The sequence below is a fragment of the Mesoplodon mirus genome (genome assembly GCF_964341445.2).
Source record: "Mesoplodon mirus genome assembly, chromosome: 2".
In the NCBI taxonomy this organism is placed as follows: Eukaryota; Metazoa; Chordata; class Mammalia; order Artiodactyla; family Ziphiidae; genus Mesoplodon; species Mesoplodon mirus.
In genome coordinates, this window is record NC_138977.1 from 120,871,422 (window position 1) to 121,009,021 (window position 137,600).

General features: G+C 50.8%; 1 protein-coding gene across 1 annotated transcript; it reads left to right on the forward strand.

Annotated features, from left to right (window-relative positions):
• Positions 1-29,627: 29,627 nt before the first annotated feature.
• PGBD5 (piggyBac transposable element derived 5) lies at positions 29,628-117,198 on the forward strand (the record flags this gene model as incomplete). Its single annotated transcript, XM_082604721.1, has 7 exons — positions 29,628-29,952; positions 82,020-82,447; positions 87,968-88,102; positions 105,930-106,110; positions 109,744-109,941; positions 115,608-115,713; positions 117,003-117,198. 7 exons carry the CDS (start codon positions 29,628-29,630, stop codon positions 117,196-117,198), a joined length of 1,569 nt encoding a protein of 522 aa, XP_082460847.1.
• Between the last annotated feature and the right edge of the window lie 20,402 nt (positions 117,199-137,600).

A 137,600-nucleotide genomic window follows, 5' to 3' on the forward strand; every position in this document is an offset into this window, starting at 1 on the left:
CGCCACAAGGGAAGCCCTGAGGAACCTATATTGACATATTATTATTAACTGAAGTCCAAAGATTATGTTTGGGTATACTCCTTGTGTGGTACATCCTATAGTTTTTGTGTGGACATAAGTTTTCAATTTAATTGAGTAAATACCAAGAAGCACGATTGCTGGATCATATGGTAAGAGTATGTGTAGTTTTGTAAGAAAGTGCCCAACTATCTTTGAAAGTGGCTGTACCACTTTGAATTCCTACCAGCAGTGAATGAAAGATCATGTTTGATCCACATCCTTGCCAGTATTTGGTATAGTGGGTATGTAGCAGTATCTCATTGTTGTTGAGATATGACAAAAGACGTGGAGCATCTTTTCATATGCATATTCGCCGTCAGTATGTCTTCTCTGGTGAGACGTCTGTTCAGATCTTTTGCTTATTTTTAAGTTGGGTGGTTTGTTTTCTTATTGTTGAGTTTGTGTATTTTGGACACTATGCCTTTTCAGATATGTGTTTTGCAAATATTTTCTCCCAGTCAGTAGCTTGCCTGTCATTTGCTTAACAGTGTCTTTCACAGAGCAGGAGTTTTTTTATTATAATTTTAATGAAGTACAACTTTTTCTTTTACTGTGCTTTTTTATCTAAAAAGCCATTTCCAAGCCCAAGGAAGGTCAACTACATTTTCTCCTATGTTATCTCCTGTGAGTTTCATAGTTTTGCATTTTAAATTTCAATCTATGATCCATTTTGAGTTAATTTTTATGAAAGGTTTAAGATCTGTGTCTAAATTCATTTATTTGCATGTACATGTCCCGTTGTTCCAGCACCATTAGTTGAAAAGATGATCCTTTCCCCGTTGAATTGTCTTTGTTCTTCTGTCAAAGATCAATTGACTATCCTTGTGTGGATCTATTTCTGTGCTCTTTACTCTGTTCCATTGATCTATTTGTCTATTCTTTTGCCAATACTACACTGTCTTGACTACTGTAGCTCACAGTAGGTTTTGAACTCAAATACTGTCAATCCTCCAACTTTGTTCTTCCCCTTCAATACTGTGTTGGCTATTCTGGGTCTTTGCCTTTCCATATAAACTTTAAACTTTAGAATTTGTTTGTTGATTTCCACAAAATAACTTGCTGGGATTTTGACTGGGATTGCACTGAGTCTATAGATCAACTTGGGAAGAACTGATACCTTTATACTATTGAGTTTTCCTATCATGTACATGTAGTATCTCTCCATTTATTTAGTTATTCTTTGATTTATTTTATCAGAGCTTTGTCGTTTCCCTCATATAGATCTTGTACATATTTTGTTAGATTTGTGTGTAAGTTTTTTTTGTGTGTGTGCTAAGGAAAGAGAATTATTTAAAAGTATTTTTAAAAGAAAATAAAATTAGTAAGCTTGGCAATTACAGAGAAGTAAAGTAAAAGAAAAACAATTAAGCTGCAATCCAAGGCATAATTGCAATGACAAAATACCAAAAGAACAGAATACAGTTTGCTAAAAGGCATAAAAAACAAAGTTTTCCTTTGAAACAAACATGCAGGAAACGAGGTGATATTTTACAAGGGAAGCCCAGGAGCACAGTTCAGAGCTGGAGAGCTTTCTACAGAGCAGAGTACACAGCCAGCAGGGCCCTTACCACTTGCCCTACACCATACCCCAAGGCTGGCCCAGGCCAGGCAAGCAGGAGATGGAGGGAAGAAAAGGCACAAGCTGGGCCCAACAAACCCCAAATCTCTCTTCTACTGGTCAGAAAGCCAAGTCAAGGATCTTCGACATCACCTCTTCTGAGAAAGCACAGGCTTTCAGACAGACAATGGGGAAATGTCAATCCCTGTCCAAAATTAGACATCTCATCTCACACATAAGGGTAACTAGGACGAAAGACATAACATAAGGGGCTTCCCTGGTGGCGCAGTGGTTGAGAATCCGCCTGCCAATGCAGGGGACACGGGTTTGATCCCTGGTCGGGGAAAATCCCACATGCCGCGGAGCAACTAAGCCCATGTGTCACAACTACTGAGCCTGCGCTCTAGAGCCCGTGAGCCACAAATACTGAGCCCGCGAGCCGCAACTACTGACGACCGCGTGCCTAGAGCCCGTGCTCCACAATGAGAAGCCCGTGCACCGCAACGAAGAGTAGCCCCCACTCGCTGCACCTAGAGAAAGCCTGCGCACAGCAGCGAAAACCCAACAGAGCCAAAAATAAATAAATAAATTTATTTTTTTTAAAAAGAGAGATAACATTAGCCAAATGTTGTTTATCAAGTACAAATGCCATAAAAACTTTCTCTTGGAGGGAAAAGTTTGTGTTGAAAAGCCACTGGGTGGTAGAGACTGGGTTTCAGAGAACAAGAGACAAACTACTCTGGGGAGAGATGAACAGAGATTTGGGGTGGAGGGATGCTAAGAGCAGAGGAAAGGAGAGAAACAGAGAGAAAACAACAGCGGAAGACCGAGCAGATGGCATGGCATCAGAGGGACCAGGCTCTGGAACGGAATATGCGATTCCATGGGTTTTGGGCCATTTCAAGGCTTTTGGGTGCTGGCACATGAATTGACCCCCTTTTTCATCTTCCCATCCCATCAGTTATGTCTGCTATACCTAACTGTTTTGTGTGAAATCAAGATTTGGGAGGGGAAATCCAGAAATGGAGGCTGAATTCCACATCTGGCTCAGCACAGAGAAGAGAAAGACACCATAGGAGGTAAAATGGAAGTGATCTCAAAGCGTCCTTACAGAGGCAGTGATTCAAAGCTAGCCATGACCACGGGAATACAAATTTCAGGGAACATGCGGACATTTTGGAGAAAATATAGGATATGACGATCAAATGCTCAACTAGGTCACATAAGAAACAAAAAAGGCTCCATTTAAAAAATGATGACAACCAACATTAATTGAGTGTTTATCGTACCTCAGTCTTTGTGTCAAGCAATTGACAAGCATTATCTCCTTTGACCTTATAATCCTATGAGGATAGCACTTTTATCTTTACTTGCAAATAAGAAAATTGAGACTTAAAGAAAGTAATAACTTGCCCAAGGGCACTCAGTAAGGGCAAAGCCAGGATTTGAGCCCAGACTGCCTGCTAGGATGGCTGATAACTCTTTTTCTGTGTCCACGGGCAAGAATGACTCATAGCTAACTAAAAGGTCCTGTGATTCACTGAAACTCTTCTTGTTGAGGTCACTAAACCATCTCCCTGTTGCAAAATCCACAGAGCTGACTTCTGAGTCACAAAAGAGGCAGAACCTAGTTTCTCTTTTTAAAAATGGCAATAGTTAATATTAATTGTGCACCAGCCAGATGCTTCTTCACCTTCCTTGGAACTTCATTTTTCTCTACAGCTCTTATCACCCTTTTTGACATTTTGTATTTAACTTGTTTATTGGTTTATTGTCTTCCCCAACTAGCTGTCCCTCACAGCAGAGGTTTTTGTTCTATTTATTAGTCCTTGACAAATATTTGTTGAATAAGCCTTAAGATTTATCCAAGAATGTAACACTTTGGAGATGTGTTGGTAGTTTTTAAAAAAGTTAAATAAGCCTCTACCCTATGACTCAGCAATTCCACTCTTAGGAATTTACTTAAAAGAAATGAAAATATATGCCTCCCCCGCCCAAAAAAATGTCCCGTACAAGTGTTCATAACAACCATATTCCTAACATTTAAAAACTGGAGACAACCCAAATGTCCATCAACAGGAGAATAGATAAGTAATTATGGTATTTCCCTTAAATGGAATAGTACTCAGAAACGAAAATGAACAAACTACTGATACAAAAAGCAGTATGTATGAATCTCAAAAGCTTAAGTCGTGTGAAAGAAGCCAGACACAAGAAAATAATGGAATATATTATTTCACTTTATATGACTTTAAAGAACAGGCAAAGCTAGTCTCTGGTGACAAATATCAGAGCAGTGCTCACCTGGGGTGCACCGGCACTGACTGGCGGTATTTATTCTCAACCTGGCTTTGGGTAGTGGTCACAGGAATGGAAACAACTGTGAAAACTTATCAAATGGATCACTTAGATGCATATGCACATCTTATGGTATATAGAATACACCTCAATTTTTTTAAACTTATTTTTAAAATATTAGCCAAAAAGAGTTGAAGAATTGTTCTTTTCTCTCAGGAAGCAGTTGGACCTAGTGAAATTGAATCCCATTTACTGGCTGGAAAGTCTCTTAGCCTCTGTTTACTCATATGTAATACAAAGGGTATAATGCTTGCCTGACAAAACTTCTGTCAGGAGTAAATAAGATAAGGTACATAATATGCTCAGCATCTTAGTATCTGGCACAAAATAAGTGTTCCAAAAATGTTAATTCTCTGTTTTGCTGTGAAAAATAAAAGACAATTCTTCATCCTGATTGCTTTGGTCCAACTAATGCAAGGTTTTGGTTATCTTTTTTTATTCCCACTGGCAATTTTCTGAACATCTCGCTGTTCTTTAGAGATGGAAAAATTCAGTCCATAAGACCTCAAGTGCTTTTGACCTTGACACAAAGGAAAACTGGGTCAAATGGAATCGATTTAGATAATGGCAAGGTTAAAAGTCATTTCTGGAGTCTGTTCCCTAAACTTCAGATCTTTTTCTTTTTTTTTAAGCAGTGAATGATAGAAGCTGCTCATTAACAAAAGCCTTTAAAAACTGTCATTTTTATTCTCAAGGTAAATGTCTTGAATTTGAATTTGGTTGGTGCTATCATTTTACTACCGTAGAAAACGAAAGTAATTTTTGGTTGATTTTGCATTATTGACCTGTGTAATGATTTCTGTCACTCTCAAGTGGGAGCTGAGTTTGCTCCAGGGATCCTGTGTGATTGTCACGTCTTTGATGTGGCTCCCTTAATCATTTCCCCGAGGGGCACTGTGACACAGCCACGTTAGCGGGATGGCAGCTCTACCTCAGGCCGTGAGATCGAGCCCCCTCTCCTGCAGGAACCACTAGTCTGGGTCCCCAGATCTGCCTTCTGCCTTCAGGTTTTCCTGGTGGTCTGGCATCACGGGATCTTACTGGAATTAAAGAACAGAGATGTGGGACCCTACTTTCTCTCCACCCCATCAATGCCACATGGGGTATTGTATGGATTAAGGTGAATATCATGAAGCCTCCACGGCCTTGAAAAAGTTTTTCTTTCTAAGCCTTAGTTTCCTCTTCCATCAAATGGGGGTGATGATAGGTTGTCCTGAGGGTTGAATGAAGAAATGAAGCTAGCTCCTGGCACACTGCCTTTAGAGCAAGTGCTCAACAAGCAGCAGCTAACTTCATACAACCTTGCTCTCTCCCACTGAGAGTCCTCAGGCAGTATTTTCTTCCAGCTTCACTATCATGTTGGATGTCTCAGCCAGGTTGTCTCCCAGGAAGTTTTGCCCAGACACTTCTGAGTCCACTATATCAGGGAATCTCGCCTTTTCTTAGGTCTCATGTCCATTCAAAAGAGATGGAAACAGGGGTCCAATAGGATATGATGCTTAGAGAATTCTTCTGAAGTCCTGAAAAGTCCTCCTTTCCTCCGCTGACTCTGTTTCCTCATATAAACAGCACACACAGAACCACTTTTGACCTATCAGGTGGGCAGAGATGCAGGAACTAATAGGTCAACATTAGTAAAACCTTTGACATCGTCTGACAAAAATATTCCAAGATGGTATCTGCAAGGAGCTTCATGGTTTTCTGCTTTTGCACATTGGTTTCTTATTCCTTAAGTACGATGAGAGCCACAGAATGACGACCTCATGGCTGGAAGGTCCATAGAGGTCAGATGGTCCAGATGGTCTCTGGAGCCCTGACTGGGAGCCAAGGAAGGCCTTCAAGCAGGGGGCGTGGCCCTCTGAAACTGTACCTTTGTTATGTGCAAGTTTTTGGAGAGAGGTCCATAGCTTTCATAAATCCTCAAGGATTCAGCATCCAAACGCCCTGATTTTTCACATGAAGAAGCTCAGGCCTGAAGAAAACGAGTGGGATCTTTCCAAACTAATTTAAAAGGGGTTTTGTCTAAAGGAGGTCGACTGTTGCAAGGAGTTGGGGAACAACTGCCTTATTATTTCCGTATATTTTTGTCCATCTTTCAGGCTGGCTCTCTCAGAATCTAGCAAGTTTACCAAGAATCTCCAGAACCTCCCTGCCATCCATATGCTATTTTCGGCCATGGGGAATACAGTCACCAGGTTTAGCAAACATCAACAACAAACACACTAGCAACAAAACAAGAGGAAGCCTAACTAAGTTGGAATTTCACATAAACAATGAGTAATGTGTTAGTAAAACTACGTCCCATTTCTGAAATCCACATATAACTGGGTAACCCTCTGTGGAAATACCAAAGCCAAAGAGGCCAAAGCCCTGACCTGTAGCACATTTAGAGAATGTTCTCCTGTAGTTGCTAACTAAGAATAGGGTGGTCTGGGAGCAGAGACCGGGCCTGCAAACTGGCCTACAAGTCTTGGAGGACCCTAAGTGAAGCACATAAAACCCATGACCCGCAGGTTAAGCAGTGATTTTCTAGGCTAAGGTGGGTAAGGGAAACCTCTCTAAACTGAGGAACACTGAAACTAGGGGGTCAAAAATACAGCCCCCTCCTGACCTAAAAGTAGTAAGAGGTGAAGTGGAGGCTCCCTCTCTCCTGCAGAGATCACAATAACCAGAGCTGGGGGTCACCCAGGACACAAGGCTGGTGTGGGCTCCCGTGTCACCTCTCGGTAAATTAGAAGAGAGCTTCTTTCATAGGTAAAGACCTATAATTCCTAAATTAGTTGTTTCTCAGTAATAATAATTATCAAAATAATGTCAACCTATATAGATTTTGTAAATTCAATTATTGCATATAAAATTATTGAAAATGGAAAACTTAATCACAATTGATTAGAAATTCAAGGTCACCAGACCATAAAATGATTACACTCAATATCTTGCTTTTTTTTTTTTTTTGCAATACGCAGGGCTCTAACTGCTGTGGCCTCTCCCGTTGTGGAGCACAGGCTCCGGACGCGCAGGCTCAGCGGCCATGGCTCACAGGCCCAGCCACTCCGCGGCATGTGGGATCCTCCCAGACCAGGGCACGAACCCGTGTCCCCTGCATCGGCAGGCGGACTCTCAACCACTGCGCCACCAGGGAAGCCCAATATCTTGCTTTCATGGTGACATTTACTTGTCCCAATACCTTGTGTCCTGGAGAAATAGTTGCAATATTTGCCTGCCTATCTTGTGACATTTTAGGCTTTGAGTCTTTTAAAATAAGCTTTAATTCTGAGAAACCATATTCGCAGAGTTAAATATACCCTGAAAGCTACATAAGTATGCAGAAAGGCATCTGATAAGCTGTTGCTGCAAAAATATTAAATACACTAACAGATGCCATACTAGATTTTAGAAAGTAACCTGAGGTTTTAGCTCTTCTTTTGTTGATATTCATCAATATCACATTGTTTACATATATCCAATCTATTTCTTTCATAAGTTCCATAGTAGAGTACTCCATGGTCCTTATCATTCTCAAATACATGGCATCTAAATTGCTGAGAAGGTCACGATACTCAGTATCATAAACCTATCTTTGAAAGATGGTACTGTTGTAACAAATATAGAAAAAACAATTTTACTTTCAAATTAATTTTGGATTATAGTTGGGATGATCATAGGATTTGGAGATTAAATGGGTTTTCACTCTACCTTTTCTAATATTTCTTGCATCAGTGTAGGAGATCTGTAAGTTGTTTAGTATCAATAATATATATTTTATAAATGCTACCTCTCTGAGGTAAAATTGTATTATATGCAGATGACATAATAATATATATAGAAAACTCTAAAGACTCCATATAAAAACTACTAGAACTGATAAATGAATTCAGCAAGGTAGCAGGATACAAGATTAACATTCAGAAATCAGTTGCATTTCTTTACACTGACAATGAAATATCAGAAAGGGAAAGTAAAAAGACAATCTCTCTTAAAATCACATCCAAAAAAAATACTTAGGAATAAACCTGATCAGGGAGGTGAAAACCTCCTCATGCTGAGAACCATAAAACATTGATAAAGGAAATTGAAGATGATTCAAAGAATCATCTCATGCTCTTGGACTGGAAGAATTAATATTGTTAAAATGAGCATACTATCCAAAGCAATTCTACAGATTTAATGCTATCCCTTTCAAATTACCCATGACATTTTTCACAGAACTAGAACAAATAATCATAAAATTTATATGGAACCATAAAAGACCCAGAAATGCCAAAGCAATCATGAGGGAAAAGAACAAAGCTGGAGGCATAACCCTCCCAGACTTCAGACAATACTACAAAGCTACAGTAATCAAAACAGTGTGGTATTGGCACAAAAACAGACATATGGATCAATGGAACAGGATAGAGAGCTCAGAAATAAACCCACACACTTATGGATAATTAATCTTCAACAAAGGAGGCAAGAATATACAATGGAGAAAAGACAGTCTCTTCAGCACGTGGTGCTGGGAAAGCTGGACAGCCACATGTAAATCAATGAAGTTAGAATATACCCTCACACTATGCACAAAAATAGACTCAAAATGGCTTAAAGACTTAAAGCAAAAATAAACAAATGGTACCTAATCAAACGTATAAGCTTTTGCACAGCAAAGGAAACCATAAACAAAACTAAAAGACAACTTACAGACTGGGAGAAAATATTTGCAAATGATGCAACTGATAAGGGCTTAATTTCCAAAATATACAAACAGCTCATACATCTCAATAACAACAACAAAACAAAAATTTTAAAACTGGATGGAAAACCTAAACAGACGTTTCTCCAAAGAAGATACACAGGTGGCCAACAGGCACATGAAATAAATGCTCAACATCGCTAATTATTAGAGAAATGCAAATCAAAACTACAATGAGGTACCACCTCACACCAGTCAGAACGGCCATCAAAAGTCTACAAACAATAAATGCTGGAGAGGGTGTGGAGAAAAGGGAACCCTCCTACACTGTTGGTGGGAATGTAAACTGGTGCAGCTCCTATGGAAAACAGTATGGAGTTTCCTCAAAAAACTAAAAGTAGAGTTGCCATATGATCCAGCAATCCCACTCCTGGGCATGTATCCAGACAAAACTATAAAACTATAATTCAAAATATACGTTTTTATAGCAGCACTATTTACTATAGCTAAGACGTGGAGGCAACCTAAATGTCCATGGACAGATGGATGGATAAAGAAGATGTGGTACATCAATACAATGGAATATTACTCAGCCATCAAAAAGAATGACATAATGCCATTTATAGCAACATGGATGGACCTAGAGATTATCATATTAAGTAAGGTAAGTCAAAGACAAATACCATATGATATCACTTATATGTGGAATCTAAAATATGACACAAATGAATTTATTTATGGAATAGAAACAGACTCACAGACATAAAAAACAAACCATGGTTACCAAAGGGGAAAGGGGGTTGAGGGATAAATTAGGAGTTTGGGATTATCAGGTACACACCACTATACCATATAGCACAGGGGACTATATACAATATCTTGTAATAAAGCATAATGGAAAAGAATATGGAATGGAAATGATACATATATGATATATATCTATACATATGTAATGGAAAAGATATATGTGTGTGTGTATATATATATATACATGAATCACTTTGCTGTACACCAGAAACTAACACAACATTGTAAATCAACTATACTTCAATAAAAAAAAAAATATATAAAACTGCCTCTTTGTTTTTCTTCAAAATATTTCTGAATCCCTGCAATACTTTTGGGATTATTATGTACATGGAATTTTAGTTCCTATAACTCTTTGCTAATTATACTAATTTTTCTTCAAACACCATGCCAAATTAGTCCTGAACAAATACATTTAAAAGTAGATTTTTTAAAAGTACACCTTTGGCTGAAATCCAGAATTTATGTCTTTATTGGACATTGAGAATTTCTAACACAAAATTATGTACAGCTTCTAGTTGACTTTTCATGGCATGAAGACATCAGCTCAACTTTCCCACCTTGTGTCCAACAATATTTCAAATTTATGTTTGGTAAATGTGCATTTCCTGCTAAGTTTAAAGAATGTGCAGGTGAGGTGTCACAGCCCAAACAGAGTGAAAAGAGCTTCCCTCTGTGGGGCAGCCTGGCATGGGGCCTCTGACCCACATGGGGTGGTTTGGGGTAGCAGCCCAGTGCACAGGGAAAAGAAGGAGTCCCCGTGGAGGGAAGCCAGGCTGGCCATCAGAGTCTGAGCAGGCCGAGGAGAATGTCCATGTGAGTGGGGGGCAGTGCAGCCCTGAGAACCTGAGCCAGCATGAGGTGAGGAGGACATTGGGCAGGGAAGATGCAAGACTAGCTATGAACAGGGGAACTGATCAAACCATGTTAGTATATTAAGGATAATGGGACCCAGGTTTCTTTTTTTTTTTTTGCGGTAGGTACCCAGGTTTCTTAAATTTGGAGAAGGTGGTTACAAATATGGAAAGGGGAAAAGAACTAGAATTAAACCTGTGTATTGAATTGGGATTGAAAGAACTGTAGGAACTCAAGTCCAAAATATATAGATATATAGAAGCAAACACAAATGGAAATGTGTTACGTTTGCTCCAAAACACACATGTATGCATACATGTGTACACAGACATATTTATATGCATACATATATGTAGCACTGTTCAATAAATTGCTTGGAAACAATGACATCTCAGTAGCAATGAGCACACCTAGGGTACAGATCTTGGCTTCTAAATTGCTTTCTCCACTTAAAGGTGCCAGGAGAAGTTAACTGATTCTAGGGCTGGGCAGGGAAAGTACAAACCTGGAACATCTTGCTACGCTGAAGTGCTCAAAGAATGATGGGACATGTCAAAAGAACCCCAAAGTCAGCTTGAAGGGCCCCCTCTACTGGTCAGATTGGGGACAACATGAACATCAAGATAAATAATGGTGGTAACAGATTGTACTCCATTCAACAAATTGGAAAACGTGCATCCATACAAATACAAAAAATAAATAATAAATTAAATGCTTAAAGAGGAATGGGATATTTACATCATGTTAAAATACCACTCTACAAGATAATTCTGAATTCCAAAAGGGAAAAATGTAACTTTGCAGTGAAGACTGGCACACTCTACCTTAATCAAATGATCACAGGTAATATCGCCAGTAACAGGGCAAATCAAAATCCTATGCCACCTCCTAGGATGCAGGGAGAAAAGCACAGTATCACTACTGTGTTATTCCTGCCAAAGACACATAACCTGGATCCAATCCTGAGGAAACATAAGACAAACCCAAACTGAGGAACATTCTAGAACATAACTGGCCTGTAATCTTCAGAAGTGTCAAGGTCCTGAAAGTGAAGGAATGACCGAGGGCTGCTGTGGCCTGAAGGAGATGGAGACTGACAGCTCCCTGCATCCCGTCGTGGTTATCAGGACAGGTGACAGAATGCACATGGGCCCTGTGCATGAAATGGTAGTGCTGTACCCAGGCGAATCTCCTCATTTTGATGCTTGTGTGGTAGCTGTGGAGGAGAATATTCTCATTTGTAGGAAATACACACTAAAGTATTCAGGAGTGATGATACATCAAGATTATCAATGAACTCTCAAATGGTTTAGGGAAAATGTTCCTCATTATCTGAGTTTTTGTATCGTTTCAAAATAAAAATTAATAACGTACAGAAGGGAATGTCCCAGAATATGCTTTAAGTATCTTCCTTTAATCCACTGTGTTTTCCATACACATTTGCAGCAAAGTTGTAGGCCTGGCTCAAATTATTTTTTACTAGATTCAGTCTTTGCAAGTGTTTGGTAGTATTTTAACTTAGAATTTATAAAATTTTAAAGTAATATATGGGGCTTCCCTGGTGGTGCAGTGGTTGAGAGTCCGCCTGCCGATACAGGGGACACGGGTTCGTGCCCTGGTCTGGGAGGATCCCACATGCCGCGGAGCGGCTGGGCCCGTGAGCCATGGCCACTGGGCCTGCGCATCCAGAGCCTGTGCTCCGCAACGGGAGAAGCCACAACGGTGAGAGGCCCGCGAACCACAAAAAAAATAAAATAAAAATAATAAAAATAAAAATAAAAAAATAAATAATAATATCTGTAACAGGTAGGCAATTTATATACCAACAAAATTTCCATATCATTGAAAGTAACTGCTATAGTACAATTAGTGGACCATTTTTTAGTAACTTCTAACTTATTTCTATGTAATACTTTGTGGCTTATTAATAAATGAATATTAGCTATTAAAAATGATTTGTGTCACAATAAAAATACTTACAGATTTAAACTGGGAACTCAAAATACCATTCTGTTTTTAGCAAACAATTCCAGAAGATATGAACAACAATTCAAATTCAAAGATTCAATTTAGCCAGTATCTAATATTAATGCTGTATTATTTTTCACTTGAAGATAGCCACAGTCAGTAAATGAATCAGAAAAGCAGCTCTTTGCCTAGAGCAGTTTCTTTGAGAAATTGTTTGGGCAAAAAGACCTTTCCTCTATAACTTGTTTTTATTTCATAATGAAAGCAGAACCATCTCCCACTTGACAATAGTTAATCCATTCTTGACACTCAAATGTTCTGAACAACAACAATGAAAAGTAATCTGTTCCCCATTATTTTCAACAGGAAAATTTACTATACATTATACGTCAACAGAAAATCCATAACCAACTTACTAAGACAACTGAAACACAGTGAAATGCTTTCATGTAAGTAGTAAACACACAAAGGGATATAAATGCTTTGAACACTGCTTCCTGATCACCCCACAATGAACATGGTGTTAACCAACACTTGCTCTGTATTCCCGTAGGTTTGCATGCAATTTTACATTTGCAATATAGCACAGCAACTTACAAACAGCAATAAATGGATCTACTAGAGAAAATGCTTACAATATATTAGGGCAATTTCCTGCAATGCAGCTCACCAAGTGAGGTAGACACTTGGAGCTGACAAAACTCGAGAAGCTGCTGCTGTAGATGCTCCTAGATGCTGATAAGTCTTCAGAGGAGGTGGGTGACACTATATAGAGAAAAAATTGCCCGTGGAGCTCTGCTTATACTGTCAGCACTTAGGTGTATAAATTTCTTTGTAGGGTGTTAAAGAGGCATGAGGCCATTTTTCAAGCAAGACTTTCCATCCTCTGGTCTCATGTTAAGAACAGGGATAGCACCACTCATGGAATTTTAAACCAGCAGCGTCCAGGGGCTTGGTCTGATGCTTTTCCAGGTCTTTGTCGTGGTCTTCCTCAAGCTCAGTGGTCAGTAATCACGCAGCAGGAGATTTTTAGGAGCTTCCTGACATCTCTTTCACTCTCTCTCCCATGCCTGCTGCCTCTGGAGGAGTTACAGCTCTGCCTGGGCACCCACCACCTCTTTAGAGCCTTTGAAATCAGTCACAAATTGCAGGGTTAATTTCTTCCATAACCATGGACTGCCTGTAGGAAACCTTTTTTCTGTGCCTTGTCAATGATAGTGAAGGTTTCATCTGCAACCTGGACCAGGTTTGGGAATGTTTTCTATATGAACATCAGCAAAAGTCTTTGAGAAGTGCCCACGTTTTGCAAACGCTAGGCTCTATTGCAAGGCCTGTAGGTATGATATGCCTGTGTACGGACCCAGGTGGAAGGGGGCACTTTGTTTCCATCTTTCAGAAAATTGTTGTAACATACTGATTTTAATAAGAAGTGAAGAAGGTTTTATGCCCTCTACCAAAAAATTGTCATAATAAGCAATGAATTGCCCATCTTTGGAGTCAAAACTTAATAATATTTTTAAATTTTCAAAATATTAAAGATATCTGTAATGTTAAGGGCATCCCCTCGGTGGTGGGAGCCGCTGGCACGCACAACCTGAACCATTTTACACCCAGCCAGTGGTCAGATTCGTCCATCAACTCACTCGGCATCCCATTAAAAGGGAGCCTTGCGCATAATGCTGACAAGATGGCAGGACAGGGACATCCCTGACTTTTTCAGGTATCCAGACATCTACCTAACCTACCGCATCCACTCATTGCCATGGTTACTGGAGAGTAAATCCCTTTTGTCTTCTTCTCCCCCCAGGGGAGGGGGGAATGGCTGCCCAGTCCCGGGGGCTCCAGGGCCCTCACAGGGCTCTCCTCTCTACAGGAAGTTGCTGGGTCAGATTCTACAACCTGGTCAGTTCTGATGCTACATCTCTGTTTTCCTCTGTACCGTCAGCCCTCTGGGGGTGATCAGCTCTCTGCTAACCTCGTTGTCATGTGCTACGTTTCTGCTTCCTCCTCCCAAGAAAGTAATGTGTTCTCCCTAAAGGGTGGTTTGTCAGTTTCGTTTTGTTGGAAGGAGGCCACAAACCTTGACTCTGATATTGGGAGCACTAAGGGCTAAAGGAATTTTGTGATGATATTGATTTTAAGTGAAATATGTTTTTAAAGCTTTGAGTTGGCGAGTCAGGGAGGAGAGGGCTTGTCCTAGAGCTGCAGCTTCGAGACTCGGATGAATGCTGCATCACGGACAGGCAGGCCAGGAACTGACTGGCTTCCCTCTTTATTCACTGTCAGTGTGTTTCTTTAAAAAGCAAGCTCTTTTCCCACTTTCCATATTAATCCTGGGATTTAATGGTAAAAATCGAAGTGCCCTACCTCTCTTTTGAAAACTGTTCTCCCAAGTGAGGCTTGAAAGATAGTCTAGTATGGAGCAGGAAGAAAATATTAGAAGTTTTATTTGTATTTAATTTTCATGTCATGCTTTTAAATGTTTACCTTTTATATACCATTTATAATGCACATAGTAATTTAGTGCAGCAGTATAAGTTTATAACTTGTAAATAAGTATGCATACACAAATAAATATGCTTCCATTGCTGGTATGTTCTCAAAAAGAAAAATCTTTTTTTGAGAACGAAAGGCGCGCAGTCACGAACGTTTGGAGACCTCTGCTCTATAGACCCAGTCTACTCACGTTTTCCCCAGTCCTGGCTCCCTGTGTCCATTCTGTGAGCCCCTTTGCTGCCACATCTGCTCCCTGAAATACACCCCTTTCTGCATCCAGACCTCACCCCCAACTCAGGCAGTCATGGTCAGGGTGTGGGGACAAGGGTGGCCCCAGGAGTTTGCTGTCTCCCCTCTGCCCCTATCAGCAGCCCCATGTACTGAACAGCTAGTGTAGCCCATGTGTGCCAACACAGGCTCTGGAATCAAAGTGGGTGCAGATCCAGCCGTCTCCTTGGTAGGGACGTGATTTGGGGAGAGTCGTGGGACTTCTCCCAGGACTTAGGACTCATCCTTAATCTGGAGCTGAGAACAGTGTCACTGTCAGCGGCCTATGGTGAGGATGCTGGGAGGGTAGCTCAGGTGCACAGCAGTACCTGGTGCGTCGTATTGCAATTACAGTTATTATTATTCATAATAACAAAACATAAGTTGAGGTGACTTTAAAGCAAAGTCTCTTTGCCTGGATATCCAAGATGAACCTGTTTTAGGATAAATTCTGCTCTACTAGGAAGAATGATTCAGCCAGCTGTCAGTGGGCTTCTTCTGAATCCTTTTTGAATTTTTCAGGATTCCCCCTGGAAAAAAGCTCTCAAGGAAGACAAAGTGGAGAAGGGCTCTCTCTTCAAAGGCTGTGGGGGAATGGTTAAATTTGCCAATTACTAGTGTCTTAGACATAAAAGATGCTCAATGAATCCTGCTATAGATTGAATGCTTGTGTCCCCGCCAGAATTCCTATGTTGAAACCTAATGCCCAAGGTGACGGTGTTGGGAGGTGGGGCCTTTGGGAGGCGCTTGTGTCACGAGGGTGGAGCCTGCCTGAAAAGGATTAGTGCCTTCATAAAGGAGACCCCAGAGAGATCCCTCACCCCTTCCACCACGTGAGGGTACAGTGAGAAGATGGGCACTGTGAACCAGGAAGCGGGCCCTCAGGCAGACATGAAGTTGGCTGGTGCCTTGATCTTGGACTTCCCAGCCAGAATTGTGAGAAATAGATGTCTGTTGTTTAACTTACTCAATCTACAGTAATTTTTGTTATAGCAACCTGAGCTAAGATAAAGCTTGTCTCTTATTCCTAAAAATAACACAAATAGTAACAATAATTTTAAAAAGGCACATTGTGGCCAATGACATATAACTAACATCATCCCTCCTCTATGAAGCCAAGAGCTTAATTAGGTTTGGATGGCTGAAGAGAGTATGGTTAAAAACAGACACCACCGAGATGTCTAAGTGCTTAATTCCTCTTCCTGCTGATCTTCTGCTAGAACAAAAGAAAAGCCCCAGGTCTCTGTTGCCACTGAACAGAGTGGCCAAATCCCAAATTAGGAAGCCTTGGGGTCTGTTTTGACTGCAGATGTGTGGAATTACATGGAAGCTCTATTGTTCATTCCAAAGAATGTTTCACTGCAAGGCTGCAAATACATCTCAGTCTATCAACTAAGGGGCACAAGAAATATGATTTTACTTCTTTTTAAATGTGTAAATTTTTTTTTAGAATCCAGTTTTGCTGGTTGTGATGGGCTCAGTTGTGTCCCCCCAATTTCATATGTTGAAGCCTTAACTCCCAGGACCTCAAAATGTGACCGTAGTTGGAGAGAGGGCCTTTAAAGGTGATTCATGTAAAATGGAGTCATTATGGGGGGCCCTGATCCAATATGATAAGGAGATTCGGACACAGACGATACAGTCCAAAGGACAGCCATTTGATGACACAGGGAGAGGATGGCCATGGACCAGCCGAGGAGAGCACCTCAGAAGAAATCAATCCTACTGACACCTTGATCTTGGACTTCCAGCATCCAGAGCTGTGAGAAAGTAAATGTCTAAGCCTTCCAGTCTGTGGTACTTTGTTACGGCAGCCAGAGCAAACGAATACAGCTGTGTTTCAGAAATGGTCTCTTTCAATTTGAGGAGTCCCCCTTTTTACCCTAAAGTTTTTTTTTTTTTTTTTTTTTGCAGTACGCGGGCCTCTCACTGTTGTGGCCTCTCCCGTTGCGGAGCACAGGCTCCGGACGCGCAGGCTCAGCGGCCATGGCTCACAGGCCCAGCCGCTCCGCGGCATGTGGGATCTTCCCAGACCGGGGCACGAACCCGTGTCCCCTGCATCGGCAGGCGGACTCTCCACCACTGAGCCACCAGGGAAGCCCTACCCTAAAGTTTTGCTTCAGTTTGGGGGAGCTTGTGTTATGCTACTGTGTCAGGGCAGGAGGTTCATGACATTTATCCCACTGGGCCTGCCAGACACTGCACAGGTGTTCCCAGGGCTCGCTACATAATTTGCAGGCCCAGTGCAACATGAAAATTTTGGGGTCTTTGCTCAAAAGCTTGAACAAAGCATTGTTAAAGGTACTAAAACAGAAAGCTCCTGTCCTCCATGGTCTCTGCTTGTTGTGGATGGTAGTTTTTATTTGCTATTTAATGTCAATATACGTAAATAATTTAATTATTCACACGACTTTTACCATTCATCTTTATATTGGACAATGCCAACTTTAAATAATTTGTATGTGGACTCACAGTTCCTATTTCACAGCTGGTAGGTGCACAAGTGTCTTGTTCTCACCAGAACAGTGGAAATCCTGCACAAGCCTAGCTCATTCCACTTGACACACACATCTGTTACCAACCCTCCTACCCATCATCTTACTGTTGAATAAGGAACAGCTGAACAGTTCAGAAACGGGAGGCTGCTCTTCTGTCCCTTTCCTTCTATGTCACTATTTTCAGCTTTAGTGGTCGGTTAACAGAGAAATAACGTGAGTGAGAAAGGTGCTTGGTTGTTCGCAAAAGGCCATTGCCTTCTTTCTGTGTTTAAAGAAAGCTCTGGTTTGCAGGGAAAGGGTGCGTGGTCATCGACGTGAGTGCTTACCTTGTAATCACTTTGAGCGTCAATGAGCATATTAAGTCCACTTCAATGCTGTGCTCACAGGCAGGGCGACCGCTCTATGCTAATGAGAGGGTAAGAAACCATGGACATGCACATGGGCCGTCTCCTCTGCTCACGTATGTGCTCCATTGTCCCATCCACTTCACTCACAAAACACAAGTTCAAAAATAAAATTACTGGGCTTCCCTGGTGGCGGAGTCGTTGAGAGTCCGCCTGCCGATGCAGGGGACACGGGTTTGTGCCCCGGTCCGGGAGGATCCCACATGCTGTGGAGCGGCTGGGCCCGTGAGCCACGGCCGCTGAGCCTGCGCATCCAGAGCCTGTGCTCCGCAACGGGAGAGGCCACGACAGTGAGAGGTCCACGTACCGCAAAAAAATAAAATAAATAAATAAATAAATAAATAAAATAAAATAAAATAAAATTACTAAGAACTTCAAGGGACAGCAGAGCATTGCATCTAGCATGGTGCCCTTCCGAGGGTGCGGCCTATCTGGGGGCGGGCCCTTCTGGGGGTGGAGCCTTTTGGAGGTGGGCCCTTCTGGGGGTGGAGCCTTTTGGAGGTGGGCCCTTCTGGGGGTGGAGCCTTTTGGAGGTGGGCCCTTCTGGGGGTGGGGGGTTCTGGGAGCAGGGCCTTTTGGAGGCGGGGACCTGTGCAACTGCAAGTGTTGCCCACCGTGAAGTCCACCCTGCCTCTCTCTCCATTGCCCCTCACCAAGGACCTTCAGGCTTTGGACACTGGAGTTGAAACTAAAGAAATATGTCCAATGCTTTACTGCTGTGGTGGGTTGGTGTTTTTTCAGTACTAATTGACTCTCTTTACTCAGTATTTTCGGTCCCCTCCCAATCCCCAGGCTTTCCCCTATAACGTGGCGCAAGGCTGGCCTTTCTATTGGGTCGGACCATTTGGTGAATCACCAAAAACCTGCCCTTCTTCCATTGCTCAGGAGGGTAGTGCTGCATCTCAAGCTAAATATAAATATACATAGTAAATGTATTTATGTGTTAATTTACATATATACACATTTCTATATCTACATATATAAAATTCAGATATGATTTGAAATATGATTTGCCCACTATTTGGGTAAGATGGAATGCACTGCGTTCAAGAGATTTTCCTCAATTCCATGATAACAATTCAACATTGTCTTAATTAGTCCTCACACATTCCCCACCTTTCAGGTGTTACAATCAAGGTTCAGTGCAGTCCAACACTTGCCTAACGTTATTCGCTCTGTATGTGGCCTCTTGCCTCAGCCTAGAAGCCCAAATGGGTGCTTCGGCCAAGTCTCTGGCCAGGGAGACAAAACCAGAAGATGAAGGGAGGAGAAGTCTTGATTGGTGTTTCTTCTTGGGTCAAACAAAGGGCCCTTAGCAAGAGCCCTGTTGGCCCTGGCTGGGCAGGAGCCTGAGAGCAGAGGTCTCAGCTGCAGAGGGTGCCCGCATTCCTGGGAAATGCTCAGGTCAGCAGGGAGCACTGGCTTCTCCTTCCTGCCAGTGTCCTAGGCGCCCTCCCACCTGATAATGTCACTTGTCACATGTCTGCCCACCTGTCACTGTTCCCCTTATAACAGCATGTTCAGGAAAGGGCCGGAGAAATACATTCAAACTGCAGAATCACAGCATATGGGCTAACATGTTGCTCCACCCTGGCAGCTTTTGATGATTATGAGGGGCCACGTGATCTTAGGGCTAACTGATATATTTCAAGAATCAGCAAAATGACGCCAAGAGTAACATAAGGGCTAGTGATCGTTACTGGTCCAGAAATACCTCTGGGAGCCCTTCTGAACGTTCTCCCCTGCCCCGTGCCCCCCGTCATTCCTCCTTGTCGCCAAGCGAATGCTATTTAGGTTTTCTGAAAGAAATATGGACGACATAGTACACTGTGTGTGACCCCTGAAGCGTAATTCATCTCTGAACAACAATTAATACGGATGGTTTGAAGGATGGATACTTTCCTGGGCAGAGGAAGGAGCAGAACATACGAGGCCGCCCTTCCACCCTGCATATAAATAATCGAAGCCAGCAGTCACCCCTCATGCACGGCCACTGTGGTTTAGGTGCTGCTGCTTATCCCCAGACGGAAGTGGGGCTGGAGCAGGTTACAGTCAAACAGAATATTCAGGCTGGAATTGGACGGTCTGAGTTCTAATTCTGACTCCCTCATAGGTTACTCTTATGGCCGTGGAAAATCACCTCTCTAAGCATCCGTTTTGTCATCCATAGTTACAATATCTTCACAAGAAATTTTAAGATCTACCCTCTTGGCAACTTTCAAATATACAATATCGTGTTATTAATTATAGTCACCAGGCTGCACATCACATCCCTAGAACTTTTTATTTTATAACTGGAAGTTTGTACCTTTTGACCACCTTCGTCCTTCACCTGTTTCATCCACCGCCACCCCCCTGCCTCTGTTCTCTGTATCTGTGAATTCAGTTGTTGCTGTTTGGGGGGTTTTTTGTTCGTTTTTTTGTTGGTGGTGGTGGGTTTTTTTAGGATTCCACATATAAGTGAGATCACAGGGTATTTGTCTTTGTCTGACTTATTTCAGTTAGCATGGTGCCTTCAGGATCCATCCATGTTGTTGAAAATGGCAAGATTTCCCTCTTTTTATGGTTGAATAATAGTCCATTGTATGTATTCAATATGTCTTTTCTGATACAACAAAAATCATTTTGTTTGTGACTCAAAGAAACACTCTCTATGTTGATATTTGATAAGGAAAAGAGAAACAATATGCTACTTTATTTTTTTTTCCCATTTTGATGTACCGAATTCACATTTACAATCAGTACGTGAAACCCATTACATACATGCACTTCTCTGTACTAACACTAGAGTCTGGTCTATTGTCTTTTTTTGTTTTTCTTTGTTTTTTTTTTTGGCTGCACTGAAGGCACGTGGGACGTGCCCCCTGCAGTGGGAGTGCGGAGTCTTAACCACTGGACCACTAGGGAAGTCTCCTGGTCTATAGTCTTTATTGAAAGCCATTATTGGGTGTTTCCAGCTTGCGACCATTATGAATAATGCATTATGAACCTCTCGATGTAGATTCCTTTTTCTTTCTTCTGAGTCAATTCTTTGAGCCACTTAGTCCAAAGTCAAGTGACCTGGTTGAAGAACAGGAACAGTTGATACACCTCATTTTCTATTGCTCTGTGTCTTACTGCTCTCCTAAAAATCTGAGTCAAATTACAAGAGCACATCTGTTTCTCACAACTCTGCCAATAATTTATGTTCTCGTTTTTATGCAAATATTAATGGAAGCTTATTGTCATTTTAGGATGTTATTTGCATTTTTAAGTGCTGCAAAAGTTATAAAATGTGCTACTTTAAATATAGCTGAACGTCTAAAGAATGACTTATTTTGCGCTCATAAACTGGAATTGTACGTATCAGTAATAATTAAAGGGTTAACCATTATTTTGTTAACAAAAAATGAGAGTAATGAGAATACTGACCTCACAGGGTTTGTCCTGAGGATTAAATTAGATCCTCCAGGTAAACCACTTAGCACAGCTCCTGGCATACAGAAGGCATACACGACAGTTGATTATCATTTTTATGGACCTCCGTTTTTTAGCCTTCGAAAAGAGCCAAAAGGTATCTCGGAAAAATATCAACTGCTTCAGATGTTATGGGAAAGTGATATCTGTGTTGACCTAATTAGAATAAAGTGGAAAATCCTTTTTGTTTAAACCTTGTTGAAAATCTTCTAAATTCTGTTAGCTCTTCTGCTTTAGCAATTAGAAGAAACGTTAAAGTTTTTCTGATAATTGAGTTGCTTATTGTGACCAAGGGCATTATTAATCCCGACATTAATGCTTACAAAAGATTACTGCAAATGAAGATAGAGAAGCAATGGGAGATTGCAGTAAATTTGATGGAAGCCCTGACATCAGTGTTTCTTCTCTTCCTCCTGCAATTAGAATGCAGCTTACATCCTACTTAGGTGACGGTTCAGGTCTGCTACGTGCTTTTGTAGGCGCTTGGCCTTTCACAGACACCCTTGTAAGAACCATCCTCTGGTCCCTCTCACTGTAAGAAGCCTGAGGGACAGAGGTGCTTTAACATTGAATTTACAACGACATATCAGTTCAGTAATCCAGACAGCATCTGACCCTGCAACGCCAGTTTACACTTTGAGTTGTGTCAGCGTCCGCTATAGGTTTGTGAATTTAGGAACGTGGAGAAGGTCCCCTCTCTTCCAGGGAGCATCTCTCCCTGTTTCTTAGCATATCGGAGTTTCTACTACTAAGTGCTTCACTATCTTGTGTGAAACACCAACCTCTCACTGCAGTTTCTCCTTTTAAAGCAAATGAGTTTTAGGGATGGTGTTCATATCAGATCTCTTTCTTTGGTCGGAGAACAAGTTGGTGGTGGTGGTGGGGGGTTGGGTGTGCTAAAAAATGGAAAAATGTCTCCAGAGGAGAAGGGAAAGGAACTAGACAAAAGTACAAAATTGTGGGAAGGGCTTTGGACTCGGCCCTGACTCCATAAACTATACTATTTTCTAAGAATGTGAAAAGCTAACTTCCAATTTGTATTTTATTTTTCTTTTCTCTAAATGTCTCATATGTTCACTTGTGGAAAAAAATTTATGTCAAACCCTGGGAATAAAAGGTAGGTGGAAACACTGATCAGAGTTGTTTGTGATGCTTTGCAGGGGTCTAGCTGCCTTAAATTATTTTGTGGAAATATTAATGATCTAAACCACTCAGAAGAGAAAAAAATTCCTGTGATTAAAATGCCATTTACCCAACTCCGTTTTAATGTCCCTTAATCTTTCCCCAAATTCTCACTTGATGGATTCCAGGTCTGTCATTAAAATCACTCTCGTGTGCTGTCACCCTCCATCACACACACCTGGCAAAATCCCACCTGGGTAAAATCCAACAGTCTGTCAACCCCGTGTCTCCTCCTGGCAGCTGAATGTAGTTGGAGAAAAATACAACCCTGCTGGCAGGTTTCACAGTAAATTCTCGACCACAAATCCAACTGTATATCTCTAGTCGACTGAGTCCCTGCACCCCTAGAGAACTATTTCACACCTTCTTTCCTCAAACTCTTAACCGTGGGATCCTCAACTCTGGCCACACCTTTTTTTTTTTTTTTTTTGTGGTACACTGGCCTCTCACTGCTGTGGCCTCTCCCGTTGCAGAGCACAGGCTCCGGACGCGCAGGCTCAGCGGCCATGGCTCACGGGCCCAGCCGCTCTGCGGCATGTGGGATCTTCCTGGACCGGGGCACGAACCCGTGTCCCCTGCATCGGCAGGCGGACTCCCAACCACTGCACCACCAGGGAAGCCCTGGCCACACCTTTGAATCACCTGGAAGCCTGTAAAAAGCACCAGTGCTCAGGCCCCACCTCCAGAAAATCTGATTTAATTGTGTAGATAGAACAGGGGGCCTTGCTATGAATGTGCTTTTAAAATTCTCCAGGTGACTCTCGTGTACAGCCAAGATTGAGGACCAACCCCTTCCTCAGACACAGCTGATCACCCTTCTGATGACTGCACTGAGAAAATCCAATCAGTAAGGAAAAAACACCCACAGACTCTCACCAAATCTACCTGCATGGGGTCTTCACTCCCTTCTGAGAGAAGACCAACCCCTCTGCTTCTGCATTCCAGCCCATCACCATTCGAGCAACCAAGGGCTTCGTTTAGTCACTGCTCCCTCTCTCTCCAGCATCTCCCTTGTATCCTTTCTACTGAATCATGTCCACAACTGTTCAAACTTCTCTTGATTTTAAGAAATCTCTTCTCCAATCCCAAACCCACCTTTGCCACCTCCCTTTTCTCTCCTCTCTTTGCAGCAAAACTCCTCAAACTTTGTCTTTACTCAGTACCCAAATTTCTTCTCTCATTTTCTGAAATCCACTCCAATCACAGTTTCATTCCCTCATTGTCAAACCCAGTGATTAATTCTCAGCCCTCATCTTACTACATCTCTCAGCAGCATTTGACAGTTACACCTTCCTCAGAATACATGCTTAGCCTCTAAAACTTTGCTTTGTCTCAGGTTTCTGAATTCTCAGTCTCCTTTGGTGGTTTCTTCTCATCTCCCTCATGTCTAAATATGAGTGTGTGGGAGATTGGGATTGACACATATACACTATTGATACTATGTATAAAATAGATAACTAATGAGAACATACTGTATACCACAGGGAACTCTACTTGATGCACTTGTGGTGACCTGAATGGGAAGGAAGTCCAAAAGGGAGGGGATAAATATATCTGTATGGCTGATTCATTTTGCTGTGCAGTAGAAACTAACACAACATTGTAAAGCAACTCTACTCCAATAAAAATTAATTTAAAAAAATAATAAAATACAAAAAATGCAAAGCTTAAATAAATCAATAAATATGAGTGTGCCCCTCAGACTTCCTAATCCTTGGGTGATCTTGTCCACTGTCTACCATCAATCTACTGATGACGCCCACATTTCTAGCTCCAGTCCAGGCCTGAGCCTTGAATTCCAGATTCCTCTCTTCAACTGCCTACTTTCCAGATCCACTTAGATGTGTTAAATCCAACACGTTCAAAACCAAGTTCTTATTCTTTCCCTCCAATCCTGCTGCGCTTGCAGTAGCTCAAGTAAAAAACTATGGAATCATTCTCGACTCATCTCTTCCACTGTCCGCTTTTAACTCTTCTGTAAAAGCTGTGAGTTCTACCTCCAAAATATATTCTCAGTCTGAGCAGTTCTCATCACCTCCATCGCTAGCACTCTGTTCCATAACACCCTCTTTATACGTCTTGGACTATTGCAGTGGCATCGTAACTGGTCTTCCAGATTCCATCTTTCCTCTGCTCCTGTTTATTTTCCACTCAGCAGCTAGAGCGATCCGTTTAAAATACAAGTCAGATCTTGTTACTTCTCTGCTTTCAGCTCGCCAGTGGCTCCCTATTTCACTCAAAATCCAGTCTTACAAGATTTAACAGCCAATTTCCTCTGCAGTTTCATCTCCTACACTTCCCTTGGTGCTCTCTGCCTCAGCTGCACCAGCCTCCTTAGTGCTCACTGAGTACAGCTAGTGTGCACCCACCTCGGGGACTTTGCACTTGTGTCCTCTTCCTGAAGGCACTGGACTTGCTCTCTCAAGGATATGCCCCAGTGTCTTCTACCAGAGCAACGTCTGCCACCACACACACACACACACACACCATTATCACCACCACCACAGTCACCATGATCTCTCTCCCTCTACTTTTTACCCCTTATCAACAACTGACGTATTACATATTTATTCGTTTCTTTGTTTCTCTTCTCTCCCTCTACTTGAATGTAAGTGCTATAAAAACAGATTTTTTTTTCTGATTTATTCTCAGTGCTTAGAAGAGGGCTTGGCCCATAGTAGGTACTCAGTACATTTTTGATGAATTAGTGAATGAATCAATCAATCAGTCAATCAGGCAAGTAAGCAATGGAAATGTCAGGGCATCTCAATCCCAGAAAGGGATTTTTCCCCCATAGTTTCCTATCGTGTTACCCTGTATCATTCTTTCTCTGCCTCTTTGGGTTGACTCCTAGATAATTCTTCATATAAAATCATTTTGAGCAAGGTTAATCCTTAGGTCCTTATGTCAGATATGACCTCCAAAGTCACATCTTGCCACGTACACTTGCCTTCAACCTCCTCCCCCCACATACTGGCCATGGTTCAGCAGCTGTGGCTCTTCCTTACTCTCGGTTCCAGGAGTTCCTTTTCAGCTCTAGCCCCCTCCTTTGGGGTGATGAAGGCAATGTGGGGAGAGGCAGCAGCTGCCCCGGCTCCATCTCTGCCTTCTCTGCCCACGGTGACCCAGCCACACACAGACTTCCCAAGACTGACTTGGCCTGTGAAGTCTGGGGCTGGCCAGGCCAGTCTCTGGTGCGTTTCCATTCCCTGCAGCAGCTTGGCCATTTGCAAAATAAAAATTGTAAAAGTACCGACAGGAAGAAATATACACCATATTTTATTATTCTAAGATACCCACTTTTTTACCTCTCTCTCTCTCTCACATTTCACATCTCAAACATCAGGAATCGTCTTGTAGTTGGTGGTGGGCAAGTGGGAATTCCTACGTAGCCTGAGCCTGTGTCAGGAAGGTTACGATTCCAGGGCACGCCTGGCTGTCTATTCCCCTCGGTACTTTAGGCTGAGGACCTTTTGATGACCAATTAAAGAAGGAAAATAAAGCTGGTTATTGTATGAAAACCTTGGATAAGACAAACAAACAAATACCAGCATTAAGCCATGCAGAACAGAGGGCAGCAACTTGGATGACCTCAGGGCACTTCTATAAGAAGTGTGGTGTGACAGAGGCTCTGGGTGGCTCAGAGGAACATACCCATGGGGAAAACCTGGGCATTGAAAACTCTCAGTGAGAAAGTAAATAAGACTAGTGAGATGAAGTTTTAGGAAAATGCTAACCAATTATTTTAACATATTTTTATGTGCTCATTAGAGTGCTACATGATAAAAATCTGTATCTGTATTTAGATTTGATACTATAAATAATTATCAAAGAGGTGTTTTTGATATGTTTAAATTTAAATTATTAGGGAAAAGAAAACACTGTATCATAGTTTAAATGGTAGCATTTTTTCTTTTGTGGCGATACATACAACAGAAGTGTACTATACCATGAAAGGAGGCCTAGACTCAATGAAATACGGCTACTAGCCCCAGGTACATTAAAGTATGAACCCCTGGTTTAACAAAACCTAAGGAATCTCCTACACAAATGAATTGCTTTTGCTACCTGGAGCTCTTTGAGAAGACTATAAACCAAAAGCTCAATATTAACCTAAAATTACTTAATTATATTACAAAGTTATATTATTTGGAAGATGTTTTCAAATGACTCAAAATTAAAAGATCTTAGTGTCACATTGGTTCTGTAATTATCCTTACAAATATGTTACTTATAAAAGTTAAAAGTTAATGATGGGGCTTCCCTGGTGGCGCAGTGGTTGAGAGTCCGCCTGCCGATGCAGGGGACACGGGTTCGTGCTCCGGTCCGGGAAGATCCCACATGCCGCGGAGCGGCTGGGCCCGTGAGCCATGGCCGCTGAGCCTGCGCGTCCGGAGACTGTGCTCTGCAACGGGAGAGGCCATAACAGTGAGAGGCCCGCGTACCGCAAAAAAAAAAAAAAAAAAAAGTTAATGATGTAGAATCATCATGGTAGCATCAAGTAGGAAGTTGCCAGGCAGATGCGAATGTTTTTTTGCCTTTTGTTTTCCAATTGTTTTCTTCCTTTCCTCTCTTGCCTCCACAATGAGAAGCAGCCACTGTCTTTAAAGGTTGGAATATTTTTACTTTTCTAGGTTTTTACTTTACTGGGTTAAACAAAGTAACCTGCTAAACATTGATTCTAAACAGGAATAGTCATCTACTTTTTATTTGACAAGCTTTGGGGTAACAATTTGATTTTCCAGTCTTTTGTGACCAAATAATCCTCGTCCCACTGTTACATGCTGTGTGAGCTACATGCACCTTGAGCTCAGGAATGCACGAAGGCCAGGCATTTCCTTGGGATTAGTACCATACAAATGCAAATTAAGGACAGTGGAAGGCTGTGTCCATCCATGTGACTCTCACTGCTCTGTTCTGTGCTTCCTAGGGGTAGCAAAGCAATCCATTGTTTTAAAAACACACACTTGCCTTAGCTGCTGACTCTTTCATTGGCTACCTGAAGAAGAGAAGGAGGAATTCTTTCCTATAGAATCCACCCCTCTGGATCCTATTCAATTATTTTTAATAGATAACATGAAATCTTACAGGAGTCTTACACAATTTCTAATTGCAGGATTTGTACTCGAGGTATGGAGTCTTATTTTGCTCCTTGCATCTTCGGTCTATGCTTCACATGACCCTTTGTGGTAAGCCTGAGGACCTGTACATACCCTCTTCAAACTCTTTGGCTGGTTGGCACAGTATATAGACGTGTTGGAAATCAGTTCTTTTCTGTGGCATAATTCTTCCAAGGGAGTTGAAATGCTTTGCAAACACTTCTCATTTGTCAGTCAATCCATAAAGCAAGCCATGTTATGCGAATCCCTTCCTTCTTATATGTTGTCTTTCGGTGATTTTCATGAAGTTCTGCCTGTACAGTGGCTCTGGTTTGGGAGGAGGAAACATGGGGGCTGGGAAGAGAGGTCAGGAACAGAAATTGCCTGCCTGACAGAACTGACCTCAGTTGATGGCGGAATGGTCCCCACATCTTTATCCTTTATGCCTGCTTAGAAATAGCAACATGCCTTTCCATTTTGTGTAATTATTTAGCTAATACCCGGTAGGATTTGTAAGCCCTCACATTGCTGTGGATTTATTTTATTTCAGAGAGGTAGTGACTTTATGACCCAATTAACATCAATGTGACTTATTGCACTATTTGTGGGAGGGAGAGGGGGCGCAAGAAGACAAGACAGACAGATCCTATGTACCACCATCAACAGGATGACCGCCACACACTCCTGTCCATGGAAGAGGAGCAGTTGGAACCTTTCTGTTCTATGTATCAGAGCCCTGAAGCCCGGGTGATTGTGCTATATTTTAACAGACGAGTGTGTCAAATGTCTGAGGGAAGGAGATACTGAAATAGCGGTGTTAGAGTAATCAATATTTTGGTGGTAGTGAATATGTTGAGTTTAAAAGATGTCAAACGTCAAAGACAATGACGAATGACTATCTACCTAATTGCAGATGCCGCCACCCTCAAATTACAGGGGTACGAAGGGAGACTGACCCTAGAAATGGACCGGTGAGGCCGGCTCCTAATCGCAGCAAGGTTCCCGGAAGCCGGACAGCCCTTGTATTTATAGGATCAAGCGGCGCAGCCCGCCGTGACCCACGGGCAGCAGCAGCGCAGAAGCAGCCGGGGAATTGTGACCCACCGCCTACCTGGAGCGTTTCCGCAGCGCCTGATTCAGAACCACCGGGGCGGACAGCTCCCCGGCGCTCGGCGCAGGGCGCCTACTGCGGAAGGGAACGTGAGCGCGGAGGGTCCGCGCACCGTCAGCGGGCTCGGGCGCGGAAGAGCACACTGCGTCCTCCTCAGGGGGTCTCACTTGGTTCCTCCCTTTTCCCCTAGGGGCAGCGAGGGGCCTGCGGTGGCCGTCCCGAGAGGCGCGTCCCGACAGGCGAGGGGACTCGCCGGAGCCGCCGCCCGCCTCCTGCCCGCCTCCTGCCCGCCTCCTGCCCGCCTCCCCGGCCCCTCGCCTCGCCCGCTCGCCTCGCCCCGCCCCAGTGGGGCGGACGGGGGGCGTGCCCGGCGCAGGGCCCGCCCAGCCCCTCCCGCCCGGCCCGGGTCTGGCTCCCCATTGGCCGGCAGGCTGGAGGCGCGAGGAGGCGGGGCCCGCTTCTGGCGTCTCGCGCCCGGGAAGGTTGGCCGGGGAGCGCGGGTAGCCGCCGCGGGGAGGGCGCGCGGAGACGCGGCGGGCGCCGAGGGGACGCAGCGGCGACTGGAGCGGCGGCGACTGGAGCGGCGGCGCCTGGTCCGGGCCGCAACCCCTGCCTCCCGCCGCGGCCCGCAGCCCGCGGCGCCCGAGCTCCGAGGCGCTTCCCCGGGCGCTGGGCCCGAGGCGGCCAAGACGGCGGGCCGGCCGGGCGCGGGGCGGCGGGCGCTGTGCTGCGGGCTGCGCTGGTGGGGGACGGCGGGCCGCGGCGCGGGCCCGGGGCCCGGCGCGTGCGGCTGGGAGGCGCTGTGGGGGGCCGGCGCGCGGGCGGCGGCTGGGGCCATGGCCGAGGGCGGCGGGGGCGCGCGGAGGAGGGCGCCGGCGCTGCTCGAGGCGGCCCGCGCGCGCTACGAGAGCCTGCACATCTCGGACGACGTGTTCGGCGAGTCGGGCCCGGACAGCAGTGGGAACCCCTTCTACAGCACGTCGGCCGCCTCGCACTCCTCCTCGGCCGGCTCCTCGGACGACGAAGCCGAGCGCCCCGGCCCCGCGCGGGGCCCCGGCGTCCCCGCCGCCGCCGCGCAGGAGTCGGAGGAGGACGAGGCTGGCGCGGGCTGGAGCGCGACGCTGCGGGACCGCCCGGCCCCGCGCTTCGAGGGCACCGGCGGTAAGGCGCGGCCCGGGGGCGGGGGCGCGAGAATTCCCGACGCTCCACGGGTCGGCTTGCGGGTGGCAGCTGTGCGTTTCAGGAAACACACGAGGCTGCGGCAGCGTGCCGGGGCTCCTCCGAGTTCCTCGTGGGTGGATAGGATGAGGCGAGGCCACGGCAGCACGGGGGAGTGTACCCTCACGTGCTAGGAGTGGCCCCGCGTCCCGCACCAGAAGCCACTCGCCCCTGGGGGGTGGGTCAGAGTTAGGCTCTCCTAGTTAAGGGGATCCTGAAAACCTGGCGTGTCTTGGGGCGGGTGAGTCCTTTTGCGTTGCTGGCCCCAGAGCAAGCCTTACCCGGGCGCCAGGGGTGGGGCAGGTAGCGGTTGGAGCGAGGCCCTGGGAGGGCTGAGAGAGGCCACCCATGGCGTCTTCACTGGGCTTTAGTTTTCTGCAGTTAATCTGAGAAACTTTCCGTGTCCGTGCCGTTGAGGATCTCTTGGGAAAAACAGGGAAGAGTGAAAGGACCAGTTGGGCAGCCTTAAGGCGTATGCTTTTGCACCGGAAGGCACTTTCACGTGTGTCCTGCTTACCGTTACGGTCATAGACCAGCCCCTGATACCTGGAGAAGGGCTGGCAGCTCTCGCTGCTTGAGGTCCTCTTTGCTGCCTCCTTTCTTGGGAGGTGGTTTTAAAACATCTCCACTTTCCCCGCGGAAGCTCGGCAGCCTCTGCTCTCTCCCGGAGGTGGAGGCCAGCCATTTGCACTTGTCCTCTGATGCTTTTGTTCCTTGCTCTGCGCCGCCTTCCGTGGCAGCCCCTGGTTTCTGCACACTGTTTTCATGGGTGGAATGGCAGGCAGCCGGTGATGCTGACGACCAGGGAGTGGCCGCAGTGGGTATGATGCTGGGTGAAATGCGGCTCTCCCTGTGGCTCTCCCCGATTACTGTTCGACCGGTCGGGAACATGGCCCATAAGGAGGACAGGACCAAGGGACCCCTGGCTGGTGCCTGGACTCGGGTCAGGACATCAGGCTGCAGCCTGCTGGCGGGGCCGGCTGGACTCTCAGCAGGGAGTGGTCTGCAAGCCTCCAGCAGTCAGGCTGTAGTGTGGATATGCTAAGCTACAGCTGGGCTTCCAGAGTCCAGGTTAGCTGTGCAGTGTTGGAGGTGGGTACATTTAAAAGCAGGTTCTTATCTGGGCTTTGATTAAGAGTGTGGGAGTTTTCAGTCACATCACTCTGTGTAATCCTTTTACCACCACCACCCCCATATTTTCCAAAACGTCATAAAGTCTTCCAGCCCCAGACAGCTGTTTTTAATGTCGGCTCTTAAGAATTTATACTTACCCAGAGCCCTGGTTTGGCAGGCTTTATGCTGTGAGTGTCTGTGATCCAGTTTTTGATCTTGGAACACTTGTGATGCGGGGAGGATGCGGCGTTTCCCCCGTCTCAGGGGAAAACAGGGAAATTGTGTTGGGTCCAGCCTGGTTATGAATAAGATTCATGAGTATGCTGGTTTGAGGAGGCTGAACACACTGAAATTTTAAAGCAATATTATGTTTCTTAGTAACCTATAAATGGGAGAAGTTCTGCAGCAGAGCAATTTAGCCACTGCAGCACAAACGGTCACGAAGAGCAACATCATGTGTCAGTTGGCGTTAGTTTCAAATTCTGCTTCCTTCACATGTCCACTGAGTTCACACTTGGACCTGAGAATCGCAGTCAAGCACTATAACCAAAGACCTTAGTGGTTATTTGATGGTATATTTATACCTAGTTTTGCTTTCCTATTTTGTGTAGGAGCACAGCCCTAATTAAGAACTTTCTTCTTCCTTGCAGCGCCTTCTCCCTGAGGGAATTTGGGGTAGCGGTGGAGGGATGAGATTGATGGTTTATTAAGTAAGAATTCAGGTCCCCTAAAACAATGGAATACAGTTTACGGGGGCTGAAAATAGGTGCAGAAATACGCTGCTGGTGAGAGAAAATCCTTGTGCCTTACTGGTGCGGAGAGAGTGAAGTGTGTTAAGAGGCTCGAGAGCTGCATCCTGGATGCCCTGAGCAAAGAAGGGTCAGCCTGCAAAGTTTACCGAGTCCAGTAGCTCAGACGCTCCAGCCCGAGTGTGCTCCCCACTTTTAAGGAACGCAGCCTGCACCTCCCTCCATCTTTGATTCCCAGTTTGTTGATGGATCTCTCTGGGCTGGTACGGTGGGAAGGAGACCAAGCCAGAGGGTGGCATTTTGATCTGTAATCAGCCCTCATCAAAGAAAACCCCTACTGGAAATTGCTGTTGCTGCTAGAATCAGATGAGGAAAGCAAAGGATTCTAGACTCATGGAACAGGCTTCCTGCCTGCCTCCTCCTGTGAAAAACCACGTAGGCGTCTGTATGGAAATAGGCGTGTATGCATGTGACTGTCTTAAGTGAAAATGCGTTATCGCTTGTGCTGAGACTGGTTTCTTCTATCAGAAAGGTTATGACCGCTGTCTGGGAGCCCTCTTGATGACCTGGAACCCTTTTCAGAGAGTCCCTGTGTAGGAGAGAGACACTGGGCACCACTGTGCCTTTGATCTGCTTTCAGAGCCGCCTTTGATCTGCATTCAGAGCTGCTTTTGGCCCAGCGTGGGAGGGAGAGTACACAGTAGGGAGACATTTGATGCCCCCGGAGGAGGGGAGGGAGGAGGAAGCATTTCTGTGGTTAAGGTTGTCTTCTCAGCCTTTTCATTCTGTTTTTTTCAGTGTATTTAGCCCCCTAAGTGCACTTAGGGAGGCTCTCCAGAAGTGCACTTACGGGTGGGGAGGTCCTCTCTCTCACACCCCCTTCCCTTCTCTCTCCTCTCGCTGGGTCCCCTTGGGATGGTTTAAATACAAAGACCCTGTGTGGGTCATTTTAACCCCTGGTGGATGGAGGGGTCTGCCTGGGAGCAGAAAGTGGTTACTGGGAGCTCAGGGCCCAGGACTGTCTTCTAACTAGACTCGCAGGGTATCCCCCTAAAATAGCCCCCTCAAGCTGTCAGCCTCGTCTGCCCACCGTGCAAATAATCAGCACAGCATGCAAGCTCACTCTTTGGAAACAGCATGAAATTCAGCTGCTCTGGGAGCTCCTGCCCTTTCTGAGCAGTCTTGTGATTCGTTCTTTCTGAGGAGGCAAAGGAACAGGCAGATACACAGATGCTCGGGGGCTTCTTCTGTTTGGCTTTGTGGGTCCTTTGTCGGGGCAGGCTGGGATCTGAGCTCTTTGCTCTTTCCATGAGAGCTTGGACTTCACAGGAGTTGTCTTCCCGTGTCCCATGTCAGCCACCCTCTGTCATCATGCAGTGGGGAGGTGTGACCTTGAGAAGCTGAGGAGGAACGTATGGCATTGATAATTAACACTGTGAAATGTTTTATCTTTAGAGTTTGTTGTTGGTTTATTTGGTTTAGAGTCTTTTTGACTAACAAGGAAGAAGAGAAGCATCTTTCTCTTAAAACCAGAATTAAACCGAGACCTTCTACTGTAATGGGATTTGTCAGCTAAGATACTGGGCCCCTCTGGTCAGGTAAGCAGCTGCTCCCACCTTTAGCTCTGGCTCTGGGGGGAACTCAGATCATGGTTATGAGCTATGAGATAAATTGCATGCAGTGCTACCTGATACTCAAGCGCATGTGCGGCCACGCAGAATTCAGAGAAGGGAGCTTCCTGGGAGAGGTGTTTTGCTCTTTTCCTAGGAGTCTTTTCCTGTGGTGGGGAAACTTGAGCTCATGAGGAGGATAATAACCCACAGTTTGCATCTGTAACTTGCTTTTTCATGCATTATCGCACTGAATCGTCACAGGTACTCTGTGTGGGAGAAGTTCTCTTCTCCGCTTTACAGAGAAAGACAGATGGGGCTTTTCTGCCAGAGTCTGGGGGTAATGAGATTACCTTGGTTAAGTGATCACCACCGTCTAACTGCTCAGACTTGATAATTCAGGAAAGGTAGTGGGTTGGGTTTTTTTGTTCGTTTGTTTGTTTTTCACCTAGAATTTTTTCAAGTCAAAAATATTTATATTGGTTTTCATGTTTATATGTGGATTTGCTGTTCCCTTTTCTGGAAACATATATAGTCCTGTGAGGCTTAATGCAGGTATGGATTTGTGTATTTCAGTGGGATTTCAGTCCCACAGTAGGGACTGAAACAGAAGACCTAGGATTTTATCTAGCTTCTGATTTAATCCCTGCTCCCCTGAGCCATGGTAATGGGAGCTCAGAGCTCCAATGCGGGGAGCAGGGCTTTGAATACACCAGCCCCCTGGGAGTTTAGTGTGGTCTAGTACTCAGTTTTACAGTCTAACACTCACCTTTATTTTTTTTTTTATTTTTTTTTATTTTTTTCTGTACGCGGGCCTCTCACTGTTGTGGCCTCTCCCGCTGCGGAGCACAGGCTCCGGACGCACAGGCCCAGCGGCCATGGCTCACGGGCCCAGCCGCTCCGCGGCATATGGGACCCTCCCAGACCGGGGCACGAACCCGTATCCCCTGCATCGGCAGGCGGACTCTCAACCACTGCGCCACCAGGGAGGCCCTCACCTTTATTTTTAAGAGCTGTGAGTGTATATTTTTTTCTTATTAACAAGTAATATATGTTCATTTTAGGAAAAAAAACAAAAAGAAAAATGATAAAATTAAAAAAAAATCCCATAATCTCCCGTTACTCAGAGATAATCACAGTTAACTCATTGAGTGTACCCTTCATAAATCTTAGGTTACATATTATCGGGTGACCAGCTTTTTAGTTCTAATTAATATATTGTAAACATTTTCCATTAAAATTTTTTTTTCTTAGAAGATGTTGGGGGTAGGAGTTTATTAATTAATTTATTTATTTTTGCTGTGTTGGGTCTTCGTTTCTGTGCGAGGGCTTTCTCTAGTTGTGGCAAGCAGGGGCCACTCTTCATCACGGTGCGCGGGCCTCTGACTATCGCGGCCTCTCTTGTTGCGGAGCGCAGGCTCCAGACGCGCAGGCTCAGTAGTTGTGGCCCACGGGCCTAGTTGCTCTGCGGCATGTGGGATCCTCCCAGACCAGGGCTTCAACCTGTGTCCCCTGCATTAGCAGGCAGATTCTCAACTACTGCGCCACCAGGGAAGCCCTTCCATTTAAATTTTAAAGTGTCGTTTTAATGAATCAGTTCCCTTTGGGTGGGCATTGGGTTCATTGCCCCCCTCCCTGTTTACATATATTTATTTATATTTATTATGCTGTGATAAATATTCTTGAAGTTTAAATTTGTGTGCTCATCTTTAATATATTCCTTAGCATAAAATGATCAAAACAGATTTGACTAAGGATTTTGTACATTTTAACATTTTTGATCTCTCTTGTGAAATAGCATTCTGGAAATGCAGCTACTTACACCCTGGCCAGCAGTGTACCAGAAAGTCCATTAGAAAGTCTGGCTTCTAAGGCAGCAAATCAATGTGTGATTCCTACTGGTAGTGTGGCCCTGAGAGGGTGTTCCCTGTAATAAAGCTTACTGAGGTGTGACACACACAGCACACGAGTTACCGTGTGCAGCACAACCCTGCGGCTCCCCAGGTCAAGGTAGAGTCCCTCCAGCCCCTTCCCAGTCAGTACCTAGTACCTCCCTGCCCCCAGGGGTAACCATTGTTCTGACTTCCATCACCCTCAATTAATTTTGCCTGTCATTTTGGTCTGGTTCTTTAGTTCATCATGTTATCCGAGTCTTATTCTTACAGTCTTTTTTATTTCACCTTGTAGCATTCCATTGTATAAATACTACAGTTTGTTATCCATTATCCTATAAGTGGATTTTGGACTGTTTTCAGGCTTTTATGAATAAAGCTGCTACCAATATTCTTATGCATGTTTTTTTTAAAGCTGCGGTTTTCTTTTTTGAAGATGTTGGGGGTAGGAGTTTATTAATTAATTAATTTGTTTTTGGTGTGTTGGGTCTTCGTTTCTGTGCGAGGGCTTTCTCTAGTTGCGGCGAGCGGGGGCCACTCTTCATCGCGGTGCGCGGGCCTCTCACTATCGCGGCCTCTCTTGTTGCGGAGCACAGGCTCCAGACGCGCAGGCTCAGTAGTTGTGGCCCACGGGCCTAGTTGCTCTGCGGCATGTGGGATCCTACCAGACCAGGGCTTGAACCCACGTCCCCTGCATCGGCAGGCGGACTCTCAACCACTGTGCCACCAGGGAAGCCCCTCTTGTGCATGTTTTTGATAGACATATGCATAATTTCCCTGGGGCGTATATACCTAGGAGTAGGATCCCTGGGTCATGGAATAGGTGTGTCGTTTCAGCCTTGGCGCTGTAGACACCATGGGCTGGGGGATCTTTTGTCGCAGAGGCTGTCCTGTGCGTTGAAGTATGCTCAGCAGCAGTCCTGGTCTCTGCCCACTGAAGGCCAACAACACGCCTTCCTCTACTCGTGACAAACCAACTTCTCTCCAGGCACTGCCAAGTGTCCCTTGGGGAGCAAAGTCATGTGCAGTGGGGAACCACTGCTGTAGTAGTAGATACTGCCAAATGGTTTTCCAGTTTATACATGTACCAGTGGTGTATGAGATGTGCCATGTATTCATTCAGCAAGCATATTGAACCCTGCTGGGATAAAACGATAAGTAAGGCATGTCTCCTGGGGTCCAGTAGGAGAGACAAAGTGAAGAAGAAGAGCTAAGAGTCTGTGATCAAAGTAAACCTGTATTTAGATGGGATTCCAGAGGTACCTCACGTAATCCAACTGGGTTGCACCTAATCCTCTGGCAGAGGTGGCCCCGAAGCTGCATCTTGAGGAATAAAAATGAATCAGGTGAAAAGGAAGGAAAAAGGCATCTCAAACAAGGGAGCAACTTAGGCAAAGGCTGGGGTGGAAGGTGGAAAGAAGGTATGCCATCTTTGCCTATGGGCAGCCCCACTCTCCCTTGAGCTGAGCATCCTTACTTGAGGCCTTAGTGAAAATGGCTTGAAATTTGATGTTCGTCATTGTTACCACTGCAAGAAACTGTAGCTGGCATCTGAACTTGAAGTCCAGGCATGGGTACGGATTTACCCAGCAAATGCTGGATCCCCCAGTGAGGGGAATTTGGCAGGTTTGGCGAGAAATAAGTGCTTAGACAGGGTGGAATCCATGGAGAGGCACTGAGGGTTTTTCTTTAAGGAAAGAAGAGGGGATATGAATGACAACCAGAGTCAATGCGGTAAAACCTTTATGGCCAAAGGATGTATAGTATCAATATTAACTTAGGGTGAGGGGGAGAATGTCATGCTACAAGAACAATAGGATACCTAAAATATCCTGTAACATAAAGGGACGCTCTGCCTGGATTGGCACATGGTATAAAGTTCTTCCCCTTGTTTGTGAATTCCAGGAAGAATTAATACAGAAGTATGACTGTCTGGCCATACTTTCTTTGATTTATTAAATGCGTACTAAATATTAGGTGTGTATTTAATAAATCAGTTTATTAAAACAATTAGAACCACAAATTCTTTCTCTTCTTATATCATTGCCATTGCTTCCAACTTTAACCAAGGCAACATCACTCATTGATCAAGGCATTGGAGCCTTCATCTGCTAGGATTCCCAGATTCCACTTTTCTTGATGCCCCGCCCCCTGCTTCTATCTCTCTTCCCATTGGCTGTGGAAGAAGAGTGATCTTTACAAACTGGAGCTCATCCACTCACTTTTCTGCTTAAAACCTTTCAGTGGCTTCAACTTCAAGCCAAAGGGAATTCCCAAGTCCTTCGCAGGGCCTGCTAGCCTTCCTGTCCCATGTTCCTTTGGGTACCTGTCCTACAGCACTGTCTCGCCACATGATCTGTCTATCTCAGAGCCTTTGTGCCTGCCAGACCTTCACCTGGAATGTTCTTCCCAATACTCGAATAGCAGCCCTTTCTTGTTGGTCTGGTCTTGGTTCAAATGTCACTGCCTCCAAGAACCTAAAATCACCATCTTCCCTCTGGTCCCTTTTAGCACCCATATAAGCTAACTCCTTCCCAGGGCTGAGACCTTGGATGTCTTGGTCATGGTTAGAACGTGGTAATTCCTCAGGTTCTGTTGGATGAATGAATGAACAAAAGACTAGATGGATGCGGAAGTAGATTTTTTAAATGGGGGTGGGAATTGATGTCGGTGAATAAATGTTTACAAGGACCTGTGCGTTTTTAACATCTAAATTGTGGAAGCATGTATGGGGAATGAGTTCCTTCCCAGGAGGGCACTGAAGCAAGTCTGGGATGTGTTTAACAGGGATTTCCATCCTGGATGGAAGACTGAACTCGTTGGCCTCTGGGGAACACTCCAGCCCTGGGCTTCTACAACCTGCCCACTTCCTAGTAGCTGGAGACCTCCAAGACAGGACTGTTAGGAATTTGCAGGGAAGCCAGCTCCTTGTACAGCTTAACTGTTTAACAAACGCCTGTGTATCACTTACTGTGTGCGCCAGATAGCGTCCTGAGCACTTCCTAACCTATGTAATCCTCATAACAACCCTGTGAGGTCAGGACTATTATTTTTCCTATCTTTAACATGAGGAAACTGAGTCACAGAGAGGTTAAGTGACATATTGTGGACTGGTCCCTTTGATTAGGGTATAAGTAAGCATCATACTTAAGCATGAATGTGGACCATGGTATACGCTGGTCAGATCAACTAATTAAAAATAAGTCCCTTGCAGGGGGCTCTGAGTTGAAGACCATTGTCATTCTCCAAATCTGTCTCACCCATTGACTCTCATCCCAGGCTTTGGCTGCACTTAATTTCCCAAACTGCCCCCCGCCCGACCCCCGTGCAGCGAGAAGGGCCAATGCCTGGGTTCTGGGCAATGGAAGATGAGGCAAAGTGTGGACCCCATGCTCGGGCCTGGCCAGAAGGGAGGCTCCTCTGGGCCACACGTCAGAGATGCTGGGGCCACCAGATGAGAGGACCTTGTGTCTGAATCACCATTTGGAGCACAGCCACCCGTGGATCAGTCATATCTGTCATGGACTAAATTTATGAAGAAATGAACTTCCCTCTTGTTTGCTCCCTCATGCATGTGAAAGGGGCATGGCGTGGAGGGCGGGTTTTACAGCAGCCAGCAGAGTCCTATTTGCGTGGATGTTGAAGAAAAGAGACAGATGGGGGAAAGCGAATTCAAATCAGTAGGGCCCTTGCTGATCATCTGTACAAGGATTTACGAGGGGAGAAAACTGAGAAAAAAAGCCTAGAGAAAAAAAATGAATTATTTTCATTCTCTCAGTGAAGTTCCCATTGTAACTTTGGAACAGGTGAGATGATGCAGGTAAGCAATGTGCACGGGGTATTCTAGACGCAGTTATTAATTGCACATTGATGTTTTGAAGTGGTAGAGTGTTTGCAAGGGGCTTGGTGGTCGGTTTCTGGTGGGGAGCGAGCATGCCCAGGGTAAAGGGCCAGGGGTCTGCTAAGTGCTCGCCCTGCGGTCTTGGGCAGGGGACCCAGTGGAGCTCAGCACTGAGAATCAGTAAAGACATGCGGGAAAGCACAGAGCTGGTGCTTCATTCCAGGTAGCTGATTCTCATTCCTTTAAACTACTTTTTTCCTCTGTGGCCAAAATGGACATGATGGATATTGTGCTACTTAGAAGGTTTTCAAAACTTTTTAGCAACCAGGAACCTCAGGACAAAACCAGGGGCCTCTCTTTGAAGCTGGAGTGAGAGGCCCCAGAACCCACCCAGCTGGCCTCCCCACCCTCTCTGGCAGCCCTCAGCCGTGTGGCACCCTGTGAGGTGCTTCAGGATCCCTCTCCCATCTGTCGAGGGCCTTCAGCTGGTGGAACCCAGGCTGGATGGGGAGAGAGACTCCACGGGCAGATGATAGACATCGGTGAGAAGCAGTTAGTGTCCTTGCCTCTGCTGGGCCCCATCCTCTTTCACATGGTGGAGAGGAGACCAGTAGGTGAATGCAATATTGTTTCAGAGCCACCACAAAGCTTCCATGGCAAAGGCGATTAAAAATTTAATTACTTTAGAAGAACCAGAGAAGGAGGAGACCTGTTTTCTCAAGTTTGGAAAACAGAGTTACAAAGAGAATATAAGGGATTGGGATAAAGGATAATTTTCTGGGAAGAAAAAAATAGAAACCAGTGGAATCATTTAGAGAGTGGTTAATGAAGGGCTTGCTTATGTGAGCTCCTTCTACATTTGGGGAAGTGGAGAATCAGTAGTATCTGACATAAGCTTCCCTGGGACCCCCGCTGTGTCCGTGGGGTGTGCTGAGTAACGATGCCGAGGCTCCGTGAGTGAGTAGACCTTCACTTCAGAATTCACATTGGAAAAAATCCACCCCTTCGTCCTCATCTGCTTGTAATGATGCGTGCTTTCCTTGGGCCCCAGCGTTTGAGGTAAATAAAAATGTTCCATTTGGTTTGCTCTGAACACCATTGTATTTCAGCAAAATTCCCAATCAGGCTTCCTTGGCTAGCTGAGAAACTTGGACCACAGTTATTTCACCTGAGGGGACATGCATTCAGAATTCCAGTGGAATCTGGAAAATTAGCTGATTGGAAATTGGCGATAACTCCAGTGAGAAGGCTTTTAAGATTGAAAGAGGTGAATTTTAGGTAAATATCAGCAAGTGTAAATTCACACTGTGTATCACACATTTATAGACTCATTGTCTTCAAGAAGTTTGGCAGAGAAGAAATAGAAAGATTTTGAAAAGATGACGGTAAGTTCAGGGAGACGGCAGATTCCATCAGGGAAGTTGGAGTGGCTGGCTGCCAGGGTACAGCCCAGACTCTGTGTGAGATGCTCTGTTGGGAGGGAGGGGGACCTGTCCCTGCTCAGCATCCAAAGCGCTGCCTCCTGCAGGGCAGCTCCAGGCACCCAGCGAGATCCTATCTGGTCTGACAGAGGAGGCACTCAGTGAAGTACCCTCCCCATTGTCTTGCTGGGCTCCAAAGAGCAATTCCCAGTGTCCCTGCTGCCAAAGGACCAGCCAAAGCCATGGGCCCCCTGGGGTGTGCCAACATTCTTTCACCCCAGAAGGTTATTGGCAGCAGGGCTGGAAAACGTTTAAGTACAGTTGCCTGGAAAACTAAAGTTAAATGGCCCCCCAAAAGAAAAGCTCTTGAGTTCAGACTTCATCTCTTCTTTTGAATACACTTCATTCATGTGGCCTGTGATGGGCTAGGCACTGTGTCAGCAGCTGGGGCTTGAGAAATGGATGAGGAAAGCATGGTACCCAGCCCTGAAGACAGGAAGTGCTCAAAGACTTGTGACCTGTATGGTAGGTGCTGTCCTAAGAAGGGCATCCTGGTGCCGTGGGAGCTGCCAGGACCAGCACTTCTGTAGACCCGTAAATGTGACCAGGACACGGCACCAAGGGAAGCCAAGGATGGTTTGCTCAGATACCTGCTCCTCGCCAGCTCCAGAGTGTCTCCCCCGGGATGGGATCAGGAGCTGGGCAAGCGGGATCGCTCTAGATAGATGGATCACAGCTGTGCCTAAGTTCTGACCTGCAGCCGATTCCCGTTTCCATTAAGGGGTCCAGCTAAAGGTGATAAAACAGATCATCTTACCCTAAACTTGTTACTGGGAATAAAAAAAGTCAGTGATAGTTGTGGAGTTAAAAAGAAAAGGAATACTTCTTTTCTTGGTAGTTTTCATACTGTGCAGTCTTTTAAAAATTATACACATGAACTACCTAATTTTATTTACATGCATTAATATCATACATGGTTTTTAACTGCAGTCCTGTTTTACCCTTTTTTGTTAGAATTCTCCTCACTGCCTACCTCCGTGTAGTCTGTGTTGACAGCTTGTTGCTCATACACAAACACATTTGTGCATATACATCATATGTAGGAGTTTTTGGGGTCACTGTTTAACAAATACAGACTCACTTTATATACCTTTGTATTACACTCTTCTCATTCAAGAATACTTCATCAATAACTTCCTTCTGTTCCTAGCTTACTTTATTTTTATAAGGAATGGCTGCCAAAACTTTATCAAATGCCTTTATTTTTATCATTTATAAAATGCATTTATCGCTGTGGTCCTATTTTTTATTCACATTTAATTTGTGGACAAAGTAGATTTCACTGATTTCCTGGTATTGAGATTCCCTTACTTTCCTGGAATATATCCAAGTTGGTCTCTTTGTTTTGTTTTTTTGCGGTACATGGGCCTCTCACTGTTGTGGCCTCTCCCGTTGGGGAGCACAGCCTCCAGATGCGCAGGCTCAGCGGCCATGGCGCACGGGCCCAGCTGCTCCGCAGCATGTGGGATCTTCCCGGACTGGGGCACGAACCCACGTCCCCTGCATTGGCAGGCGGACTCTCAACCACTGTGCCACCAGGGAAGCCCCAATGTGGGCCATTTTTAAAGTCTTCATTGAATTTGTTACAGTATTGCTTCTGTTGTATGTTTTGGTTTTTTGGCCATGAGGCATGTGGGATCTTAGCTCCCCGACCAGGGATCAGACCCACACACCCTGCATTGGAAGGCGAAGTCTCAACCACTGGACTGCCAGGGAAGTCCCTTTTTTGGTTTTTTGGTAGTAGCCATGCTAATGAGTGGGAGGTGGTATCGATTTGCATTTCCTTAATGATTACTGATGTTGAGCATCTTTTCATGTGCTTGTTGGCCGTTCATATATTTGTATATTGTAGAAATGTTTGTTCACGTTTTTTTGCCCATCTTGTCCAAATTGCTAAACATTTGCCTAAAGCAGGACTGAAGCCAACTGTAGAATGAACTTCTAGGATAAAGACACAGTCTGAAGTTTTGTTCTTTTAAAAAAGCATTTAGGGCCTCCCTGGTGGCGCAGTGGTTGAGAGTCCGCCTGCCGATGCAGGGGATACGGGTTCGTGCCCCGGTCTGGGAGGATCCCATATGCCGCGGAGCGGCTGGGCCCGTGAGCCATGGCCGCTGAGCCTGCGCGTCCGGAGCCTGTGCTCCGCAACGGGAGAGGCCACAGCAGTGAGAGGCCCGCATACCGCAAAAAGAAAAAAAAAAAAAAAAAAAAAAAAAAGCATTTATATTTTATTAAACATTTTGGGTGTCAAAATTCAAGAGGTTGACAGTATAGTACAGGAATAGTAATTTCTCATGCTGTTGGTGGCTTTCCTATACCTGTAGTCGCACCATTGCACACTTGGGAACACTTGTGTTCACTTCCTGTTGGGCTAGGGAAGGGGCAAGGTGGTCGTGTCTGCCAACACAGGGACTTGTGCCAGTGACAGTGCACCTTCCTCCCTCACAGTAGCTCTTGAAGGTAGAGACTTACCTTCTTTTCATCTCCTAGACTTGAGGACTTGGTTGGTCTGTGGGGTGATGCAATGTCATTGGCAAAATCCCACGAACTAAACCTTGGTTGACTGCTTACAGGTATTCTTTGAGTATTTTTTAGGAGTAAACTTCAGATGTTGCCTCACTTGTAATTTTTACTTCTAATGTTTCCGACTGCAGTTGCTACGTCCTGCAGTCCCTTGAGGAAAAACTGGGAACATGGCAGTGGAACAGTGTGTTTTTCTTCCACGATAACAAAATCATTTCTGAATTTCTGTCTGCACCTCAGATTTTGGTATACGAGCATGGATACGTGCATGGATTTTGGTGTCTTCCCAAGGAGACGATTCATATCACGTAAAGAACACTTACGCTCTTGTGACACGTCAGCCTGGTGACCCAGGATTCTGCAGGCCAGCCAGAAAGGCAGGACCGGGGGTAACTCCCTCACCACTGTAGGCTTTCGGCGTTCAGAGGCCTCTGGATGTGTTTGCAACCTTCACACGTGTGCTGTGCAAGATGCAGAAGGAGCACATTAATTCAGGGGAACAAATCTTCAGCATCACATTTTCCAGGAGGAACTTCGTAACTAGGATTCATAGTTTGGGTGATTCAACAGCTCTTCATCTTCTAACTACTGAAAGTGGTAGTTATTACCCACATGGTAATCATTTCAACAGACACTTTGAGTGTAACGTTAGTTTCCATAGGCTTAAAACTATATGACATTGTCTTCTTAAAGGGCTCTTGTAAGGTTATTTTAAAACTTGACTAATGGAAACAAAATTATTCTGTAACACTTTCTTCATACTCTGTTATTTTTAATAGGTTGAAAGTGATTTATTGTGGATGTTGTCATAAATGATTGTGGAATTTTTTTCTGTTCCTGAATTTTTAAGCTGGCAGAGTTGACTTTCTGATTTTAATTCTTCACTAGGTGAATAATTCACAAATAGGACTTTTTCTTGAAATACTCATAGCCTGAATGAAATTGAGTGATTATAAAATTATATTAAATTCTCAAGGGCTGTTTGCTTTAGTCTTACGAAAGCTACTGCATGAAATAATTCTACAGAGATTATAATTTTGATATAATCTAAACTATTTTTCTGCCTTCTCTCATTACTTAAATTTTATGACTCAGTTCTAAAGGATAGATATTTTTTCTAAAGTTATCTGGACTACATACGTGTAATGTTTGTATTAACTATCATTCTGTTTCTTGGTTTAAGTATTTGAAAGCTCTTAATCTTACTACTTTTTTTCTTTATAAAATTGTCAACTGTTCCAATCTTTAATTACTGCAACATTTTACTCATACCAGTAAATATACATTTGTACTTTAACTTATAGAATTCCACCATAGAAAGCTCATAAGTTTATATCTTCAGCCTGAGTTATATCTAGAATGCTTAATTGTAGTGAAAGTGAATACTCAGATATTAATAACAAATCTGAATTGCATGTCCTGTGCCTTCTGCCTGAGATGGCTGTACTGCTTAGGCGTGATGAGAATCTACAGGACTAAATGGTGTTGATCACCCATTACTTCAAGGGTGTCAGAAATGACATTGACGCAGGCATCAGCCTTCAGCCTTGCCAAGGCCAAGACCGTTCGGCTCATTAGTCATCAGTTTTCTCTCCTCTTTGCTCCATGGAGTCTTGGTTCTATTCCATTTGTTGTTAGAGCTTTTCCTTCCTTGTTTTTCCTCTACTGTGGTGCCTGGTGCCTAGTAGTATATACTCTGAATTCTTGTCTTCAAAGATCTTTCCTTTTATCGTGATAGCTGAGGAGCCTTTATCTTGATGCCTAGGGAGCCATTTTCAAGTCCCGTGGTTCCCAGACGTTATCTCACCATCCAGGCTGCTCTGACATCGTCCACAGCCAGTCCGTGTCCATCTCCATGTTCTGTTTCCTTTTTAGGTACGAGTTCATTCTGCCTGATGAACAGTCTTTTTTTTTTTCTTTATCCTTAATTCAGAAACTTAACTGGCATACGGCTCTTGTCTTATCCCTTATGTCCAGAGCTGGGTGCCCTGTACTGCCTGTCCTTCATCTGTCCTTTTCTCTCTCTCTGTCTCAGGATGTAGCTTGAAAGTCTCATAGCCTGTCCCTTATGCTTTTCATTTGTTCATACTTGGGCTTTTCTGCTTTATTTCTTGGACGTGATCTTCTGAGTCAGTGACTCAAGGATCATCTGCGACCACCTTCTCGTTCTCTTTGCCTGAAGAGTTGTTTCGTGGGGAAATGATGTTTTACAGTTACAGGAAATCTTTTTTCCCCGTGTGTGTTGCCGTTGCATCTCTGAGTGCTGTTATTACTATTTTAATTAAAATGCAAGTTGGCGTCTGTATCTTCCAGCCGCGCTCTCCCTGAGCGAGTGTTCTGTTTCTTCTGAGTCATCACACTCCCTGTGCTGTGAGACCCTTGGAAGGGCGACTGTCTTTCTTTGTGGGCTTGTGGGCCTGGGTGGTAGAGAGAAGGCAGCTGACACGTCCACGGCTGACACCTGCAGGACCTCCTGCTTGTTCTCTCAGGCTCAGGGGCAGGAAGCCTCGCCTGTTTTCCAGCTGTTTCTCTACCTGTGGAGCCTGGGAATCTAGGTGAGGGCACAGGTGAGGCTGACCGTCCTCCCCGCTCCACAGGTGTCCTCAGGCCTCCTGCAACTGGGACTCCAGGGCGGTCCCTCTAGCTTGAGGCAGGAAAAGGAGGGGGCAGGCTCCCCTCCACCTGGAGCCTGCGGGTCTCCACACAGGAGGGGCCAGGTGGGGAGGGGGAAGGGTTGTGATGGAGTCGCTGTGTTCTTTCTTTTTTTCTTTTTTTTTTTTGCGGTACACGGGCCTCTCACTGCTGTGGCCTCAACTGTGTTCTTTCAAAGAGAAACGTCAAAGACTATCTCAAGGAGAAGAATAAAGGTTTATTGGGTAGCATTTAAAATATTTTATTGCACACTTGGATAAGTATTGTTATCCCCATTATACAAATGAAACAGGCTTTGCGAGGTTAAGGGATGTATACCATAAGCAATAGTGCTGGAAGCAGGGGTCTAACTCGGCTGCTTGGTCTCCTTCTGCGAGAAGAGGCCTGGCACGCAGTGAGCATTCCCTTGAATGTTGGCTCGTACTGTCCTGTACTGTTCTGCCATCCTCATGGTTACAAACCTGTGGGTGCTTTGGAGGAGACAGCGGAGAGGTGGGTGGCTTTCCAATCAGATTCATGTTCAGGGCTTCCATTTCTCAAACTTTCTTTTTTTGGTGGGGGGAGCATAATTGCTTTACAACGCTGTGTTAGTTTCTGCTGTACAGTGAAGTGAATCAGCTGTTGTATGTATACATATATCCCCTCCCTCTTGGACCTCCCTCCCTCCCACCCCCCCACCCCACCCATCTAGGTCATCACAGAGCACCGAGCTGATCTCCCTATACAACAGGTTCCCACTAGATACCTGTTTTACACATGGTAGTGTATTTATGTCAGTCCTAATCTCCCATTTGTTAACTTTCTAACAAGGACTTGGTCTGGTAGTTGCTTGGATGAAGACAAGAAGCCATTAAGGGCAGGAGTCTCCCTGTAGACCCTCATTCTGGAACACCAAAGTCATGACCATGTGAGCAGTGGCTTGAAGTGGCCTTTGGCTAGAGGGACGGGTGTTCAACTGGGCCAAATATTACATAATTGAGGCCTATTAAATGTTGTTCTTGCTATCATAAAAGACTTTTAGTTTTGGACTTTTAGCATCGCTTAAAATTATTTTGACCTATTTTCCACGCTTTCTATGTGGAGATTAAAAGACTAGTTCCTCAGAGCCAAGAGAAGGTGGCCCCAGTTTTCTGGTCTTGTCTCGGCCGGGTTCCGTGACCTTCAGCCAGCCCGTGTGTCAGCATCGGCCAAATAGCTTATCAGACGCCTCGGCAGTTTCTGGCTTCATATTGGGTGAAGTTTGAGGGTGTAAAGAACTTTTTGAGTCAGAATTCCCAAGTCTGCTTTGAGTCCAGCCAAATTTTTGAGTTCTCAGACTTCCCAGCCTCCGGTAATTCACTTGGCAAAGTAATTTAACCTGAGCCTCAGTTTTCTAATCTGTAAAATGGGGACATAGTAGATCCTCACAACCTTGTCGGAAGGCATAACATGTTTGTAAAGTGTCTGTGTCTGACCCTTAGCAAGTCCTCCGACAGTGTTTGTCCCTTTCCCCTGCTCTGTCTGTCCCCGATCCCTTCCCAGGCCTTTCTTAAGGATGAAGAGGAGAAACACTGGGCCACGTGGGCAGCTTCTGTGGGCCCCCCCGGCTCACTCCCTTTGGGCGACCAGTCAGGTGTGCACGTGGGTGTCGGTTCCCTTTAGAATCAGTTCATCTGGACAGTGTTGCTTGTGAGAAGTGTGGATGTAGAATATGTTGAGTAATATTTGGCACAAGCATTTCTTTTTTCAGGAAAGACTGGGCAAGTCTGAGCATTCACAGGTTTTGGCTGGACGCCCTGTTTGGCAGACGCCCCTGCCTCCATCAGCCATCACTGCTGGCAGGGGCTCCGTGGCTGGGGTCCTGCTCTCGTACACTGTAAGGCAGTTACGGCCCTTGGTCCCCCTTCCCCAGGCCCCTCCGCATCACACTTCCGTCCAGGTGCCTCTCCCGCCTTGTCTGGGGTTGGCAGATGTTTGCTGCCTGGGCACTGCCGGCCGTGCCGATGCCCAAGGCCTCTAGTTTGGGAGATGCCCGGGCAGCAGAAATCCTGATCAGAAGATGAGGAGGCGTGAGAAACCTGGTTACTTATTGATGCCGACGTGTTTTCAGTGTTTCTTTAACCCTCCAGAAGTCAGGGGAGAGTGGAAACTCTATACACTTCTTTTCCTTCCGGCTCTGACTGCCACCCCCACGTTCAGAAGGAAGATACCTCGCGCTGGATCCTGGCACCCCGGGCAGCTCCCTGGCCTGACCGTGGCAGGCCCTCGGCTCCGACGAGCCCCTCCCAGCACCACGGCCCCTCTCTGCCCTTGAACTTGGCCTGTGAAGGGTCTGCTGCTCGCCCTTCTGTCCCCAGGCCGCAGGCGCTGAAGTCCTCCCCATGCCAGGTCAGGAGTTCCCTGTGAGAAGAGCTACCTCAGTGCCAGGAGGCAGTCACTGGGCTCTCCCCGCATGCCAAGGACATGCACGTTCACATGCCCCGCGGGCTGGGCACGGGCCGCGTCTCGGCGTTGTCTGCACGCCACGGCTGGGGTGGCCTGTGACCCGGGGGCCAAAGCCAGCATCCTTTCCTCACATCCCACAGCCTCCCGAAAGGTGGATGTGGCCCGTTCCTGCCGACAGTCTGCACGGGGCTGCCCCTGCTGATAAATGTCAGGTGCCAGGCGGGAGGGACAGAGTGAATGCTGCGGGGACAGCGGTGCTTCCCAGGTGACAGCAGGCAGCACACGCCTCTCAGGGGATGATGGAATCGCCTGGGCTTTCACGTCTCGTCAGAATTCCCAACCATGTCCCATGGTAGCCAAGTGACCCCCTCGGAGGCAGGTTTCTCATGTAGGAAATGGAGGCCCCTCGCCCTGTGTGACCTGTCCAGCGTTTGTAAAGCCCCTTCCGTGGTGCCTGCATGTAACGAGGCACCTAGGAAGTGTTGGCCCTTTTCCTGTTCCTGGTCTCCTGTGTCCATGCGGTGGACGGTGAAGTAACAAGTGTTTATTGAGCACATCTGTGTTTCAGTCGCCATTCTAGGCTCTTGGAATTCGTCAGCGAACAAGACAGATTCCTGCCTGCGTGAGGTATACATTCTTTTTTTTTTTTTTTTTACATCTTTATTGGAGTATAATTGCTTTACAATGGTGTGTTCATTTCTGCTGTATAACAAAGTGAATCAGTTATACATATGTTCCCATATCTCTTCCCTCTTGCATCTCCCTCCCTATCCCACCCCTCTAGGTGGTCACAAAGCACGGAGCTGATCTCCCTGTGCTATGCGGCTGCTTCCCACTAGCTATCTATTTTACGTTTGGTAGTGTATATATGTCCATGCCACTCTCGCTTTGTCACAGCTTACCCTTCCCCCTCCCCATATCCTCAAGTCCATTCTCTATCTTGAGCGGGAAACAGACGGTTAGTGATAACCAGGGCGAACAGATGGTGTGTTAGAATGGAAGCATTAGGAAAGAAGCAGTGGACAGGATTAGGGGGCTCGGGAGTGCTGGAGCAGGGGACAGCTGCACAGTTCAGTAGGGCGGATGGGATAGGCCCCGTGGAGAAGGTAAGATTGGAGCAAAGGTGAGGGAGGTGGATATCCTTCCCATGCAGGCAGGGGAGCAGCCAGCGTAAGGCCCCAGGTGGAAGTGTGCCTGGAGGGGAGGGAGGCCGAATTGCTGAGAGTGGGTGAGGGCGTGGAGGACAGGCAGTCCCAGAGGCACGGGCTGGAGGCGGGTCACGGAGGGTCTTGCTGGCCATCGTAGGGGCATGGCTTTAACTGGATTGAGATGGGGAATCTTTGGGGTGTTTTCAGCAAAGAGAAGCCTGGCCCAACGCAACTTTTAAAGAGATGCTCTGGGGCAGGTGTAGGATCTGGCCACGTAGTGACCTGAAGAGAGGGGCTGGAGGAGTGGAGGCCACGATGTGTTCAGATTCTGGACGTGTCTTAAAACTAGAATCAACCACGTGCCCTGATGGATTGAACGACCTGACCTTGGGGACTGAGCTTTGGAGGAATCATCAGCAGTGTTGACGGAAGAAAGATGCATCATTTTCCCAAAGGCTTGGCTTGACGCCGGGTGGAGCTGACGTCAGCAGGGTCTCCTGACATCCTTTAGTTGAGTCACCCTCGGCCTCCCCCACGCCCTTGTTAATATCGTTGCCACTGGTGATGGTGGTAGTGGTGTTGGTAACAGCTGTCTGAGAACCAGACCACAAGGCCTGGTGTGCGTTGGCCGTTACGGCTGAGTTCCCAAGTGTGAAGGAGGTGGGCTTAACCACTTTCCCCTATAAGGTGAGCATGTGCCAGCATCACCTGACCAGTGGGAGGGGCTCTGGAAGAGGGGCCAAGATTAGCTCTGCTGTGGAGCCCTCCTGAGAAGACCCGCTCCCCTGGGCATCCCCGGGCAGGACCTCCTGCTCTCTGAGTAGTTGGCTCCTGAGAAGATGCCAAGTGGCCCTCGGCAAAGCTGGGAGGGCTATTCTTTTGCAGGAAGGTGGCCAGATAGAACACAGGATGCCAGGTCAACTTGAATTTCAAATAAACAGTGAATAATTTTTTTTAGTGTAAGTTTTCCCTAAATACGGCATGGGGCATACTTGTATGAAAACATTACTGTTGTTTATCTGAAATTCAAAGTGAAGTAGGCGTCCTGTACTTAAATTTGCTAAACCTGGCTAGCCTCTGTTGGTGTGTCCTTGCTAATGGACGAGGTGCACCTTCGTAACCTGTCAGAGTTGCCGAGTAACTGACTTGACTTTGGAAGAGACGTTTCATTGTGTGGGGAGAAGATTCTGTGTGTTCTTGGGTCTGTCTTTCCCCGTCGTCTGAGCAGAGAATCCGGCCGCATCCCAAGCTCTCATCAGAGCCCTGTGCAGCCTGCCCTTCCTCTCCTGTTTCTCCCACGTGAGTTGTGCCGGGGGACTCCCTGCTGGCCCACTGCTGGGTTTTAAGTCCTCCTGGATGAGGCAGTGCTGAGGACCGAGGCTCAAGGTCTTCAGCCCCGGGAAACCCAGGACTAGAAGCCGTGGGAGTGGAGTCGGGTGCCAGCAGCGCAGAGGCCTTGGGCTGGTTCTGCCCTCTGAGAGCTTATGGTCTGCTCTGCTGGGGAGACCTCTGCTTCCAGCTCTGTCCTGAGCACCTACTCTGCTAGGTATCCCCTCCCTCTGTTGTGGGCTGATTATGTCCCCTCCCTAAATTTGTATATTGAAGTCCTAGGACCACAGAATGTGACTGTTCAGAGATAGGGCCTTTAAAGGTGATTTCATTAAAGTGAGGTCATTAGGCTGGGCCCTAATCCAATGTCACTGGTGCTTATAGGAAGAGATCAGGACACAGACACGCACAGAGGGAGGCCCCTTGGGGACACGGGGAAGACGACTGCCACAAGCCAAGGAGAGAGGCCTCAGGAGAAACCACTCTGCAGACACCTTGACCTTGGACTCCTAGCTTCCAGAACTGAGAGACAAATTCTTATCGTCTAAGGCTCCCAGGCTGTGGTACTTTGTTTTGTTAAGTCCAGCAGATGGCTAGACCATCGGCAAGGAGATGTGAAAGGCAGACGAGAAAGCAAGGCAGGGAGGCTGGCCTCCCAGGGTTGAGATGAGACATCTCAGCTCTGTAGAAGGCAGGTCTCGGAAGGAAAATATCATCCAGCTCTGAAGCTACGAGGCTGTCGCTCTTCCTTGAGGACCCTGAACTTCTTTACATGTCTTAGTTGTCACTTAGTCTGTAACATATAACGGAAGAGTCACAGCTCAACCGAGCTTTGCATGTGCATATACCCATGTGTTCTGGGGGAGGTTTCCAAAGAATATTATCCTAGAGCTATTTTTATGGCAGTGACATCTCTGGGTAATTAAAATTATTTTTATATCGTTGTTCTTAGGAATGAATTTGGTAAATATTCTTTAATACCCTCTGTTGCTTAGTCTAGTTTGCCATTTAAAGATTCATCTTCTTTCGTAAAAATGTCACCTCCAAGGTCAAAAACTAAGAATTTGAAGCCTGGATTAATTTGAAGGCGTAAGAGCAGCACTTGATTCTAAATTACTGGTTTTGTTATGCTGTAGAACTTCACGTTGTAAATTTTTAACGTTTTCTATGTAAGTACAATTGGCGAGTTTTTGCTTTAGATTCCACAGTTAGGGGAACAGTGTCCTAAACTTTAATTGGACAAGTTAGCCTGTGAGGGTAGCAGAGCACGTGGCAAACCATCACAGCTTAACAGCTGGGCGTCCTCTCCCTCCTTACAGCTTCCTGAGCTGGGATGGTGGCGGGGGGATTTCAACCGCAGGGGCCAGGTTGAAGGTTTCAGGTGAGCGTACCGGTGTGGGTGGCCGGGTAGCTGTAGATCTCAGTAGCGTGTCTATTCCCAGCGCCCGGAATTGGGCCGCAGAGAGCTGAAGATTCGGCCTGAACAAAATGGAACTCCCTCTTTGTGGCACCAGTGTGCCTCTCAGCTGTCATCTTAGGAAGGACCCTGAGGTGTGACTCCAAACCCCTGTGGCCCCCAGGTGCGTGAAGTTTCAAGGCACCCTTCTGATTTTAAAACTTGAGTGATCGGTTTACTTAAGTACCTCATTAGTGGTTACACTAATCCTCCCGTCCTCACACGGCCCACGGGTAGGCTCTGTCCTGGTTTAAAGGATGGAGGCTCACAGTGGTCCATGGGCGGGTCAGGTGCACCCAGGGGCTTCCTGTGATGCCCCTCAGGTATGCTGACCTCAGCATCCATGGGGCTTCCTGCAGTACCTGCGGATTTTATCAATCCAAGAGGACTTCGGGAGTGTGTGGTCCTGGGTGTGTCCCAAACCTGCCCCTGCTGTGAATGCACAGCAACACTCCGTGCAGAGCCAGGTCTGCAGGTCCCTAGGATGGAGAGCCCCACAGGGGTGGCAGATCAGGGAGGCGGGAGAGGCGGGAGAAGTGAGGAGAAAGGAGAGGGGGAATGAGGAGTTCAGGCAGAGGTGCTTGGGGAGAGGAGGGGGGTGAGCGGGAGGGGAGGGCGTAGGGGGAGGGGCAAGGGGGCAGAAGAGGAGCGGGGAGGGAACAGAGGAAGGGAGCATCTTCCCCTCCCAGCGCTCAGAAACACTGCCCTGAATGCAGTGGCAGGGCAGGCTCAGGCCTGGGCCCTGTGGAAGCTGTAAGGGAAACCACACCAGGGCTGGTGAGGGTGATGGGCAGGGTCACCAAGCGTGCTTGCCCGGTTCACGGGTGGGAGGGGCACCTTACCTTCGTGCTTTGGTAATAATCCTGAGCAAGGGGTGGGTAGTCTCCAGGGAGATAAAAAGATAATAGCATGTTTCGCTGAAAACCTGGGTAAAGGATGTGGGCTGGTTCTTTTGGGAGCCATAGGTAGGGTTGGAATAAGAGAAGGGGATTATGGAGGGTCCACAGCCCAGCTGGGGATGAGAGAGAAAGGAGGGCTAGGAGCTAGGGGCCCTGGGTGCTGGGTGCCAGGGCAGGACCCCACGGCCAGGGGCAGCAAAGCCTTTAAAAGCCACCTGGGTTTCTAAGCAGAGCGGGCTATGTGGGACCCTAATGGGTAGCCTCTCTGCTGAGCTCTGTCCCCAGCCAGTGGCGGACGCTGGAAGCAGCCAGTCTGTGCCCCAGGACCAGACCCTCCCGTGTCCCCTGAGAGCCCCAAGAGCCGCCTTTTCCTCCTCCGTCACGTTGCCCTCCAGGGCTCCTTGAGTGAAAGTGACAGAGCTCTGGGTGCTTTTTAACTCACTTTGGAGGGGGAAAGAGCTGCCTGGAATTAAACAACACTTGAAGCTTTAGGTTGAAACAGGCTCAGACGGCAGTCTGTCATCAGAGCCTCCGCCTCATCGGCTGGGCTGCTCCCACCTAGTGGGACAGACTGGGGGGTAATCCCAGCCCTAGGCCCGGCTGCGGGCCGAGGCGGCCACGGGCATCCCGATAGCCACAGGGCTTCCTCTACAGGGCTGATCCCCAGTGACACCTGGCGCTCGCACACCTCTCAGTGCCACGCCTGTGGAATAGGGGTCAGGAGGTGCTGAGGCCACCTCGAGCAGGTGACCAAGTCCAAGGCTTGTCTTCTCTCGTTTCTGAGTCCTCTCCTCTTTACACCTTGCTGCAGTCCGCAGACACCACAAGAGCAGAGTTTTCTAATGATGCCTCGAGCCCTTTGATGGGAGACCCTGGTGGTTGTAAGTGGCCGTTGCCTTCTCTCTGCTGGAGCTTTCAGGATGCAGGGCACGTGAGGAGGGGCAGGATGCTGGTGCGGAGCCGGCTTTGTTGCCAATGTAGATTCAGATGCTCTTTGCCCGGTAGATGTAGTCATCTGTTGCTTGACCCCAGCTGGGGCCCCACCAAGCATTCCCGGCTGTGGAGCTAGTGCGAAGTGCACCCGGCTTGGGTACAACCAAGGGGAGAGGAGCTGTTGCTGGTGTGCTGGGCCCGGAGTCGGGTGTTCAGCATGCGTTGTATTAGAGATAAGTGGGGATCCCTCGTTTCACAGATAAGAGCGCAGAGGCTCAGGGAGGTTCGGCTTTGGGCGCAGAGCTGGGTCTGGCTGCACAGCTCCCCGCAGGGCAGTGTGTGGGTGCACCCAAACCGTCCCGAAGGCCATTCAAGGTGGTAGGAAGCAGGATCTGTTGCTTACACCGAGGACTCCCAGGTGCCAGCCTGCAGACCAGTGCTGGTCAACAGGGAAGTTACTGTTGGTCCACAACAGTGAAAAGAAAATGAGACAGGACCCTGGGGTCATAGTCTCATAATGTGTCCTTGATTGAGAGTTCATCCTTTCTCCTTTTTTTTTTTTAATGTTAAAATGGTTGAGGGTTTTTTGTTTGTTTGTTTTTGAGGGGGAGGGAGTTTATGGCAAAATAAACTCTGGGACCCTGTGAGGACCCTTCTGTTTTTCAGGTTGTTACTGATGTGGGAAATTGAGAAGCCTGTGGGCAGGGACACCTTTAGCAGCCCCCTTCCTGCCCACGATCAGAAGAGTCCTCACCTGTCTCAGAATTGGGACCAAATCCCTCACCTGCTCCCGTGGGCCAGCACCTGCCTCCTGGCCCTTGTTTTGCCCTGAGGCCTGGGGAGGGCCAGCTGTTCCTCTGGACTCAGCACCATGGGAGCTCACCCAGGCACTTTGAAAGAAAAGATTCAAAGCAGGTCAGATTTTCATTTGGGCTTGAGATCTGGGAATGAAGCTTCATGGTCCTGGGAAGCGCCAGTCCTACCTTTTCCAGTAAAAAGTTCATTTCATCTTCTGTTCCTTTCTAACCACATCATTAAATGAGCGAATGCCCAGCGGGACACCTGTGTCTGGCTCCCTGCGGCCCATTCCCTAGGGCAGGCTTGGGCTGCCTTGGAGCCTGGAAGAAAGGCCTGCCATTCGTGGCTTCGTTTTTGTCTAATGCTGTAATAAGGATCGGCGCCAGGCATTTGGGGCTGCTTAATAATTGTAAAGCCCGTTCTATTTATTGGCTATTAGAGTTGGTGAGGATGAGGTTTGTTTCTCTTGGAAATAGCACATTCTCTTAATTGCACCAAAAATACTGTAGACGCTGTATTTTATGGATGACCAAATACTGTTCTTTGTCCTCACAGCATCACACAGTTTGGTCTTGGACACTGTTCTGGTACAAGGAGAAAAGCATGTTAGGACTTAGCCCATCAGGTGTGGACAGGGAATAGTTGGTATTACATTTGTGTAGCGTGTTACACTTTTCACTGATACCAACATCATATGTGGGTTACCCCACAGTATGTACCATTTTATAATGTTGCCATCTGAGACGCTGTCCGTCTGTAAGACCTCTGTTACATCCCTGTGGGGGGAGAGAGCAAACGTATTTTTTCCTGGGGAAAAAGATGAGGGGGGCAAAATTGGAAAAGTGCTAAACTGTAGTACCATATGTGGTTTTTGCATCCTTCCTAAATGTTTTGATGACTAAATACGAGAGTGAGTCAGGACCCTGTCTCGGACCCTCACTTGGAGCTGTGGTCATGAACCCCTTTCTGCTTTGTTCCAGATGCCTCCCGTCAGCAGCCCCCGCCCCCAATCACACACATGCTCAGGCAAACTCCATCCTCAGCCACGTGCCCTGTGCTCTCCTGAAGGACTGAGCCCAGTACCCGACCCGTCAGTATGAAATGGGGGTGGAGAAACGGCCACTGGGCCCTGCTAACCCCCTGGGTGACTCTGAGCGTGGAGAAGCTGGGCAACGTGGGAGCGTGCCAGTGGCTGATGCTGGGCCCGTGCCAGCAGCTGATGCTGGGCCCGCTCTGGGTGGGACACCCAGCCTTAGACTAGGTTTGCCCTCTCCTTGTCGGAGGTCACCGGCAGAGACAGCCAGGAATCCCACTGGCTAATAAATGTGGATCGGTGTAGTTTGCTTTGGCGGGGCGGGCGTGGGAGCGGGGGAGCATCCCAGGGCCCCAGGTGAGAGGCCAGAGGCATCAGGAGGGCTCTGCACGGGGTCTGGGCTTCTGTTGGGCGATTCTAAGGCAGGTTTAGGACACCAAGCCGCGGCCAGTTCTCGACTGGGAGACGTCCAGACTCATCAGTGAGAGAGCATCTCGGTCACCTTTCTGTAGAAGGTGGAGGAGGATTGTGGGCCGGGTTTGCAGCATAAAGCAACAGTGGCCTCCATGGCAGATGGAGCCTGGGACGTTCGGTTATTTTATGGTGTGAACCCCCCGTGTGCGTGTCCCACCTTGTCTGTTCCGGAGCCTTGTTTATGGTCAGTTGGGAGTATCCCAGCCTGGCAGTCACTGCGAACTCCAGGGGCTGTGCTTTCTTTTCTGCCTTTCCCCCCTCCCCTGAACCCCAGTGTCCATCTTTATAAAAGGGATGGGGTGATGCCCTCCTGCCCTAGGCAGGCTCACTTGGGGACAGGGCAGTGTTCTCAGGTCCCATCCCAAATGATGGCAGACAGGTCCCATTCTCCACATCGAGTCACCTGGGAATTCTAAGGAATATGAGTCAAGTTGCTGTTGACCAGTTGACACGAGGCCACACTTTATATGTTTTAATGAAACATTTACTGATTGGATTTTTCAGTCCTCTTGCTGTTTTACGGAGTCAGTAAAAACCTTTTTCAGGACTTGAGCATTGCCACAGCCCTTCTGAAGGCGTTGTGTCTGCAGTGCCCAAGGAAGGAAAAGGCCCCGCCTACCTGCCTGCAGAGATGCTGGACACCTGAGCTCGCAGGTCCATAGACGGGGTCTGGGGAGTCCTTGGACCCCTTCATATTTTATGGAAAGTTTTACATGTAAGTGTGTATGTATATGTTTATACGGAGAAATTTCATCGCTCTTGCAGAATCTCCAAGGGATTTGCACTGCGGCAGAAAGCTCGCCTGAAGCCCTGGAAATGTGGAGCTTTCGGTACCGACATGTGCGGGGAGGATGCCTGGCTGGAGGGCCAGGCCCACTTGGCCGCGCTCCCTGCAGCTGGGCCCACGCCCCAGGCCAGTGTCCTCCCGGTCTCCCTGGCTGGAGGGGCCAGAACAGGAACCCTGGCCTGAGGTCCCCCCAACTCCGTCTGTTCCTCCCTCCAACCAGGGCCCCTCCTTTCCCACCTGGGGACCTGACTCACCAGAGCCCGGGGTGGCCACAGCTCCTCCCGGCCATTCCCTGGGTTGGGAGGGCTGCCACCGTGCACGTAGGCAGCCCTAGGACTGTGTTTAAAGAGAAGTCAGCGGGTCTGGGTGTTGTAAATGACTTTGACGTTCTCTGTTTTTGAGGACATGTTCTCGACTGTGTGTCTGACTCCTGAGGCACGTGCTGAGGGGCCTGGTGACGTGGGGACATGCTTGTCTGTCTTTTCATTTCTGCCTGTGGCCCGTCTTCTCCCATCTCACAGATTCCCTGGGGAACATCTGCCACCCCCAGAGGACACACTGCAAACTGTGTTCCCTGAACTTGGTAACTGCAACTCAGTCACCTAAACTTCTACCTGAGTCACTCCTCTTTTGAATAGAATTGGGGAAATATTTGGTCATTGGCCATCCTTCTGAGGCTTCAGATTAGAAGTGATTCAAGGGGCAGAAGAACTCTGCTTCCTGCCTGCTCCCTGCAGGATGGGCATCCCAGGCCGGGCATCACCCGGGAGCTGGTTAAAATCCAGGTCCAACGCCCAGACCCCTGACCCGGCAGCGTGGCAGGTGCCCCGAGGTTTCCAGCACATTCAGGTTTGATGGCTGCTCTTCACACATTTCAGTATTCAGTGAAGCGAATGTATCTGAGAAGCAGAAGGAATTTGGAGAAATAGGCCTGTCGGTCCTAAATCTCTCTTGGTGCTGCTTTGAGATAAGAGAGTAGATATAGGGCTTCCCTGGTGGCGCAGTGGTTGAGAGTCTGCCTGCCGATGCAGGGGACACGGGTTCGTGCCCCGGTCTGGGAAGATCCCACATGCCGCAGAGCGGCTGGGCCCATGAGCCATGGCCGCTGAGCCTGCGCGACCGGAGCCTGTGCTCCGCCACGGGAGAGGCCACAACAGTGAGAGGCCCGCGTACCGCAAAAAAAAAAAAAAAAAAAAAACCAGAGAGCAGATATAAGTTAAGCTAAATGGAGAATGTCTCTAGGCTGTTCCACTTAAGGCATGTGGCGAGATGGCTGGAATTCGTGTTGGGGGCCCAGGTCCCACACGATGTCAGCCTCTTAGAAACGTTTCTTCCCCTTCCTCCTTTCTCCCTGTTAAAAGACATTTAAGAAAGAATCTTTCTGTCTAGGTATTAACGCTAATGAATTGTTTCTCTTCCTGAGCATTTTGAAGTATGTTAATTTTTATCAAGATGCAAGGGTCTTGACCCAAAGCAGTGAAGTCCTAGTGATGGAATTTCAAGGTTTTCCATAAGTGGGAGGTTTTTCAGAGTAATAACGTAAAGAGAAGAGCCGTGAGTGCCAGACCCATAGTTTACCGTCTGTGAGCACTTGTTCTGGACTGAACAGGTGGAGCTGGTGATGGTCAGGTGGAGCTCCTGCTGTTGGGATCTGGGCATTCCAGACCTGACGGAGTTGGTTGATTCATTTGCTGCCGTAAGGGTCACAGGGTGACCAGCCGTCCAGGTTTGCCTGAGACTGAGGGGTTTCCTGGGACCCAGGACTTTCAGCGCTAAAACTAGGACAGTCCTGGGCAAACTGGACGGTTGGTCACCCGAGGAGATGAGTCTGATATGAAAGCACGTGCGAGGTGTTAAGGGCTCTTTAAATGCCAGATGCTGCGGTCACTTCACTGCAAGGATGCTGGCCTCTATTTAAACTTTCTCCCGTTGGCGTTTGGTGGGGAGCTCTCTGGCCGGTGGTCCTGTACCATCTCGCCGTCTCTTGAGAGACCCACACGCGTGAGTTTGGGGGCAGCACAGAGCCAGCATCTGGGACTGGTGGGCCTTTGAAGGGGCCGAGCTCTGTGGGTGTTTGAGAGCTCACTGCTCAGAGCCTGGCAGCCATCAGCTGGCTTTACCTGGCTTTTGCCTCCATTCCTGGCTTCCCCGACGAAAGCATCTTCCTATTGGAGGCACCGTGCGTACTTGTGCCTTGGGGACAAAAGGCCACGTGGGCTGCCAGGGTGAGCAGTGATGGGAGCGGAAACCCAGGCGTGAGGACAGCAAGGTGCCAATGGCAGGTGAGGCTCAGGAACAAGCAACAGTGGTGATGGAACTTGGGGAAACGGCGGCATCCTTGTCCGTTCCAAGCGAAAATACCTTCATGTCCAGTCAAGCTGTTGAAAAGCTTCTTGACTTTCAAAGAAACTGGTTTGCTGTGTGGACAGGAAGATTCCTGATTTTTTGAGGGGGAATACTTTTTGGAAAGAGGATCTGGGACATGCAAATGACAGTTGGAGGAACATTGGATCATGCAACCATTAAGATTCAGTTTGAGATTATTATTGAATATCATGTTAATAAAAACAAGAAACTAAAGTAGTCAAAAGAGGGAACGTGTGGTAGTACTTTTGATGTTTTGACCGGAGGGTTTGGTGAGATGTAGGTTTCACAAGTGGGAGGCGGAGAGGGAGAGGGGTTCCGAGGGAAACAGTGCAGTGAGATTGTGTGCAGGGACTCTGGGGAGAGAAGGACCCAGGTTCAGATCCGCCCTCTGGCATGTACGCCTGGGGTCCTTGGGCCAAGTATAAACCCTCCTCCTAGTGTTTTCCATCTGCTGAGCACCTGCCGTGTGCTAGGCACTCTGCTAGAAAATTGCCATATGTGCCCTCAATTCAGCTTTACAAATATGGCAGATAGTTTTATTATCCACATTTTATAAATAAAGAAATGGAAAGTGAAAGGCTAGAAGTGACTCGTGCAAGCCTACACAGGACCTTGGGGTAGGATCTCAGGTCCACTGGACTCTCCCATTACGCCATGGTGCCACTTTACCTCAGTTTCCTCATCTGTAAAATGGGCATTCTTGTGCTTATAGGAAATAGTGTTTCATGTCCTTAACACAAGTCTCTGTACCCAGAGGTGCTTCCCCATCTTCCTTCCCCCTTTTAGTGCTGAACCATTGCTCTAAAGAGCTGTTTCCAAAAATAGCAGTGCTGGTCCAGAGCCTCCTGGCTTACTCACTCTTCCCTGCTCTGCTTAAAGGACTATTGTTGAGTAAACACGTTTTTAGTCACTGAACTCAACTTTGCTCTTTGCAAAGGTGGCGGTTAAAATTGCTGCCTTTTATTTTGCCCAGCAGCATAATGTACCAAATGAAAGAGGCCTGCTTTTCTTTCTTTTTTGCTCATGTGATGTACTCACACCGAGCCTTAGGTTTGGAGTTTTAGTCTCCGCACATGGTATTTCAGGATTCCCGAGTAGATTCCCCCATAGCTCACGCAGTCCTCTTGTTCTCTGAATCACAGTGTCTCCTGGCTGTGGAACCTTGACTTTGAATTGAGAGACAGATGCTGGGTAGTTACAAGGTTTCCTTCCTGCAGCAGGGGCTTGGCAAGTAATCGCCTCGTTTTTTAAGGGAGAATTTTAAGCAGTATTTTAAAGGGCCAGACCCACAGCTTTTACATGGCAGAAAAAAATGAAACGAATCTTTAAAATAACTTGTACCTTCCTTCCTGATGCAAAAGGGATTTTGGAAAAGAAAGCTTGACTTACATTGAAGTGATGGCAGAATGAGAAAGGCGGGAGATGGTCCAGGCCGTCTCCGATGGGCACCGTGTGCCGAGTCAGAGTCGATTTCTGCTCGCACCCCTTTCAGAGTGCCAAGGGGGGCTGGGTTATTATAGGAAAAGTTAGAAAATACAAATAAGCAAAAAGAAAAATACCCAACATTCCCACCTTTCCACATACCTGGATTTGTGTGTGTGTTGTGTGTGTGTGTGTGTGTCTATGTTTAATTTAAAGATGAGCTTATCTGAACGTATAGGGTTTGTACAGATTTTCACTTTTATAATCAGTGCTGTGGTGAGCATCCTTATACTGAATGCCTTCGTCTCCCTGTCTGATCACCTACCTGGGATACATCAGTGGAAGAGAAGGTCTTTGATGAAAGATGCCAAATTTCACTCCTGGGCTTCCCTGGCGGCGCAGTGGTTGAGAGTCCGCCTGCCGATGCAGGGGACACGGGTTCGTGCCCCGGTCCGGGAAGATCCCACATGCTGTGGAATGGCTGGGTCCGTGAGCCATGGCCGCTGAGCCTACACGTCCGGAGCCTGTGCTCCACAACGGGAGAGACCAGAGCAGTGAGAGGCCCGCGTACCGCAAAAAAAAGAAAAAAAAATTTCACTCCCATCGGAAGTGTGAGTGCCCATTTTCCCATGCTGTTTCTGGCCGTTATCCTTTTTTAAAAAAATCTCTGATAGCTTGATAAAAATAAATGGTGCCTCATCACCAGTGGTTAATTTATCTGCTTACTTGTGTTGTTAAACATGAATTCATTTACTTATTGGCCTTTTGTTTTATGTCTATTGTTCAGTTCTTTGTGGGTTTTCCTTTGAGGTGGTTATCATTTTTCTTCTTAATTTGGTAAGAACTCTTTATATATTTAGATATTATCTCTGTGAAATATGTTACAATGTAGTTCCAATTTCCAACATGGTGTTTTGTCCTATTGTTGGATTATGTTCCAAATCCAGGAGGGGATTTTCGGAGAGGAAGCCTGAGTTGGGAGAATGTTCAGCATCACTATAGAGACTTTCCTCCTTAAACTCACCTAAAAATCATGGTCTTAGAAGAAGTGAGTTTGAGGTTATGACTGAACAACTAACTCTAAGCCAGCGTCATCTGTTCCTGCTACCTTAGGGGCTCTGAAGAACCTCACCAAACTTTGGAAACATGCATTTACCATTTTCTTCTATTTTTTGATGCTGGATTTTTTTTAGAACATGGAGCTGGAAGAAATTTTAATTTTTAAATAAAACTTGTAGTTTAGCAGACAGGTGGTATATATGTGTATGCATGTACGTAGAGTGTCCTTTGTATAAAATTTTTAAATTTCTAAATGGGAAGGAGTAGAGGCATGGACAAAAAAAAAAAAAAAAGACATTCATATTTTGAAATGACCTTACTTGGAACCTCATTTCCAGGATTCATTATTTCTGAGCCAATAATAAATTCACCTTGCTGAGAGTACCTTTCTTTCTTGACCCTGTTTCAGTTGCTTAGTAAGGAGCTGGTATGGTTTAGATTCAGAATTAGAATAAAGGACAAAATAGGCAGAATACAGGATGGCCCAGGATGGCCTGTGGACCTGGGGAGATCCGCTCCCCCCAGCCTTGGGATGCCTGCGGGGCTGTGCGCACAGGGCGGCCCAGGCTGTGTCTGAGGTCAGGAAGGCACCCTGTGCTGCATTTCTGCCTGGGCAGGGACACACGGAGGCTGTGAATGGGGGCTTCCATTCAAGAACGGGGGCTTCTTGAACAACCAGAGGTGACCCTGCATGGAAACCTTCAGGGCTGAGGAGCTTCCCGTGACAGGCTCCGGGCTCACAGGACGCACTGGGCAGGGCTGAGAATCCAGAGGAAGAAGTGGTTGTTGTTTATTTTTATTTTTTTGAATTTGAAGACAATAAGAAACGTTTCATGGAGGGTCTGTGACCTGTCCTCTGCAGGCAGTGCGGGCCCTCGGCATCCGTCGTTCAGGGTGTGGAGCTGCACGGCCTGCCTGGGGAGAGGCAGGGGGTGGACGGAGGGCTCGGTGGCCCGATTGGGTCGCGGGTGCACATGGAGCTGCCAGCTTGGAGCGCAGCTGCTGGGTGAGCGTGGGAGGCCGTGGGGCGTGGGCTGCGGTCTGTAGACACGCCCCCACTGGTCCTCGGCCGCCTCGTGTGGATATCACAGCAGGACCTCGGGCGACGGCTGTCTCCTTGGGTTGACTGTCTTGTCTTCATCCACAAAGGAGGATAAAATTGGCCCCTGTCTCGGGGATGACGGAGGAGCTGGGCCGCCTGCGGGCCTCGTTCCGCACGGACATCGTGGTCTTGGGGGCGGTGGCCGCGCCGAGATCTGGCGGCTGCGGGGAAGCCTCGTGCTCAGGGCGGAGCTTGACAGGGACGTTTGCCCCCCCCCCCGGGGATTGCAGAGCAGTCGAGGAGCAGGGCAGTGTTCCAAGGGAGGTTAAGAGAGAAGCAGCCCCTTCCTGCGGAGAACGGCACAGCCTCGGGAGATACCCTGGCTCCCCGCGGGCTCCCCGTGCCGTTTCTTCCCCGACTCTGAAGCATGCTTTGGGGACGTAGGGGAGCAGATCTGAACTAGCCGCACGACTGCAGGTGACTGGGAGGGTTTTCAGTGTCGAGAGAGAGGGAATGGCAGGTATGGCCATGGGGTAGGGGACGGGGGTGGCCATGAGGGGACCCTGTTTTACCCCCATTGCAGTCAGCATCAACTTGACAGCATGTCTCATGAGTGAAAGGACCACCAGATGACTCCTTTTTTTTTTTATAATCCCTGCACAGGAGATGATGTGATTCCTTAGTGCTGTATTAGATCCTGTCCGTACCGAGAGGCAGTGGAAGGTAGGAATATCGCTTCGCATGTGGTGGCTTAAAATCACAGTCAGAAACCCGCGTGCCAAAACAGGGTGTCCCCAAAATAACTTCCGTTGCTCTTGATCGCAAAACTGAAAGTGCTCATTAACCTATGATGTGCTCTCCTGATGAGCTCCTGGCCTTAGACTTGGGATGAACACCCAGAATGGGACCTTGACGAGGCGTCTGCATTTTTATCTTCAGTCTCTGGCTGTCGCATCCCTCCTCCTCAGACTCTGAGTAAGCCGGGGTTGCGTCCTCATTTGGCCTCACTGGTCTTTAGGAAAGAGGCTTGAGTCTCATCATCATGTCTGTGTCGAGAGGCACATGCCCCGTGTCAGCGTTTGGCAGGCAGCATTAACAGCAGTAGCTGGTGCTGTTTCCAGTTTTACTGTGTACCAGCTGCTGTGCTGTGCTTTCTGCGCAGTGTTTAATTTTATCCTCGTGGTTACTCTTGGGGGCAGATACTCCAATCATCCCCATTTTACAGACGGGGAAACCGAGGCTCTGTAGGGTTATGTACCCTGCCCAAGGCTCTGTTTGATGGTCAGCTCTGCCTGACTGCAGCCCCCGTGCTCTGTTTGTGCAGAGCATCCTCGGAGACTTTGCAGGGCCAGGAGCAGCAACTGGTCAGCTCGGTGCCCGGCCAGGGTCTGCGGTCGAGAGATCCACTCCCAGGCAGAGCTGCCCTGGCAAGACCCTTCCATCTCTGGGAACCGGGTCATCCTCCTTGTGTTGCTGGCATCATCAGCACCACAGCTGCTTCTCCTCACATGCCTGGCGCCGTCGGCGGCAGCATTTCACACCGGTTGCCATTGCTTCTCCACTTCTGCAGTCACCACTCACCTCTCCGATTCCACAAGTCCCAGCGGCACACAGCTTTAGCGTCCAGACTGAGTTGTCTGCCGGACTTTTGTCCCTCTCTGCTGTGGGAGATGAGCTTCACCCCCTTTATCTCAAGGAATTTGCTTCACAGGGATCCACACTCAGCACCCTGCACCTGCGCGCTTAGGCTCTCCTCCCGCGGCAGGGGACTGTGTGCACCTGCGATTAGGAAGGGGCTGGCCTGGCCCGGGAGGACTGACCTCATGCCAAAGGCAGGGCAGTTCCTCTCCTCCCTTCTAAGATTTCCCTGGGAGAAGGGCCCTCCGTGTAGGAGCAGGCCCTTCTCCACTGGCTGCTGTGCACGGAGCACATGGGTTGCACCAGGCACTGTGCTCAGAACTGTTCGGATACCGTCTCGACAGCCCTGTGAGGGAGAGGGGATGTCCCCTTCTTCCAGCAGGAGCAGTAGCAATGAAGTCAGAGCCTGCTTCTTTTTTTTCTGGGGGATAACAGCTTTCTTGAGATATAATTTACTTACCATACAGTTCACCCATTTCCAGTATACAATTCACCGGTTTTTAGGACAGCCGCAAATACGCGCAGCCATCGTCACAGTTTTAAAACATCATCATCTTGGGGCTTCCCTGGTGGCACAGTGGTTGAGAGTCCGCCTGCCGATGCAGGGGATGCGGGTTCGTGCCCTGGTCCGGGAGGATCCCACATGCCGTGGAGCGGCTGGGCCCGTGGGCCATGGCCGCTGGGCCTGTGTGTCCGGAGCCTGTGCTCCGCGACGGGAGAGGCCGCGGCGGTGAGAGGCCCGCGTACAGAAAAAAAGAAAACAAAAACAAAAACAAAAACAAAATCATCATCTCAAGAAGAAACGCCTTATCTGTTAGCTGTCACTCCCCTACACCTGCCTACTCCTTGCCTCCACTTTCCAAGGAGCCAATAATCAATGTTCTGTCTCTGTAGATTTCGTAGGGCCTGCTTCTTGGCTGTGGACAGCAATTATGTTTTTGAAAGAGCTGGAAAGAACCTTAGACGGTCTCAGTCCAACCCTATATTCTGCAGACGAATATTTGCCTGGCATCTGGCTGCTCGTGGGCGGTGCAGCTGGCCGGGGGCCCATCCGTCTCCATGTGCTGCCCCGCCCCTGCTCTGCCCCCTAGTGTCGGAGCTCTCCCGTGATGCCCACCCCAGCCAGCAGGCAGCAGGCCCTGGCCCTGCAGTGTGTGCCAAAAGTGGTCCTTGGGGTTAGAATAAGAATTCTCAGTAATGGTGACGTGAACAGACCATTGAATGATGACAGTGACGGCCCTGGGGCCGCTCTGCAGAGCGCAGGGGCCGCCAGAGGGGAAACCAGGGCCCGGGCCCTCAGTTTGCCCACTTGTAAATAGAACTGCTGGTTTGGATGATCGTTATATTTTCTGTAGTCACCCAGGACCTCAAAGTGTAAGAACCCTGGCCAGTGGATGGAGCAGGTCGAGAGGGCTGAGTCCAGGAAGGTAAGGCCTCTCGTAGACACTCAGGCCAGCTCCAGGTTTGGTGGGAGGTAGGGAGCTGCCTGCCTCCTGGGTGGCTTGGGATTCTCGCCTTAGCGAAGAATAAATAATAAAAGAATAATAGGGCTTCCCTGGTGGCGCAGTGGTTGAGAATCCGCCTGCCAGTGCAGGGGACACAGGTTCGAGCCCTGGTCCGGGAAGATCCCATATGCCGCGGAGCAACTAAGCCCGTGCGCCACAACTACAGAGCCTGTGCTCTAGAGCCCATGAGCCACGACTACTGAGCCCACGTGCCACAACTACTGAACCCCCGCGCCTGAAGCCCATGCTCTGCAACGAGAGAAGCCACCGCAATGAGAAGCCCGCGCACCGCAACAAAGAGCAGCCCCTGCTTGCCGCGACTAGAGAAGGCCCGCGTGCAGCAACAAAGACCCAACGTAGCCAAAAATAAATAAATAAAAATAAATAAATAAATTTATTTTAAAAAAAGAAGAAGAAGAATAAAACTACACAAAGCTTCTCTGTAAAGTGTTCTTTTGGAACGATGCCTCCTTAGAAGGGAAGGAGTCTGTACAGCTTGGCCATCCCCTGGCGCTCTGCCCACGCTCTACTCTCCATTGATTCTGTGTCACATCAAGAGACTGTGGCTCGACAATGAAAATAATAACAACAGCAAGAGGAGGAGTGACCCATGGTTCCTGAGTGCATCCTGGTAAGACCTATAACTCATTTAATCCTCACAACAGCTCAGTGAGGTAGGTGGCCTGAGGCCCACAGAGGAGGCATCGCATTCAAGGTCACACAGCTAACAAGTGGCAGATTCACCCTGGGCTGCTGGTGCCAGAAGCTGCACTCTCGACCCCCCATGGTCGTGGGAGGATGGGAGGACGAAAAAGAAGTCTCATGTAGAAGCGCCCACGACAGCTTCTGACACTGGTGCCTGTTTGGAAAAGGGAAGAGAGACGCCCTCTCTTGCTTAGGTCTGCTCACATCCTCCTGGATATTTTGCTATTTCATTGTGAGGTTCTTTGTCTATATTTTAAAAACACAAACAGGAAGGGGAAGCTCAGATGAAAACTCAAAGTCCAGCCTGACCGGCCCTCTCTCTCACATGTAAGGGGTTGCGAGGATGGAGAGTTTTCTCCGTAGTGCATCTACGGCGTCCAGCGTGGAAATGTCAACCTGGAAACCTGCTTTCTGATTTTGGGAGCAGCGCACAGCTGATTGGAAGACAAGAGTCTGGGGTGCGGGAGCTTCCCCGCCTCTCCCCTCATTGGTACACCCCGCTCCTGCTGGGGCTCTTGCGTTTGCATTTTGCCAACATCTGCTCAGGCTGCCTTTTCTTCCCCAAGTCTTGACAAACAACACCCTTGGTTACAAAGAGGAGTATCTGTAACCAGTGGCAAGCACAAGCAAGGGTTTGACTGCCATGTTAACCTTTGGGGGATTCTTTTTTTTTTTTTTTTTGCGGTACGCGAGCCTCTCACTGTTGTGGCCTCTCCCGTTGCAGAGCACAGACTCTGGATGCTCAGGCTCAGCGGCCATGGCTCACGGGCCCAGCCGCTCCACGGCATGTGTGATCCTCCCAGACCGGGGCACGAACCCGTGTCCCCTGCATCGGCAGGCGGACTCTCAACCACTGCGCCACCAGGGAAGCCCTGGAGGATTCTTATATTCTTTCCAGCCTCATAAAAAGTTTACCCCCTGAGGTCTGGACTGCACTCAGTCTCCATAAGTTGGGTGTTTTGGCTTGTCTGCTCGCTTATTCCTTCTTAGAAACTTAGGTCGGGGAAGTGGAATCCCAAAGAGGAAAAAGGGTCTGGAAGTCTTTGGAAGCCTCTGAAGAGCTCTTGCCCCAGGGCCCTCTGCCCCTCGCCGCCCAGTGGGAGTGCTGTAGGCAGTGAGCTGGAGCCTAGGGGCCACGGGCTCTAGAAGGGGGGCCTGGGGCTCGACTTCACTCCTGCTCATGTGGCCTCCTGTCTAAGGAGTAGAAGTTGGTGCTTGAGGCAGATAGGCCGTGATGCACAGAATATCATTGTAGAAAGGATTCTAGAAATCCCCTAATCCCACTCTACCTTTACAAGTGAAACCAACCGTTTGCCTTGAAAGGAAGGGTAGAACATCACGACCTCAAGTGCCCATTCTTTAAAATATCATTTGCTGTTCTTTTTCTAATTTTAAAGGCCATATATTTAATTCTATCCATTAGTCCCAGAAATCATATTCAGAAAAGTATTAAAAATGGAAATCGCTTATAATGGCAACCCTGCCCCTGGCCACCTGCACCCACAGCAAGCATTGCTTGTGAGTCAGCACCACCTTCCCCCAGCCCCAGACAGGGCTTCAGAATCCTCCTTAACATGTGTACGGGCAGCTGCTAACTTCTGGAATTGACACGAGTGCCAAAGCCTGTTGGCCACCTCTGGACAGGGATTGACACCTATGCTGAAGTGGAGGGTGAGGTCCTCTTCTGTTCACTCCCGGGGAGGTGAGCGCCTGTGTATGCGCTGGGTGTCGGGTGGCACCTGCACAGATGGGTTTTGGACACACACTGGGCGATATTTCTGTAGGTATCTGAGCAGGACCCAAATCTACCCAAAGGCTCCAAATCATAGCCCCACTTTGTGTCATTCTCCATACCTACTAGCCACTCTGCCCTTGGAGTGACTTAGGAAGTTGAAGCCTTTGATAGTCACTGAAGCCTTTATTAAAATGAAACCCCCCTTGGGAAGGGTCATACCTGAAGGTGTTCTCCTCTGGAACTTCAGTTCTCTATTAAGATCCTGGCAGAGCTGGAGTCATGAGGGACAGACGGGGGTGGGAGATGCACCATGGAGAAAGGCTGGGCCGGCAGGAGGTGACAGGAGGCCCCAGGCCACCTGCTGCAGGGCCCTGAAGCCTCCTTGCCTGGCACTCACCCAGCTGACCATGGTGAGGCTCTCTAGAAGGACCTGCGCATCATGTATGCTGATCGGCTTCTGGTTTTCAACAGGGGGGAGTGGAGTACTAACTTCATCTCCATCAACACTTAGCCAGCAGAGCCTGTTGCAGAGAGCGTCTCTCTAAAGAAGATAATGATGCAATCAGAGTTTCTATCGGAGGAGGACAGCCTTTCTGCATCTGCTCCAATTGGAAGGGCTACTATTGGAAAGGCGCATTCTGTGCTCTTAGCACGTACGTGGGGCGAGCTCCTTACCAAATGAGAGGACAACTGGGGGACGGTGGTGGGGAAGACACGTAGGGAATTTGCTAGGTGTGGTTTATAGCGTTCTGGGTCTCCTAACTGCTTTCACTTTTGATCATTCACTCTCGTTTTTTATCTTTATGCATGAAAATGAGGAATAGTTGTGTATGTGCTTTGCAATTGGCCTTTCTAGTGTGGAGTCACCCTTAACAGGAAGGAAATCTGAACAACGCAGTAGCTCCAAAAGTGCTGGGTAAACGTGGTCAGGGTGTTGGCTCACCTGGGTGGTGTGACGTGTCGGAGGGTGCGCTGAGCTGAGAGCACCCTGCTCTTCCTGGGCTCACAGCGTTACAAGTGCAGCTGCCTGTGCGCCGTGGGCCTTTTCCTGCCTGGAAGACCTGCTCCTCTCTTATGAGACGCTTAGGTGATAGAGGTCACTTACCTTGGCTGGGGAGGGCTGCCCCACAATGGGACCTTTTACTGCTTTCCATCCCCCCGAGTCTGTGTCCTCGTGCTCGGTGCCCAGGGAGCTGGTGCACCGGCTGGACTGGCGCTTGGGGCGCTGTGGTGGGAGGCATGCTTCCGTGACGGGGCAGCAGCATGGGGTCAGGAGGCAACTAGGGCTCACGCTTGGACTCTGACCTTCAACAGTTGACCCGAGGTCTGTGTCTCTTCTTCCTCATCCGTAAAACTTCCTTAGAAGTGTGGTGCTAACATACATGAGTCTCGAGTGCAGCTCTGGGCACATCACCAGCCCTAAATGAAGGTTAGTGTCCCCTCCCCATACCGGACACCTCAAACTTAGGTACGTTGTGGAATTAAAGGATATACCTCAGAGGCTCCCCTCCTGAAGGGATAATCTAACTATTGTCCAGCTTGAACAGACCTTTTGGGCACGAGACAACTGGCTCTGGATTTCTGTTCTCAAGTTCTCTGAAGCCGGGCCTCGGTGGCGGTCACCTTTGTGCCTTCTGTTCCTCAAAGACTAAGTATTTCTTAAACATCCCTGAGTCCCTTAGAATTCAGGCGTCAGCTGGTTGTCTACCCAGTGGCCCGGGGCTGAGCACAGGGCAGCAGGTGGGCCTTCCAGGCAGAGTGGCCCACGATGCACAGGCGATTGTGTTTCTAGAGCAGGTCTCATCCGGGTAATTTGTCCTACCGATAATTTTCGTACAAACTTCATCCTGAAACTGCCTGATTTAAAGCTGAGGAAAAAATAACATTGCCACGAGATGGTTGACAAGAATAGCATTTGTGTTGGAAAACAAACTGCAGTTTAAAACAGCAGACGCTTGTCCAAGCTCGTGCTGCTGTGGACAGCCGGGCACTGGTGCCCGGAGGTGGGTTTGCTCAGGTGATGGTGGAGCTCTCGGTGAAGGGAGAGGGCTCGGGCACAGGTCGGGGTCCGTGGGCGCCCAGCCCCACCCAGACCCAGAAGGGGAAAGGAGGTCCTGGTGACACAGCCTTCGCTGAGGGCCGCCCCCTGGGCCGCAGCTGGCAGTCCCACCAACATGTGCCGTCGAGGGGCAGCTCTGGGCACACACGCGCACGCCCTTAGCCTCTCTGCCTCGCTGCCGCAGAGGCCACCTTGTGCTTACACGTAGAAACATCAGGGTCATATAGGTCTTTGTAAAGGAAAATAAACATGATTTATTCCTATTTACTGATAAATAAATATTTCCCTGGGCAGCATTTGTGGAGTTGGGCTCCAGAGTGTGGCCTGAGAGGGGAAAGGCTACCAGCAGGCCAGAGGCCGGAGTCACCCCAGCTCACTCACTGTGACCGTGACCTTCTCTGGTCCTTGTTTCCTCGTGGGAAAGCGAGGCGGACGTGCCCTCTGTCCTGGAGGCCACGGGGTGACCAGCGGGACGGGGTCAGCCTCTGCCCACAGTGTCTCCGGGGTCGCCCTCCCGCGTCTGCACCTGCAGTGTCCTGCCTGTCCTCGCCCGGCCCCCACGCTGAGAGGGGGAGCCCAGGCCCGTGCTGCTTGACCCTCACTTGCCCAGGCTTTTTCTCCCTCCCCACCCCACGCCCTGGGGCCTGGTTCTCCATCCCAGCACCCCTTTCCTTATCTCTTCCGTCTCTCGTCCTGCGTTCTGTCTCCCGCCAGGGTGTGGGCGGGTGTGCAGGGAATTAGAGGGATCTCATCAGCCTCCAGGGACCAAGCAGCTCCTGTGCCTTCATTTGTGCTGAGACAGGGCCGGCGCCGGCTGTCTGTCTGTCTGTGGGGAGCCGCGGGGCCCTGTGCTGTTGCTGCTTCCTCCTGACCCCAGCTACTCTGCAGCACCCCCTTGTCCCCAGCACACACAGACGCTCGGAGTAAATCTAGAGGGACTGGTGGTGGAAAAGAAGGAGGACGGTGTGCGGGTCTGCAGACCTGGGCTGTGAGGCCTCAAGTGACTGATGAGTCTATAAAAGGGGGTAATGGATTGCAGCAGTGATTCTAATCCAGGAGAGAGAGAGAGAGAGAGAGAGAGAGTGTGTGAGTGTGTGTGTGTGTGTGTCGGGGCGTTGCCTAAGAGAACCAGGGCGGGAGGTTATCACCCAGGTCCTGCAGGTCTTTCTGCAGAGGGAGTCCAGTGCCACCCACCTCCCCATCACTGCGTGCATGGACCAGGCAGAGCCCGTTGCCCTCTTGGGGAGGGGAGCCTGGGAGCCAGCAGTGCCTGGATGGTAGGGGCCAGCAGAGCACGGACCAGCTGTCCCCACCCACCCCTGCCCATCCGTGATCTAATGGCCGTCATGTCCACATACATCCTTGACCAACTGCTGCTTAGGCCGGACTGGGCCCCAGAGAGGAAGTCCAGGTTTGACCTTCCAAGGCCCGCTGTCTGGGGGCAGGTTGCCATGTGACCTTTACTTTCTCATTTGGGTTGGCAAGGGCCGAACTGTTTCCCTGGGGGCCTCGCAGGGCCTCTGGATTCTCCAGACTCATCCTCTCTGGCCTGTGGTTGAGGTGTTCCAGGGGTCGGGACCAGCCTGTTTCACTTGCTTCTGGTTTGTTTGCTTCTTCAGGCTCCCAGTATTTTTTCAGTGCCAAGACAGGATTCCCAAAACGGCGCATTTTCTGTGCACGACCCAGTGTATGTGTCTCTGTAGCCATGTGTTTAATCTCATGTGTAGGTAAGCACAAAGGTCCACATCTAGGGTCCTGAGGAATGTGAGGCCCGGGTCCCTCACCTCTTTGGATACATACACACACATGCATGCATGCACACACAGATGCCTGGAAATGGTCCCCGGCTCCAGGACCTGCCCCTTTGTCTTCTCCCTACCTCATCGGTTTCTGTAACCCTAACCCTCGATGCTTTTGACCTTCTCTGTTTACTGCCCTCAAATCCTAAAGAGCCATTTCCCTTTTCATTCCCTCGTTCCCTCACTGATTCATCACTCACCCAACAAGGTATCTGCTGAGCACCTCTCGTGGGCCAGACAGTGTTCTAGGCAGTGAAGATGCAACAGGGAACAGAATAGACAAAGACCCCCGCCCGTGGACCCTACACGCACCCCTTCTGTTACCCTCTCTCCCGGGAGTCACCGTAAGTGACAAAATCACCCTGACTTTCCTGACAGTATCCTAACAATATCCACGACTTCCTGTTGGTACATCCCCGCTGGCTTTCAGGGAGGGGCCATTTCACTTCAGCAGCACAGTTCTTTCTAAGGATCTACTTCAGCCACGAGGAGACCTCCCAAGCCCACGTGTGCATCAGTGGTCGGCTTCCAGCTTTCCCTCCTTTCTCCTGATCAGCCGCTGCCTCACAGCCATCCTCACGGTCAGAGCTTCATCACGTACGTGGAGGGTCGCAAGCAGCCACAAAGCCAGAGGGACCCACCGTGTGGGGCGTCTGTGCCCCCGTGCGCAGGGGCATCGGGGCAAGGCTCTCCGGTGCGTCTTTCCCCAGGTCAGGTGACCTCGCACGAGTTGTTCCCGTGAGCCTGAGCCTCCACAGCTGCAAAGTGGGCATCCCAGTGCCTCCTTGGTTGACCGTTGCAGGAGGAAAATACTGCCAGTTACACGCTCGCTGTGGTGCTCGATGCCAAGAAGACCCTCCACCAGCGCTTCAGGGTTTTCTGTCCAGTCAAGGGCACACTTCTTGAAGCCTAGGATGGTGACATCCTTTTCACTGCTTCTGCCCCAGCACCTGACGGCATGGTCCGCTTCCGTCACCTCTCATGGAGGAGGAACTAGGGTGGTCCAGGGTGCTCTGGGGGGTGCGGGTGAGGTTGCCGTGCTACCTGGAACTGGCCAGGGCTGGCAGCAAGTTGGGGACCTCAGTGGTCTCAGCTGAGGCCTCATGAACGGGAGGAGGTAGGTCTGGGGAAGGAGCCTGAGGAAGAAACAGTGTCCCAGGTGGATGGAAATCGGGCATGGACCTGATGCGATTGGGGCTGAAGAGCTGCAGTGGGTGTGGTGGCATCAGGGAAGATCTGGGAAGCGATGGGGGACATTAACTGAGCATCCGGGTGTCCCATCCTCCGTGGCCACTCTGCACAAACTGGGGCTGGAGGTGGGCAGGCCTTGGACTGCTCGTCACCACCACGTCCCTCCCCCGTCAGGTGCTACCCAAGTGGGAAGAACACTTCTGTCCTTTCTGTACCCAAGCAGAGCTTTCAAAATACAGCCTCATGTGAAAAATAGACACGGTGTCTAAATGAAACACAAAGTGTGGTCGCCAAGGCTGCTGTTCTGTCACAGCCATCTGGTAAGCAGGCTCCTGGAAGAGGGACAGGGACCGGGGATGCGGGGTTCATGGGTGCCGTCCGCAGGTGGTGAGGCGCTATTACTGGGCGTCGGGCGTGTGCGACACACCTTAGGCTCCTGACCTGCGTCGTCCCACTTCATCTTCCCCCAAACCCTGAATTTCATTACTGTTGTTATCTTCCCTTCACCGACATGGAGACTGCAGATCACAGTGCTGTAGACTGAACGTTTGTGCCCCCCAAATTCATATGATGAAACCTAATGCCTAGTGTGATGGTGTTGGGAGGTGCTCAGGTCATGAGGGTGGAGCCCCCGTGATGGGATGTGTGCCTTATAAAAGAGACCCAGAGAGCTCCCTGGTCCCCTCCCCATATGGGAACACAGCGAGGAAACAGCCCCCTGTGAACCAGAAAGTGGCCCTCACCTCGCCGGACACCTAATCTGCCTGCACTTGATCTGGCCCTGCACTTCTGACCTCCAGAACTGTGAGAAGGACATTTCTGTTGTTTGAGCCCCCTGCCTGTGGTATTCTGTTGTAGCAGCCCAAACAGACCAAGACAAAGAGGTTAAGGAATGTGCCCAAGGTCCCACGCCTGGCGAGTCACGGGGAGCTGTGCCCAGTCCAGGCTGTCCTCAACGTGTCTGGACAGCAGCTATTTCAGAATGATGATATGAGACTTTTATATAATTATTGACATTCCTCAAAATAACTTATGTCATCATCTTGTTTTGTTAGTCTTGGAAGGGAGATGATGCAAGTTACCAATGAGAAGCTGGGACCCAGAGAAACAGCAGCTTCCTGGAGGTTCAGGTAGACGAGAGCCTGGAGCAGGGCAGCTCCAGCCCCAGACCCAGACCCAGAGACCCAGACCCAGAGACCCAGCCCCAGACCCAGAGACCCAGCCCCAGCCTCAGTCCCAGACCCAGCCCCAGACCCAGAGACCCAGCCCCAGACCCAGAGACCCAGACCCAGACCCAGACCCAGACCCAGAGACCCAGACCCAGACCCAGCCCCAGACCCAGCCCCAGAGACCCAGACCCAACCCCAGAGACCCAGACCCCAGACCCAGACCCAGACCCAGACCCAGAGACCCAGACCCCAGACCCAGACCCAGACCCAGACCCAGAGACCCAGACCCCAGACCCAGAGACCCAGACCCAGACCCAGAGACGCAGACCCAGACCCAGAGACCCAGACCCAGAGACCCAGACCCAGACCCAGACCCAGAGACCCAGCCCCAGACCCCAGACCCAGACCCAGACCCAGACCCAGAGACCCAGACCCAGACCCAGACCCAGAGACCCAGACCCCAGACCCAGACCCAGACCCCAGACCCCAGACCCAGACCCAGACCCAGCTCCAGCCCCAGACCCAGACCCAGACCCAGACCCCAGACCCAGACCCAGACCCCAGACCCAGACCCAGACCCAGCTGTGCGCAGCTCTTCCTCACCCCTTAATGCCCCACCCCAGCACTAAGGGAGAGGGGAAGCTGTGTCTTGGTGCCCAAGTATCTTAGTGGGAGTGAGCCTGCGAGGAGGGTGGGTGCAGGGGGAGCCTGGTCCAGCCCTTCTCAATAGCGTGGACTGGTGAAGGCCACATCACACTGGGCATGGCACGACTCACAGGCTCACAAATTGTCCCAGAATAGCCTTGCTGCCTCCTGGCCTTTGGGCTACTGCCAATAAAGGAGTCACAGTTACAGTGACATCTGTCGTTCATCTGACCTCTGAGTCTGCTCTGTGGCGTCATCACCTTGCTTCTCACGCTGAGAACCAGATCTGGTCGGAGGAGTAGGACTTCTTGTTCTGTCCATACAAACATGTCTGACCTGATCTCTTTTCACGAACGGAGTCCAAAGAATAGTTTGTGCACGTGAGCTCGACTGTAGAAATGCCGCTGCTCCAGACAGAGAGGACACGGTCGGGGTGGGGGATTCCCCGGGCCCAGGGGAGCGGGCACCGCCATCCTTTCTCTCCAGGGCTCTCTTAGCTCTGTGCACGTGGAGATGGTCACGGCCACCTCTGCCCAGCAGAGCGCTCCCAGGAGACCCCTTGGAGCAGGTTGACTGCAGGTGGAGGAACGCGAGTTGGCTGTGACACAGAAATCTTACGTTTCGTGTGAAATAGGCTTTCTTACAAGGAAGGCCCACAGCTGATATGTTACGTGACTGATGCTGTTCTTGGGGTTTTCCGGCCAGGTTTCTGCAGGTTTTCTAACGGCTGTGGAGGATGGTTAGCCTTGACGTTCCTCTGTTGGAAGACACCATTTAGGGGACCGTAGCACTGATCTGAGCTCATTTCCGTATGTTGGTAAGCGTTGCAGATCAGGCCTAAACGGAAGGGGAGCCTTGGTGCCTACAGCTGCCCAGTGACATAGGGCAGGGTATCCCCCTTCCCCTGCCACACATTCAGGGATGTCGGGAGCACAGCCAGGACTCCTACCCCTGCCTGGAGACCCCTTGATCCGGCTGTGAATTGCATTTTTTACCTGTCACTTAGCTGTGAGCAAAAGTTACGCAAGGGAAGAGGCTTTAGAGCTTTCGCGTGGCCGCCTCGCTGCATTCTGCAGTGGAGACTTAGACCTCAAGTGTTTGTCAGATAGCTGGCTTGTCCTGCCTATCAGCCACCAGGGGAAGGATAGAAGGATGCGAGAGACAGGACGATTACATCCACCGAAGATGAAGACCAGCTGCAGCTGGCAGTGAGAACAACGGGTCCGCCTGTCTTCTGCGTTACCCATTTGTGGACTGTTGTGCCTTAAGATTTTTCAGTGTCTCCAGTGAGAGGAATATTTTTGTGATGATGCAGGATGTTCCCGTTATATTTTTTAAATTAATTTATTAAATTTTTTTTGGCCGCGTTGGGTCTTCGTTGCTGCACGCAGGCTTTCTCCAGTTGCGGCAAGTGGGGGCTACTCTTCGTTGCGGTGCGCGGGCTTCTCATTGCGGTGGCTTCTCTTGTTGCAGAACACAGGCTCTAGGTGCAGGCTTCAGTAGTTGTGGCATGTGGGCTCAGTAGTTGTGGCACGTGGGCTTAGTTGCTCCACAGCATGTGGGATCTTTCCGGACCAGGGCTCGAACCCTTGTCCCCTGCATTGGCAGGCGGATTCTTAACCTCTGCACCACCAGGGAAGTCCTCCCGTTATATTTTTATACCGTTTGATTTGGCCTGGAGATAAGTTAAAATTTTGTTATTTTTAAACCATTAATTCAAAATATTGTGTTCCTCATATATGTCACAAAACTGCTGACTATTTGTACCCCAAAGTGCCAGTGTATGCAGAATGCTAATCTCATCTCAAAATGAAAGCTTCAGTCTCTAAAAGGTTACGCTTTCGAAAGCACACAAAGCCAGGCTACTCTTCCAGACAGGGCAAAGGTGGGGGTCAGTGCCACATGCGGGGTGCCCGGCTGCCTCGGGTCTGGGTGGTGCAGTGCGTGGAGGGAAGGGAGCAGCCGGAGACGCTCCTTGGGGACCGGGACCCATGCCCCAGGGGGCCTCAGGGCGGACTGGCCGGGACTGGCCATTGTCTGACTTCCACTTACTCTAGGGTGGTTATTACGCCAATCTGATTGATAAGGAAACTGAGGCACAGAGAGGTTATGTGGCCTGCTTAAGGTCACACAGCCAGCACCTGTGGACAGGGAAGGGGGAAAAGGCATCAGAAGACGCAGAAGGGCCAGGGGGAGTTCTGCAGTGGTTTTCCTCAATTCAGGAAGGGAGGGAGGGAGGAAATTAAACCCAACAAGATCCCAAGCCAGCTCACCGAAGCTGGGCACCTGGTAGGTGTCTGTGACGCACCCCTTCCCACATCCTGTCCGTGACCAAGTGTCTCCCACCCAGGGCTCACCTGGCCACCCCAGCCTGGTGTCCTCAGGGAGGTGCAGCCAGGGGTGTGCCAGCTCTGCCCCACCCTGCCCGCCCACTCAGGCCTCCTGTTACACACGGAAGCTGCTGGCTGACCTGACCTCTCCACCAGGCATTAGCACGGGGGGCTGCTGTCCAGATACCAGACCCTGCCCAGGGGGCTCAGCACCAATGCTCCTCCTCCTTGGTGGGCGTGGCTCCTTCCTCCCTGCCACTCACTGTCCATCCACCATCAGCGGGAATGTGTTGAACGTACGTGTACTGGGCTCCGAGGCTGCAGGGTGATACGACCGCCTCCACCTCTGAGGGTGGGGCAGCAGAGGCAGCCACAGCAAGTGTCAGTCCCTAAGAAAACCACCGTAGGCTGGTGAACACAAGGGGGGAGACCCAGTGGGGGCCGAGACTGAGAAGCCCGGCACCGGTCAGCTTGCAGTTGGGTGGGCAGGAAAGCCTACAGGTGGGGATGCTTAGTGAATCCAGAGGCCAGGAGGGCTTCGTCCCCGCAGACAGGCCTGCGTGGACGCGGGCCCTGTGGTGGGAAGAGATGCCGGGGCCCAGGCCTGACGCCAGCTCTACTTATGAGCAGAGCAGCTGCCTGGCATGCAGCGTGGCCCAGGACGAGTCTGGGGGTGGGGCATGCAGGGCCCTGAACCCTGAGTGCTTGGGGAGGAATGTGGCTCTGCTTTAAGTGCAGTGGGCGCTCATGGGGGCGTTTTCCTTACGCAGGAGGGTACTGTGATCCGGTTTGTGTCTTTAAAATAATTTCCCTGTTGCTGTCAGTTATTTGGGGAGGGGGGATTCCCTTGCGGGAGGCTGCTTTAATCGTCCAGGCCAGAGGCGGCGGCCACGTGGGAGGCACCACGTGCACGCGCTGGTTGGTGGGCACAGTGTGGCGGTGAGGGTGGCAGGACGTGCCGCGGGGGTGAGCGTGGGCTGCAGGAGGCGCAGGACCCACAGTGGTCCAGGTGTCTGGCCCAGGGGACCGGGGGGCCAGTGGGGAGGAGCAGAGGGCGGGGGGCGCAGTGGGGGACCTGGGGTTCCGATCCAGACACCGTTAGCTTAAGGTATCAGCCTGTGTGTCGGTCCTGGTACCAGTGGAAGTGATTGGTGGATGTGGCTGCTTTTGCATGGAGGCTTCTGGGCTCAGGCCGTCCCCACTGCCCCTCACCTGTAGTCCGTGCCCGTGCCCAGCACATCTGCAGGGGAACCGGGGGAGGAGCCCGAGAAGCACAGGGGCGGGCCGTGGCCACCCTTCCCGCTCCGTTGGGTCCCCGCCGGGTCTCCGTGACTTCAGGAGCAGCCCAGACCTCCCCGACTCTGCGGGCAACGAGGGCCCCCTGAGGTGTGGTCCGTTGTGCTCACGGTGCTTCACTGGCCCAGCCCTGGTGCCAGCCTGGGTCCCGTGCCCCTCAACGCCTTGAGCCGCCACTTAGCCTCCTCCTGGGGCCTTTGCATGAGACGTTCTCCCTGCCCGAAATACTCTGCAATGTCTGCACCCTCGCCCCACGGGGCTGATGACTTTCCAGCCATAAAGCCCAGCTCGTGTGGCCCCTTCAGGGAGCCTCCCGGACCCTGTCCCCAGGCCCTGGACTCAGGGTCCCCTCATGGGCACAGCCTTCCCCAGCCTGATGTCACCGGGTCACTCTCCGTGGCCTGCTCCCCTCACCCCATCGAGAACATCTGGGGAGGGAATACCGGTCGCACTCCTTTCTGTTCTCAGGGTCACCACGACGTTTTTCACTGAATAGTGGTTCCCTGCCACCCTTGAGTGACCGTCCCCTTTCCAAACAGAACATCTGCATTTGTAGCCGCTGCTGAGAAGAGGGGTTAGGGTTTCCTCGCATGTGGTGGGCTGGGGAGTCTCTGGGGGATGGAGCTTCACTGAGCGACTGTCGGGGCCCCCCGGTCTGCAGGCCTGCTGCCATATCCTGGGTTTGATCCCCTGGAGGCCGAGGGAACCAGGTGGGTGTTGGCGATGGGGCCTTGAAGGAGCGGCGTGGTGACACGATGGGGTGGGTGGGCGTGAGGAGGGAGGGGAGGGAGACGGCTGTGTGAGTTTATTAGCTGGACGCCAGGATAAGCTCGGGCAGGCGTCCCCTCTCCTCCCGCAGGGCCACCCCCAGCCCCAGTTCCACGCTCCCTTTACGTTTTCAGCAGCGTGGGGTCTCCTCTTCCTCAAGAGGTGCTCCTGGCTGTGCTCTGTGACCCTCCTTTGCCCACCTCGGAGGCGGAGGGAGGCTGTGTGGTCATGAGGACCACGCACCTGGCTTGAGTTGTGTGCTCGCCGTGGCAGACAGCCACGGCCCTTGTGGTCGGATGAGACACCCGGGAGGTCGGCAGGGGCGCCGTTCACAGCTGCATCAGGGTGACTGGACCTAGGCCCGGTGGGACAAAGGTCACCCCGCTCTAAGGCGCTTAGAGGTGGGCGACCTTGGGCTGTGTCCTCACGCTTCTGAGCTCCTGTTTCCTCACCTGCAGGACGGGACGTGGCTTCACAGGTCGTGAGGATCACAGGGGTTAATTCCCAGCAAAGCTCTTGATACATGAATCAGAAGGGAGTGAGTCTTATCTCGGCTGGGGATCTGCCCACCTCCGGGGCCTGATTCTTAAACAGATAAGAGGGTATCAGCTACTTCCCGGTTTCTTCATTAAGCGGTTGGCCAGGCCTGAGTTTGCTGTGTGAATTCACTTTGAAATGGTCTGAGAGGCAAAATGACTTTAAACATAACTTTTGGAAGAGAACATTTCATTCTGCTTACTCAGCGTGATGTAGCCATTAAAATGCTGGTTTTCCTCCTTTTTGAAAGCTACCCCTGAATAATTTATGGCTTCACCCACCAGAGGCTGCAGGGTTTGCGGAAATAAAACGATTTCAGTCGGGGCGGCCATGGAGCCATCTTCCCGGCTTCATTGTCAGGTCAGCCAGGGCCGGTGCCCATGGCACCAGGACCGCCTGGAGCCCTTCCAAGAAACGACTGGTAAAAGAGAATATGGTGGCCGTTTTGCTCTCTGGGCCTTGGTTTCTTCTTCTGTAAAATGAGGGCAGTTAGAGCATTCTAAAGCCCTCAGCCCGCCATCAATGGATTTCTCTGGATAATGTCTCAGTAAAGGTTATCCAGTTGTAGGTACCTCCGTAGGGCCAGACACTGTGCTCGGTGCATTCCCTGCATCCCCCGTCCACCCTGCCCCACACGACAGCCTGGCAAAGCAGCTGTCACTGTGCCCACTTTATGAACGGGAGAGATGAAGAAATCTATCCAAGGCCATGCAGTTAGCGAGCACTAAATTTAGGGTTGCACCTCCCAGATCTGTCCATCTGCGTTTAAGACCTGGGATGCCTCATGTACACTGTCAGTCTTAATTTTGCTGTAGAAAAGTTGTTTTTCAGAGACTGCCTAAATCAGTCGTAGAGGAAGGTTGGGGGTGGACTGGGGGTGAGTTTAAGGTTCCAAAGAATGTGCACAGCTTTTATTAGGAGTCACTATAAGGATGCAGTAGAAGCAAAGCTTGTCCCCTTCAAGTCTCTACGTACTGTTAGCCTGGCTTACATGGAGTTGAAAGCCATGTCTCTTTAAGGATGTGTGCGTGTGTGTGGTGTTTGTGTGTGTTTCAAAAGGCTGTCCTTGCATTTGTAAAAAACTGTGAGGTTTTCATTGCATTGGTGAAATTATCTAAACAAGCCCCTTCATATTTATTTACTAATAAATTAAGAGTCACCACCTAGACAGTACCTAATAGGTTGCCGTCTCACTTGAAGGGAATCTTTCGGGCCCCGAGTGGTGAAAGCATTCTTATTTCCAAAGTCACCTTAACTTACAAGGAGATGAGAGCCAGAGTGCCACGCCGAGCTCCTCTGTTCAGAGTTCAGTGTGTCTCTGGTGGGTGCCCTCCACCCTCCTGCCCCGCGTGCCTTTCTCTTCCGATGGTGTTTCGGGATCTGCCACATCTGTGAGGCGGGGCCGTGTGCAGGGAGCAGTGGGGAAGCGGGGCACGGGGCACGCGGGGTGGTGTGTCCTGTCGGGGGAGGGGTGGAGGGCAGGACGCTTCGGGGTGCGTGTTCGGGCTCGTCCCGAGAGGGAGTTGGGAGGGAGGGTGGTGCTCGGGCGGAGGCCTCGAGGGGACCCAGTGGCTGTAGCAGTGGCGCTTGGCCTGCCCGTCCAGGTCCCATCCGGAAGATGCCGCCCAGCGCCAGTGCTGTGGACTTCTTCCAGCTTTTCGTCCCTGACAACGCCCTCAAGAACATGGTGGTGCAGACCAACCTGTACGCCAAGAAGTTCCAGGAGCGGTTCGGGAGCGACGGGGCCTGGGTAGATGTGACGCTGCCGGAGATGAAGGCGTTCCTGGGCTACGTGATCTCCACCAGCACCTCCCACTGCGAGTCTGTCCTCAGCATCTGGAGCGGCGGCTTCTACAGCAACCGCAGCCTCTCCCTGGTCATGAGCCAGGCCCGCTTCGAGAAGATCCTCAAGTACTTCCACGTCGTGGCCTTCCGCTCCAGCCAGACCACACACGGCCTCTACAAGGTCCAGCCCTTCCTGGACTCCCTGCAGAATGGCTTTGACGCCGCCTTCAGGCCTTCCCAAACCCAGGTGAGGCCGCCAGCCAGGGCCGGGCCTTCAGGGGTGGCAGTGGGTTGGGGAAACAGTGGGTGGTGCCCTTGGCACCCTCCCATCCTGCCTGGACCCCGAGGTCACCTCCGGGGTATCCCTGCTCGTCCCCCAGGCCACCAGCCCATCCATCCCCATCCAATCAGAGGGAACTGATGGAGGAACCTGTTGTGGCCTCTCCTGTTGCGGAGCACAGGCTCCGGACGCGCAGGCTCAGCGGCCATGGCTCACGGGCCCAGCTGCTCCGCAGCACGTGGGATCTTCCCAGACCGGGGCACGAACCCGCGTCCCCTGAATCGGCAGGTGGACCCTCAACCACTGCGCCACCAGGGAAGCCCCTCCCTCTCCTTTCATTACACTTTCTTTGTAAACGATGGTTTGCTCAGGGTAATGTTAATTTTCTTGTATCCTCCGAGTACGTGCTCATCTGCTGGTGGTGAAAGGAGGCAAGAGGGCTTCTAGGGGGTGAAGGGAACGAGCCTAGGGTTGCAGCCGTCCTCTGGCCGTCGGAGCGGCTCAGGTGCTGAGGTCCCCTGGCCCGCGTGGAGAGCCGGGCGCCTTTGGACTGGAGGTGACAGAGCCCTGGCCCTGACTGTTAACGGCCCCTCACCTTCCTCGCTTCCTAAATGGAGGCTGTGTGTGCTCTCAGCTCCCGAGCCCCGGCCTTCTGGTTGGCTAGGGCAATCGCATTTGGCTGTGGTGAGACAGTTTCAGAATCGTCCTCAAAGTTGCTCTGCGGGTCTGGAAACTGAGGAGGTGGCTCTTTCTAGAAATTTCTCTAAGGAAAACATCAGGAGGTTCCTGGCCCACGTGAGCCCAGTTCCCTTTGACCTGTTCCATACGGAGACAAAATCTTACTCCTCTTTTATTTGTACATTTAAAGACCCACCCACCCACCTACTTTTCCTTGTGCTTTTCCTTAAAGACCTTCGTCACGAGCCTCAAGTTCTTTTCGCTGTTCTCTTTGAGATCCTCTCCTAATTCGCTGTCTCACTTTCTCCCCACAGCTGGAAAGCACAGGGTTTCTGTGGGGAAGATAATGTCCTGTGTCAGGTCCGCGGTCCCTGCACGGTTCTCCTGCCTCTGCTCTGCTGTCCTGTGTCTGTGCTGGCTCATGAGGGTCTCCAGGTGTCTGTGATGTGCCTTCTGACCCCTGGGAGGTGTTCCCTCCTCTCTGCCTTTGCAGGTGTCCCATCTCCAGGACCCCGTGTGACTCCAGGCTTCCCGAATCCCCCGACTATTTACAGGGCAACGAATGCCGTTTTGTCTTGTCACTCACCTTCCTTCTTACCAGGAGGTGGGGTCTTTGGGGACACACGCCCTACCTTATAACAGGCCCTGCAGGACCAAGTACAGAGCTGGGCATGGTTTTTTTGTGTGTGCCACTGAATATTTGCTTGGTTGAAAATGAGCCAGACCAGAGACACATTGGCTGGGATGCAAGGGGAAAAAACAATATTCTGGCCATCCTTGGCATCAGACATTTGAAGAGCTGCTGGAGAGGGCTGTGAGCTCACTAAGACTAAGCATCTTCCCAGAGTCAAGCAAGCAACTCTGTGGATGATTGATATTTAACAGCCTAAAGATAAGGCTGCCCAGGGTCCTTCCAGCCCCTAGACGAGCTGTACCCGTGATTACACCCATGTTTGTTGTGTGCCTGCTGTGTGCCGGCCCCGGGCGGTCTGATCCTTCTGGAACTGCAGCATCAGACACCTGAGACCTGCATCCCGGGCGATCGCCGTGCCTGTGTGTGTGTCCCCAGGGTCCGTTTAGCCGGTGGGCACACTGCAGCACCCACTAGCGAATTCTGAGCTGTGTGGGCTCACCCCTTCCCAGCCCCAGACACGGGTGCCGTGAGGGGGGCAGGTGTCTGGGGCGGCAGCTCTGCCCTCCTGCGTCGTACGGCTCAGATGGATACAAGGGGAGACCCTGGAGAGACGGTCATTTAATTCTTGCCGCCCACATCTTTTCTTTGCGTCCAGTTGATGAGACTGAGAAAAGAGGGGCTGACGTGAGATTTAGTCTGGGGAAGGGCTCTCGGCTCTCTGCTCACGTTGGGGTATTTTTCCCTCACTTTGCTTTTCCTTTTTTAAATTTTACTTTGTATTTAATTTTTATTTTTACCTTTGAATTTGCAAACTTATGTGCTCTCGTTGCTATCATTTTCCATCCTGTGCTCTATATGTTGGTCAGGATCCCAGCAGGAAACAAATGCTATGTTCCAGAAGGGCAGTTTCAGAGAATTGGAAGCAGGGACTGTGGACAGTCAGGGTTTAGGGGCATCACCAGGGTGGCAAACACCTGGGCTGGCAACAGCGGGAAGCCGCTGTGAGCCTGTGCCAAGGAGCGGAGTGGGGGCAGCGACGGCTGCAGCCCGATGGCGCGGGCAGGCAGGCAGGGCTCCCATCTCTTGTTCATCCCTCCCTCGTGGCCACACAAGCCAGGCGCTGGGGGCAGGGCCCTGGGGCGTGCGGTTTATAAGAGGTTGGCCACCAGGACACAGCACAGGGTAGGAAGGTGGAAAGGGGGTGTGGGGGGCAAACATTACCCGGTAGAGTCCACCCACCAGACAGGAACACAAGGCAGAGGGGAAGTCTGAGTCCCTGGGATTGGCTTTCCAGTGCGCTGGTAATCACCTGGAATTTCCTCTTCCTCCCGACTCTGGTCCCCACTGAGCCGGCTCTGCGTGAGGAGGGTCAGCCAAAGGAGGTGAGACCAGAAAGTGCAGCGTGGATTGGAGCATGCTCGGGCCTTCCTGTGGGCTGGTGGTCCTGCCAACACGGGCCGTCGAGGGGCGGCTCTGGGCACACATGCGCACGCCCTTAGCCTCTCTGCCTCGCTGCCGCAGAGGCTGCCTCGTTCTTACATCAGGGTCATATACGTCTTTGTGAAGTAAAATAAAGGAAACCCTCAAGGTTTCCTGGCTTTCCAGCTTCTCCCTTTCTGAAATCCCTGTTGGCTCTGGAACATTCCATTCAAGGAGAAGGTGTGTTTTCAAGTTGCAGTCCAACACCCCGAGGCCTCAGGGCTCCATTGACTGGTCTTCACTCTGCTTGTTGAGACCAGTGGGAACAGTCCCCATTCCATCCCCCAGCAGACTCCGCTCCAGGCTCTGGGGAACGGCTCTGCATCACCGCCATGCACACACCGCACCTGGGCACACGGCACACAGCACCCTCTGCCCTGCAGTCTCTGGAGCCTTTTTATTCCAGCCAATGTGACCCTTTGGGATGAGCTTACAGAGTCTCCAGACTCCACCAGTAACCCCAGCAGTGGGGTGCGCCCACGCACGAGTGTTTATACACAGCTACTAAATGGGGAGATGCTGCATCTCCTCAAGCCCGGGGGCTGATTAGTTAAAGGAAGGTTGGGGGAGGGATTGCAGAAGTCAATAAATACATGGCTGCCGTGTCTCCCCTACATAACCACTGCCCCCCCAGCCTGGCAGAGGAGGGGGCAGTTTTCGGAGCTCCGGAGAGCGCCCTACCCCATGCTGCGCTCAGCTGTGACCCGTTCCACCTGCCTGTAATGAGGGTAGAAAAGAGGAGAAGCCATGGAAGGCCAGGCGTTCCTGCTGGCTCTTTTGCTTTGGTGACGCATGTGATTAAATAGAAACTTGAACGGGATTCTGTGATAAGTGCAGGTAGAGTAGAGGACGCTGGCTTTCTGGAGAGCAGAGAGAGCATCTTCCTCACTCCCCGCTCCACCCGCCCGCCCCTCCGTGTATGGGACGTGGCCATCCTGCTACAGTGGTTCCACATGGGCTTTGAAGGTTTGGGGAGCTGCACGGAGCTGGGCACGAGGTCAGCCTCTCCAGCCTCCCGATTGTGAGCTCAAGGCAGGGGAGGCCAGGCTTAATGCCCCCCACTTCCAACAACAGAACACTGAAGGGGCTGGTTTGCACACCTAAGACCCAACACTGCAGGGCAGTTATTTCTTAAGTGGAATTCAAGGTATCATTGATAGGAGAGTGGAAGGCCACTGTCCATCTCACACTTGGTCAGTGTTATCCCCTGTTCTGCCCTCATCAGGCCACATTCTGACATCACCTGGGAGCTCGCTGGGAATGCAGAAACTCAGGCACTGACCCAAGCTTTCCGAAACAGAACCCACATTTCATAAGATTCCCAGGTGATTGGTTTGTTCATTCAAGTTGAAAGGCCCTGATGGAAAGCGGGCATTGGCACACTTTTTCTGTCTGTGGCCAGGTATTAGACTTTGGGGGCCATGTGGTCTGTGTTGGGACCTTGTAGCCCCAAAGCAGCCACTGACAGCACATTTGTGAGGGGCACGGTGGGTTCTGGGAAAACTTGAATTACAGCGGGCAGTGGGCCAGCCCCTGATCTGGAGTTTTGTGAAGAGTTCTTGGAATCATAGTATTTCTAGCCTTCTTCATTTCAGTGAACCACACATGTACGTACCAATCCGTAAGGAAGCTTGAAATTGGATTGGAAGGGAAGTGTAGCAGGTTCCTAAAATTTACCCAGAAGTCCCCCCAAAAGCTTTAGCTTGAAGAAATAAAACTTGGGACATCCCTGGAACCTGTTTTTATGCCATTTCTTTTTACTTTATTGTCTTGTCATTGAAAAAGTCCTGTCACCATGCCATCGAGAAGTGGAAATAGGTGAAGTAGGTTTAAAAATTGCCTGGGGAGTCCCACGTCAGAAAGGACGTGATGACCCAGAGGAGAGCCAGAGGCTGGGTCGTGGCAATGAGGGAACTGGGTCATTTCAGGAAGAGTTTTTAAAAAGAGAATGTTTAGCCTGGGAAAAAGAAGGTCATGGGCTTCCCTGGTGGCGCAGTGGTTGAGAGTCTGCCTGCCGATGCAGGGGACACAGGTTCGTGCCCCGGTCCGGGAAGATCCCACATGCCGCGGAGTGGCTGGACCCGTGAGCCATGGCCGCTGAGCCTGTGCGTCCAGAGCCTGTGCTCCGCAACGGGAGAGGCCACAACAGTGAGAGGCCCACGTACCGCAAAAAAAAAAAAAAAGAAGGTCATGGACCAGCATGAGAGCTGTCCGGAAAACCTAAAGAACCTAAAGAATCATGTGAAGTTGGGTCAGTAGGTTTAGTTTAGATGTAGGTCACCTTTGCGTCAGTGAACGGTTGGAGCGTCCCTCAGTGGAAAGGTCTTCCTTGAAAGGAAGTGGGTGTCCCCACCAGGCATGTCCAGCTGGAAGTCAGGACCCCTGCTGGAGGTCCCTCTCCCAAGTGAGAGTTTGGACTGAGGACCTTAGGCCAATAATAATAACTGTCATGATGATTTCCATTTACTAAATACCTGCTAAGTGCCAGTTTCTCATTTAATCCTCCCCCAAACACTGGTATTGACAAATGAGGAGACTCAAGGAGACTCAAGGGGACTCAGGATCAGAGAGGTAAAGTAACTTAGCCAAGGTCACACAGCTGGTCAAAGGCAGAGACTAGATTTGAGCCCAGACCTGAAGACCCCCCCGCGCTCACGCTGCCTTCCATGAGAATCTGCTTTTTTCTTTCCTGGCAGGTGCTACATGAACCCCTGATTGATGAGGACCCTGTGTTCATTGCCACGTGCACAGAGCGGGAGCTGCGGAAGAGGAAAAAGCGGAAATTCAGCCTCTGGGTCCGGCAGTGCTCTTCCACTGGCTTCATCATCCAGGTGAGCCCTGGGCCAGCCATGGAGGCCGAGGGAGGATTTGGTAACCGGTGAACTTGCCCACTTACCCTTTTCACTGGGCCTCACTGGATGCTGCAGCTTAGGCTGGGCTGCGCTGCTCTCTTCCTTGCTGGGGCACGGGGCTAGCCGGCGCTGTCCGCTGCACGTTCTTCCTGCCCGCTCTGGCCCCTGGGGTTAAACAACAGCTGTAAACACTGATCAGGGCTCAGGCCCTTACAGTGTCAGCCAGAGGCTTCACCAGAATGCTGGGCACAGAGGTCGCTGCCATGGCTCTCGAGAGCACGCCGTGTGACGCCCCAGAAAGACCCCCCAGACGCCGCCGGGGCTCTGTCCTAGGGACACCTTCTTCAGAGGCCTGCAATGGCATCAGGAGCCCAGCCCTCTGAGCCTGCCTTGCTGCCTGATCCCTGGCTCTGCCCTGCAGAGGTGGCCGAGCTCTGCTGCGGGAACAGTGTCAGCCGCCGCCGAGCTGCCGGAGCAGCAGGGTGCAGGGTGCACGGGAGGAAGAGGTGGGGCTGGCGGAGCGGGGACCCCGGCTGGGCTGGTTCCTCCCGCCCTGCCGCTCAGGCCACTCGGCGGCCCTCACTGCCCTGCCCGGCTGCAGCCCCAGGCCCAAGGCGCAGGGGCTTTGCACACATCCTCCCCCCGCCCCCGAGCCAGGGAAGGATTCATAGGGAGGTTCAGCTGAGCATCTTCGCGCCGCACGTGCTTGAGCCGTGGCAAGGAAGGTGCGTGTGCCCCAAGCAGCAGCCCGCCCTGCCCCGCAGGCCGGGGGGCTTCAAGTCGGGCTGGGCCTGGGCTCTCCAGCTGGGCTCACGCACAGGCTTCAGGCTGTTGCTAGACAGACCCACCCCAGAGCGGGAAACACTCTGGGTGTACAGCCTGGGCCCTCCCTCCCCACACAACCCCTGCCATCGCTATAGTATCTTTTGCAGTGACACTGCCCTGGGGACAGGCGAGTCTGTTTCACTGTATATATATGACATTCAGTCATTCTTTGAATAAATACTTACTGCTGAGTGCTGTGGCCTGCATCATCGTGCCAGGCACCGGGGTACAAAGTCATGGCTCTGCCTTCCCAGGGGCCTGCCTGTGCGGGTTTTGAAGGAATGTGCACATGTGGGTTCGGTGTGCATCTGGCACCACTTTCTTTTTTTTTTTTTTTTTGCATTACGCGGGCCTCTCACCGCCGTGGCCTCTCCCGTTGCGGAGCACAGGCTCCGGATGCGCAGGCTCAGCGGCCATGGCTCACGGGCCCAGCCACTCTGCGGCATGTGGGATCTTCCCGGACCGGGGCACGAACCCATGTCCCCTGCATCGGCAGGCGGACTCTCAACCACTGTGCCACCAGGGAAGCCCACCACTTCCTTTTTATTGTAAACTTGACTAGCGAGGAGTCACGACCATTACCTGCAAGGCCTCTCTCTCTCTCTCTCTCTGTCTCTCTGTGCAGGTTCCTCCTAGTTTCTGTGAAACCTATAAAATCCCCATCTGTCAGATAAAAGGTTCGGATGGTACCTTGAAGTTTCCTTTTATTTCTAAAACTCTCTGATCCTAGGAAGCTTTGTGCAGCTTGAGGGTTTGAATTTAGAAGTCAGGATTGAAGCTGGCAGCTCCCGTCCCAAGCAGTCTGGCCTCCGCCGAGGCCGGGGCGACTGGAAGCCCCAAGCACGCAGGTGCTGAAGGGGTACCTACCCTTGGCTGCAGGCTGCCCCGTAGCAGGTGGAGCGAGGACTTCTGTGGCCTCCCCAGTTCGTTGGTCGAGATGAAGGTGTTTGTGGTGGCAGCAAAGCAGGGAGGGACACCTCTGTCTGAGAAGGACCCACACGGCCTGGGGACAGTTGTCTTTTTAGCATCCTGGCCCTTGTCTTGGTCCCCCAGACCCTAATCCTGGTTAGGCAGCGGCCCAGGCAGATCCAGCCATGGGGCGAGGGGCGGGGGGAGCCTCCCGGCCCCGAGCTTTCACACCTGTATCTCCTCTGTTCTCACACCAGCCACGAGGTACAGGGGGCAGTGGCACGCACACCCGTTTCCCAGATGAGTTGGCTCAGTGCTGCTAATGGTCAGGGACCCCCTCCTCAGTCCTGGGGGCCAGCTACAAGCCCAGCTCTGCTACTTCCTGTGTGAACTAAGCCGGCTCCCAAAGTGCCCTGGATCTTAGTGTCCTTAGCCATAGAGTGAAAGGAGGGGGGGCCTTAATCAGTGAGGCCCCTTCTACTGCAAGGTTCTGTGATTCTTCTCTTTTTTAAAAAAATTTTATTTATTTATTGCTGTGTTGGGTCTTCGTTTCTGTGCGAGGGCTTTCTCTAGTTGTGGCAAGTGGGGGCCACTCCTCATCGCGGTGTGCGGGCCTCTCACTATCGCGGCCTCTCTTGTTGCGGAACACAGGCTCCAGACGCGCAGGCTCAGTAATTGTGGCTCACGGGCCCAGCTGCTCCATGGCATGTGGGATCTTCCCAGACCAGGGCTCGAACCCGTGTGTCCTGCATTGGCAGGCGGACTCTCAACCAGTGCGCCACCAGGGAAGCCCGATTCTTCTCTTTTTTAATGTCACCTGTGGGATGATGTACACAAGCCCATTTTCTTCATTTTAGTTTGTCAAATAAATTCTTCTTCTAAATAACTATCCACTGGAGAATCCCGGTTGCTGAGCCTAAAGAGGCTGTGGCCATCCTGCTGCCCAAGTGGCCCTTCGCCCTCGGCTGTCCTCCCGCTGGTAGCAGGTCTGAGGCTGGCCGATGGGAGGCCGGCAGACGTGGCGCATGAAGGGGTTGGAAAGGGCGTGTGCATGGTTCTCCTTTGACCTCTCCGCCCTGACCATGGGCAGATGTCCCGGCTGGATCGCTGAGTCCTGAAACCATGAACTCATAAAAGTGATCGCGGGCCACTGAGGCTTTGCTGTTGTGTGTGACACAGTAACAGAATTGCCCCGGGGCCTGCCACTTAAGGTCTGCAAAGCTGACCAGATAACTTTCTTCCCGTTACCCTGTCATGGACACAGCTGATACCTGGAAGGGACAGTGGATTCCAGGAGAGACCCAAGGCCTGGCTTCGGCTTTATAGTGTCATTCGGCCAAGATTGTAAGGTTTGCTGACCGGACTGCATGCTTCTGAGGTAGGGCCGCAATGGGGATTAGCTCGCTTGAAAGATTCTAGATCAGGGTTTAAGTGAGGAAAAAAACATTCCAGATTTGGTCGCGGTTTCTCAAGTGGTCCCAGTAAAGGTCATCGTGGGAGCTGACCAGGAGCTCCAAGCCTCAGAAGCGGTGAGTGCGTCCTCTAAGGGCACCTGAGCGAGGAAGGAAAGCCCACAGTTCGACAGACACTGCTGCTAACGGGGAGGGTGTCCAGAGGAACCCCGGTATTTTCAGTACTTTTATAGGTTCACTACTCTTGAATTCATCAGAAGGGGAATCTCAGAATCAGATGAAAGTGGTGAAGAGTCCTGGGTGATCTAACCCGTGAGGAGACGGTAGGGAGGTGTGTGGGAGAAGAGGTGAATTGTGTTGCCCTGAAAATTAAGGAGTTAATGTGTTCCACTTCTGGGAGTGCAAGAGGGAGGGAGGGAGTTCTTCCAGGAGGAAGAAGCCATCAGAGCAGGTGCGATCACTGCAGAGAGAGTCACACCCGCGTGGAGACGCTGTCCCACGTGATGAGGTGGCGCTGCCTCGTCTGTCCTCGGCTCTCTCCTCCAGCCCTCCTTCCAGAATCTTGTATGAGAGGCCTGGATCGTGGTGGGGCTGGTCCCCCACCTGGTGTTTGTAGAGCCGCCCTGCAGGCCTACTCACCACAAAAGCCCTCGGATCCAAGGTGTCTACCTTGGGGTCTCCCCCTGCACCGAACACTGAACACTGAATCAGCATGTGACGATGCCAGCCTGCAGTGCTCAGGGCCGAGGAACAACCAAGTGAGGCCACCCACACTGCCCTGGGAAGGAGACTGCTGCCTGTAGGACTGGGGCCACGAGTCTGAGGTAATCTGGCAAACTGTCATTCGAGGACTTTGAGGGATGGAATTTGTATTGTGTCTTGTGGGCCTATCCTGAAGGAGCGTATCTTTTTTTTTTTTTTTTTGTGGTGAAATGTACGTAACGTGAAATTTACCTTTAAGTGAAAATACATCACAGTGTTGTGCAGCCATCATCACTATCCATTTCCAGAACTTTTTCATCTTCCCAGACAGCTGGGAGCATCTCTCTTAGCCGCAGGATGATACACGATCACAAAGAAAGAGTGAATTTCCCTCAAGCAAAGGCATCCTCCGGATACACTATGGATGCTTCTGGAGCTCAGAGGAGGGGTCACCTGGCACCCTGGTCTGGTTGAATGTTCAACTCTGGTCACACTCCCCCTGGTCAGGCTGCTCTACCTGCTGTGCCTTTGGGACTCCTAGTTACGGGCAGGTGAGTGGCCGGGACAGTGTATGTGCTCGACTCTTGGTCCCAGCATGGGCCGTCTGCGTTCCGTGCAGGAGAGGTGCTTGCAGTCACGTGTAGTGTTCTCGGGCAGTCTATTGTCAGATGGCTCTGTTGCGGGGGGAGGGGGGGAAGGGGGTGGTTTCAGGGTGCCTGTGAATGCCCACTCTGCTTCACCTCTTTTCTGACCCGGCCTTTCTGGCTTTATCCTCTGACGTTAACAGGGCTTGGAGGGCGTGATGGGTAATTTCATGCCAATTTGGCTGGGCCACAGTACCCAGATATTTGGTCAAACACTGTTCTGGATGTCCCAGTGGAGGTATTTTTAGATGACATTAACATTTAGATTAGTGGACTTTGAGTAAAGCAGATTGCCCTCCCTCGTGTGGGTGGGCCTCATCCAATCAGTTGAAGGCCTAACTAGAAAAAGCCTGACCTCACTGAAAGGAGAGGCTATTCTGTCAGCAGACGGACTCTGGATATGAACTACAACTCTACCCTGGGTCTCCAGCCTGCCAGGCTGTCCTGCAGATTTTGGACTTAATGAACCTCCATAATCACGCCATCAATTTCTTGAAATAAATATCTCTATCTCTTGCTAGATGGATAGATGGATAGAACTCTGTCTGTATCTCTGTCTCCATCCTGTTGGTTCCACTGCAGAGGGATTTCCGCTACCACCTAACTCACACAGCCTGTTTGTGTCTGAGGCTCCCTGGGTTCCTAGAGGGCAGGGGCCACGGCTTCTTCTGCCTTCCCTCTCTAGAGCCTAAGGGGCTTGCCAGCTTTTTTTTTTTTTCTTCTGAAGTCAGAAACATCCCTATTACCAAGGAGTTTACAAAACAGATGGGAAAACAAGACGTCTACAAAGGAAAGCCTAAGTGCAGGTTGTTTTCTAACCACACTTTATGGGATTAACATTGTGCTCAGCACTGAAGACCCAGAAGTGAATGGAGCCCTCATGGCCTCTCTCATAGGAGAGATGGAAGTATGAAAACTCTTCGTGAGTAATAGATACAATGGAATACTACTCAGCCATAAAAAAAGAGTGACATAATGCCATTTGCAGCAACATGGATGGACCTAGAGATGATCATACTAAGTGAAGTAAGTCAGACAGAGAAAGACAAATACCCTATGACATCACTTATATGTGGAATCTAAAGTATGACACAACTGACCTTATCTACGAAACAGAAACAGACTCACAGACATAGGGAAGAGACTTGTGGTTGCCAAGGGGGAGGAGGATGGGGGAGGGATGGAGTGGGAGTTTGGGGTTAGCAGGTGCAAACTGTTATATAGAGAACAGATAAACAACAAGGTCCTACTGTAGAGCACAGGGAACTATATTCAGTATCCTGTGATAAACCATCATGGAAAAGAATATGAAAAAGAATGTCTATATGTGTATAACTGAGTCACTGTGCTGTACAGCAGAAATTAACACAACATTGTAAATCAACTACACTTCAATAAAAAAGTAAGTTAAAAAATATTCCTGGGCTTCCCTGGTGGCGCAGTGGTTGAGAGTCCGCCTGCCGATGCAGGGGAAGCGGGTTTGTGCCCCAGTCCGGGAAGATCCCACATGCCGTGGAGCGCTGGGCCCGTGAACCATGGCCGCTGAGCCTGCGCGTCTGGAGCCTGTGCTCCGCAACGGGAGAGGCCACAGCAGTGAGAGGCCCGCATAACGCAAAAAAAAAAAAAAAAAAAAAAAAATTCCTAAGTACAGTGTGACCCGTGTGTGAGGGGTGTGTGGAATGTTGTGAGGCTGTAGGATGGTGCCTTTGGGGCTAAGAAGGGCTCCCGGGTGCCCCAGAGGGGAAGGTGGACCATGAGTGCAGGGATTGAAGTTGACAGGTGAGAGCCAGTGTCACTTGCCACAGGCCAGCCCTGAGCATGGCCACTGAGCAGGATGCAACCTTGACAAGTGTCTCCCTGTCCTTACTTTACACCTGGGAAAACCGAAGAGATTGAGTCATTTACCCCAGATCTCCAGGCAATGATAGGTGGATGCAGGAATGTGAGCCACAGGGCTGGGGGCCCCCTAGTCCGCAGTCTCTGCTCCCAGGACCCTTTCAGGGAGGGGGAGGGGATACCTGGTGACCTGGCTCGGGGCCAGTGCATATGCCCATGCAGTATCTTCTTTCAAAAACTGGCGGGCGTCTTTGACACCCATCAGAGTGTTTCTGTGACTCGCCTTTGAAGTGTCCATTTCAGGAGAATCAGGTGATCCGCGGCGTTTCTGTCCACAGTGGAGAAGCCTCAATGCTGACGGAGGTGCCCACACCCTGGAGTACTTGTCACGGGTCCCCTGGAGGATCTTTAGGCTTTGTAACCCCAGGTTTTGACAGCAGTGGAACAAGCAGGTGGGGGAATCATTGGTGACGTGAGGCTCTGACCATCCCGAGACGCACTTGCTCCTTGGGTACAAAGCTCTGTGCTGAGACCACGGCTGAGGCCTTCTTTTTGCAAAACCACTGCCGTTTCCAGATCAGAGGCATGTGATGCACTGGAGAGAATGTTCTTGGTGTGTCACAGGCCTGCCGAGAGCTGGCCCAACCCCAGCAGGTCCTCCGGCCCGTGCCACCTGCGAGCTGAGGTCCCCGCCTGTGCCCTCATCCGTAGCTCCCAGTGAGCTGAGGGGTGCAAGGAGGGCGTCGTACAGAAGAGGGCATGTCCAGTTTCAGGGGAAGCCGTGTCACCGGGCGGCGGGGGGTTCTTAGTCTGCGACACTGAGGTCACTCATCTTGGAAGCCTTGTGACCCTCCCATGGGCACAGAAGGAAACTGTCTCTGTAGAGACTGTTCTGCCTCTACCATGTCAGAAAGATTGAGAATAAAGTGGGGAAACCTGGCGCACAGTTTAGTTAATGCTGTGTTGACCTACGGTGATTTTGCTCAGCCCCGAGACTCTTTGGGGAAGAAAGAAAAGAGTCTACTAATGAAAAAAAAAAAAAAAGCTGGTATGGTCAAAAGCGCCGAATTCTCCCATTTGAATGTGTTGAACTAGGCCGCCTGCCTCTGCAGTGTGAGACCCAGGGTCCCCGAGCCGGAGGTGGCGGCTGGGAGAGCACCGGGCAGAGGGGGCCACAGAGCAGAGGTCTGGGAGACCCATGCGGGAGCTTTAGTTAAGGGCCGGTGCTCCACCTGCAGAGGACAACTGGACAGTCTCTAGAGGGTTGAGGGCTGGGTGCCGAGCAGGGGCAGAGCCGTTCTAAATGGCGAGTGTGGTCCTCGCGCTCAGTGAGTGCACCTACACCAGAGACACTGGGCTTCAGAAGCCGGAAGTCACATGGAGCCCCCAGGCCAGGGGACCCTGCCGCCTGACCCCGTGCACATCACCGGGTGTGTCCAGGGGACCCTGGGAGCATCTGTGAGGGGCCTCACACTTGGTGTGGCTGGACCAGCTGCTCTGGGAGCCTCTTTCCTCCCTTCAGTCTAATCCGTAGATTATGAGCTGCTTCTGCAGTTCAGAAAAGGACAGTTTGCATCCATGGAGCACTTGCCACGGGCCAGGCTCCACAACTAAGCACCCTACGTTCATTGCTCATTTTCTGTTCACAAGCATCTTGTGAGGTAGGGGTGCTCCTGCCCCTGTTTCACGGTGAGGAAGCCAAAGCCCAGAGAGATTCGCTACCTCGTCCAAAGTCTCAGCCTAAAGGGACAGACCTGGCATTAAACCCAGCCTTCCTGACCCTGGAGCCCACCCTCTGGACCACTAGGGTATGATCTCTCCCCAGGGAGATAACTTTTCTCCCTTTAGACAAAAACCAAGTCTCTGTTTCTTACCCAACTTGATTGTTGTGTGATTGATGTTCTAGCCTCAAATTGTCACTGATCTCCCTTATTTTGAGACATGCTTTTTATATTGAAAGAACTTGAGGAATTTGCACTGAAGTTTTTTTTTTCTTATTTGACTTTTAATTTTTTTGTGTATTAGTGAATTGCTCCTGACCTAAAACTAACTGGATTAGCTTGAAAAATGAGGCTCAGAATGGAATTAATTAACCAGAGTGAATTTTGCTTGTGGAATCAAAAACTGGGCAGCGCATATACCCATCTGTTTAATTGTGCAGTGGCCGGGATGCTAGCTTCAATCCTGTCTAGATTGAATGTGGCTATGTCCCAGGATGGAATTGGCTGGGGCACAGGACATCTGTCACAGACCTGAGTGTCCCTGAGCAAGTGGCTGAGCACTAATCCCTTCCTCATTCTGTGGAATGGTTTAGTTTGCCCAGCCCTCCTTACCGTATAGGGAAGGGGACACAATAAAGAATGTAAGTGCCGTGTAGGTGCATCAGGCACTAACTGGGTCAGATTAAACCCTGGCCCTCTCCCCGAGGAGCTACACTCATGTGAGGGGTGCAGAGCCCACCTTCTCCTCCAATCTGTTGTTGTTGTTTTATTGCAGTATAGTTGATTTACAATGTTGTGTTAGCACAGCAAAGTGATTCCGTTATATATCTATTCTTCTTCATATTCTTTTCTATTATGGTTTATTACAATATATTGAATATAGTTCCCTGTGCTATACAGTTGGTCCCTGTTGTTTATCTATTTTATATATAGTAGTGTGTATAAGTTATCCCTAATTTATCCCTCCCCCTCTTTCCCCTTTGGTAACCATAAGTTTGTTTTCTATGTCCGTGAGTCTCTTTTGTAAATAAGTTCATTTGTATCATTTTTTTAGATTCCATTTATAAGAAACATCATATGATATTTGTCTTTCTTTGTCTGACTTACTTCACTTAGTATGATAATCTCTAGGTCCATCCATGTTGCTGCAAATGGCATTATTTCATTCTTCTTTATGGCTGAGTAGTATTTCTTTTTTTTTCTTTTTTAAGAAAGCATTCTTTTTTAAAATTAATTAATTAATTAATTCATTTTTGGCTGCACTGGGTCTTCGTTGCTGCACGTGGGCTTTCTCTAGCTGTGGCGAGCGGGGGCTGCTCTTCGTTGCGGTGCGTGGGCTTCTCATTGCGGTGGCTTCTCTTGTTGCAGAGCACGGGCTCTAGGTGTGCGGGCTTCAGTAGTTGCAGCACACGGGCTCAGTAGTTGTGGCTCGTGGGCTCTAGAGCGCAGGCTCAGTAGTTGTGGTGCACAGGCTTAGTTGTTCTGTGGCATGTGGGATCTTCCCGGACCAGGGCTCGAACCCATGTCCCCTTCATTGGCAGGCGGATTCTTAACCACTGCGCCACCAGGGAAGTCCCTGAGTAGTATTCCATTGTATATAGGTACGACATCTTCTTTATCCATTCATCTGTCGATGGACATTTAGGTTGTTTCCATGTCTTGGCTGTTGTAAACAGAGCTGCTCTGAACATTGGAGTGCATGTATCTTTTTTTTTTTTTTTTTTTTTTTCTTTTTGCGGTATGCGGGCCTCTCACTGCTGTGGCCTCTCCTGTTGCGGAGCACAGGCTCCGGACGCGCAGACCCAGCGGCCATGGCTCACGGGCCCAGCCGCTCCGCGGCATATGGGATCCTCCCAGACCGGGGCACGAACCCGCATCCCCTGCATCGGCAGGCGGACTCTGAACCACTGCGCCACCAGGGAGGCCCTGGAGTGCATGTACCTTTTCGAATTAGAGTTTCCTCCGCAATCCATCATTTTGAAAGACGGACTCACTGATTATTTGAGCTTTGGGATAAAACAACGCAAGGTTCTTGTAAGGGCCTGCAGCACCACAGGTGCTGGAGAAGACGGGGTAGAGAAGAGTCTCAGTGCACAAGCCCTTCCTGGCCGTGGTCGTGACAAGAGGTGACCTGAGAAAACACTGGTAGTGGAAACCACCAACAAGGTGATGGCATGGAGACTTTGCTGGAAGACCAGGCTGGTGAGCCAAGGATGGCGTAAGGCAGCACGTCCCGTGGAACTTTCCGTGAGGATGGAACGTCCTATACCCGTGGGCTCCACCATGGCAGCCACTAGCCACACGTGACTGCTGAGTACCTGACCGGTGTGACTGAGGAATTGGATTTTTCATTGTACTTAATTTCAGCTAATTTAAATTAAAACAGCCCCATGTATCTAGAGGCTACAGCACAGATATGGAGCTTTGCCATGAAAAAAAAAAAATCACTTCTGTGTGCATGACTTGCACGTAAAGACGGTGGCCTTGCGAGGTACAGAGTGTAGTACTATCCTTACAAATGGGGAAATCCAGGCTCAGAGCAATTAAGTAACTTGCCCCAAATCACATAAGCCGCTAAATGGCAGAGCCCTTGCCCATCGAATCCAGGGCTCCTGCCCTCATCGTCTCCTGGTGGCAGACTCTGTTCCTCACGAGATGAGTGAGCATCCTTTAAACTTGATGGCTCTCACGCGTGGCCGTCCCCCCACATGGGTGACAGCCCCACCCATCTCCACGTGCTTGTTCCGCGTGGTTTCCATGAGTGCGGCCCCTGCACTCTTGTGCTGTTGCTCCGCTGCTGGGATTACAGCCTACACCTGCTCTGTGCACCGTAGTCCCTGATGAGTGACTTCCCCGTCCCCAGGTATGCCCTCCACCAGCCACGGAAAAGCCTGATTCTCTTCTGTTCTGCAAGAGAAGTAGGGCCAGTGGTCAAGACCAGCAAAGCCCAGGGACAGCTTAGTGGAAGCATCAGCTGGTGCATCTTCATGACCCTTGAGTCCATCCATGATGGCAGCTGTCACCAGTGTTCTTTTGGGGGAGGCGGTGATGAACTAGGTCCCACCTCTCGAGGTCTTCGGGCTTTTCAGAAGTAGGGCTAAGATAGACGGTCACGTGGTTCAGGCATCTCCCAAGCCATTACCACTGCACTCCATGTTTCCTAAGATTCTTTCTGTTGTGATGTCAATAAAAAATACACAAAATTAGTAATAACATCCTGGGGCAAAATGTAATACCATATGATATCATATATCAATAAATTTTCTTCCTTCTCTTTCTAAACCTGTATATGAAAAAGTTAATAAATCTTAGGGGGAGGAAGAACTTTTTTGTAGGAAAAGTGAAAAGCTTGGCAACTGCAAAATGCATTTTTTCTGCCCTAACGACACTTGTCAAACGAGCTTGTAGCTCAGAGGGGAACGGTCTCAACCGCAAATTCCGTTTTACGCAGTGATGGAAGCTCCCCCATGCCCCTACCTGCTGGAGGAGGGGCTGTTGTAGAGTGATGGTGCTCTCTGCGTGCGTGGACGGAGAGAGAGAACGTTTGAAAAGCCAACGAGGCAGCAATTACACATTTAAGTGAGTGGCGTTTCCTTGGCCGCCAGCGCAGTGTATGGGTGTGTGTGGGTGCTCAGTGGGGCTGCCTCTGTCGGGGTGCTGATGGGATTATCTAAGGCAGGCTTTCAAATTGGCACACGATCGGCTGCCTGTCTTCACCAGTTGGAGCAATGGCGTGTAGTTGGGGTAAGATTCCATGGGAGCTTATGACTTTTTTCACAGAGTCATAGATTCATTCATCCAACTCAGGGGTTCACATCTTAGACCAGCTAAAGTTATTCAGTCAAAGCAAACCCAGACCAGTGGGAGCTGGACCAGGCTGACCCAGCTGCACTGGTCAGGCAGGTAGAGTCCTTGTGTGGCCTTTTGACTGCCCAGTTTAACAGTTCATTGGAAACCGTGCCCCTCAGCTGGGACTTCTGAGGTTACTATTTTTGTAGATCATATGTTTTTTTTTTTTAAAGACTTTTTGATGTGGACCATATTTAAAGTCTTTATTGAATTTGTTACAATACTGCTTCTGTTTTATGTTTTGGTATTTTTGGCCCCGAGGCATGTGGGGTCTTAGCTCCCCGACCAGGGATCGAACCCGCACCCCCTGCATTGGAAGGTGAAGCCTTAACCACTGGACCGCCAGGGAAGTCCCTATTTAGTTCCTATTTTATATTCACTTTAAAGATAAACACCTTACCTTCTAGTACTGAGTGCCATAATTCATGACCTCCTTGGACTCCTATTGATGCCACTTGTTGGCCTCAGGCTTCTTCCAGATTTCCTAATAGGAACAGGGAGACATCTGACCCCGTACCTCTCCCCCTCTCCTGATGGAGCAGCTGAGTGTCTACTCCTTGGGAAGGGACTGGCTGGAATCTGGGGAAACGCCAGTGTTCAGACTTGCCTGTGTGGGCGTACGAAGCTAAGTCATCTGAGATGGTCCCGTAACACCACCACACGTCATGGCTTTTGGAGAAATGTGTTATCCCAGGGAGGAGGCTGTCATCACCTCCAGGTATGCACTTAATGCAGTGCATATAAACAAGCGCTAACTGAGGTGGGGCTGTTGCGGGAATAGATACGAGTTCCACGTGGGCCTATGCTTGGGTAACCCTGATGGGGGGGGGCGGTTCTTCTATAATTATATTTAGTTTGTCTTTTTTATTAAATTGGATTGTGTGTTTAGCATCCAAAACAAAAATCTCAAAATATCTATACTTGCAACATATAAAAATAGCCACTTAAGGATATAGTCAACATATCCACACACACACACACACACACACACACAAGCGCACGCACACGCACACAAAGATTGTACCAAGGCAGTGTTCCCAGCAGTGATGGACACTCCCAGACCCTCATCAGTGTGCGGTGTTCGGGTAGGGAGGTCTCACTGCTGGTCTCCATACGTTGTACATGGAATCAGTCTATTTTCAGGGAATAAAGTTGACATCATCAACTTTACTTTTACATCAACAACTTTATGACATCATCACCACCCTGCTGGTTTTATTACTGAGATGGGGGAGCGTTCCCTTCATCAGCCGTGGTGCTTGGGTCCGTCAGGTGCATAGGCACGCGGCTGTTGAAACGCTGCGCCCCCGTGGGTGGCAGGCGGAATTGAAGACGCCCACAGATTCCTGCCCCCCCCCCCCCGTGTAAAGGCCCCAGCTCTTCACTCAAACACTGATCTAGATGTTGCTGTGGGGGGAATTTGATTTTGCGGGTATAATGATGGTCCTAAACCCGCTGATTTTAAAAAGGAAATGATCCCAGGTGGACCTGACCTAACGAGGTGAGCCTTTAAAAGGAACAGGGCTCTCCTTGGCAAAGGGACTGGAAGCACAGGAGGGTTTCCACCCAAGGGAGAGTCTCCACTGCCGGCTCCGAAGACGGAGGGGCCCCTGGGGGAGAGGGCAGGGGCCTCTAGGAAGTGAGAGCACCCCCGGCTCGTGCCAGCAGGGGACAGGGCGCACACAGCCGGCGATGCTGATTGATCGCAGCCCCGAGGTACCCTGAGCAGACTGCAGAGCCGGGGTGCCAGCGGGTGTCGTATAAGCCACTAGGCTTGTGGTGACTCGTGACCCAGCAAAAAAGAAGCGGCGAGTGCACAATGTGTCTACATTTGAGTATGGATATCTGTCCAGAAATACTGAATAAGTTGCGTGAGGAGAGGACAGCTGTGTGTGTGAAGGTAGAAATCGTCCTTTAGACCGGATTTTAAATAACGTGTAGTTAGAAACAGAATTTCTGTTTCAGTTTGGCGTCGAGCCCCGTGGCCTTGGAGGAGTCACCAGCGTCCTCGGGTGTCCCCCTCCCCCCGTCACTGCTTCCCAGCCAGGCTGTTGGGCCTCTTGAGCCCTCCCCCGCTTCCCCTCCACGCCTCCCTGTGACCCCCTCCTCCGCGGCCCGCCCCCGAATGCCTGTGACCCAGGGGCCTGTCTCAGCCCCTGTCACCCACAGGCGCCGACTCTTCCCCTGTATCTGCCCGCCTGACCGTCTCCTCTTTCCACCTTCCTCTGTGCGTGGCTGCTGCCCGGACGGCCCTCAGCGCCATCACGCCTGGGCCCACGCATCCCGCCCGCACCACCTCCCGCCCAGGCCATTGCTTCACGGCCTTCGTGTGTTCCTCCCTCGCCCGCCCGCCCGGGGCCGACGGCACCACAGCGTGACGGGATCAGTGCCGAGGCCCACAGCACTTTAGGGGCCTGCGACGGTGTTTCTGTTTCTCTTAAAATCAGAAGGGACAAAATAACGAACTTGTAAGTTGCCGGAAGTGCTTCGACGTGTAATACTTCTCTTTATGCCAATGCAGTTGTAAAATATAATTTCAAATACTTTTTCACGGAGGAAGAGGCCCGTGGAAGCAAAAGGGCCCACGAAAGTCACAATGCAGTCCTGAGGCCACGCTATTTTGCCGAGTGATGACGTTTGCCCTGAAGGGGGCACGCGTCACCTTGCCCGTGGCCTGGCAAGTAGGGGAGGTACTTTGAGACACGACTTCAGGGGATGTCTCGCAGCTCTGGGTCCTGGGAAGGGCTGCACATCACTGCTAAGTAGGAACTGGTGCCTCGGCCCTCTTCTGCCCCGACGGGTGAGTCTGAGACAGGATGGCCCTCCCTTGCCTTCAGTTCCTGGCTGACATACCTTGGTGCATGTCTTGTGATGAGCAGAAGCGGCCAGTCCCTCGGGGTCGTGTGAGGGATCCACTGTCTCCTGGCCGGGCACTCCAGTTCCCTTCCCAGCATTGTCCCAACAGGGACTGTGGCAGGTCCTCACCACCCCTGCGTGCCAACCCTTCCCCATCCGCCGACCCGCAGGACATCCACGCTTCCAAAGAGGGCAGGGGCGGGACAGGGGAGGACACCAGTCTGTGCAGCTGAGTCTGGTCTGGAAATCAGGGGGGTGATGTTTTGATAGCATCTCGTATCCGGGAGCCTGGATAACCCACCTTCCAAAACACTGACTTTATTGCTGGAAACGAGTTTATAAGGCTCTGGCTCACGCAGTGCCTCAGGTGGGAAAGCCGTTGGTGAGAAAGACGTGATTCTCTCCAGGGTATTATTAGATCCAGGAGAGAAGCGGTGTTCTCTGAATTTAGACTCCGACACCCTTTGCTGTTAGGACTGAAGCAGGGAAAGGTTATGCTTCTGGTGTCGGTCGCCCTGCAATGGCCACGTTTAGTCTCGCTGGCTCCAGGGTCTTATGTGCCGCTTTGTTGGGGCATCTGAACTAGGCATCTGTGTGGTTCTGAACCGTCCTCTGACACTGGCATATACCCCCTGCAGTTGAAGCTCAGACCTCCCGAGGGGCCACCAGCTTGTCCTGGAGCCTCTCTGAGGCCACCCATTCAGTGTTTGGACAGCTCTGAGTGTTAGTAAGGGCTCTGATGCTTGCAGATCTGTTTCCTGTTTGTATACATTCATCTTGGTTCTGCCTTAGAAGGATCTTAATCATCATTCCATGACACAGCTCTCTAGCCAAAGAAAAGTTCTTGGAGTCTTCTGTGCTCCTCTGTGGTTCTTTGTCATGGCAGCCCTAGCAAACTAATATGCCGACCACCACCCTTCTCTTTATGCCTGACCAGGGAAGGATGAGATGCTCACCACCCTGGTTTTAATGCGGGTCAAGATCACTTAGGCCAGTCATGGTATCTGAGGCCTGCAGTTGGCTGTCTCCAAGGGTTTAGTGTTTGTTTGTTTTCCAAAAATATTCTTGCTAAGTCACGTTTCTTGCATCCTGTACTAGATTCAGTTAAGTTTTTGAACTTGGTTTTAGGATTTTGCATTTAATCCTATGAAATGTTGCCTGCCTCGGGCCAAGTATGCCACGGTCTGCCCGTCTCTCAGGGGGACTTTGGAAGCCACATGGGCTGTCATCAGGGTTGGCCTGAGAGTTTCCAGCAGCACACCTTCTATTCCCTGGTGAGAATCCTGGTTGTGTGTAGCCGGACGATTGCCTTTCGAGGGACACATGGGACAAAACTAACTGTCCCCAGGTAGGTTTGGGGACACAGTGCCCAGCGTGGCTGTGCCAGTGGTTCAGGCAGGATACCTGGGAGGGGCTGTGAGTCAGAGCTGGCCTTGGTACAGAACCCATGGTGGGAGCCGCAGGACTGGGCTTTGCTGAAGGAGAGCAGGGGGGTTCTGAGGAAATGTCCTTGCTCGGTCGCAACCTCACGTGACACGTGGCCAGGACGATTGGCTTCTCTGTGTCAGTGTTTTACTCTCTTATCAGAGAGGTTCCTCCTGGGAATGAGGTGGTGAGGGCATAAAGACCCCAAAATGAAGTGTTGGGGTCCTGCTGCGTGATCCCACTGTTGCCTGCCAGGCTGCGGGCAAGTCGGTCCTCCCTGGGGACGTCTCAGGTGAGTATTCGGGACAGAATTAGCCCTTGAGGATGAGCTGCTTTTAGAGAAAGACCTACACCGCCTGCTGTTCGTCTGCCTCAGGAACCTCAGACACTGTATTTTGCGAGTGATCGTCCGCAGTTGTTTGCCCGAGGGCGGTACCGTGGACCTGCTGGTCCTCCCTGTGGCTGCCCTCGGTTGTGCTCAGTCTGCACGGACGGGCCTGCACTCAGCAGTTCTGTGCCTCGGAGGACAGTCAGGGTGAGCCCTGTCGCCCACCAGCTGTCGGGCATGGTCCCTGAGCAGTGTGACGGGCACACTGAGCACCATCTGTGAACCGCTGCCAGCAAAGGCGCCCAGAACATTCCATGAGAAGAGCCATTCTCCCTAAAGGAGGATGTGGTTAATACCCGTATGATAATTCTGCGTGGCTCGGTCAGCCATAGGGAGGACCACACACTTCTTGACTCCGTTCCCACTTCCTGCACCTTCCTCTTAGATGATGTTCTTGGAGGGTGTTCGCGGACAGAATTTAAAATTATTGTGTACTAGTTGCAGCATATCCTTGCTGGTCCTGGGACGTCAGGTGAGTTTTAAATCCCTGACCCTGTCCCCTCCTCTGCAGTATGAAGTCAGTATTACCCCTTCTGCCCACATGGTGATTACTGTAAAGAGTAAGGGGGTAATTGTGGATGTGCTTTGTGAAGTAAAAAGCTGTATTCAGGGCTTTCCTGGTGGCGCAGTGGTTTGGAGTCCACCTGCCAATGCAGGGGACACGGGTTTGTGTCCCGGTCCGGGAAGATCCCACGTGCCGCGGAGTGGCTGGGCCCGTGAGCCATGGCCGCTGAGCCTACGCGTCCGGAGCCTGTGCTCCGTAACGGGAGAGGCCACAGCGGTGAGAGGCCTGCGTACTGCAAAAAAAAAAAAAAAAAAGCTGTATTCAAACAGAACGTGCACGGATATGTTGCTCTCTTACAGGTGAAGTAGCCTTTACTTCTGTTTACTGTGAACATGACTCCTGTGCTTCAGAATGGGGGGATGTGTTTGCTTTTGATCTCAGCTGCCAGATTCATTACTTGTAACAGTTTGACCTTTTCCTTCTTTACCTTGACATTTCTAAATTGCAGAGTCTGGGGTTGAGGCACCAAGATGATGGTCAGCCTTGGGAGTGACTGGTGGCCTCTGTGGGCCATGGAGATGCTGAGATCGGTGGGGACTGTGGAACCGGAAGCCGGAGGAGGGGTGGCTTTCCCACACACCCGGCCTGGAGACGGAAGCCTGTGCTTCCAGAATGGTTGGACCCCTGCCCCACCCTTCTGTGAGCTCACTGACCCCTGTGTGTTTCTGATGCAGATTTACGTCCACCTGAAGGAAGGCGGGGGCCCTGATGGGCTGGACGCGCTGAAGAATAAGCCGCAGCTGCACAGCATGGTGGCCAGGAGCCTGTGCCGGACCGCGGCCGGGAAGAACTATATCATCTTCACGGGGCCCAGCATCACCAGCCTGACCCTGTTTGAGGAGTTTGAAAAGCAAGGTTTGGCAAGTGGGGAGCGAGTATGAGCGCAGTCCCCCACCCCCAAGAAGTGGTGGGCAAGGCTGGGGATGCAGGCGTGTGGTGGGCAGCACCACAGGATGCCGGGCGGAGAGGCCCTCCCCCGGGGGTACAGGTCATGCCAGCCTGCCGGCGGCCTGCACCCTGCTGGGCACTGGAGGTCTGGGGGGAGACTAGGCTCGTGGCCTGGGGGACAGGTCAGTTCAGGTCTTCTGGGCACATCTCTTTGTGTCCTTTGTGGTAAGGCCATGGTCATCTGAGGAGTCTTCCTAGTGTTTTAGTCCATTCGGGCTGCTATAACAAAATACCACAGAGTGGGTGGTTTACAGACCACCCTATAAATCCTTTTTATAGTTCCTATAAATAGGAATTCACTGCTTACAGTTCTGGAGGCTGGATGTCCAAGATCGGGGTGCCAGTGTGGTCGGGTGAGGGCCCTCTTCCAGGTTGCAGACTTCTCCCTGTGTCTTCACATGGTGGAAGGGACTAGGGAGCTCTGTAGGGCCTCTTTTATAAGGGCACGAATCCCATTCATGAGGGCTTCACCCTCATGACCTAAGCACCTCCCAAAGGCCCACCTCCAAATACCATCACTTCAGGCATTAGGTTTTCAACATAGGAATTTGGGGTGTGGGGGACACAAATGTTAAATCTGCAGTACCAAGGAACTCCTACTAAGCTCCTACTAAGACTCTTAGGAAGTCTGAACTGCCCACCCTGGTCTGTAATGTGGCCCCTTCCATCTGGGCAGAGAATTGTGTGCATTAATACAGGCAGCAGTACAATGGGCCTCAGAAAGGTGTTAGTTCCCCTCAGTGCTAAGGTGCCTGGTTCGTTTGTTGCAAAGATTGGGCAAGCCTTCCAGGGCTCTGGCAGAAATGGGGCTATAGTGACAGACCTGGGCCGAGTCAGGAAGCCCCATGGCAGGTTGTATCTGCCTTCACTTCATCCTACATCTGGGATTTATATCCAGTCCACTCAGGAGAAACGCAGAAAGCCCCCACTCAGCTACCCCAGATGCTGGAATTGCAGACCTGTTGCTTAGCAACAGATCTGATGTCTGGCCTTAAAACCAAACCTCCTCTGGACTTCCCTGCTGGTCCAGTGGTAAAGAATCCGCCTTCCAGTGCAGGGAATGTGGGTTCAGTCCCTGGTCGGGGAACTAAGATCCCACCTGCTGCAGGGCAGCTAAGCCCGTGCACAACTGCTGAGCCCACACACCTCAACTAGAGAGCCTGCGTGCAACTAGAGAGAAGCCTGCGTGCCACAACTAAGATCTGACGCAGCCAAAAAAAAAAAAAAAAAAAAAGCAAACCCTCTCAAGTAATGGAGAGCCCACAGCTTCCGACCTACGGCCTCAGCCTGGACCCTGTGCCTTGCCGGCCTGGGCTGCATCTTACTCATCTGTAAGGCTGGTCCCAACGGGGCTCAGGTCTTAATTGTTGAGACAATTCTGTGTGGCGAGGTCAGACTATGTGAAGAGGGGCCGTGGAGTCAAGTTGGAGAAAACTGGCGCTGACACAAGTTAACCTAGCACAATGGGTGCCCGTGTCAGAGCGTGGGGTGAGAGCCAGGGCTGCCGTGCCTGCTGGCCCGCTCGTGCCACGTGCATGGCCCCCGGCGTTCCCAGAACTGCCCCCCACAGCATCCGTGTGCCCTGCAGGCCCGCTCCCTGCCCCACACCGTGGGTGTCCCTGTCTCCTGGACCTAGAGCCGCATGACATAGTCAGGACCCGCTTGTAGCATGTGGGCTGGTGGGGTGCTGAGTGAGGACGCCAGAGGCTTCCCTGAGCTGGGCTGCTGGCCTGGGCCCTCCCCGCCTGGGGAATTGGCGGAGGATGGAGGAGAATCTTCCAGTGGGAAGAAAATAATTAGACATGGAATTTGAAGTTTTCCGAGAGCAGACAAAGATTTCTTCGCCTGTTTGTTAGAAGCGTCTGAGGCTGTGAGCCCTCCCACACGACCTCCTGGGCTTCCCCTGTGATGCCTGCATGCGGGGAGGTTGTCTCCACATCGCTCACGGATGGCTGCCCCCCATCCGCAGGGACTCTGACCACCTCGTCTGGCCTGGTGCCCTCAGGGGCGTCTAACCGGCAGGGCGGCCGGGGTTGAAGACAGGAGTCCCAGCTGAGAGTCTGGCTGTCCCTCCTGGGCGCACAGAGACTGCTCTGTAAAATAACATCCAGGAACGATATTCACGCAAGAATGGCTGTTTTCATAAATAAACTTGTGTGCTGCTGGATTCTCTTCTTCCCCTGTTAGGAAAATGCAGCTGCTCTTTGGGTGGTTGGGTTCACTGAGCCCGATGGGCGATTTAAAACATTATCCTCTTGCATCTAATCCTCTTCCCTGTTTTTTTTTTTGTTTTTGTTTTTTTGCATTACGCGGGCCTCTCACTGTTGTGGCCTCTCCCGCTGCGGAGCACAGGCTCAGCGGCCATGGCTCACGGGCCCAGCCGCTCCGCGGCATGTGGGATCTTCCCGGACCGGGGCACGAACCCGTGTCCCCTGCATCGGCAGGCGGACTCCCAACCACCGCGCCACCAGGGAAGCCCCTCTTCCCTGTTTTGAAGACAGGTTCTTCTTAAATCTCAAGGCCAGCGGAGTCTGGGTAGTTGGATCTGTAGAGATGGGAGCCGCGGGGAGCCCTCTTCTTTCTGGCAGCAAGACTGGCCTGACACCCCCCGCCCCGCGGGTGTTATTCCTCACCCACTGCTGCTCCAGGGGCAGCAAGGAGGACAGGAAGTCATCAGCTGTCCTTCTAGCATTTGGGGGGATGCAATGGTGAGGAGAGCATGGGCCTGGAACATGTGCCCATAGTGTCAGTGGGCCCGGAGGGGGGGACTGCTCCTCGGTCTTCAGTCAAAGTGCCCCTTCACGTCCCCCCCGCCCGGGTGTGGGGAGGGGCGGGCTTCCCCACAGCTTCCTGGGCAGGGGGAGATCCGGGGACCACGAGCAGGGAGGGCTGGGAAAGACCTTGAGTCCCGGCGGAATTTAGAGAAGCCTCCGTGTTCCTGCTGGTCTCTGCCTGCAGGGCCTTCTGCCCCGTGGAATGTGCTGGGGGTCGAGGCCCCTCAGGAAGCTCCGCCCCCCAGGGCCCTGCGCCTACAGCACAGGCAGGACCCCGTGTAGCGCGTGTCCTGTGAGGACTCCCTGCCTCCTCTGCCTTTCACTTGGCTGCACGCGGCCGGGGCTGCCCGGGTGCCCGGCGAGTCTTGCTGAGGGGGCAGGGTGACTATCTGGGTCAGGCTTAGACGGCAGACAGACCTGTGCTCATGATGCCCGTCTCTGCCCGCCCAGCCGGGAGCCAGCAGTTCCGGTGCATCGCATGTGCTCAGAAGTTTCTAGAAGCAGGTGGGAGGTTGGGTCCTCGGGCTCAGCCCTGTGCTGGCAGGTAGCCAGCCCTCTGGCCACGAGAGCTGCCGTTGTTACTGCCGACGCCCTGCTTGCGTTAGCTCTTCCCTGCGATCTTAGTACGTCTGGAAGTTGGAGGCGGCGGCACGTCTGGGATGAAAGCCCCCGGACTTCACCATCACTTCTAGGGGGGCCCCCTGAGGGCCGAGCCTGGGGGGTCGGGGGGAGCCGCCCTGAGGCCGTGCGGTCCGTGTCCCCACAGGGATCTACTGCTGCGGGCTGCTCAGCCCCAGGAAGAGTGACTGCACCGGCCTGCCGCCCTCCATGCTGAGCAGCCCGGCCTTGCCGCCCGCCCGGGGCCAGCACAGCATCCGGATGAAGGGGAGCATGTCCCTGATCTGCTGGTACAACAAGGGCCACTTCCGCTTCCTGACCAACGCCTACTCGCCCGTGCAGCAAGGTGGGCACGCGGCGGGCGCCGGGGCAGGGGTGTGGGTGAGCTCTGGCGTCGGGTGGCCCCTGCCCCTCTTCGGCTCTGGGCCGCAGGGTGACGGCTGCTGCCCTTCGCGGGGCGGCAAGCACTTCCTGGGCCCGCGGGCTGTCCGCTGCCTGGGACTTGCCAGCCGTCAACAGAAGCTGTGAGGCTGGCATTTGCAGGTCCCCCAGGTCGTACGCGGTGTGATTAATAGGCTCCGTTTGAACGGTATTTAAATGATCATCATCTAGGATTCTGTGAAAAAGTCTGTTCTGATGCGGGGGGGGGAAACGTCAACCATTCTTATCTTTGAAATGTCTTCCTTAGAAGTTAAATCGCTAGCGTTGGGTTTTTGGGGGGTTCGGTTTCTATCGTCATTGATTTTCCTTGGGATTTAAAATCCATTGCTAACAAGGGGATTCATTTAGCAAGGAGCCTATATTTAAGGTAACCTACAGCTCAAACACGATTAAACAACAGAAAAGGAAATTGCAGTGACAAAGGGACCCTTTACAAAAATATTTATCGTTGCGTAGTGTCTTTGAAAAGTCCCCTGTGTTCCTTTACATTAAGACATCTTTCCTCTTCTCTATTAAAGGAACACTGCCAAGGAGCTCAGGGGTGTGCGATGTGTGTGTGTGTCTGCGTGTGCGTGGTATGTGTGTATGTATGTGGTATGTGGGTGTGTATTTAGTGCCCCTTGTTCATTTATTCCCATCCTTCACCCCACGCACACACCTAAGTTTGTTACATTTCATTGGAGATTGCAGTCAAGGGACTCAAGCACATGGGTGTCGTTACCCCACTTATGTGCAGGGGGTGGAGAAAGCCGCCTCCCCCTCTAGTGCTATGTCAAGGGCACTAAGAGAAGAGGTTTGGAATTGACCTTGTCAGCTGAAGGCCAGTTTGAATTGGACTTCGGCTCTCTTGCGGTTGGGGCCTCGGGGCCAGAGTGTCCCTAGGAACAGGCGTGGGTGTAGGGCATAGGAGCTGCTTCCCAGCAAGTTACATTAAGTGATAGCCTCTGAAACGATGTCCCGAAACAAGGACTTCACACTTGTCTGAGCTGGGTGAAATGAGGTAGCAGAGAAAAGACCGCATCTGGGGAGGTTAGGGAGAAGGCTGCAATAGGATTGAAGATGACACACCTGAGAACCCCGATATCAAGGACTGGGACCCTTAAATCAGGCACCAAGGGAAGGAGGCAGGAGGCTGTTGAGGCAAGATGAGAAAATTGGGAGGGGTGATTTTTAAATACGCCGAAACTAGTATTTGTGTTCAATTCCGTGATAGTTTTCTAAAGTACGTACTCTGTTATACATCATGCAGTCCCCAATCTTAGTCGCCCTTGAAAATCCCATGGAATGTGTCCACAGCCTGGCCACAGACTGACATCCACTGCTAGGCCCCTGGGCACCCCCAGGGCCTGTGGACACTGGGAGCCCGGCGGGTGAGAGGAGACCCTGGGTGCGGCCCAGGGGGCTCGCAGAGCGGAGACCATATGGCCGGCACGCTCCCCACTGGGAATCCTTCTTCTGGTCCACATCCTAGGGCCTCGTTTCTTAATGAAGGGAGGTAGTCTTCCTTTCAGTGTACTTCAAAGACATGATTTTTAAAAAGCACCTTGTGGGCTTCCCTGGTGACGCAGTGGTTGGGAGTCCGCCTGCCGATGCAGGGGACGCGGCTTTGTGCCCCAGTCCGGGAGGATCCTGCATGCCGCGGAGCAGCTGGGCCCGTGAGCCATGGCCGCTAAGCCTGCGCGTCCGGAGCCTGTGCTCCGCAACGGGAGAGGCCACAACAGTGAGAGGCCCGCGTACCTCAAAAAAAAAAAAAAAAAAAGCACCTCGTATTCCATCCTTAGATGTATCATAATTTCTTTATCTTGGCCCCTATGAATGATCCTTTTTTCATAATATGAAGAATGATGTAGTGAAGATCTTCATATATAAATCTTCAGGTACATCTTTGATCACTTCCTCAAGATAAATCTAAAAGTTGAACGGCTGGGCCAAAGGGTCGGAACTTTTTTTTTTTTTTGCAGTACGTGGGCCTCTCACTGTTGTGGCCTCTCCCGTTGCGGAGCACAGGCTCCGGATGCACAGGCTCAGCGGCCGTGACTCACGGGCCCAGCCGCTCCGCGGCATGTGGGATCTTCCCGGACCGGGGCACGAACCCATGTCCCCTGCATCAGCAGGCGGACTCTCAACCGCTGCGCCACCAGGGAAACCCAGGGTTGGAACATCTTAAAGGCTCTTGATGCTGTGTTGCCAAAAGGCTGTACTTATTGCCGTTGCCGAGGGTTACAAGGGGACCAAGATTCCTCCTGCTTTATCAACACTTATTTTTTTTCTTTTCTAAATTTGTCAATATGATGGCTGAAAATGCTACAAAATTTTAAATATAAATTGCCGTGACTGTTGGTGGGGTTGAACATCTTTTCCTGTGTTTTTAGCTAATTTTCAATGATTTCTTCATGTTCTTGTCAATTTTTCATTTGAAGTATTTATCTTACGAAATTGAAAGCAGATTTTATACCTATAGCAGATATTTTTCTTCGTTTGTTTTCCTTTTGCCTTTATTTATGGCCAGTAATTTTAACATAAAAAGGGTTTTTCATTTCCGCATAGGCACAGCTGTTGATCATGTTATTTGCTCTCATGCTTAAAAGCCCCTGCTCTGTCCCAAGGCCAGGTAAGTATAGTTCACTTGGTTGTCTTATAGGGTGATTTTGTGCTCTTTGCAGTCATCCACTTGGAATTTATTTTGGTCATGGCACCAGTTGGGCTGCTACTATCTTTTTTTTTCGTTAAGTGGCAAAGATTGGTTGACCAAGCAGCCCCACCTCTGTACCTGAACCATTTATCAAATAATTATTTTTTCCCTACTTATTTTAAATGTCACCCAGATGACAGTCTCCTATATTCTAAAGACTGCTTCTCAGCTTTATACTGTCTTCTACTGTGACCATATTTGCTCTTCTAGAAGATGAGCAGAATTTCGAATTTTGGAAAACATGTAACTAGTTATGAACATTTGAGGGATTGATTTATTATTCTTTACTCCAGGTTCTAAGGGGAAACGAGCCCCCTTTCAGAGACGGTGAGCATATGCAGGCTTTTTAAGTTACATGCTGTCATTCATCCAGGGACATCCCCATCGAGAACCACATCCTTTTGCGTTTCTTCTAGAATCCATTTTGAGTCTCTACCATCTCGTTGCCATCTCCATCTTTGCCCACTTAGGGTTCAGATTCCATGAGGCTAATGTGAGTGTGGAATGTCTGCATGGGTCTGTGAGTCAGGTCTTGACTCATTCATTCAGACTTACAGAAGGACGGGAAGAAGGCCCGCCCAGCCAGAAAAAGCCCGGGGAAGGCAGAAGACAGAACTCCCTGGAACATGAAGACACGTGGTTCTCTCATAGGCCCACGTGGACCTACAGTGTCACAGAGGCAGACACGTGGAATAAAGCTGTGCGCAGAGGGTCCTCCACACGACTGTAAATGTACAGGGTGCACCCAGGGGAACACGGCATTCCTGGTTATGATGCCAGTGGACACAATAAATGTCACATCACCTCTCGTCAATATTTCCAATGTCTAAAGCTTTTCAGTCCTCAGAAAAAGGATACTATAGGACAGCAGTCTTACCCTTTCCAGCTCGAATAGTATCTAAAATCCAAAATGTCAGAAGAGAGGAGCATGGACTGGTTTATGAACCTGGGGAAAAGCTCAAAGAGACTGACGCACGCCTGGATTTTGAAACCACTCTCCTGAGATTTCCAGCTGCGATCCTCATGTTGAGTTAAAACATTCGAAGGGATGGGAGGGAAATGGAGAAGGAAAGCAGGCCTGGCACGGCTGGATGTGCTGGGACAGCGGCGGCCCTGGCTGTGCAGAAGGCAGCAGCCGGAGCTGCAGGCGGGGAGCCCCAGGGGCATGGTGCTGGCCGAGGCCCTCGGACAGTGGGCCTGACCCGCTGGGAGCCCTGGTGACTCAGAGTGAATTGTCCTCCACCTCTGGGAAAAGAACGGAGGGGATTTTATTTCCTTATGGGATGGTCTGATCTGCTCATACCCATGTGGACTCCAGGGAGCCCTAAAGGGGCCTCCTTAGTCCCAGAGGAGGCTGTAGTCGAAAGTCAGGCAAATTAAAATGGAGCTGGAGGTGGGAAACCTCCCAAGGCCATGTGCCTGGGCCGGAGTGTGAAACTGGGGTGTTTGCCCACTTGGACTTGAGGTCGGGCGGGGTGGTGAGCAAAGGCACCAGCACAGGTCCCCTCAGGAAGGGTGCTGCAGAGACACAGCCCTCCTTGAAGGCAGGAGCCCAGCCGTGAAGGGTGCACATGCGGCTGCCTCACCTGACCATAGAACATCTCTCTGAGTGGGAAAAGGATCCCTAAGCAACCAAGGCCCAGGACCCTCTGGCCAGGAGCCCAGCCTTGGAGGATGCACGTGCCTCTGCATCACCCAACCATAGAAAGTCTCTCTGAGTGGGGAAAGGATCCCTAAGCAACCAGGGTCCAGGACCCTCTGGCTGGGCACAGAGGTCCTCTGAGCTTTGGAGGCTTTAGGAAGTGTGTTGCCCGGGTCCTGCCCGGGGCTTCCCCAGACCACAACTCTTGAGGCGGGGCCTAGCTTCTCAGTCTCTCACAAGATGTCCAGGTGCTTCTTCAGTGCAAAAATTCAGTATTGGAGGAGCGGGGTGGAAGACAAAAAAGATCCCGGCTCAGGGCTCAGTCTCAGCAGATGGACCTGTGTGACCATTTTTACTTCAGTTACGCCCATTTAAGTAGTGCTGAAAACCCACAGCCCTTTGAATGGCACTGTTCTCCTAATCACGCCGTTCTGCGTGCAGCGGGGATGGGGGTGGGCTGCGCAGAGGAAGCACTCTGTAATCCCAACCTCGCTCACACGAGTGTCCTTCCCGCCCCTGCGTCACCTCCGTGGGCACAGTGGACGTCCCCCCGGGCGGGCAGGGCAGGTCTTGGAAAACAGGTTGTTGGACAGCAGGCTGAAGAGGACTGATGACCTCTTTTTGCTTCTCATGCCCGGTCAGTGGGCCGTTTGAGTCTTGCCGTGACGTTGGCAAGTGGCCCTGGGACACGGTTCCATGTGTATTTGGTAGGAAGAGGCGTTTGAAGGTGTGTGAGAGAGGGAGTGCCAGGGGCAGCTGGGTGTGAAGCGCTCTGTGCACGGCGCGAGGCGTCAAAGAGCCTGGGGTCGGGGCAGCTCCTGCCTCTCCTGAGCCTCTAGTCCCACCCTCTGCCTTGATGGGGGCGGCGGGGCAGGCAGAAGGGACCCCCGGCTCCCTGACCTTGGTGGCCACCTCCTCCCACCCCTGCTCAGACCCTGGCGGGAGGGCTTGAAGCCCGGGGGAGAGAGGGAGGGAGGGAGAAGGTGGGTCCTGAGCTCCCCTTCTGCTCTCAAGGCCCCATCGGGTGCAGCGGGCCCTGCCGTGGACCGTGCCATGGCCCGTGCCATGGCCTGGTGTCCCGCACTCTCCTGAAGCTGCGGTGGCGGTGTTGGTGGTGGTTTCCCTCCACCTCCTCCCCTGCCATCTGTTTGACAAGCAGGCAGGGGGGAGGGGGCACATTTTGCACGGGGGTCTGTGGGGTGCGGCTCAGAGGGGATGTCCCGTCTGTTCCCCGCAGGAGTGATCATCAAGAGGAGGAGTGGGGAGATCCCCTGCCCCCTGGCCGTGGAGGCCTTCGCCGCCCACCTCAGCTACATCTGCAAATACGATGACAAGTACAGCAAGTAAGTGAGCCGGCGCCCCGGCACGGGAGGCTTCGCCGCCGAGAACAGAGGGGCTGCTGGGAGGTCAGTGTCCCCAGGTTCAGAGCTGACAACGGGAGAGCCCGAGAGAGAAAATCCCGAGCCCGCGGCCCAGCCCACCCAGCCCCCCACCTCCTGCACCGCTGCCCTCTCTGTCCCCTCCCCACCGGCTCAGCCGCTGGCCTGCACCCCACACCCTCTGGGCCCCGGGCGCCGTCAGGCCGGGCCGCGTGTTTTCCGGCCCCGGTTACGGAGCACTTTCGCGTGCGGGCGCAGGCTCACGTGTGGGGTCGTCGTCAAGTGCCCGCGCAGTGTGCATGTACGTGCCCCCCTGCTGCCTCGGGGCGAGCTCCTGTGTCCACAACAGGAGGGAAGGAGTGATTGCCCTTGAACCTCGGTCTGCCTATGAAGTTACTGCGCCTGAGCCTCACAGCCTGAAACAGGGTTGCACTAACCCCAAAGGCGGTGGGCATTTTCTCAGCCCTCCTTGAGGGCCACGGACGTCCCTCTGGGCTGCTTGTGGGCGGGGAGGGCAGCACGTGGACCTGGGTCTCCTGGAAAAGCCCAGGTGTGAGAGGGAGCCCCGCTGCCCAGGGAGTCAATGGATGGTCTCCGCGGAGCCTGCAGCGTGCCTGGCGCCTCGTGGGCCTGCTCGGTGGCTCCAGGAGAATCGGCACGATTGAGCGAATAGACATCCGTGGCCGCCCTGGCTGGGCATCTGGGTGGTGCCAAGGCTCCTGGCCCCCAGGGTGCAGAGACACACGTGCAGACGGAGGGCGTGGCGCAGGGATGGGTCCTGAGCTGGCGGTCCAGGGGGAGCGCTGTCCTCTGCCTCGGGGCAGAGGAGGCCTCCATCTGAGGGGAGGCGGGCGTGGTGAAGAGACACGCACAGAGCTGCGGGCGGACGCGGTGCGAGATGGCTCGGGCTGTGCCGCAGTTGCGCAGGGCCCTCGGCGAGCAGGGGAACCCCTCGGCCTGGTTCCCACCAGAGCTCCGGGCTGCACCGCAGAGGCCCGGCTCCTGGTCTCGGTGTCCCCTGTGGTGACCCGCCTCCTCCCACCTGATCTTTGATAGGGGTTGTTTGCACGTTCAAGTACGGTTCACGTGACCGAGCCTCAGAGAGAGGCTGCCCCTCCCCACAGCCGGCTTCCCACCGCCGCGTCCCCTGCAGCATCTCGCTGACCCCGATGAGGCCTTTTGGGGATGTGTCTCCTGCACTGGGTCCCCGGGCACCGTCTGAGTCAGGCTTTCTTGCCGTTCTGTCCTCTTAGGTATTTCATTTCTCATAAACCAAACAAGACCTGGCAACAGGTGTTCTGGTTTGCCATCAGCATTGCCATCAATAACGCCTACATCCTGTACAAGATGTCGGAGGCCTACCACGTGAAGAGGTACAGCCGGGCCCAGTTCGGGGAGAGACTCGTGCGAGAGCTGCTGGGCCTGGAGGACACCTCTCCGAGCCTCTGATGCCGGGGGCGCGGCCCAGGTTAGGTAAGAACCAGGTCCAGGGAGGGGAGGGGGAGCCTGACGTCCGACCCGCTGGCCAGAGACCCGGAGACGCCCTGCGTGGGGCTGCGGCCCGGGAGGGGTGCTCAGGGCCTCTGGAGGGACCAGGATGGACCTGGTCAGAGGATGGCGCCATCCTGCTTTCCACGCAAAGAAGAGCACGGCCTCCCTCCGGAGAGCAGCCACCGCCTCGGAGCGAGCACCCGGCAGTTGTGGCCCCGAGCCACACCCTCCGTGCTGCCAGCGCGGGGCATGGAGGGCACCCTCACGACCCCCCGGAGGCCGCGGGAGAGCCCGCTCAGCACAGGGGACCTGGGAGGGCTGCTGCTACCAGGGGCGCCAGGGATGGGATGAGATGAGCCGGAGCGTGTTCTGCTTGGTGAAGATGGAGAGACATCCGTGACGTGGCCCGCGTCTCGCCGTGCCTGCAGGTGACGGGAAGCGAGCCGGGTGGGCTCTGCGCAGCTGGGACTGCTCAGGTGTGTGTGGGAGCCCGGAGGGTTTTCCAGCGTTTGCCCCGCGCAGGCCGCTTAGAACGGGGCTCGTAGAAGAAGAAACACAACCCGGCGCCATTAAAAGGCAGCGACAGCGTGGGGAGCGGGGCCCTCTGATACGTCCGCGCGGCCTTCCTGCCCATCCCTGCGTGGCTGGTGGACGGGGAGAAAGGGAGAACGGTGACAGAATGACAGTGAAGTGTGAGGCTGCTTTTTATTTTTAAATATATCTTCAGGTTATTTTCTTACTGTTGCTTCAGATCTTCTGTAAAAGGAAATGTCCCTCTTCTTTTCTGCCCTCCCCCTCTCACCCCACCCTGTCGTGGCTCCTTGCATGATCACAGGCCTGGACCTGGGCCAGAGAGGTCACCTCACGTCCATCAGACCACGGGGGCCTGCGGGCCTTGAGCTCTGTCATCATTAGCAGAACTACTTGTTTTGGAAAATACATAGCATGGCTGAGACAACAGAATGTCTCTGCGGATGACCACTCGCTAACTCTCTCCCCCGTGTGGTCACCGGGCAGTGTCTGCCGGCCTCACAGCACCCCTCAGAACGGTGTGGTGGGCATTGGCAAACCCACCTGTACCAGCTTGGCTGGGCGTGATTCCCGCAGGCCAGGGGCCTGCTCACCTCCAGCCAGAAAGGCCTATGTGACGAGCAGCTGGCAGCAAGGGCTTTGCTTACTGCCCAGAACACTTGGGCCTTTTCTGAACCAAGGTCCACAGGTCTCCCTGGGAGACCTCGGCCAGGGTGGTCGGCTGGTCTGGCTGTCCCCGCAGATAAGAAACCAGTCATTTCTAGAGTTACGTGATCCCCCTTCGACCCAGTTTGTGTCACCCCCTTATTTTTACAGATGCAAACCTACTCTACTCAGGCTTTGGGACGTTTTTCCTTGTCACTCAGTTAATTAAAAGTGTTGCTGGCGGCATGCTTCCAACTCACATCATTTCTGTCCCCGGGTTCATGACGGTCACCTCGCCTGTGGTTTTAATCCGATGCCACGGATCGTAGGCCAAATTTTAAATCGCGTCTCAACACACCTTTGCCGTGTCCTTTAATTGGATTCAAAGCACTTTTGCCACATGGAGAAATCTATTTTTAATTTGTGATGCTTTTCTACAAGGTCCACTATTTCTGAGTTTAATGCGTTTCCAACACTTAGGGAGACTCTAATGAAAGCTGATGAATTTTCTTTTCTGTCCAAATAAGTAAAAGAAAAAAATAAAAGTCTATTTAGATGTTGACTCGTTGTTAATATGTGAGTTTGTTTCAAAGGTCAGGGATGAAACTCCGGGCTCCTTTTTTAAGTCTTGATCTCTTGTATAATCCCATGTACACGATCTTGACTGTTCTAGCACCATGAGCAGTTTAGAAGAGGAATTCATCCATAAGTGTTGACTCGTAGACACGTATGTGGATGCCTGGTCCCCCCCGTGAGTGTTTAGTTGTATTGCAAGTGCCTCTGCCGTCAGACACGTCGTGCCTGTCTCCCAGCCTGGCGCTCCGCCCTCTCCCAGGCTGTGTGTCATCCTGATTCAACACAAGAGGCGCTGCGTGACCAGTAGTGGGTGACTTCACATCACCAAGTGATTACAGAGTAATTACACCATCTTAGTGCTCTGAACTCGAGACGGTGGCCACCTGGTTTCTGAGAAATGACTGAGGGGACAGCAGTTCAGCTGGGTTCTAGTGGAGGCTGCGGCGACTGCACCAGCTCTCAGGTGGAGAGCAGTTTCTCTTCCCTTTCCAGGAGGAGGACAGAGTAACAGGCAGCACTGATTAGGAAAACCTGCAGGGACCCGGACCTCACCCTTGGATGGGATGTGGAGTGACTTGTTGACATTCACCAGGCTCCATACCTCCCTGGGTCTGAAGGCCGGCGGGTCCCCACTGGACGGGCTCACTGAGAAGCTGGCTATTACTGGTGACCAGGAAGGGGCCCAGTGCGAGGTTCTCAGGGGAGGGGTGGCTAGCACAGGCCTGGCAGAGTCTGGGAGGCAGGTGGCCTCCCTGCATCCCGTGGCTGCTGGGACCCCTGTCCGCGCAGGTCCTGCCACTGTGGCATACCAGTTCCGGTGGGAACTTTGCTATGGGGTCTAGGAAGGAAGGATAGACAATGAGCTCCCAACCCGGTTCAAAACAAAGCACCACTGGAGCTTCGAAGCTTCTCCAGAGAACATCTGTTCGACCGAATGCAGGTTAACCTGTTTGGTTCCACAGTTTGTGACATAGTCACATGACCTCAGCTGTCTCTGGAAGTAGGTAAGGTAATTCTTAGGAGAATGTAACCTGAATGAATTTCTGATTGTATTTGGTGCCTTCTTTCTCAGGGTCTATATTTCAGATGCATTGTCTTTTTCCCCCTGCACTCTGCTTCCCCAAAAGCCTCAGATTTGAACAACATCTTACTTTGGTCACGGGAACATTACATGAGTATTTCAAAACCCAGGTGAGTGACATAGGAAAACCTTGGTGTCTGGATCATTCTGGGCAAAAGTATCCAGTTTATTGACTAAATTAGACAAGGCCTGGCCACCAAAATCGAATTAACTCTGCAGCTGTGGCCGACGCAAGAAAGTCACAGAGCCTGGCCAGGGCGGGGAGGTCCTGGGTCACAGTGTGTGGCCAGGCACCGCTGTCACCCTCTGGAACCCTGCCCCAGCATCCGCAGCGAGGGGGGGTGAGGCAGGCTCACCATCACCAGTGAGTGATGCCCCCTCCAGCCTGCGGTTAAGGGAAAAAGCATCCCCCCGCCCCCCATAGCAGGTCCTGGAGGTCCAGGAGAGCCACTCAGCGACAGGCTGATGGGAGAGAGAAAGGGCGTGCCGTCCACCACGAGGCGACCACGGGCGACCACGGGCAGACAGCCAGGGCCACGTCCATGCAGCACAGAGAGCTCCCCGTGCCCCAGCTCTTCTCCTTTCAGGCTCCCCGCTCCCTCCTCCCGTCACCATCCCCAGCTTGCAGGCGGGTGTTGGACAGCTTTCCCAGGTGAGCCAGCGGACCTGACACCAAGGCCACGTTCTAGCCACTGCACACACTGGCTGCCCAGATCCACCATGAGGGTCGGCAGCTCTAGCCCTGATTTAGGTAATGCCTTTATAGGGTGTTTTCTCTTGTCTGGGGCTTTACGGAAAGGAGAGATCAAACCTGTCTTCTGATCTCAAATACTGCAGATGGTCAAGATGCACACCCTCCCTGCATCGTTCTCACTCGTGTTCTCTTCTTGCCCTGGACCAGGTGGGTGTTTTGTGGCTGAAGGCCTGATGCAGCCCAACTTGACCTGGTGGTGAGCTGTGGTCTGGGAGGCGTTCGGCCAGAGAAAGGCCCTAGGCTGCAGCCGGCCCTGGGCTGGGCCAGCTGGCCTCTCCTCACCAGGCAGCACGAGGGGAGGGCCGGCCTGGAACCTCTCCCCAAGTGCCCAGATGCTGGCCGTTCTGTGGGTCGTGGGCTGGGGTAGGGGGTGCGTCTCCAGAATGGTCTCCATCCCTCCTCAGGTGCTGCCCACTGGCCAGCTTGTGTCTGGTGTTGTCCCCGTGTTGGGTCAAGGCTCGTCAACAGTCTTGGGTATAGAAAGCCAAGGGTACCAAAGGAAAGGGAACCCCCAAAAGATCACAGCACGGTTCCCAGGAAGTGACCCCAGCCCTGCCCCAGGGACTCCACAGCCCCCTCTGGAAAAGAGCAATGTCGAATAGCCCCTGCATTTCTGTAAGCCTTCACTGTCACACCCAAACACCTTCTATCTTTTTTTGATAGATCTTTATTGGAGTATAATTGCTTTACAATGGTGTGTTAGTTTCTGCTTTATAACAAAGTGAGTCAGCTATACGTATACATTTATCCCCATATCCCCTCCCTCTTGGGTCTCCCTCCCACCCTCCCTGTCCCACCCCTCTAGGTGGCCACAAAGCACCGAGCTGATCTCCCTGTGCTATGCGGCTGCTTCCAACTAGCTATCTTATTTTACATTTGGTAGTGTATATATGTCCATGCCACTCGCCACTCTCTCACTTCGTCTCAGCTTACCCTTCCCCCTCCCCGTGTCCTCAAGTCCATTCTCTACATCTGCGTCTTTATTCCTCTCCTGCCCCTGGGTTCTTCAGAACCTTTTTTTCTAGATTCCATATATATGTGTTAAGATATGGTATTTGTTTTTCTCTTTCTGACTTACTTCACTCTGTATGACAAACTCTAGGTTGCACTGTTTACAATAGCCAGGACATGACACCAACCTAAATGTCCATCGACAGATGAATGGATAAAGAAGATGTAACACCTTCTGTCGTGGTTAGGAAGAGTGCTGAGACCTCCCACTTTGCACTCCATTGTTTAAGCTTTTATTCCGTGTGGCTTCCCTGTGTGTCTCATCTTTGATAGTATTTCTAAACCTCCTTTCTGCGTGTGTCATTCTCTTCCACTGAGATGAAAGAGGGTACCGGTACCACGCTGGCACTTGGAGCCATTGCTCCAACATGTGAGCAGGAAGTAAGGCAGAGTCACGTGGTCTGGGCCTGTGTCCCCGCACTGCCCACCCCGTGCCCGGTCCACGCCCGTTTTCTCCACTGTCCAGACCCTCCCAGCCATGACCTCTGTTGGAGACGCCCTGGCAGCTTGCCCTGCGGGTGCAGGCTCTGCCCTCGGGGGTGAAGTACATTCCTGCGCCAGTGCACAGCCATGACTCGGTCTCCTTAAAGGAGAGATGCCTGTATGACGCTTGGCTGGGCCTTCTCTTCTTCATCAGCTACTGTGCAAACAGGTGAAGGGCATTTTTTCCTAAGCTACTTGGAAGCATGTCCTTTTGTGTCCATATATGGAGATGAAGGCTGAAGAGGAGGAGAGGGCCCCGACGTCTGCGGGGACCTGCGAGGGGGCAGGAGGCGATGGGGGTGGGTGCTCGGCTCCTGTTCAGGTGTGCGAGCCCAGGTGTCCTTCGGGCAGGGGCATCCTGTGGCCCAGGATGAAAGGTGATAGCCCAGCACATCTGAGACGCTGCTTCTCCTCGCCAGGAGACCACCTGGGTAGATCACCCCCCCTTTGATCTCTCTTTAATCTTTCATTCATTCTCTTACGCATTCCTCGGACAGGTCTATATCAAAGCTGAACTATAATCAAAAGTGAGCATGGAGTGTCCATTCCCGGCCCAGACCTGGTTGTTGGTTTGGCCTGGTGGTTTCATTTAATCCTCAGGACTGCCTGTGAGCCGGGACCATCAGTACAGTAAGTCCCTTACATACGAACGAGTTCCATGCTGAGAGCACGTTCGTAAGTCCAATTTATTCATAAGTCCAACAGAGTTAGCCTAGGTACCGAACTAACACAGTCGGCTGTATACTGCTGTACTGTCACAGGTTTATAATACTTTTCACACAAATAATACATACCTGAAAAATAAAAAATAAAACATGTTTAATCTTACAGTGCAGTCCCTGGAAAAGTGCAGTAGTCCAGGACAACAGCTGGCATCCAGGGGCTGGCATCGAGTGAACAGGCAGGAAGAGGTACTGACTGGAGAGGGGGAGAGGAGGTGGGAGACGGTAGAGCTGAAGGATCGTCAGCAGTAAGAGGAGATGGAGGGCGAGCTGCAGTTTCCCTCACGCCTGACGTTGATGGAACGCACGTTTGCATCTTTGAAAGTTTGCAACTTGAAGGTTCATACGTAGGGGACTTACTGTATCCTTATTTCTCGAGAGGGGAAGGTGATGCCTCATGGCTGTAGGGGCTCCAGGGGGCAGAGGCGTGGGGTGGACCTCAGTCACTCCCACCAACGCCCGGGCGGCTCAGCTTTCCCGGCAGGCGTGGTATCAAAAGCCAGACTGCACGGTCTCTGCCTCGAGGGCTCTGGGGTGCAAGAACGTCGGGACTCAACGGAGGCTGAAATCTGCCCAGAGGAAAGGTTTCCATGAGGGGCGAGCCCCCCGCGTGGTAGAGATGGCAGTCGGCGTTGCTGCTGGGTGCACGGCACAGCCCCCCTCCGCAATGTGGGGTGTCTCACCTCCGCAGGCACCAGACACGCCTGCTTACACAGCCCCTGAAAGATGGGATCTGAACATCTCGGAAGGCTGGGATGAGACTGCCTCTGACCAGGACTTGCCGGTTTATACATAAGTGTCTTTGGAAAGCGTGGCATCCTGTGGAGCAACAAGGCAAAAAGTGGTCTTAGCTATTCACGAGGTCATCACCAAGCACAAAGAAAGTTTCTCATCTCATCAGTACTCATATGCAGTTATGAAACTTTTCTTCCTTTCCTTCCCCCAGCAACTTGGACTTGGTTCTGTTTTCTCCCAGGAAGCGTGGTGCTCACCTCTTTCCCCACCTTCCTCCACTAAGAAAGGGCCACAGCTTAGGCAGAAAAGTGGTGGAAAAAATAATTAATTGGGCAAATGAGATTTTTAGCTTTTGTAATTAGCTCTTTCCCTAGACTTAGCTGTTTAAAAAGAAAAAACTGCATCTAGCTTCGCAGTTGGGAGCTTCCTTCCTTTGAGTAGAACACAGAAGGAAGGAGGGGAAGGGGTTTCTATGATTTCAGTAGATTAAAAAGGTGGACTCAGAACAGTTGTATACATTTTTAGGTGTAAATTTAAGATCTGGAGTTGTGGGATTGTGGGATTTTTGATTGAGGCATTTTGGGGTAACTTTCATCCATTTCAACATAATGGCGTAGTATGATGTGACTCAGAAGTTTTGTCCCCTTATCACTACTCATCACTAGAAGTACAGTATCCAAAGTGGGACGGATGCTCTTGCCAGCTCCTGTACCAGTCAAGCCACGTGTCCAGTCCTGGCCCCTCCCTACAGCAGGAGACATCGACCAGTCAGGGGTCCAGGACGCAAGGACAGTGGGTCCACATCATAGCCAAATGCTATGAGGGGCAGTTGGGCAAAGGGGGTGATGAGTGTGGTGCAGCGCTGACTCAGGGCAGGGGTGCATGGCAGGGGTCTCTGGTCTCGCAGTCCCTCTTGGGATACAGTGGACATCACCAGCAGGCAGCCTTCAGCTCAGTGGGGAAGCGCTTTCCAGCACTTAGAGCTGCCCCACGTGGGCATAGGACGCCTCCGAAAGCAGGGGACACCCTGCCTGTTGCTAAACATCCCGCACCAGAGGCAGCGTTCTTGGTGGGCAGGAGGCGGGACTGGGTGGGACACCCCTGCTGGCAGCTCTGATCTTGACTAAGGAGGGGCCGAAAGTGGCCAGGAAACAAGGCCCTGGCCCTGGCCCCTACCAGAGGCTGTAACTGGGATGAAGGCGCCACCCGTCTCCAGGGGATGGCCTCACCCTCCCAAGCTGCTCAGCCCCCTTCCTCTTCCTCATGGAGGTTCCCACTTGGAGTTCAGGGATAGCAACCATTAGTGACAGGGACATCTATGTCAAAGAATCTGGAAAAATTGCTATTTCATTTGAGAATGTTTTTGCCACCATTACCTTGTTTTTCCTGTGATTTTCAGTTAAGAATCTTTAGGAGAAAATTTTGAATCTTGCCAGGAACTGCACATACATAGGCCTCAGGTGACGTCACACAACTACGTCCCCAACCCCTTTGTGACAATAAAGCAGACCCTTTGGTCAGGATTTTGATTTTACACCAAGGCACGCTTGCCCTACTTTTTTTTTTTTTTTTTTTTTGCGGTACGCAGGCCTCTCACTGTTGTGGCCTCTCCCGTTGCAGAGCACAGGCTCCGGACACGCAGGCTCAGTGGCCATGGCTCACGGGCCCAGCCGCTCCGCGGCATGTGGGATCCTCCCAGACCGGGGCACGAACCCGTGTCCCCTGCATCGGCAGGTGGACTCTCAACCACTGCGCCACTGGGGAAGCCCTGCCATACATTTTTTTTTACAAATTTTGTATTCCCTGAGCTAAATTCTGAGTTCTAAAATATGAAGTATGCCCCCCAAAAATTATGATTTAATTCTGATATCTCGTGTTTTTTATTTCTTCAACAAAGTTTGTTTACAGAGCAACTTTGAAATACAGTCAAACATATTGCATTTGCTTCTCTCTTGTGCTTTCTTCTGCGGGGAGGGCTGGTGCGGGGGGGGAGGGGGAGAGTAGGATAGAGGAAGTCACGGACTACATCATGGGACCTGTTGCCACAAGTAAATAATAGCAGAGGTTAGGCAAAGCCTGGGGAACACCCCAGGGATTCTCTTGAAGATAAAGAGGGATGGCAGGAAGGTAAGGGGACCCCGGGTGCTGCAGGCACGTTCTACTACCTGAGCCTTCTCAACTGCCTCGGGTCCTGGGGGAGTCAGGCGCCCCCAGGGGTCCTCCCTCCCCTCCCATCTTCTCCATGTGGGGAGCACAGGGGCCCCCGCCATCAGAGGCCGGATTGTGCAACCTTTGGGTTCCGCCACTGCTGCCATTTTCTCTGCCGTGTCCTCTTCCCACTCCTCCGAAGGGTCTGGAATCAGGCGCGCAACTGGGATGAGCATTCACCGTCAGAAGGCAGGTCATGTGAGCAAAGTGAGAGGTGGGAGGAAAAGTGCCCACAAGTGGAGCTGGTATGCGTGGGACGTCAACAAAACTAACTTTGGCTTGGGTGGCAAGCTCCCGGGAGGCCAAAGAGCAGGAGCTGTTTTCATTAATAGAAACTCTTTATATAATGAGGTGTTGGATGCCACTTTCCAGGGTTCTTTTTACACTTCGTTACAGGCGAATAAAAAGATTTTGAGAAGCGTGTACTCTTCAACCGAAAAGAAGAAAACTTTTTACAGCACATCCTGGCAATATTTTAAGTTCTTCCGTAAGCGAAAAATAATTTTTGAACACCCTTTGAAAGTTTTAAAGACATCAAATCTTTGCTTGCCAAACCTTTCAGTAAGTGCTAGATTTACCTTTGCTGCATTGCTTTGCTGACCTAGGCTGTGATCCTTCCCTATAATCAGTGACTCCCTCCCCATCCACTTTATATCTTCCTTCCAGTTTCCCTCTATACCTCTCCCTCTTGACTCCTCCCTCTGCAAGCACCTCCCCCTTTCTTCCCCTCCCTTTCTCCCACCCTCCCCCTTCCTGACATCCCACACTCCAGGGTTTTAGTGAGCCCTGGAGTCACTCCCTGGCTGCCCTCTCTGGATACAGGAGGCCAGTACGGTCCCTTCCTCCTGTATCTGGCATCCAGGTCCTCGAGCCTCACCGCCCCACAGGGACCCTTACCTTTCAATGGTAGTGGGGGTGGGAGATGTGATCCTTTGTATCAAAGACATTGTGAGGCAGAGACACCCCAGAAAGAGATGAGACTTCAGCAAGGAGGAGACCAAAGACCCTTTCTCATTGGGAATGGATGTCAGGACTTAATGAGTAATTCTAGGGGCCCAGCCTTCCATGCCATATTTACGCAACTTTCATCACTTCTCCTGCCAGTGTGGGTCTCTTTGGGGCTCAAAGGAATACTCAAAAAGTCAAACAGCCACTCTCTAGTTTGAGAGAGAGGCGAGCAGAGGGAAAGTGGACTAAAAGTCATTCATTAAATAAACTTCTATTGAGCTCTTCTGAACCACTAGACCCTGGGGATGTAAGCAAGGGCAGTCTTTTCCATCAGGAACTCAAGCCTTGGGAGAGACACACAGATATCTCGTGTGACCAGAGTAATAATAGTATGTAAAAAAATAAGGAACAGTGACCATATTTTCTCACCCACAAATGGGGCAGAATATTTCTGAAGGAACTGTTAGCAGGGGGTCAGAGAGAGGTCAGGTGTGGGCACTACTTCACAAAACGAATGGGTTTGTTTCTTGGAACAAACCTATGTGACATGGGCCCATCTTGGGCCAAAGGCTCTGGGATTTGCCATTGGGAGAGTCTTGGGTCAACAGGTCAAAGTCCAACAGTTCTGCCTCAGTTTTAACCACCCTGACACTACAGGGCAGGAGAAGGTGAGGTGTATCCACATTAAAGTTTGTGCTCCAAGGAGAGAAGGTCCATCTGGAGGAAGGAACCTGCTCCTGAGCAAGCCAGGCAGCTGGACACAGGGTCTCTGCTAGGCAGATCCTGGCTGGGGGCAGCGGCTGACCCACCTTCCCTGTCGCCCTCCCCCCATGCCAGGAACTGGAAAAAGGTGGGGTGAGATCTGCCCTCTCTCATGGCTGCCCCAGCCCTTAGCAGCAGCCTGACCTTGGCCAGCCTGCATCAAGCCAGGTGGTAGCAGTGGCTTTTTATCCACAGTCACCATCCTCCAAGGCAGAAAGTCTAGAGACCACAAGTAAGCAAAGCCCCAAACTGAGACGGCCAGCCAGATAAGGGTATTCATGAAGATAACAGGATGGAATATTTTAAAACCTGGAAGGATTGTTGTCCTGCTGTAGACTGTACAAACGCTGGGAAGGTGCAGGCAGCTTTGTTTGTTTTCAAGAGTGTTAGAATGAAAAACGATGTTTTCACACCTGGTCTTTGGTCCAGTCCCTGCCTTCCCAGAATCCGCCCGCCTTCCGTGAGCCTCTCCACGTCCGCCCAGCAGAGGGCGGCAGAGGACACCTCGTGCGCCTCTCGCGGCTGCAGACACAGCGCGTCCCTTCCATAGCGGTGCTGAGTTAGGGTCTCGCAGGGTTCTAAGGCACCGTGGATGCCAAGGTAAGAAAGACACACGAGGTCTCTATTGCTCCAGAGCGAGGAGAGAGAACCATAAGCAAGTCATAGACCTCCAACCATGCTGTCACGGGGCAGGAGTGGGAAGGGAACTCGGTGCTGAATTCCACGTTCATTCCTCCCGCAGATGTGTGCTGGATGCTTCCTAGTCCAGGCCCTTGTGGGTACAAGACAAAGACCCCTGCCCTCCTGAAGGGCGGAGAGGACACAGCAAGCCAAAAAGTGCCTGTATAGTACTTGTAAGGAGATCCAGTTCTGCAGAAGACGGGAATGTTCAGGTGTGGGGAGCGCCGAGGCAGCAGGTGGTCAGGTTAGGCTGAGAGGGTCTGTTCGGGGCAAGTCCCAAGGGGAGAGTCGGCCCAGCAGCTCCAGGGACCCACGACAGCCCCGTCTTCAGCCGGGCTGTGCGGGTCGCGAGGGCTGCTGGGCCCATCCCAGGCCGAGGTTGGGCGCTGTGGGTCTAGAGCAGCAGCGCCCGGTGCCCTTGGGGAAGAGCAGGACCTGAGGCCGGACAGGCTGCGGTGGGGGAGATGACCAGCCCAGCAGGCCAGGGGAGGCTCACTCAGGGAACCCGGAGGGTGTTGGAGCAGAAACTAGCGTCATGTTTTGCATGTAGCAGGCATTCAATGAATGTTAATAAAATATAAATGCACTCCTGCATTTGGGTTAGAAAAAACAACTGCACAGGATAGAGGAGACCGACTTCAACAGTTTCATGGCTCACTTGACTCTGCTGATCCACTGTCAAGAGGAAGTGGTTCCTGGATGTGGGGAGGGGAGGGGGGAGGGGGGAGGGTGGGGAGACGGAGGGAGGGCTGCGGGCCGGGCCCCCTCGAACAAGCTGCCGTGGTCTCCGGGTGGTCTCAGCTTCCAGAACCGTCTCCTCCTCTGGGGTTCCCCCTGGGAGAGCCAGGTGAGCCTTGACTTCTGACTGGGAGTCTCCTTGCTTCCATTTTGGCCACAGCCCCAAAAGGCCAAGGAGAACATGCAGTCTGACCCCGCAGAGTTGGTGGGTCCAGCATGGGGCCCCGACACCCTTTGGAAGTTTCCAGAGGGCTTCCTAGAGCTCTCTGCGTGTCCCCTTGTGTCCCTGCAGCCTCAGAGGGGCAGCCTGGAGCATCTCAGGAGCTTCCCCCCACCATCGTGGCAGTGGCCGAGTGGGAACGGAGGACAGGATGCTGCAGGGCCGGGCCGTCCGGGGCCCACAGGGAGGAGGGGCGGGAGGGAAGGTGTCTCCTGTGAAGCCCAGGTCCTGCCCACCTGTACAGCCTGGCCCTGCCGCAGGGGTCCCGGGGATCCCGTACTGGATGACCCTCTGCAGGGGGGATGCTCTCTGAGGCTTCGGAGCTTCCAGCCGAGCACAGGCTCCGCCCTGAACGCGCCCACTGCCTCTCTGGGCCTCGGTTTCTGGGGATAAAATACCTGCCTGGCTTCCTTCCCAAGGTCACCCTGATGATGTGAGGGGTGTAGACACCCAGGCACTGCTGCCCCCATTAACGACCGCGAGCTTGGCCGGCTGAGTGACAAACCTGGTGACACTGGAGGTCAGCTCTGTCCCAGGCCTCCTGCTCTCAGGCCCTCCGGGGGCCTGGTGTGCAGCTACGCACACCCCCCATTCCCCCACCTCCCCACCCCCCGGTTATGGAAGGCCAAGTAAAGGATGGAACACTCAGGGCACGTTCCAGGAAGAGGCCGATTTTTCCAGGGTGAAAAGTTAGACCCCCTGAAAGATGAGATCCCGGCGGGGGGGTCATGGGGGATCTCGTGTCCCCTTTTTCTTCCAAGCCGTGCAACAGCAGAACCCGGTGGAGACACAGTCCGGCTCCAGCTGGGGTTAGGGGAGCCAAGGGGCCCCACGGGTCCAAGGGTTGTGGGCAGCGGGACGACGGCAACTGGCAGGGCGCCGTAGGGGGAGTTCCCTGTCCAGATATTAGGAGCGGGGAGGCCAGAACAGATTTCGGAAGCCTCCTAGGTCCCTCCACCCCCAGCCCTGTAGGGGTTCCTTTCTTCTAAATCTGTGTCTTTCACCAGCCGCCCCTGCTTTCAGAGTGCCCACCCTTCCTTCTGGTAACAGGCGACATTTGCTACTAAAAGGTTCACTAATGTGTGCACATCTCAGGGCACAAGAGAAGGTGCTCAAAATATGGGGATGGATAGAGGACACCCAGGGGCCCAAAGCTGACTGTGGATATCCAGGTGCTTTCAGAAGAGGGTCTGCCTCCAAGTCAAATCAAAAGGCTTTAATTAGGTATTAGGACTGCGCTCTCTTGACCAAGTACCACCAGAGTCCAAAGTAGAAAAGAGAGGAGTCTCCAGGCTGGTTTCTGCAGCCGCTGCACCGTTTTGCATCCTCACAGAAGATGTCCAAGGCTCCCAATTTCTCCACATCCTTGACAACACTTGCTGTCTTTGTCTTTTTGATAATAGCCAGTCTAACAGGTGTGAGGTCTCATTGTGGTTTTGATTTGCATTTTGCTGATGATTGCAATGTTAGCTTCCCCCCCACGCCCCGTGTACCTGTTGGCTATTTGTATGTCTTCTTTGGAGAAATTAAAAATAGAACTGCCACATGATCCAGCAATTCCATTTCCGGGTATGTATCCAACAGAATTGAAATCAGGATCTTGAAAAGACATTAGCACTCCCATGATGATTGCAGCACCATTCACCACAGCCAAGATGTGGAAACAACCTGACGTCCACCGACAGATGAATGGATTAAGAAAATGTGGAACATACATTGTTGATGAAAAGTTAATCAATGGTCAATCTAAGAAAGAAGTGGAAATTTTTATTCAAGCCAACATGAGGATTATAACCCAGGAGATAGTCATTCAGAAAGCTCTGAGGACAAAGCACAGTTGTATACATTTTTGAGACAAAGTATCCCACATCACGGTAACATATGGACAGAGTACATACTCCAGCAAGGTGAGTAGCGGGTCACTGTGACCCCTTACAGGATTGAGAAAGGAATGTTATCTCCTGAACGCTTACTATGCTGGCGCCAGGAGGAAATTGCCTTTTTCTTTTGGCGAGCGGGCTTTCCTGTGTCCTCTAAGGGACGTGGTTAACATGTAATGCAGATGCACCACACACACTAAAGAGGGATAGGGCCCAAATGGACAGAGAGAGAATTTTATGTTTAAAACTTTCGCTTGTCCTGACTTCAAAATAATTTTTATTTCATCAACATAAGATGGAATATTAGTCTTTGAAAAGAAGGATATTCCGCAAGAGTGACAATGTGGATGAACCTTGAGGACCTAAGGCTTAGTGACAGAAGCCAGACACAGCAAGACAAATATGGCAGGACTCTACTTACATAAGGTCCCTAAAATAGCCAAATTCACAGAATCAGGGAGAGGAATGGTGGCTGCTGGGGCTGGTGGGGGGTGGGGAATCGAGTCGCAGTCAGTGGGCATAAAGTCTCAGGGGGGCGGGAGGAGTGGGCGCTAGGATCTGCCGTACAACATCCTGTGTCATGTTGGCCATGGTCAACAGCACCGTGCTGGACGCGTACAAACCCATCAGCTAGCAGGCTCGCGCTCCCGCTGTGCTCTTACCACAATAAGATAAAATGTAAAAACAGAAGACGCAGCAGCCAGACACCCAGCAGGGAGAAGCTATGCTCCCCACCCGTCTCCACTGTGTGCTGGGCTCCACCAGCTGAATCAGCAGGGCTTCCTTGCCACCCAGGGGGGCTGCGGCCTCCGGGATGTTGCAGGAAGGACTGGGTGTTCTTTCAGGATGTCTTTTGGGACAAGCGTAAACAAACATCGAGAATGAACAGCACAGACACAGGGACCTCGCGGGTCTCTGATTACCTGAGGATTGGCTCACTCAGCAGGGGTGTGTTGGAATAAACAAGTTCTCTGCTCCTGCAGACAGCGCCTGAGGGACAGTCACAGCTGACACCAAGCTCTATGCAAGGAGGCCGGCAGTGGGCAGTGGGCAGGGTGGGCCTCACCCCTATGATTTCATAGACCCTGCACTGTCCCCTGCCTACCTCATTGCCCACCGTCTCCCATTTAAGATAAAAAGTCCCGGGCTTCCCTGGTGGCGCAGTGGTTAAGAATCTGCCTGCCAATGCAGGGGACACGGGTTTGAGCCCTGGTCCAGGAAGATCCCACATGCCGCGGAGCAACGACGCCCGTGCATCACAACTACTGAGCCTGCGCTCTAGAGCCCACGAGCCACAACTACTGAGCCTGCGTGCCACAACTACTGAAGCCCGCGTGCTTAGAGCCCGTGCTCCTCAACAAGAGAAGCCACCGCAATGAGAAGCCCACACACCGCAATGAAGCGTAGCCCCAACTCGCCACAAATAGAGAAAGCCCGTGCGTAGCAACAAAGACCCAATGCAGCGAAAAAAATAAAATAAAGAAAAATTTTTAAAAAGAACAGCATATTAAAAAAATAAAGTAAAAAAAATGTCTTCCATTAACTGTTTAATGTGAATTAGGTCATTGCTATCATTCATTCAGTACATTCAAGCAGTCATTCAAGGAAGAACCTTGCACAAATAAAGGATTTTAACTATTTCCTAAATGCCAGCGACAACCCTCGGTGAGACCCAGATCCTCCACAGCAGCGGTCCTGCCAGGAGGGGACCTCCTGATGCAGAAGTGATGAGTACTTGCACACTCAGGTGAGAGTTCTGTGCAAAGTGCCTTGAAACCTGAAAGCCTGCCCTAGGGAGAGCAGGTGACTGAGAGGAAGCTGGGGCTTCAGGGGAGTGTGCTGCGCCACCAGGAGAGATGTCCACTGGACAGCCATTGTGGGGTGAGGGAGCACTGAGAAAGGGACCTGGTGGTGATGGCAGGGGCAGGGAAGGGTTTGCTCTGCTCAGCTGTAGGGCAGGAGCAGGGCCTCCAAGGGTAAAGGAAAATAGTGTTTTGTGTATGCATATGTTTGTTTTTGTTTTCTGGAAAGAAGGTTGTAGAATTGATCCGATTTGCAAAGGAATCTGTAAGCACCCCTGCCTTGTGTGAGGGCAAGACTTTGGGAGCTTTTGAGTAGCGGTGTGTCTGTACAGAAACACACCGCACTCTAGAAGGCCCGGCAGACAGCTGTGTGGCCAGAGCAGGACGGCGGCAGTACCACAAGCATCCGGGCACAGACAGGCCTTTCCTCCTGGACCTCAAGACCCCTGGGCCCTGTGTGAGGGGAGGGCAACACTGACCTGGGTTGTTATGAAGTTGCTCCTGCTACAGCATCAGTGGAACCAGCTCTTTTGTTTTTGTTTGTTTTTGATCGATTCTATTTGTTTGTTGTTAATCGATTCTTGCTCAGAGGCCCGAAAACCAATTTAAATGTAACTTTTTAAATTTTTTATGCAATTTTTAAAGATTACTTCCCACATACAGGAACCAGCTCCTTTGTAAGGAGAGGCACTCGTTCTCTCCTCGTGTCCTTGTCTATGTGCCTTCGGTGTAGCTTACTGTACCAGGCCTGGGCTACAGGGCAAGCGGGCATGGGATGGGCCTGTCTGAGGCTCTCGGCTCTTGGAGGAGAGACACGGGGAACACACACACAAGCAGGACCATCGTGGGAAGGGAGAGGGACCGGAGAGCCACCAGGAAGGGCTCGCCTGCGGGGGAGTGGGGGAGGAGGCAGGTACTAAGACCTTGGCAAAGAGTGTTCTCAGCGGAGGGAAGGCTAAGCAGGGTGACTGCAGAGAACACGGCCAGTGGTGGGTGGTCGGGATGCGGCCAGGAGGGGCCCTGAGCAGGAGGGAGGGTTGCAGCCTAACAGGATTGCGAAGCCATCGGGGGGCTTTCTTTTTGTTTTTTAAAGTTATCTGATGTCTTTTTAAAAATCATTTTTTTATTTTGAAATGGTTCAAGACTCACAGGAAGTTTCAGGACTAGGGCCAAGATTTCCCACGTACCTTTCACTCCTGGCCCAGTGAGAAGAGCAAACACAGCCACGGTGCACCGTCCAAAGCACGAAGCTGGCGTTGGTACAGCGCTGCTAACTCAGGCACAGCCCCGATTTGGATTCTCTGTGTACAGCTCTGTGACGCTACGTCACGTGTGCAGCCCCCAGATGCCACCACCGCTAGCCGGATAGTTCCATCGCCACAAAGAAATTGCTCATTGTTTTCTTTCTTCTTAAGATAGAAAACATGTATGGTAAGTTGTGTCAGTTGCACTAATCTTCTAAAAAAATAAATGGCTACAAAAATTCACTTTGAGTGTATAGCTGTATTAAGACGTAATTTAGATGCCCAAAATTCCCCCATTTGAAGTATACAGTCCAGTGGGTTTTTTGTTTTTGTGTGTTTTTTTCGGTACGCGGGCCTCTCGCTGTTGTGGCCTCTCCCGTTGCGGAGCACAGGCTCCGGATGCGCAGGCTCAGCGGCCATGGCTCACGGGCCCAGCCGCTCCGCGGCATGTGGGATCTTCCCAGACCGGGGCATGAACCCGTGTCCCCTGCATCGGCAGGCGGACTCTCAACCACTGCGCCACCAGGGAAGCCCAGTCCAATGGTTTTTAGTATATGTATAGGGTTGTGCAGTCATCACCGTAATCTAATTTTAGAATGCTGTCATCATCCCCAAAAGAAACCCCCTACCCATTAGCAAACACTCCCCTCTCCCACCCCCGTCTCACCCTCTAACCCTGGGCAACCACTCATCTACTTTCTGTCTCTATAGATTTGCTTATCCTAGACATTTCATATGAATGGGATCAGGCAGTACGTGGTCTCTTGTGACTGGCTTCTTTCACACAGCATAATGTTAGTGAGGTACATCCATGTATCAGCACTTCATTCCTTTTTAGGGCTGAGTAATTCCTATGTATGGATACACCACATTTTATTTATCTGTTCATTAGTTGATGGACATTTGGCTTATTTTCACTTTGACTATTTGAATAGTGCTGCTATGAACATTTGTGTACAAGTTTTTATGTAGACATATATTTTCATTTCTTTTGGGAAGATGCCTTGGAGTGGAATTGTTGGGTCATACGGTAACTCTATAGCTAACCTTTTGAGGACCTGCCAGACTGTTTTCCAAAGCAACTTTGCCACTTTACATTTCCACCAGCAATGTGTAAGCGTTCCAATTTCTCCACATCTTTGCCAACACTTATTATTATTGTCTTTTATATTATAGCCACCCTAGTGGGTATGAAGTGGTGTCTTCTTATGGTTTCAGTTTGTACTTCCCTAGTGATTACTGAGGTCGAGTATATTTTCGCTTGTGGTCTCTTTCTAACAAACCACTTTAGATGTTGGGGAAAGACAGTATTGAAGAAAGGCAAGCATAGATGCAAAGAGGCCCATCTCGGGGCTGCTGGCTGGCCAGAGAAGGTAGGGGCTTGGTCTGGGGTAGCTGAGGAAGACAAGCACCACCCCTGAATTGGGGTATGTTTTGGAGGAAAGAGTGATGAAGGCTGACTCCCAGGCCTTGGGGAGCATGTGTGGACTGGGGGTCAGAAGCAGAGCCTCTGTTTCTGGAGGTACATGAGCCTGGCTGAGGGGCCTTGAGTATGTTGCTTAACTTTTAGCTAAATCACTTCTTCTTGACTTGTAACTTGGAGCACCACTGTGGACCCTTGAAGAGTTCCTAGTCGTCAAGTATTTGAAGTGCTGTGAGATCAAGAGCAAATGGACTAATTCAGGAAGCGTAGTGGTCAGAGTTAAGGGCAGAGTTGGGCTCCGTGTAAGAGAACTTGTTCCGATAATGTGAAGATCTGCTGTGGGTTGTGCCACCCTGGCAGCTGGGAATCTGTTCACTGAATGGTGAGCTGCTGGCATGGTTCGAAAGGGCTTTTCTCAAAGAAAGTGAGGGTAGACTTGATGGAGGGTGAGGTCCACTATGACCCCAAGCTCTGGACTCTTCCTAGACTCCACTTTCACCATCCATAGACGGAGAACTGAGACCAGATGCTATGTAAAGTTATGCAGGTGCTTTCACACAAGTGTTCTTTCTGAATCATTAATAATTACTGAGTGGAGACACTGGGTGCCTAGTATATTTCTGGGTGCTGCAGGGCTTATAGAAAAGTTTAATATAACAGCTGACATTGTTTTCATACCACTTATTAAGTACCACACACTATATTAAGGGCTGTACATAAATTAGTTCTTTTTAATACGAACAACAGCCCCAGCAGCAGGCACTGTCATGGTCACTAATCTATAGATGAAGACACTGAAGCACAGAGAGGTTATGTACTTGGTCAAAAATCACACAGCCAGTCAGTGATGAAGCCAGGGTGTGTACTCAGGCAGCCTGACCTCACCTTCAGTTATCACACGGCATCACTAAGATGTGGCTTCAAGTCCGTTTTAGCCAGTTTGGGAAAATCAGATTTCACCGTATAAGACGATTTAGAAAACACACAAAGCAACACAAAATCCAGGTTGGTTGTTGTGGCTTCTTAAAAATGCAATTTAGGGACTTCCCTGGTGGTCTAGTGGGTAAGACTCGGTGCCCCTAATGCCCCGGGTTCCATCCCTGGTCGGGGAACTAGATCCCACATGCACGCCCCAACTAAGAAAGATCCTGACTGCGGCAACTAAGGCCCAGTGCAGCCAAAATAAAAATAACTAAATGAAAATGCAATTTACGTTGAGAGAAGCGAAGGTTCAGAGTAAGAGCCCCTGCCCCATATAGTGAGGGGTAAGGGGGCCTGGGAAGCTGCTTCCCTAAAGGAGGGGGGCTGCGGGAGCCCTGACTCAGCTCCGGGGGGCGGGAGGCTCCAGAAGGGCATGGAGACAGGACCCCAGCCCCACGCCCCGGTCAGCTGGCTCGCGCCGGGCATCTCAGGACAGGGGCCCAGTGGGTCTGACCGCACCACCTGACCCCGCATCCCGAGCAGCCTGGGAGCCAAGGAACCTCCGAGAGGCGCATGGGAGGCCTCCGCCCCTCGGGACAGCATCTGGCCCTTGGCCCCGGGGATCGGGCCCGGGACACAGCAGTGCCCAGCACCCTTGCCCTCGCCGAGCTGTGACCTGCACATGCGATTCTGTCACCAACCGGTGATGCTAAAGCTTCGCACTGAGCAAAACCTCCGCTGTTATTTTTCTTTTCTTTTTTTTTTCTGGTGGAAGTTCAGAGGGTGGAAGGGGGGGGCTTTGACCCCTGACTCTCCTGAGAGGTCAGCCATCGGCCAGCGCCTCCCTCTCCCCAGGCTCTGTGAGGGGAGGAGGTCTGCGGGGCTTCCTGACCCCGGAGAGGTGAGATGGGGGTGGGGAGATGGGAGGGGTCTGTTAATACAGCCCCAGGAGGCCGGAGCTGGTGCTTTTTCTTTCACAACAACAAATTTGAGAA